The sequence below is a fragment of the Centroberyx affinis genome, unplaced genomic scaffold (genome assembly GCF_046629955.1).
Source record: "Centroberyx affinis isolate AG114_WGS23_722 - 3 ecotype Tasmania unplaced genomic scaffold, CSIRO-AGI_Caff_v1 ptg001304l_1, whole genome shotgun sequence".
Lineage (NCBI taxonomy): Eukaryota > Metazoa > Chordata > Actinopteri > Beryciformes > Berycidae > Centroberyx > Centroberyx affinis.
The window spans coordinates 74,901-214,109 of record NW_027279810.1 but is presented as its reverse complement, the minus strand read 5'-3'; the positions used below and the strand labels follow the sequence as shown (position 1 = coordinate 214,109).

Genomic DNA, 139,209 nt, shown 5'->3' with positions numbered 1-139,209 from the left:
CATACCTACAAATCTAAATTAAATGATCAAGAATTCAGCTTCAGCACAATTTCAGTTTGAATTATAAGTTTGAATTGTTTTCCACTTTGCAGTTACCAGCGTTGCAACTCAGAGATCTCAGCTCCTCACCACACCCTCCCTTGAACGTGAAATGTAGAGGTGAGGGTGAGATGTTCAGGTGGTAGACTAAATATTGTCAGTCACAGTTTGTTTGTGCTAAGAGGATGAGGAGTGCTGAGGCATAATATGGAGAAGCGATGCAGAAACGGGGGGATTTGGTGGGTCGGCTCGGAGCCTGTCTGGGGGATAGAGTGCCTTAAGGCAGAGTGAGGGAACCGACAGGGGAAGGGCACAGAGAAACACCGGCGACAGCAAATGACAGACGTGCGATGATTCTCATTTGCACTTTGTTAGAGAGAGACATTTTGTGGAAAAGAAATACTGCAATGACTGAAAAGGACATTTCCAAAGGTTACTGTCTTTTTAGCATTTCAAATATGATCACGACGCTGAATCTTAAAAAACGAGGGGGATGGTGTGCCAGACAGATGCAGCAGTTCTCTTGAACTTTTAAATGGAACATCAGCACAAGTGGTTTGCGTTCCAGTTGAATGAAGCAAATTTCAACGGACACTGAGTGGTTAACAGAATACACAATAATCTGCCATTAATGCTAACATAGGTCATTATGGAAGTACATTAGCGCAGGTCTCTGCTCCTCATAAACACAGAGAGGGACATTATGGCGGACCACAGAGAGAGACCGGGAGGCAATTATTGCCCTGGAGATGTTTCTTTTTCCAGTGTGTTCGGTATGTATTAAAACCACCACAGAAAAAGACCTTTTATTTCTCCTTATCAACTATTCCTGCTGGAATTACTGTAAGCAAAGGTCTTCTGAGGTAAAGCCGCTTCTGGCATGGTCATGCCTGAATATTTCAACATTTAACCAGATTTCAAAGAGGGAGGGAGAGAGTGAGAGAAAAAGAGAGAGAGAGAGAGAGAGAGAGAGACCGAGTTCTTGGCAGTTCTTGTGGTTACAAGTCCATTTCGGGAAACACCACCCTTTTATAGTCCATTAGAGAGCGGCGAGCTGCTAAGGGAATACGATGAGAATTGGTTGTTTGGGAGGACAAAGAGACATTGTGCAGTCTGAATGGTCATTACGACTGAATGAGAGTCCAGGGTATAGGCTCCATTCTGAGGTGACACCTAGCATTGTCTATCCATGTGACACATTCCTGATGGAGGTCATGTCACATATTTTACAACTACATATATGTTTCGCCGTGCCTATAGAACAAACACAGTTGCTAGGCTATCTGAGAGAGGACAGCAAGGAGAGCAAGGCAGCTCTCTGCACTCTGAGTCTGCAGTCACCACAAGGATTTCCTATGTGAAACACTGCTAACTAGGTCGTACTTTCATTGTAAGTTTTATTCTCTGAGGTATTTCAATTTCTAGTTGAAATTCATGCTCATAAGCTCGGTGTGTGAGCATACTGAATTTTGTATTTCACAGACTGAGTCAAGTTGAATTGCAAATCTTGGATTCAGAAAGAGACTGGCAAAATGTGTCTCATTCTGACTCTTTGTAAATTACACTTCCACCAACATGCAGATACGGAGCTGCAAATAGCATTCATTAATAGATGAGCTATTCATGTTTCAAAGCTGACGCTCATTGTAGGATGCACATAGCAACTCTATAAGTGGTGATATTAAATGCAGTAGACTTCAGGAATTCAGAATAGGAATTCATATTCTACACATATTCCTCCGCAGACTGATGAAAAAAATCACTTTCTGAGGCAAACTTGAAAAGGGTTTCAGAATTCTTTAGAAATTTTAAAATATTCTCAATTAAAGATCCATTCAGCTCTGCTTCTAGCTTGTTGCACTGCCACAACAATATCATGCAGTGAGCATGTTCAGTCATTATACTCATTATAATCATCTCAGAGACATTTGCTTGTCTCGATGTTGGTGGTGCTAGTGAAGCTCTCCAAAGCGTTTAGACTCTTGAAGAGGGCACGGTGGGTAATGCATGCGCAATGCAGTCAGGCAACAGAGAATCACAACCCAGTGACTCACCAGGCAATCTGGAGAACATGCCCTGTGGCTTAGCTGTGATAACGCTGGCACAGAGAGAGGCCAGACCTCAGCCGATCTGGTGGGGAGAACAGCCTTCACTGGCTCCGTCTTTGCAGTGTTTCATCTCTCCTTCCGAGATAGACTTCATCCCCAAAGGAGGTGTTTAAGGCACAACAGAGTGAAGGAGAGAAAAAAGAGAAACACAAGTTAAAAAAATGTTCCTGTGACTGTGGAGAGGCAAAAGCACAATCGCTTCAAGGCAACGTGAGAAAGCAAATAGCCCCAAGGGGTTAAGTGTGATTTAATCTAGTAGGAGAGTGGCGTAGGCCTGTGCACATCCACACTGGTGATGCGCTGTAGGCGTATCGATAACCTCCACCACATGTAGGGAGAAGGTGAGAATTTATGGATTTCTAGCAGCAAAGGGGAGGAATTTTTTACAATGTTGAAATAATTGGTGAAATCACTTTCATCCTAGTGTTTTGCTTTTGTGAATGTCTCACTGTATTCTCAGCAAGTCAGTGCTAGGTTATGTCTAGTCTGATGACTGGCAAACAATACTGTGATGTGGTTCTTCCCTGGATATACAGTGCTGTACTGTGGAGTATTGCTGATGTGATATTACAGTATTTCCACTGTAGATACGCAGAATGCTGCAGACTATTCTGCGTAAACACTCAACAGAGACATGATTATAGTATAAATAGTGGTGCCAGTATAATATGATCACCTTATATTCCTCACCCCAAGGTTATATCAATGTATAGCGTATGCAATGGTGCTTAAAAGACACCAACAAGAGGCAGCACACCCAGCTTATAGGCAAATAAAAGCAGGCAGAGCGTCACAGAGAACAGCTTGGGGTGGGTTTACTCTAATTTGATGGGTGGAAGATGGGGTTGACTGTAATCACGGGCTCACACAAACTGACAGTGCAGGTGCCTAATAACCATTCAGTGACACATTCGCATCCCCCTTTTAGAAGCCAAGGCCTCCCTTCTGACCCAGGATTGGTGGTGTAGCGAACGCAGGCGCTGACATTTTAATTCCTGACTGGCTAACCTGCCGCCCCCTAAATCACTGTAATTGATTTAATTAGTTTGGACACAGGCCACGAGGTCCACATATTGTTGTTTTTCTCTCTGTCTTCTCTCTCACAGTGGAAATATTGGTATCAGTGTGAGTTCGCGATCAGTAGAACTTCTGATTGTATGATTGGTAGTCAGTTCACACACTTCGAAACATCATTGAAATTGGTGTGTTTGAAATGAAGCCACCCCAGCAATCCAAACTGAAGGGAGAGTTTATAAAGCACACACACACAGGTGGATTTATCAAAGCTTAAATATCTTCAATAGCCAGACACTGCAGTTACATCAGCGAATGCTCCAGCCATAATCAGTATAACATCAGGCCATTGTTTATGATTCCCAAGCTGCTGTGGATAACAGATGTTCATGCACCCTGGGGAGATGAACATCATATCCCTTGATGTCCAATGTATCTACATCAGTGATCATGTCTAATGATGCGTAAATGACATTTTCATACCACTAAATAGCACAGGCATGTCGCTTCTGTAATGTTAGACAATGCAATTTAGGGAGAGGAAAGCTGCAGGGAAATACGCTCAATTTCATTTTCATTGAAGGCTCACATGGGAATCAGAGGTTGGACCAAAATGCATGTAACATCCTAATGATATATAGTGGTGCTCATCTCAATAGGCAAGAAAAAAAATTCTATTGCAGCAGAGCCCCCTTGTCTTTGACTCAAACTTCATAAATATTTACAAATCTCTCGTTAACACTTGACAGTGTTCAACACTGTCACTGCCCACAGTCTCCTTTGCAGCTTGATTAATTAATATTGCACAAACAACTTTTGTCAACATTGATAATATTGATCTTGGCACAGTGACAGTCCGCTGAACGATCAGAGCCATGATAATGTCTGCGCATCACATTAGTGATTGTCAAATGAAATGTTGCTTAAAATCTGTTGTGTCTATCATAGACACTAAAGGTTTTAGTGCGTCACAGGAAGGAAGCTATGTGTAAGAAGCAAGGCAACTGAAATGTAATCCCAAATTATAATAGATATATTTTCATGGTAATTATAAAAGTAGTAAAGTGGTAGCATAAAGGAAACAATAGGTAAACGTTTTTTTTTGTTTGTTTGTTTTTCAACTTTACTCTGACAATCTCCATGATTTTAAGCGCAGCAAGAACATTTTGGAACCATCCAAATTTTGTGGTGGAGTCATTAGTGGTGGATGCTGTTGAAGTAAATTAAACCAATCAACTACCCTTCCTTTTTGTGATTTTGTAAAAATACAATAGAAAGTGAAACTGTATTTACAAAAAACCTTGCTTTTTGGTAAATAATAGGACCCTTAATGTGTGATGTGAAACTAATATGTTCCTCTTGTCCCGCTGAAGGTGACAGTGTACTGGAGAGAGGTTCAGCCCAGGGATGTGAGCGGGGCAGTAAAGATGACCCTGCTGGCAGGCGACGGCTCCGACTATGACTACAGTGCCTTGAGCTGTGCCTCTGACACCTCCCTCAACCCACCGCCCCTCCACGAGCAGGAGGCCCGAAAGGGAGCCTACTACAACAGGGCGCAGCGTGCCCCGGATCTCAGCAGCCTCCATGGAGAAACTCCGCTATCCAGCGCGCGTAAACTCCACGCCATCATCAACGTGGGCGGCCTGCGCTACCAGCTGCCTTGGACCACCCTAGAGGACTTCCCCCTGTCCCGCCTGGGCCAGCTGCACCTCTGCAGCAGCTTCGACGAGATCATGCGCATCTGCGACGACTACGACGTGGCGCGCAATGAGTTCTTCTTCGACCGCAGCCCGTGCGCCTTCCGCACCATCCTGACCTTCCTGCGGGCGGGCAAGCTGCGGTCCCTCAGGGAGATGTGCGCGCTCTCCTTCAGGGAGGAGCTGCTCTACTGGGGGGTCCCCGAGGAGAGTCTGGAGTGGTGCTGTCGCCGGCGTCTGCTGCAGCGCATGGAGGAGTGCGAGGAGATGGAGCGAGTGGAGGAAGAGGAGGATCTGCTGGAGGATCTGCTGGATTCAGACAGTGGCCACAGGGTTTCCAGCCACGCGGCAGAATCCAGACTGAGCCGGTGCATGGCCAAACTCAGGGACATGGTGGAAAGGCCGCACTCGGGCCTCCCCGGGAAGATCTTCGCCTGTTTGTCAGTGTTGTTTGTCACCATCACTGCCATCAACCTGTCCATCAGCACCATGCCTGCCATGAGGGAGGAGGAGGAGGCGGTGAGTAGACCATTGACCTTTAACAGATCACAGAGTATGGTGATCAAAAAAGTCACTGCCCACATACATACAAAAACTACAAAAGCAGAGACAAGACAGCTAACCATGTCAGAGCAGAAGCTCAGGTCGGTTTGGTCCATTCCTGTCCATGAAGCTTCATGAGGCCTCATGTGAAGCACTTAGCAGAAGAAATTATAATGAATTTATCCTGATAGTCTGGATGTTTACTGAATCAGCTATTCTCAAATCGAGGGTGGATGAAAGGACACTTTAAAGTGAAATCTTCTTTCACTGAACTAGTGTTTTCAAGTCAGTAATGAAAATAGACAAGAAGAAGCCACTTTGTTGACAGTGAACATATGAAGCTAGCGGCAAAGTGAGATTAGGACTGTCTGCATTCTTCAGCAGATGTGAAGTGAGCTGAATACAGAACTCATATGTTGTTTAGAGAAGCAGTCAGAACAAAATATCCCATTCTGGCACATTTCATCTCAGTTCAACTAAGTCAAAGGGGAGACTGCTTAGGTTCCCCTTGTTTTGCTACATTAAAAAATAACCTGACAAAATATTTGAAAAATTCTCATAAAATGCTCCTTATTATGTCTGACTTCAATCACATCCATAATTAGCACCTTGGCCTCTTTAGTCAAATGAAAAGGAAATTGAATATTTGAGTGGCACACTTCATTTCTTCATAGCCATTGTGCAGAGTTAAGTGCACACAGGATTGTAAAAATCAGTGCTTTATGTAATTATGTTGTTTCTTTTGCTGAAAATGTTGATTCTGTATGGAGATGGAAAGTAACTGCAACTACTTCAGTGTCTATACTTGAGTAGAATGTTTTTAGAAACAGTACATTTTAGTGCTTTTAAAATTCTGTACTTTCACTTGTTCTTGAATATATATGTGTGTGTGTGTGGGTGTGAGTGTGGTGGAGAGGTATCCATAATCTTAATGGTTTTCATTTGAATGTAACAGCAAGAGCATTTCAGTGTCTTATTTGGTTGTGTAGTTTCCTGGAGCTTCAGTAGATTCAGAGCACATTATGTGTGTGATGAGTTGTACCTCCTCTATTGTAGTGCCACATCTCCACACTTGTAAACTTGCACTGCTAAACCAAGAGCAGCTAGTTGTGACTGGACATTTTATGTAAAAAAAAAAAAGAAAAAAAAAGAAATAAAGAAGGAAATAAAAGAAAGAAAAGGAAATACTGAAATGACAAAAATAAGAGTAATGTTACCCAAGTACAGCATTTTACCTGTTAAAGGTATCTTCTTAGACCTGACACTCTCATTTTCTATTTGCACTTCAAACATTACCTCAGTATTGTTATAGCTGTTTAATTAAAAGTGCCAATGAACTGATTCTAACAACTTCAGTGTCTCTCATCCGCTGCTGCCAGACAGCAAAGTGTTCCATTAAAACTGTGTAAGTGTTCCTCTCTCTGACAAAGAACAAGTTTATTGGGCATTTCAGGTGCTTGGATGGCCTTGTTCAAACCATTTCCTACTCTGTGGGAGTGTGTTTCATAATGATTTTTTTCCCTGATATGGACTGCATTCAAAGGCTGTGTGCCATGCACTATGTGCTTTGAAACGCTTTGAATCTTATTTCAGCCAAGCACTGAATCATAACAACCTCTGAGAAAAATGCTGTCCTCAGAAAGAAAAAACAAACTAAAAACAAATATCATTAAAAACAGCATATCAATTTAATAGGGTTTGAGCTTAGATAGTATCCTTGTGTTATTTTTCCATATCAAGTGGCAAAACCAACATTCCCAAAGCCTCACTCAGTTCGACAGCCTTTGTCCACATGAACCAAGAAAGTGCAATTTGGGTGCAAGATGATCATGATCTGTGACGGGTAAATATTTGTCCTTTTAGAAATATTTTGTAGGTTGAAGTGTTCAATGTTTATCTCTTCAATTTCACATTGAAGTGGCTCCCTCTAGTGACGACAGCCACCACTCACACATGATGATGATGACAAAGCTCACCTCTGTTTCTTTCCTCATTAGGGCACATGTTCCCAGATGTGCTACAACATCTTCATCGTGGAGACGGTGTGCGTGGCCTGGTTCTCCCTGGAGTTCACCCTGCGCTTCATTCAGGACCGCAGCAAGCTGGCCTTCCTCAGACGGCCCCTCAACCTGATAGACGTAGTGGCCATCCTGCCGTACTACATCACCCTGGTGGTGGACAGCACCTCCACGGGGGAGAAGCGGCTGGGCTCCGGCAGCAGCTACCTGGACAAAGTGGGCCTGGTGCTGCGTGTCCTGAGGGCCCTGCGCATCCTCTACGTGATGCGGCTGGCTCGCCACTCGCTGGGCCTGCAGACTCTGGGCCTGACGGCGCGCCGCTGCACGCGGGAGTTCGGCCTGCTGCTCCTCTTCCTGTGCGTGGCCATCGCGCTGTTCTCCCCCTTACTGTACTTGATCGAGAACGAGATGGCCACCACGCAGGAGTTCAGCAGCATCCCCGCCACCTACTGGTGGGCCGTCATCACCATGACGACGGTGGGCTACGGGGACATGGTGCCGAGGAGCATCCCGGGCCAGGTGGTGGCTCTGAGCAGCATCCTGAGCGGGATCCTCCTCATGGCCTTCCCGGTCACCTCCATCTTCCACACCTTCTCACGGTCCTACGTGGAGCTGAAGCAAGAGCAGCAGAGGCTGCTGCAGAGGCGGACGCACTTTCTGCTGCGCAGCCGCATGGCCGGCCTGGGCAGCAACCTCTCCCTGGAGAGTGATATGCTCTTCCCCATGGGGCCGTCTGACTCCCGAGACCTGGAGGACTGAGAGTGCTGGGGAGGACAGGACATGATTAACTGAGGGAAGGAGAGAACGAGAGGATAGGGGAGATTAGTGAGCCTGGGAAGAAGAGAGAAATAGTCAGACATTGGAGAGAAAGATAAGGGTGAAGAGGAAGGACTGCAGCTTGAGGGGTGGAGACAGAAGCCTATAGATATGAAGCAGAAAAAGAAAGGAAATTTTAAAAATGTTCTCAGAGATGGAGCCTTGCTGGGTAACAGTGAATGTGTGGATAGACAGGAAGGATGCAGGATATGGTAGCAGAAGGGAGAAGGGGATGAGAGGAGGTTTAGAAACAACTGCTTCCATCAAAGAGACAATGTCAACTCAGTTTGCCAGCATTTGATTCAACATGTATCACACCATGGTCACAGAATCTAAGATGTATGTCCAACTGTCAAAAGATCCCAATAAACCTCATTAAGGTATTCAAGCATAACAATGGTGTATATTTAGAGTCATATATTGAAATATATTGTGATTCACACATACAGTACGGTTGGTTTGACACAATAAGAAATAACTAAAGCGCACATGACCCAACAGAATATGATGTTCTTCAGCTCTGATTTCTACAGAATTTATGACGTCATGGATTGGTGATGTCATGTGGGAGTCAGCCAGTGTAATTTAATGGAAGATGCGTCTGCTTGTGTTCACCCCTTAAAAGAGGTCAATGGAGTTTATCAGAGTTAATATGACCCTAAGTCCAATGAAGCATACCAATCATTTTCTGAATGACTGCTCACACTCAGAAAACTGTTTGGTTCCTTGATATTTTCCCATCTGGCACTATGAGTGTCAACATATTATTTTTGCTGTATGTTGTCTACCTTCTTCTATAGTCCTGGAGGTTGTACCTGTATATGCAATTTTTTTTTTTTATACTTTGAAACATTTTTGAACATAGCATTTTTGTGCCTGTACTGTAAACCCTGTCTTGCCCAAATTTATTGTCATAAACTAGAAATGACTATGTGACTTTTCTTTTTAATATGCATATTTATTCCTCTCTTTAAAGTGGATCTTACGTGAATTCCGACTGCTTCACACTTGTGCATCGTATTTCCACACTCAGCACCATGCACCAATGGCTACACATATCACGTTTGTTTGTTTGTCGTTTCACATTTGACCAGTAGGGGGCAGCATTGTGTCACAAAATGGACGTGGAGCCCATAGGAGCCTGATGATCACATCATTACATTTTACCACAAAATACCAAACAGTCCGTTTTTTCCCCTACTGTCTCGGCTTCTGTTTCACCAAGCGGCCTATGCCTGCATCACAACCTAGGCCATATAATGCAAAAGATAGTTTGCAATACATATACATAGGCTGAGGATAACAGACCTGTGTAGAATGGCTGTAATCACTTTACCTCCATTTTAGTAGCAGTAATTCCCCTTCATTGTATTTAAAGCATAGATAAGAGTTGAGGTCCACACAGATCTGAATGTCTGTAAATGTCGGCAATTCCAAATGAAATGATTGAATTTGAATGAAATTAAACATTCAAAATCCATCAGTGTATATCAACTGCACTTCAGTTCAACTTGTCATTCCTGTTTCCATTTCCAATTCAAAACAGAGTCCAAATGTACTGACTCTGACTTCACTATAATTTCCCAAACTCTAAAATATTTACATCTGGCATAAACCACAGGCACCATAACGTGGAGCCAAATATGGACCTGAGCCCCCTCGTTGTAAAGGCGGGGCTTCCGGGATACGCCATTCAGCTAAATCAGAAGCCAATTATACACAAACAATCCCACCAATCAGAGCGTGACAATCCGCTGCAGGCTCCTCCCCTCGACCCCCCCCCCCCCCCCCCCCACTCCCCTCCCCTCCACCGCACACCCCAATGTTTTGGTCGTGATTTCCCTGCGCGTAATTGCTGCAGGACTCGCCGGGGCCCCACATGAAAAACGACATTAATACAGTTTATACCCAATCCGGCCATTCCACCGGTCTCCAGCCTGTCTTCCTTCAACCAACCGGTTTATTTAGATGAAGCATGTTTGCCGCTGCGCTTCGGAGCCATTCCCCGTCATGACCTTACCGGCCCGCCCCTCCAGTTGAATGGGATCCCTCATCGCCACTCTCGCGCTCGCTTGGCATCGACTGTCTCTGCTGCTGCCGCCGCCGCCGCCGCCGCTGCTGCTACCAGGCACCGATTTGGGGAATCTGTGAGCTTATCATCTCTTTATTTACCAATTCATTCATGGTTTGATGCGAAACCCATCTGTGTGATCGGCGGAAGAGCGACAACGCCACATCTTCGGTAGCCTGCGCGTCAGGGTGAGTAAACTTGTTATTTTAGTGTGAGTGACTTCAATAATGACAGACGGACAGTCGGGGGGTCTGGGCTATTAAAAATGAATGAGGGTACATTTTGATCTCGACAATGCCGCAACGTAACTCAGTTTACCCTCCTTTATAGCCAGCATAAATCCTTATGACCTAATTTTGGTCATAAAGTTGAATCAGACCTGTAAGTTATATGAGAATTGGGTCTTTTTGGGGGGGAAACACGAATTAATGCATTTTCTGAAAATATCATTGATTTTGTTCATATTGGTGGTTGTTTGCTTTATGATGGGCATAGTTTACCCACCTTTTTATTTACCTAGTAATATGTCAGTGTGTGAGGTAGAGGCTTGTCAGAGATTTTCTAAAACCCAAACCGCAGTCTTTGATGTAGGCTGCATACTGTACAGTCCCTGATCTACTATACTTGTGGGACCCAGCAGAACACGTAGCTCTTTCTTTTCTATTGTCAAGTGTACTTTTTAATGTGCACATCCCCGTTTTTAAGGGAAGTGGCTCCCTGGGTGGATTTTTATCTTCCAAGCAGAGAGAGAAACTTATGGAGGCGGTCTCAAACCAGCACCAACACCTGTAGTGACGCTCTTTATGGGCGACCTGCTGTGGTTTTATGTGTGAGTGAGTGAGAACATGGGTGGGAATGGATATTACATAGTATAAATCTTTTGAATGTGATATAGTTAACATGTTTGGAATGTATTTCTGCTTGTTCGCAGAGCGCTGCAGGATCCCACTCACTAGATATGGGCTGTCATATGCTTAGGATTAGTGCTCTCCCACTCAACATGACTCAAAGGGCCAGATATTGACTCTAATGTGGTGGTAACTAATAATAGAAAACACTAGATATACATACACTTCAAAGTCATTTACTTTGCACTGCTCTAGTCTGTCATTTATCTCTATAGCCCACCACCTTGAGCATACAATGTTTAGATGCCATCCATATTTTTCTAGATTTTTTCTGCCTTAACACTGTAACCATTCATTGCCTGGCTGCTAATCTAGGATAACTGAACAGATCCACTAACCTAGCCTCTTTAATTGATCCTGATCTAGAAAACTGAAGCTAGATCAGCATCTAGGCTAGATTTACTCTGAGGCACTTAAATATCTGCCTGTCATTGTGTGCAAGACGTCATTGTGTGACACATTTGCTATCATAACAGATATAACACTTTGTACAGCCCTTGTGCTCTCAAGTGTTTTTTTTTTGTTACACACACACACACACACACACACACACACACACACACACACACACACACACACACACACACATACCCGCTGTTCCTCTATGGCAGTGTGTTGCTGCAGCCTTGTGATCTGCCTGAAACCTAAATATTGTGTATAAACAAAGACGGCAAATTCCAGTGTCTTTTTTGTTGTTGTGACTTAGTAATCTTCTCTTCAATCTGAAATATTCTACCACAGATTTATTTCCGAGATGCATCACCAATTTTTAAATGAAAATAGAATTGCTATTACATTTGATTATCAGTAGTGCATTAGACTAATCCTCCACAGATTTTGACCTTGTTTGTATTTTCGTGTGTTTTCCTGGAGGAATTATGATGCTTGGCAGCAGGCGAGCACAAGGATATTATATTCCATGGATTCAGTATCCTAAAATTCAGTATTGGGCCAATGACATGCAAACTGATGCTGGAGATGAAGCTCCGTTGCATGTAAACATCCCAGGGCATGCATGGTGAGTTTATTGATTGTCCCCCCACTTCAATTCACACTTCTAAATAATACAGCCACTGCTTATGATGGGATGCAGAGTTTCTTTAAATGTAAATATCTATAAAAATAAATGGCTTTACACCAATTCTGCACAGGGATCTGCAGCCAAGCAGCGAGTGAGAAGTGTTTCTCAAAGTGGTACGAGACGCTCCATTGTACGTCCTAACTGCCAGATTTCAGGCTTCACAGAGGGGACCTAATGCTGCTTGGAATCCTGTGAATGCCCTCCGGTGAAAGCCGTCGAAGTTTATGTCAGTTCCAATGAGATCGCCAGAAAGTGGCTCTTGAGGCAGAAATTCCTGTTAATTGGCAACGTGGCTGTGGACTGGCCCCTTTGTTCGCCCTTATACTGGAGCGGTCTGTCTGTCAGGGTGATACACTGGGCCTGGCATCAATGAACTGCTTGTTTCCACAGCTATCCGGCCCTGGAGGATCAGCCCCTTTCAAGACAAGTTGTTTCCACTTGCAAAATCGTCTTTGTGCACGTAATCAAAAAGATGGAAGGGGGCTATTTAGAGGTGGTCTATAGACTTGACTATTTCTCAAGCATCGCAGCCAAGCATTTGTAATAGCGGTATGTGTATTTTTGCCCCTGTATTGTTTGGAATTTGACTGCACAGAAGCAAGCTAAGCGGCTGAATGAAAAGCGAGTAGAGAGGCTGTACTGTAGCTCACGGTTTTTGCTGAGATCATCTACTGATCTACTGAGTGTCCCACTTTCCTTCAGGTCAGATGAGGATCAATTGGCATCGAGTTCTGAGGACATATTGTAATTGCTTATAATATTATGAAGAGGAGCTGGCTTATTGGCCAGAGGAACAGAAATAAAGGGATGGCTCACAAATGGCAGGATGGAAGGAAGACAGTAAATGAGTCGTGGGGGGGGGGCTCCAGAGAAGAGTTTTATTGAAACAACACAGTATTCCCTCTTGGCTTTGGGAGTGCTTCCCAAACAAAACACTTGTCTGATGCCAGCGTCAACCCCTCTTCAATTTGGCAATGAGATATACGGTTTACGAGAGAGAGAGAGAGAGAGAGAGGAGCATTGTATAGATTGGGGGGGAGCATGAGATTTTCGACAGACTCCCACTGATGGAACCCATTGAATTTTTCATGTGGCAGACACTAAACTTCTGTCGCTCTGGCCCAGTTTTGGTGCTAATTAGTGCCCAGCTATGTTCAAGGGCATTTGGTTGAGCAAGGGAATGCCAGTGCCACCTGTTCTCTGCCTCTCTCTCTCTCTCTCTCTCTATCTCTCTGTCTCTCTCTCTCTCACTCTCTGTCTCTCTTTCTCTACATCTTTCTCTCTGTTAAGGCTTTGTGAGTGGCCCACTTTTGTGTCAGTCAGCAGTGAGGATGCCTGAGTGGAATATCTATCTACCTATACACATTCTTCTTAATCGTCAGTGTAGGCTTCGCTGCTAGCCTGACCAATAATCTAAAGTTTGACTTTCACTTCCATGTTAATTCAACCTTGTAACCTTCACTATACTGTACTACTACCTGAATTGGTGACCGCAGTGGAGAAGTGCAAGCACAGTACACAATCATAAAGCCACAACGCCGTCCATTTTAAAGTCTCCAGCAGTTGAATGATAATAAGGACGCAGGACTGCAGCACTCTGACTTATCAATCTCCCTCCAGTTCTCTGTCAGAGGGGCCTGTGGTTGTCAGCTATTTGAATGGAGTAACTGACAGTGGTTTGATAGAGACAAACAGAGGAGGGCTTGTGTCCTCCCAGGATCCCCGGCCACTTCCTGTCCCTCTGCCCTGGGAACAGGCCAGGGTGACACAGGCCATGCATCTCCACTCAATCCCCCCACTGTTGCCATTGTGGAAAAGGCGATCGCTCTCACACCCTCGTTCTCGGCGCTCCGCACAAGTCCGCCCCGCACGTTTCTGGTGACAGGAAAGGCGTCTCTGGCATTCAGAAAGATGCCTCTATGTGTGTCTTTGTGTAGGCGCAGCTGTGCCAGGCTGATCAGGGTGATGAGACGCTGGGAAGAGTACATGCTGCTCTCTCCCTCCTTTCAGCTACTGCCGAGACCGGCTTGGGCTTTTACTCCGCTCAAAACGTGAGGTTCTCCCTCTTGGGAAAATCACTACAGTATGTTGACATGGGAGTTTTATGTAGATCCTGTATTAGCAGAAGCGATTGACCCTGGCAGGCTGGACCTCTTGCCCCGGCAGAGCTTATAATCCGAGCAAAACCAGATAACAGGAACATTTTTGTCTGGAATTTCCTAAATGAAATTCGCCTTACTTTTGGATCATAGGGATGTGGGTAAACAATGTCATTTCTGATCCTTTCACAAGGGGCACATGAGGTTTTGAAAACACAATCAGAATGTACAGTGAATTTGAAATAATTTGTCTGAAGAAATAATATGAATTACTTAATGCTCTTTAAAATATTGAGGGTTTTTTTTCCAGATATGTTCTCTTTGCTTCCAAACCTCTGAGGCCTGCGTGAAGGTGCGCGAACTCTGTTTTGAGATGTCAAGTTTCTTCTCTACAGTCTCAAAGCTCTGAGGAATTTGATGTGAAACAGCTAGAAAACTGTTTCGTACTCCTCAGCGCTGCACATGTGACTGCAATCCTTTGATTCTCAGTGGTCCTGCCCTTTCCGTGCACCTTACTAGCTGGTGAAGTTGTGCCAGAAGACTAACTCAACAGTTAGAAAACGACAGGTGAACATGAGCAGAAAGGGGAGGGCAGGAATTAAATCAGTCATGCTCTGAGCGGGACATAATTTCTTCTCTAAACGCTAGCTCATGTCCCTCAGTACAGGATGTGTTCTCCTGGGCTCTGGCCTCTGTAGTCGCCCCTGTCTGTTGTGATGTTTGTCTGGATGTGATGCGGAGTGGCGGCGGCTCCCAAGGGCTCTTCTTCCTCTTCCTCAGCAGTGAACCCACCCCGCCGCATCTTATGGAAGCACCACCCAGAGGGGCCTCCCTGCTGATTGCCTAGCAGGCAGCTTCCCCGCTGCACTCGCTGCTTCACCGCCCCAGCAAGGGCCATTTGAATATTGAAATCAGGGCCTGGTGAACAAAGGGGTGGTTTAACAGAGATGGAGGAAATCACTCCAGTGTCGGGGGGCCTCGCCCTCCAATCTGTTATGGAAATGCCATGGCAGGGTGCTGTTATGTTTGATGATGATGCGTGACACGGGCACATTTTGAAATTTAATGGACGACCCTGCCGCTTGTTTTTTCTTTTGTTGCTCCTATTTGTCTGTCTCCAAGGAAGTGCTCCATCATCTGTCACAAGCTGTTAGAATTGAATTGATTGCCTTCTGGATACGAATGGAAACTGTAGTTCACTGACTGCGGGTAATTCCCCAAAAACAGGACCTTTGTGGCTTTTGCGTATTTTCGCTTTGAATTCAGCGAAAGCAGCCATAGCAGTGTTGAAACAGCATTGAAACATCATGGTTTACACGCTACTGCCTCTGCACAGACGAGCTGTTTTTAGATGTTGTGCTGTTCCCCTGCCTTATCATGTTTGGTGTGATTTCATGAGAAATTCATTTTTCACCCTTCAATATTTGTGAGTTAAGACAGCCTCTAGTATGTTTTCTACACTCCTAAACAGTAGTGGAGGCTTTTGCTATTTTGAGGCAAACAAGCATCACAAATGCTAGTATCCACTGGTGATCAATCACAGCAAATGGCACTTTGAGCGCACATTTGTGTACATTCTGTGTTGACAATAAACGCAATCTGGTTTAGTGCTTTTTCTTGGCAGAGCGAACAGCCACAGCGTGTAAAACATGCTCGCTGCCTTGAATCCACACATTTTTTGTTTCTGACTTGGTGTGAAATGTGTCTGTTTGACACAGCGATCTCTTCCCCCCTGACAGTAAGACATGCTGGGAATGTTCTGGGGTGGCATCTGTGGCTCGGGGCGACCTGTGCGCCTGAACATCCCGGGTCGGACGGTGTCTCTACCTGCTCCCTGTGCATTCCTGCTGTGGGCTGTGTGAGACGGAGAGGAGTTGGAACTTGCCTTGTCCTCTGCTCTGCATTCCTCAACCATGACTGGGCTCAGTCACTCTGCTGCAACAAACCTGGGAATGCCACAGCACACGCACACACCACACACACACCACACACACACATACACATACAAATAGCTATACACACCTGGCTCACTGTCACACCTCGGTGAAACAGGCTCACTCATATTTGAGCATGTTTGGAGGGTTATGTTTTGTGTTGCTATGCCGTGAGCTGGTATTTTATACTTTATTTGCTGAACCACCCTTCTATGTATTATATACTATATATATATATATATATACTGTATACATATATAGACATTCCCTCAGATTTCAGAGCTGCAGGGATTTCTCTTAGCGGCTACTGCCTGGCTGTGTAGATCAGAAGTTAAACGGCGAAAGCCCTAGGTTACTGAAGCATGAGGCACTCTGGAGTCTCTGTGGACTTGAGCAGATCAAATGCTATCTCTTTGAAATGTGATGAGGAGGGGTGAATTTCAGTATCCACCATCACAGTGTTTGAGTTCACTGTGTGCGACTGTAGCTGGATGGTAAAGGCACGACAACATAGGCCCATATTATAGGGTAATAGTAGTCGTCTCTGAAGTGCTTATCTAACGCAGCTTCTCTGGTATCTTTAAGTCATGTAGCGTTAGCGGTCAAAGAGTGTGCCTGGCTTTTTTCTGGTGTCAAATATTCCTCTCAGTAGGCTTAAGTGAATACAGGAATGTTTCCCCTCCCTTTGGGGTTGCCTACCACTTCAATAATATTTGGGTAGCAGAAAAAGAGGATGTTTTTCCTCCTCACGTGACATATGGCTGACACATCCCCGGCTGCCGGAGGAACCGAAATCCTTTATTTTGATCATTTCTCTCTGGAAATCTCCTGAAAAGGATTGGAGGGAGAATGGGAAAGAGCAAGGGGGGGGGGGGGGTAGACTGCGAGTGTGAGGGAGTGAGAACTGGAGAAAAGAAAAGCTAAACCCCTTGAGGATTATCTTTTTCTTCTCCTTCTCTCTCGCCTCTCTCTTCCTCCATCCCGCTCTCTCTTCTGCACTTCTTGTTTGAAACACATGACCACAGATCATCAGTCTCAGTTCACATAATGACCATATTTAGACGAGAGCATGGAGCAGCGGTAAAGAAGGAGAGAGAAAAGGATATGAGGCCAATGTCGGCGTGTGAGAATGGCTGTAGTGCGACAGCGGTTCCAGCACTGCAGATCTGAACAATACAGTAGTAAAGCAGTCTATTCTTGTCTATTCTTAGTCTTTTAATACACCGCAGAGGAACAATGTAGGGCTTCTCTCACTATCAACACAATACAGCGAGCACCCGGAGGTCCCTTCACGGTGCTGCGGAGGCCACAGATGCTTCAGATCTCCTCGTTTTTCAGGAGGAGAGATGTGATTGGATGCGTGTCCTTGGGCCATAAAGCAAGGCATGTTTTTCCACTAAGTTTCACTCGCTCTTCAAGATTGGTCAATAATGTGGCATTTCACATTTGTTTTTGTGCTTTCACCTCCTCATAAAAGATTCCCGTTTCAACTGCACTGTGCTTTTATTGTGTAATGTTAGCTATTGCATAATCAATTGGTATTTCTTCGCTGTTTTGCAACAAACCTGATGAGCTAACTGGAGGAAATTACAGTAATGCCCTCTGTCTGTCTCCCCTAAGCCGTGCTCGTCACACCCAGTCTAGGAAGGTTAGTTGAAGGTCTCGGTAAGCCAGATGACTCTTTTTTCTACAAGTAAGTAGGCATTACACTTTCCGTGCATTTTTCTATTATTTATTGAGACAGGACAAGGGGGAAGCTCGGAGGGATACAGGAGGCCAGGAGGGCTACATGTGGCTCCAGAGGCGAGGGATTCAACCAGTACACCATCTATGATGTTATTGTTGTATGGGAAATGATTCACACACAGCGGCACAATGAGGCTCTTACTATGTATGACTCGGTTTAGATAGGCTTAGCTTGGCTGGATTGGACTGCGCTCTCTCTCTCTCTCTCCGTCTCTCTCTCTCTCCCTCTCTATTTTTTTTTTTTCAGTGTGGCAGGGGAATTTTTCTATGATATGTTTTGATGTGTCCCGCAATGACGTGGCTTCTGCTCCATTTTTAATCACAGTGCTGCCTGTGGAACTGGGAAGTGTTGGGCTCAAGTGTTGCTGTGTGGGCTTTGAGATAATGTAAGGGATGGAGTGGGTGGAGTCGGTTGCCGTTTAGCTAAAGGAGAAGAGGGAAGATGGAAAGAGGGAGTCGCCTACTGTAGATGAATGAAAAAGGGAGGGGGGGGCATCTAGGTAAAAGGGTTCACAACAAAGTAGAGATGATTCCAGCGTCTCTACTCTTCCCAGTCTCTTAACAGACATGCTTCAGTAGGTCTCTCCCTTCCCTGCTTCCCTTAGGAAAAAACAGCAGATCACCTCATCTAAAATGGCCCAGATATTTTCTTGCTGAACCTCAATCCCAAAATAATTTCATGTGTGTCATACTCAGATTAGGAACAGGGGATAACAGAAAATCCATGAACCTGCGGTCGGTGCCAGCGGTGTTTGTTGTTTGGAAGTCGTAAAAAAAAATTGAACACGAGGGTTTAAGATGGACCGGCCAGCAGCTCAGCTCTGCGCTCTAATTGAGGCCAGAGATGTCACTGGATTTTGCGGTCAGTTGTGCTGTTTTGGCAAACAAAAGGTAATCTGAACATAGGTTGCTTTTAAGCAGAAATACCAGTTGTGAGAAACACACACACACTCTCTCTCACACACACAGACACAGACACACACACAAGCCCACAGTGAAAGGGATAAGGGCTCACAGCCTCTGATCCTATTATAAAAGCCAAAGCACTGCAGGCTCCTAAGAGGCTGGGAAAATGGGTAAACACTATGTTTTTTATGGGAATCTCCTGTGGTATAACCAAAAACATCAAGATGGAAAGAATTTCCCCAGGTGATCTCACTCTGTCTCTCTCTTTCTTTCTTTCTTTCTTTCTCTCTCTCTCTCTCTCTCTTTCTTTCTTTCTCTCTCTCTCTCTCTCTCTCTCTCTCTCTCTTTCTTTCTCTCTCTCTCTCTCTCTCTCTCTCTCTCTCTCTCTCTCTCTCTCTCTCTCTCTCTCTCTCTCTCTCTCTCTCTCTCTCTCTCTCTCTCTCTCTCCCCCAAATGCTTTCAGGAAGTGACAGACATCCCACATAATTTAGAGAGACGGAGCTTCCTCTAATCTTGCCTTTCTCTTCATCAGATAAGCATGCAGTGTTCCCTCTGAGTATTTTGGCCAGAAAGTCGGTGTGCAGCTAGCCTACATCTGTGCAGTTTGTTGCTTTGTGGAATGCTTGGAATCGCCTCCATAGCAACGGCCAGGCCGTGTCTGCGCGGGGCGGTAAATATTGACTTCAACACCTCCCATCCCTGTGTCTGTCCGCGATAGGAGCACAGGGGGGATCGGTACACACAAGCTTTATCCCGGACTCAGCAACGTCCTACCACCGAGGGCGTATGTTTATCTTCGGACCGCCGAAACACGGAGGAGCTTTCTGGTTCACAGTTTGATGCACACACACCGCACTGGGTAGGCCTAGCTGCAGTACAAAAGAGGTGAAATGCCAACAGCTTGAGTTTACGACATATGCTCTCTGCACTGATACTTCATCTCAACTCTTTGTAATGATTGACTCAATGTGTAACTGAATGGGAAGTGTGGATGGGTGGATGTCATAGGTGGTTGCTGAAAAAAGTGCGTGGGTAGGGGTGTGTAAACATATCCCAGCAGCCATTTCCTCTGTTCTTGTTTGTGGAAGGAGAAGAGAAACAAGACCACGTTCAACTGCAACTGACCTTTGTTAAGTACCAGGAACGGGACCACCTGACTCGGTGCAGGATAAGCACTACTGATGTTACTTCATCAAACCCTGTGTGCGAGTAACCAGCGACCTGTTCTGGGTGCTGTCGGTGGAGATTTTGCTACTTTGTGTGTGTTTCCCCACAGCAGATGGATTTGTCGAGACAAGATGAGAGATGTGCTTGAAGGAATGGTAACGGCAGCAGTGGCGGTTTGACCGGTATATCCAGTCCTGTCGTTTCAGTAACCGTGTTGTTTGCAGGGCCCCAGATGGAATGTCATCACGGCGTTTGGCGAACACGATTAGGGAATAGATGTTGATAATCTGGGCAGAACAAGCAGCGCTGGATTATGCGACGATTGGTGGCTGCTGACGCATGCAGGAGCCAAAGCCTCCCCACTTTTCTCTGTAGTAATTACATAGAGAGCATTAAGATGAAGTACATACATCCACCAGGCTGACATTAGGATCACATGTACAAAGTCACACACACACACACACACACACACACAAACTATACAGGCACAGACACATGTGTATGCACTCACTGTACACACACACTCACTCTCTCTCATGCACACACACTTTATGTCTTGCTTCCTTTCCCCTGAGCTAGATCACTTGCTGTTTGCACATTCATTCCTTTTCGAGAGCAACACTATAAAAACCAGGAAGATTGGAATTTGTCAACATGTTATCAGGTATCCTTAAAGCAGGATCACTCCTGTCACAGTGAATTTACCCTGCCTTGTACTGCATGCATCCTGTGTTCACTATGCCTTTGGTTTAGAGAGCTATACAGCTCTCTAAACAGACAGACAGACAGGGCCATGGGAAACAGGTCATGCAATGTGATGTAATCGGTCAAGCCAAGGATACCTGGTCTGTTGTTTAACCTTCCAGGATTACAGTGGTAATGTACACTGTGTTTAAGTTGTGTGCAGCAAATGTGCGATGGAGTTTGTTTGTTCTGTCCTGATTTAAACTTTGTGAGTACAGCTTGTCCATCCATCCACCCAGCCTCCTCAACTCAAGCATACTCAAGTGACAAACACACACACACACCAGTTTAAACATTTGATGTCTGCTCATGCAAATGCAATAAAAACAGGATGCTATCTCCCAGCAGTCTGGCACCTGTTGTTCTCCCACTGATGTCAGCTGGAAGGAAAGAGGCCTTGCAGAGGCAGAGGAGGCCCATGGGGACTAAACGTCAATTTGTCTCTGTTACTCTGTGCTCTGTGCAGCACAGTGACCACATTCAGGATCATTTCATCTTACTCTGAGATTTATTAACCCGGAGAGACCGAGCCATTTCTTTCTTTTACATTCATGGCCATACGTTACTTAGTTGGTATTTCAGCTTAGTGTGTAAAGCAGGTCAGTTGGCATCAGAGAAAAAATGCAGAAGGCTCGCTATACTAATCCCCTCTTCCTTGCCCTCAGTGATCCATCATCAAGCTGTAGGTGAATAGGACTGTAACACTTGTTATTCCTGTATAATTACAAAATTACAATGTGTTAATACTGTAGGTGAACAGGAAAAGCTGTAGATGAACAGGACTGTAACACTTGTTATTCCTGTATAATTACAAAATTACAGTGTGTTAATACAGCAGTGTAATTGTTGTAATGATAGTGTTATAGCAAAAGCTTAATTTGTGACCTTTAACCTATTGCCAGAGGCATGAAAGTGCCTTTTCTTCTAGTGAAGGTAGGTTGTCAGAACATGCCCAATCCTCATTTTAGACCAAAGACCAACAGCAACAAGCACCCTGAGGTGGAGGTATGGGGTCTACTGTAGCTGTCATCTCAACATACAAGTCCAAACTTGCCTCTTCACATAGCAGAGTTTCACTATCTCTGTCTCAGTCTCTCTTCTCTGGGTTTGCTTCAGTTTGCTCTCATTAAACCTGCATGCACAACATCTGAATCAGGCTTGCTCAATTTTGATGTTCGTGATTGCTTGATCTTCCCCAAAAGATGAAAAGATCTTTTTTTTTTTTTTAAATAGACAGAGCGCGCTAAGGGTATTCAGTACAAAGTCTGTGTTATTGAATTGATGGGGGGTGTCCTGATCCTGCCCTGACAAAGACCTGATCAAGGAAGCCTGTTAATAGATGAATGGCACCGCATCCTTTCCATTGTTTCAATATGTGGATACTATTCAGAGATTATCCTTGTTTTCCTCTCACACGAAATGAAAAAGAAAGCAAAACAGAGAAATGCAGAGTTCAGTGGAAAAAAAACAACCCCAGCAGCAATATTAAAAGACTATTCCCATTCAACCAAAGCCCATGAGACTTGGATTAGGAATTCATTGCCAGATCTTGTGCATAATTAAGCAAATCCCCCCCCCCCCCAAACTCCCTGCCTTGCCCGGGGGATTTTCATGCAGCTCTGCCTCACAGAGAGTAGGTGCTCCTTGGTTACTGTACCTCAGGCCTATTAGGCCCAAAATCAGGCTCTCGCTATCACTGGCTAGAGCGAGCCAGACCTCACCGGGTGATCACACACCAGAATGCTTGCGTGCGCACACAGACACAACCCCTCCTGCCCTCCTGCACAACATGACAGTGTTTCGCCTTCGTGACTCCCTTCATTTCCATATTTCCTAGTGGCTGTTAGAGGAAAGAGGAGCTAAAACACGCTAGGGTCTGGCAGTCCACAAGCCACAGGCCACCTCTCTGTCTTGTGCAAGCCGCCTGCTGTGAGCTGACAAAAGACGCCTTTGTTTGAAACCGAGTGTGAAGAAAGGCCCCAGACTCCTTAATGCTCTGTTTCATGTTTACTCGGTTCAGTCATGGTTTCTTTCTTGGACTTTTCAGCGCATATTCTCTGTGTATTAAGTCACTCTTTGCCCAAGGAACCAAATTCTATTCAGCCAAAAAAATTGTAAGACGTTCAAATGGGTGTCTCATCTTTCCTCCATTTGGCATTGAAATTGTATCATTGATTTACTATGTCTGATGCTATATTATAGGCACAGCTGCTGTTGAGCACTACAAGCATATTGTGTCAGCATAATTCACAGTTATTGAGGCGAGGTTTGTCTGCATAATGTGTTACATAAACACCATCTGAGGCATCTCATTAAGGTGACATCACTTTAAGTGAAAGTGTCAATTGCGTGGATTTTTACATGATGGGGGCATTGAGATGGGAGAGGAAGTGTCTCCCCTGCGCTCTGCCTGAAAAGGCTTATTAACCATGCAACCAGTCTGCTGGGGGGAGAACACAAAAGACACAAAGAGCGGCTCCCTGTGCCACCAGTCATCTTTGTGTCTGCTCTTGTATGTGGCTGTAAGAGTATGTGTGTGTGTTAACCTGTGCACACTGTTACTGTTACACACACTTACTGTGACGCGACCCCTTTCTGCAGACATGCCCCCGGGGGAGACATCGACCGTCCGTCCCCATTGACCCGTCCTCGCTCCCCCTCTCTCTCCCCTCTTGTCTCCCCCACCAATCTCCCATTCATGATGCTTGGCAAAAATGAACTCCCATGTTATTTTCCCTCCCCTTCCTTTCTCTCCCCTCACTCTCCACTCTCTATAAATGTAGATATTTTTCTGTCCCTTTTTGTTATTATTTTCTGAATTGCCTCGCTGCTCCTCTGAGATGAGCAGGCACACTTGGCCGCTGCACGCATCCAAATCCATAGGAATCTCCTAAGCTGTCTGAAAACACACCAGTAAGCCCCCCGTCTCCCCTGTGGCCTCCGCCTCCACTCTCCAGGCAGGCTGCATCCTATATGACCGACAAGAACCAGCGACAGCTCTCGCTAATTTCCCTCGCATGGCGAGAGATCCGTGCGTCTCTTTGTGCCATACATTTTCCACCATATGTCACCGCATCGCTCTAACATGCCTGGCTGCCAGCCTGCTAGTGTAGCATGCCGTTTGTCTAGGATTAGACACACCGCTTGTGAATAAGACTGAACTCATGCAGTGACTGACTCTGAAGTTAGATCTAAAGGATTCTAAATAGAAACAGGCTTGAGTAGCCTTACGCTGTCCGCGTGCACTCCCAGACAGTGACCATTTCACTTATTTACTTATCAAATCTGGGGCTTTTCCAGTGTTCTCCACCCCAACTTAGCGTTTTCAGTAAATTAGTATTTCCTAGCGAACCCCCTGTGGTTCTGTCTGTCCATGATGCAGTGGCTTGAGTCCCTAAATTATCCCTGGCTTAGTGTAATGATTTCCCTGCACTAAGCTGTGATTACAGAGGCCTGAGATACTTCACGTGCCTGAGTGGGCAGGGAGGCTGGAGAAATGAAGAGAGATAGAGAACAGCCGCAACAATCCAAAACTCTCCTCATGACTTTGAGTGTGTTTTCACCAAGTCTTAGTGTCTTAATTGGGCCTGTTATTGAACACTCCTTGATGTACAATTCTGGATAGTCTCTCAGTCATTGCTAATTCCTCTTCATTCTGTCCAGCACTCCTTCACTGATACTCCTTTACGTGTTTTGGTTGTTACTATATACTTTGAGTCAGCATCATGTAAAAATACAAACTATATTAGTTATATACTGGCATGTGTTACGATCGATGTGGAGCATATAGATGGATCCATGGTTGCAGATGATGAGTATTATGAGTGCAGTGCCAACGCTTACCCAGCACCTTTTAGTTCCCACTTTACTGAATGACGTAATGAATGAATGAATGGGTATGAATAGGGGTTGGGTTGGTGATAGATAGCTTTTTTTTATATATATATATATATATCTTTTTGAGTCTTATTAATCCAGACTCACTCAAAAGATCAGTGTGAGTAAAGTCAAAACAAGGACTCTGACACAACAAAGCAAAGGCACTGGAGGTTATTTCTTCTTAGTGCAGCAGCTTGTTTCTGTGTCAGTATGTATGTGCATCTGTGTATGAGCTTGCACATGTGCATGTAGGCATGTGTGACATGTGCGCCTGTGTGTGCACACTGCTGGTGGTAGTGGGGGGGGCGGGGAGTGTATCTCGTATCTGTGTTGAAACTGAGGAGCGGCAGCTGCTGGACCATCCGTAGGGAAGTATTGGTTTATGTGGTCTACATGACACTGTGTCTCAGTGGGTTTAGAGCTGCGGTCTCCAATCTGTCTCTGGTTTCTGCATCTGGCCTTGTGGCAGTCAGAGGAATTTCGCCAAAGAATGTGCTGCCATTCTGAGAGAATGACATAAGGAGGCAAGTCCGTTTGACGAAAGATTCAGAAATGTTCTGCACTTAGATCTTTTTGTCAGTGCTTTGAAACGCAACTTCAACTGTGTTCATTTTTTTGTCCGAGGTTTCACAGGTTTTTTTTTTTCCTCTGTGTCTGTGCCGCAGGCCTCGGCCATGGGGGGATCCAAGAGTAAGCCCAAGGATGTAGGCCAGCGAACCCGCAGCCTTGATGGCAACCTCAGCTCTGGGGGAGGGGCTGGCGGACACCACCTCTATTCCACCCAACAGTCCTTAACACCCAACCGGAGCCCTACTGTGGATGGAGGTCTCCGTGCCAGTCAGCCCATGGCCAATAATGCGGAGCTGGCCCTGTTCGGGGGTGTGGACAATAACAGTGTCACCTCTCCTAATAGAAGCACACTAGCAGGTAGGAAGCTCAGCTCAATGCCTTAGTCTTTGATTTTTAGATTTACTGGTTTAATGTGTGGCTTGTTTTAACTCTACTGTATGTCGTTTATGCAGTTTTTTGTTAATAGCCAATCTCTCTCTCCCAACAGGGGGCGTTACAACCTTCGTGGCATTATATGACTATGAGTCTCGAACGGCGTCAGATCTGTCCTTTAGGAAGGGCGAACGCCTCCAGATCGTCAACAACACGTAAGGAAAATGCAGCAAGCCAATCACACCCTCCCTTTATCAATCTCTCTCTCCTCCTCACTCTTTATTATCACTCATACACACACATACACTCAGGAATAGTCCCAGAATTCACTTTTGCTTACACACGATGATAAGGGATAACCATACACTCACACATACACATGCACGTACACACTGTGCTCTACATATCTGTCTGGGTTATTGCTCTGTTATCTGACTGTTCTGCAACCCAAAATGCATGTCACTTGTCGTCCTGTAACCATAGGAACGGGCTCCCCTCAGCGGTGCTTGTTTTTGTGTGAACTGACAAGTTTCTGCTCAATTTTTCCCTTTCTCTGCTGCCCATTCACAAAAGCGCACAGCTTCTCCGAGGCTGGTTCTACCTCACCGGTCGGTCCACCTCAGGAAGGGACATGGCTATTTTTGTTGCTACTTGCGACCTAATTCCTGAAAAGTAGACAAAGTGCGAGGGGGTGGAACAAATCTCAGTTACACAATGCAAACCTAACCTGTTTAAGGGGCATCTCGCTTGTTTTCAAAATAGGGGCTTGCTGTAGGAATCAATAGAGGTGCAGTGAACCATATACTGTAGTGCTGAACCCCCAGTGCTGCATGCCTGCTAACAAACTGCTGACCTAGAAGGCATGAGCTGAGGACAATAGTGGATTATCGCTGCATCTGGCCCTCAAGCCACAGACTTGGATCATTATTGGGTCAAATGCACCCAGATTCTATGAACCGACTCTAAGATTAGTTGAACCCCTGTTAATGGGGCATCGCAATCAAATTAGGAGTCCCTCAGCTTTGTTTTAGCTCTCTTAGATTGCCGCACCATGCCTAATATCATAACGCACAATGATATGATAGGCTTTTGTTATGATAATGTCAGGCCCTCTGCATCCCTTTGTTTTTATTTTAACAACCCCCTCCCCTCCTTTGCCTCATTATTTCCCCTTCCTTCTCTCTCAGTTATGTAATGATTTAAATATTTTAGTGTTGGCTTCATAGCTTTAACATACACACTACTACATTGGTTTCTGAGAAAATAATTTAGATTGTTGCCTCTCCTGAGTGAGTTGTGGGAGTTTACGAGTGCTTAGTGGTTTTATGATTGTGTTGTGGACTGTGTACTCTACTAGCCTGCTACTGCTCAAAACGTGCTCTCTCTGCATCTTTAACCCCCTCCTTTTTCACCATTTCCTTTTGATCTCTCCTTTCCTCTGCCTGTTTCTCCATTACACACCGTCATATTTGTTTGTAGGAGGAAGGTGAACTGCAGGTTTGTGAAGCTTCTTTGGAATCTTACGTGATTGCACTGTGGTTGTGTGTGTTTACCTAGATGTATTTGTACCACCTGAAGCGTATGCTTGTGCACTGTAACACCACTCCACTAGAAAGGCACAAACCACGTAACTCTGTCCATGTCCCATGCTCCCTCAGTACTCAAGGGAAGTTGGTCCAAAGCCTTGCAGCACTATAATCATCTCAAGTCAACTGTAGGTAACGAACACATTGTAAGACAAACCTAAATTTTCTGTCAAATTCTACAAGTGAATTCTACAGTGCTGCAAAGCTACAGCAACTCACCCCTGATAAACTGTAGCACACAGGTACCATCCTTCCCTGCTGTCATACCCACATGAATGCATGTTTGTCTATCATTAGATAACTTCCAAATATTGTTTTTGAACATCCAAACCTGAGGTCCCACTAGCTAAACATGTAGATTCCCCATAAAATCCTTGGGCCTGCGTTTATCAAGCTTCTCCAGGAGCCGAGTGCTCAGTTACTGTAGGCACTATATGCCCTTAATCATTTCAGTGAGCCAGTTACAGCCAGAAAGGCAAAAATGGATGTTACATCAGCTTGAGTTTATTTCTACTCTGAGACACTTGATAAACACCGGCCCTAAGATCCTTAAAGACTGTTTTATTAGTCTTTTGGATGTGTGATGAGCATCTGTGAAGCTGTGTGTTCTTGTTTCATCTGTGCAGAGAAGGGGACTGGTGGCTGGCGCGCTCCCTGACCACCGGAGAGAGCGGTTATATCCCCAGCAATTATGTGGCTCCATCCGACTCCATCCAGGCAGAAGAGTAAATCCCTCCTTTATGTTTTTTTCTTGCTCTGTCTCTTTTATCTATTCCTTTCATCAAGCACATGGAACAATTTGCACTCAAATGTATGATTCTTTAGCAAATTAATTTCAGCTTTTATCTCAGTGTGACTTTGAAGCGAGCACCTGTACCTCAGTGATTGTAATCCCTTTATCCTTTATACTCCACTACTGATCTTTACATGTGAACACATGCTAACCTTTTATAACAACTCCATTTCTCACCTTTGTTTCCTGCTCCACCAGTCATCTCAGACTGACTATGGAGTCCAGGTAAGCGGTTGTTATACTATAGGCATCGGTATGCAATGCATCTGGAATGGGGCATGCAAAGACAGATTTTTTTCTTTCACTTTACTTTCAGAAACCACAAGCAGCAACTCACTCTGGCTTCCTCATTCCTCCTCTTTCACCCACATACACCTTGTCCCCCTTACCAACCTGCTCCCTGTGTCCCGTGTGTCCTCTCTCGGCCTCTCTAGGTGGTACTTTGGCAAGATCACACGCCGCGACTCGGAGAGGCTGCTGCTCAGTTTGGAGAACAGGAGAGGGACTTTCCTGGTGAGAGAGAGTGAGACGACCAAAGGTACGTGTGTTGCCCCCATATAAACAAGCCGGAAAACTCATCACTCACTCTGCCTCTGTTTGACACTATGTTAAAGGGGCAGTAAGTAACCTATGACTTTTAGCAAGTAATTGACACAAATAATAAAGTTGCACTTTCACAATAGAGACAAGCAAGCTAGCTAATTTGATCAACATAAGATAGCTAATTTGATGAGTAAGATAGCTACTTTGACAAGTAAGCTAGCTAATTTGATCCAACAGAAACGTCAAGTGAAGAGGGAATATCACAAAGTACCGTAATAACAGCACTGCTTTGACATTTGCTTTGAGAATGAAATGTCCTGGCGGCACCGTCCTCCACTGTTGAGCAGTTGAAAATCCAAGTGGGTAGGGGCGGGACTGGGAGTTTTGAAATTCCAATGGGTGGAGAGTTTTTGTTCCCAAACAGAGTACAGGGCCGGAAAGTGAGTTTTGAAAGCATCTCAGCACCTGGTGAAGTAATCGTTAAGTCCTTGGTATTGATCAACAACCCAATCAAACCACCACAGATATGTTATAGCCATTTTGTCTTAGCCTTATACCTATTGCCCCTTTAATATGAACCAGAATGATCACAAAAATGCTAAAGTCATCCGTAGTATCCGAGTTGTTGAAAATCAACAACCCAAATACAACTCTAACAACAGTGCTGATACTGTGCATTATGTATGTTTGACATATTTTACAAAAAAATCCATTAGAGAGAAGAAAAGTTATTTTCATAAGTAAGACATGATACGCTGCTGTTCACTGTGCGCCCCGCTGCACTGTGGCAGAGTGGGTACAGCACAGAGATGAATCAGGGCAGATGGGAAATGGTTGGATTTGACGCCTATGGGACTCAGTCTGGAGATGGTTCTGATAGGCAGCTGCTCCGCTGCTGCTGCTGCTGCTGCTGCTGCTGCTGCTGCTGCTGCTGCTCCACAGTCCCTACAGGCTCCCCCGGCTCTGTGTGTGTGTGTCTGTCTGTCATTTGTATATGCATGTACAGCACAGGATCCCTGCTAGTTCATATTACGGCGAATGCATGTGAGTGTACATGGCTGATCTCTGCATAGAGCGAGAAAAGAGATCACAGAGGGGAGGGATGGAGGGGAGGGGAAGGAAGGGGAAGGAGGGGAGTGAGGTGGATGAGGGGTTGCTGAGAGGGGAGGGAGTAGATGGTTGAGCAGGAGCACTGGGGAGGCCTTGGGTGGGTGGGTGAGCCAGACAGAAGTAGGTCAGTGTGGAGCCAGGGCTGAGGACTGTACAACCATGGGCCATATCGCCCCGTTCAAACACTGAGAGGAGGAGGCGGCGGCGGCGGCATCGCCCTGGGGCGCTCTGAGCCTGTCAGTCAGACTGGTTCACTTGACTGATGCTGCCCTCTGGTGGCATAAAGACCGCATTGTCCATCAGTCTCTTCCAATCTGAAATTTTCATCCAATTGATTTTTTTCCCATGCGAACAATTAAATCGTTACATTTAAATTCCAGTCTTTTTTTTTGTAAATTTAGGTGAAACGCAATGACAATGGGGAAAATTAATCGTTTTCTTCCAGACTGTTACAATGAAATATGATTGTAGTAAATTTCCCTAGTTTATCATATCTGCTGTCATCCTTGCCAGGTGCCTACTGTCTGTCTGTATTGGACTACGACAACACCAAAGGGCTGAACGTCAAACACTACAAGATCAGGAAGCTGGACAGCGGAGGCTTCTACATCACATCACGTACACAGTTCAGCAACCTGCAGCAGCTTGTCAATCATTATCGCAGTGAGTTCACACAAAACTAAACGCTTATCTCCTTCCTTTCACAGTTCCTCCCATATCTCACTCAGTCACTGGGAAGCCTATTCTCTGATAACTAACGAAGTGAAATTGCCAAGACTAGGACTTAACCATATTCCCTCTCCTCTCTCCTGTCCCTCAGAGCATGCTGATGGGCTGTGTCACTGTCTGACGGAGGTGTGTCCTGTCCTGAAGCCTCAGACCCAGGGCCTGGCCAGGGATGCCTGGGAGATTCCCAGAGAGTCCCTCCGCCTTGACCTCAAGCTGGGACAGGGCTGCTTCGGAGAGGTCTGGATGGGTAAGTCATGTCGTGATTGATTCCCTTCAGAAAACCGTATCTCTGATTTGTTGTTGTTCAAAAAGAAAGGATAGAGAGTGGAGTTGTTTTTTGAATTAGCCTTGAAATTAAAGGTTGTTTTTTTTTTGTTTTTTTTTTATATAATTCTTAAGAGTGGCTTGGAACTCGTCTTGTTTCATTGATGCTGTTTTTGTTGTTATAGCTGGTAACTGACATTGTCCCCTGGCATTTAGAAAATATTTCATGGTCCTGGCCAGCATGCCAACCCAATTATTCTTAAATGTTAGAAATGCAGGAGAGTCAATGTAAAATCAACATGCATACAGCAGGTATGATTTTCTTCACACACATTGAAGGATTGTAGGCCAGCACACCCACATTGGGAAGAAACCACTCACTTATATGTCAGTTGCCTTCTATGTACTGATACAGGATATAATGGATAAATACACTTTTCGGACATAGCTGAGAAATAGATTAGATAGTTAGAGATAATAGATATAGATTCACATACAGGGAAGTTCTGTCTATAACATTGATGCTTTTCATTTTGTTTGACATGGTGACTATGAATACTGTTAAGACTCCTATGACTCTTGTTTTTACCAGGAACATGGAACGGTACGACGCGGGTGGCTATCAAGACTCTGAAGCCGGGCACCATGTCTCCTGAGGCCTTCCTCCAGGAAGCCCAGGTCATGAAGAAGCTGAGACATGAAAAGCTGGTTCAGCTCTATGCTGTGGTGTCTGAGGAACCGATCTACATCGTCACTGAGTACATGGGACAAGGTCTGCATGGACTCTACACACTTTCACATATAAACAAACTTATTAATGTACAAACTTTACAGGTCCCATATTACTCAGTTTTCATGATTTTGTTTTCATATCATGGCTCAGGATAAGAATAGAGGAATAAGAATAAAGCTTTTGTGCATAAATACATATGTATATTTGAAAACTTTGAAAGCTCAAATGTTCAAACATTACCACAGCAGCTCTAACATAGCCATACTAACACATGTGTCCCCACTAACAGGTAGCTTACTGGACTTCCTGAAAGGGGACATGGGTAAAATGCTCCGCCTCCCTCAGCTGGTGGACATGGCCTCACAGGTCAGTACAAATCATCTGCTACCACATCACATGAAAATGAAATCAGCTCAAAAAATGCTTCATCATTCCTTTTTGGCATCTAGAGTATCTACCTCTGATATAGCCGATCATGAAACTTTCCTTCTTCCTCAGATTGCTTCAGGAATGGCTTATGTGGAGAGGATGAACTACGTGCACAGAGACCTGAGAGCTGCTAACATCCTGGTGGGAGACAACCTGGTGTGCAAAGTGGCTGATTTTGGTCTGGCTCGCCTCATTGAGGACAACGAATACACTGCAAGGCAGGGTAAGACCACTGGAGGGCGCTAGTTAGCTTGTTTTTACACTGCATTTTAATGCGTCACTAGTGCTTATTGGGAGTAACCTGGGCAGTCCCCAGGTTACTCTCATCTATCCATGAATGGAAGGTGATATTTTCTCTCAGTTTGTGTTACAATGATCCTGTTTTGACTTTCTGATACTTGTGTCATCTTGCAGGAGCCAAGTTTCCCATCAAGTGGACCGCTCCTGAGGCGGCTCTCTACGGCCGCTTCACCATTAAGTCTGACGTCTGGTCCTTTGGCGTCCTGCTGACTGAACTGGCCACCAAAGGCAGAGTGCCCTATCCAGGCAAGAATAATATCTGCACTGTTTTTTTCTGCCTGGGGAATTTGCACACAGCATAACTACGTGCTTCCAACATGATGATATATCTCTGTTCCCCTTCCCAGGTATGGTGAACCGGGAGGTGCTGGACCAGGTGGAGCGTGGCTACCGGATGCCCTGCCCAGCGGAGTGCCCCGAGTCCCTGCACGAGTTGATGCTGACCTGCTGGAGGAAGGAGCCCGAGGAGAGGCCCACCTTCGAGTACCTGCAGGGCTTCCTGGAGGACTACTTCACCTCCACAGAGCCCCAGTACCAGCCGGGAGAGAACCTGTAACTGTGTGTCTGTGTGTCTGTGTGTGTGTGTGTGTTTGTATGTGTGTGTGTGCATGCTGCATGTGCAAATCTGAGCATGCATCTGCTTTAGAGTGCATGGACATGGATGTGTGCGGGTGTGTATGTACAACGGGATCCTGGATACAATCAATGACTCTCGCCTCTCTGGCATCTGGGACTGCCAACGGGATTCATCAAACCAATCAACATTCAGTACCTGCCTCTTTCTATATTTACCGTCATTATACTCTCCAACATGTCAGTTCTGAGAGACTATTTTCAAAAGATAGGACTAATATATTATTATTTTTTAGGTTGTCATACAGTTTATCTTCTCTTGCTTGTCAGTCAAATTTTTTTATCAACGGACTATACAGCCAAGCAGGTTTACCTACCTTCCTTGTGTTTGTAAGACACACATGACCCATGTATTCCCTATTGCCTGTGTTAATTCATGTGACGTGTGTGGTCTTGTAGTTAGTCAGGTTCAACACTGTGGCTGACTCTGAACCATATGAAAGACTGCATATGTGTGAAACAAGGGAGTCCAGAGGGTGATAGTTGGAGTCATGTCCTGCTGAAAGCACCATTTCAGGATGTCCACTTCTGTGACACTATCGTTGGGATCCCCATTGAAACTCATGTGGTCAGACTCTGTCTTCCAAGTAATGTCCACAGATTGGCTACTTGAGAAGCAACTCTTTGGGACCGTATTTGCCAGGATATCCCGGATATTAGATTTTTAATTAATTGTTGTTATCAGACCTGGATCAACTGGAATATTTTCAGGTGAACGATTTTACATTTTGCTTCGTAACCATCCTTGACTGTGCATCATTGTGGTTAGTCGGGATTAATTGGTTTATCGCTGTGACCAACATACAGTACAACACAAAGAATAGAGGAGAATACGTCTTTCTCTGTATCTAATGTTTTCTATTTGTGACTTTTCCTGAAAAGAAATGGCTACTGATGGCTACTAACGCTCCTCTCAGGATGGAGAAGACTAGAATTCTGCTGCAAGTTTTTTTTTTTTGTGCCAATGAAATCTCTTTTGTACAGAGCTCTCTTCTACTGTGTAAAAGTGTATTTTTACTACGCTGAACTTTTCTTACAATGAAGTTTGAGTTGGGTAAGGGGAAGCCCTGAAATTCTACTCAAAGGAAAATCCACTGTTTTCAGATCCTGCACCTGTGTACAGTACCGACCGTGGCTCAGCACCATGGTTTAAAGGCATTGATTTGTTTTCAATCATTCAGATTAAAATCAAGTGAATCTTCTTTCATGTCTCTTTTCAGTCTTGACCTTCATAAATGTGAAGGAGATTTCTGTTTTGATGCATTTGATGATCTTACACTGGAGGTATTGTTATGGTTCTGTTGTCAGTGTAGATGACAAATGGGTAATGGATAGTGATACTGTGCTAAATATGGCAATGCCTCCCTTCAGCCTGTAGAGGGCAGAGCGCAAAGCCTTCCCAAACATGTATAGGAAATGAATTGGCATTTTGAAAATTAACTGTAAATATCCTTAATGCTAATATTTTGTATATATCATCTTTATAATTTATTCCTTTTAAAATATCCTGATGGTCTATTTTGCTTTCAGCATCATTTTGCCATCCTCTGTATTGTTTATGGTACCTCCTATAGTTATAGGATAAATAACAACTGACATGAATGATATTATATACTATAGCAACACTTTCACATTACAAGTATGTTTTTTTTGTGCACGTATTCCTGAGAAACTTAGCTTGGCTTAGCTGAAAACTAGTTATGTGTCCCCCACCCAGCTTTGGAGAGAAAAACATTCCTCTCTTGCTACACACTGATCACCGACCAGCATTACTCCACACATTACACATTACAATCCAAACCAAACCACAAATGTTTACATCCTGAAAATCTTCAAATGATTTTGGTGCTGCTTCAGAGGCTGTCATTCCCTTCAACATCCAAATGTTTCTTATTCTCTGTGTGCAGCTGATCAACATGATGGACGCCACTGCCATCATCTTCTGTACTCGCATGATGCTGTACTCTGTATTATGGTACGACCAGCTTCTCTATAGCTTGGATTTCATAAACCACTATGGACTGAGATTATAATCCCCCCATTCAGAGGATGGTGTGACTGCCTAGAGAAGAAGGAGTTTGATATCTGTGTAGTGTCTACTTTGTCTCTGGACATGGGTTGTGCCATGATGAGTGGATTGACTTGTGACTTGGGTGTCTTCAGGTTGTCTGGCGTTGTCCCCTTCTTTTCCTGACCTGTTTCAGTGAATGTCTATGAGCAAGATCATGGAAAAGGTGCATCGAAAAAGGTCAAATTCTCATATTTTCTTATTTGTATGCCACTTTGCTTAAAGCCAAGGACGTATTGTTTCCTGTGGGGTTCTTTGGGGTCTCCTTTCTCAGCCTATGCAGATATTTTTTAAATCTGTGATATTCCTATATACTCTTTTCTACTGCATTCAATGGAAATTAAAGAATTTTCAGATAAATAGCTCTTTGTTTAAATCCTACTGAATACTGTTAAAATTCAAAGGACAATGTTTGAATAAAAATTGTATATTGCCAACTGTATTCTACCATCATTGTCTTTTTTTTTTTTTAAACATGATATCAATTATGTTCCCATGTTCCCCCAGGATTAAGACGTGGAGTTTGTTTCTGAGGTGTGTCAATATGCCTGTGATCAAAGGCCATGACCAGTAACGAAAAGACTCACATTTCACTTTCATTTATAAAGATATGACATTTAGCCTGGTAAAGAAGCTCAGTGAGGGGAGACCTTTAACAAATCCTCCCACACGCACCTAGTGGCATGAACATATATAACATATGAACATATATAATATAGATAATACATTTTTACCACAGCAAAACTAGAATGTATCCTATAGGAATATCATAGTGACACCATAGGAGATTAAAAACAAAATACCATTAAGTATGATAAGGTGACTTTGAACTCTATGCTACAGACACTGAATATTAAAGGAATTTCATAGTGATTTGTGGGGTGAAAATACAATTTACGACTTTGCATCAGCTATATTATGACATTTTTTGAGGATTAGACATTAGACATTAGACATTTTGACACCAAATCCCAATATGCAAAGAAAGTCATTTTAAACATTTATAAACAATAATATTTCGAGCAACTGCAAATATGCGTTGGCATAACATCGCCTACTGTCATGTAATGGCCGGTAAACCCACAACTAGTAGAATACTAATCTAGGTTATATGAAGATCGGGTAAAAGAAAATGAAAATTATAAATGTTTTTTTATTCATATTGGGGGCTATGATGATCACCGAATGGAGTTGATAGTTTACCCATTTTTTATTCACCACTAGCCTATCACTGCTGATGTGTTCAGGAGCCGCCGTTTATTCAGGTGACCATGTGGGTCGACATGAAGATGATTCGTGTTTCCTTACTGTATGACCATGGCACGCTGTGACGTGATTTGCATCGCAACCCCCCTGTCTTATTTTAGTCACTATTTCCTCCTACGGTAAACTACGGTAAACTCATCGCCAACCTGGGCGTCACGTGAGTCGCGGTGATGCTGCGCTGTTTGTGCATTTTATGCCACATTTACCAGAAACTCCCGGAAGAGGCTCCACTTGTATTCAGGCGGTTTGAACGCGGCTGGCTGGGCGCAGGTGAGGCGGCAGCTCATTCTCAGTCTGTAAACAAAGAACTAAACAAAACACGGACACGGCACGTACGGTTCAGTTTCACGGACACCCGCTCTCGGCACGACTTCAACACTGGTAATGTAACCTTAGGACGAACTTCATGATGTGTCACAGCCCGTTGTTCACTTTTAAGAAGATATTGTGTATCGAGTCTGCGTTTACACTGTACACAGGCAGCCACTTTTTGTGTTTTAAAGTTGACGAGAATGATTTCCCTCTGTTAACCAAGAATATCCACTCTGGACGATACATTAATGATGAAATGAATCGCTCATTTGTTGGTGTTATAGTGTTATAAAGCTCTAAGCTACATTTCTGTATCCAAATTCTGTATCAAATTTCATAGCATTGGAGTGTTTTTATAATGTGTCTACTAGCACTTGCTACCATTATCCTGTTATGTTGTTACTGCAGCCTGGTTTGGCACAGCTGGTCACATTCAGTGCCACTTTTTCCTGTTGGGTTCATTTATCAACTTCCTATCATTGTAAGCTTTTACATTTGAGTCTATGTTTTAATGGGGAAATACAAGCCACGAATGTCTGCTGCAGTGTGATAAGTTCAGGAAATTACACCTCTGTCTTTCCCCTCATCTCTCTCTCTCTCTTTCTCTCTCTCTCTCTCTCTCTCTCTCTCTCTCTCTCTCTCTCTCTCTCTCTCTCCATCTGTCCGTAACTTTTCCTCTCTCCGCTCTCCTCTCTGCTCTCCTGCCAGGCCCGAGGTCACCATGTGATCCAACATCCTGATACACACAACATTGCCAGACAAGGTAGGTCAATCCAATCCAGTCTGCCGCCTCTGAGGGAAATCAGGTCAATTCACCTTTTAAAGAGTTAATCCCTGGTTGCTTCCCTCCACCTCGGGACAGGACTCATCCCATCCACAGGATTCCTGCTAAGACCTGTTAAATTATGGTGGTTCTTCCTTGGAATTGCTTAACACCAGTCAGATGATGATGACTGACTCTGTGTGTGTTTGTGTGTGTGTGTGGGCGCATGCATTTGTGTCTACCTTTGTCATAGATATATCACTCACATTCAGCATGACTTTCCGTCTAAACTAAATTTAACAAAGTCACAGGAGGTAATATTAGCCACGTGAAACCGCTTTCATGCTTATTTTTACCTCTGTCTTCTTTCAAGCTCGTTGGAATAGAAAAAGGGTTGCACAGAATATAAATGCAGTATCTTGCTGAGAATTAGATGGAGATGTCAAGAACACTGATCATCAGATTTATTTTTAGTTTGACAGTTTGTCTTCGCAGGCCACTGCACACTTGCCAAACACTGGCTCCAATTTGCAGCCTGCTAGGAGACTTTCACCATGGCACAATCTTGATAAAAATTAATCATTTCAGGGCAAAGGTAAATCTAGCATGCACTCTACAAATGAGGGTATTTGCTGCTCTTACTAGTGTTATGGTAGTGGCCACAGTACTGTTAATAAATAGGGAAGACACATGTTAAACAATAGAGAGGAGGAAACTTGGATTTTAATCATTTTTGCAAGAGGTTAGCACATGTCTGCAGAACAGGATCCAGTGTATTTTGATGCTTCTTTGGAGTTGAACTGAAATATAAGACTTATGTTGGGTCAAAGCTTTCTTGAAACTGCTCTGTCAGATCAATGTGTGACATTGAGTAGGTAAACCTGCCTCCAGGAACTTTTATCAAACAGAAACCTTCAGGGCAGTTTCACTTTTATTATAGGTGTGAATGCTGTAGGGATGCGTTAGTCATCGTTATTGGAGGATTGGGATGCGTTATTGGAGGATTGGGACAATATGAACTGCAGAGTGAAAGGCAGCAATGTGATAGACAGAAAGAGAGTGGAGCTTTTTAGCTTCTTGTCATATTTGTAGCGAGCTTGAAAAAAAGTATGTCTTCAGGATGTTCTTTTGCAGTGAATAGCGAAAGAGAATGAATGGTAAATGATGGATCGGACAAAAAAAAACTTTTACTCTGAACAGCAGCCTGACTGTAGCCTTTTCCTTCAGGCCTCACACACACACACTCTCTCTCTCTCACACACACACACACACACACACATACACACACATCTTCAATGCTGCAGTCGTTTGTGATTCCTCTAATTATGGGGTCTGTGTCTCAGGTGCTCAGGGCAGAGGATGCAGAATTAGCAGCAGCAGGGAGTTGGTGTGTGTGCGTGTGTGTGTGAGAAAATGTTGTCATCAGGAAGTGATGCATGAACATTAGTTACAAGAAATGTCGCCAACCACAGCAAAACTGTTTGACACATGCTGTGTGCATAGTGCTGCAGCATGCATGGCAAAGTTAGTCCCATCATTTGGTGTTACTGCTAGAAAAGTGTCAAAATTTGCAGAATGCAATGGTGTACTTGCTGTGGAAGTTGTGCATTTATAGTTGAGATGTAGCTTGAATGAAACACAGTGTTGTTGGGTATAACATTGGCAGTACAAATGTATAGCACTGTTTTTTTGACAATGAACAACAATATTTTTTTGCCAGTACATCCACATTAGCATGTTGCCTAAGATGCCACTATCTCAGTTTGCAACCTTTGTTTCTTGAAAATGGCCACACCCATAGCAAATGTTGACAGATGGATTGCTAGTTGTTGAGCACTGTATACTGAATATGGCTAATAAAGATAGATTTATCGCAGTATTCTAATAAAATGTGGCCAGCTGCTTTTTTTTCTTTTTAGATCTATCTTTTAACAGTACCATTACCGTAGTAGATGATGTTTTTGTTCATCCAATGAAGAGGTGATACAAAACAGCCTCCATTATAACTGGTGAGGTTCATACCCGTCCAAACCTGTTCATGCAAACAGTTTCATTCTATGTGTTTTAGCCATATGTTAACTTTGATGTTTCCATTACACACTGTACTCTCCTGTTTACTGCCTGCTGAAACTAATGACAGGCACAAGTCCTGAGGCACAGTATGACGTCAGCTCTGTGGGAGCTTTTCAGTGTGAAGCGGCCATAAAGAGAACAGAGCCACAGAAACCACATTACAGGAGGGAGTTAGTGGTGACTCAGCCGACCAGGTCACAAGGAAGTCTTAGACGTTTAAAGATTCGTGCTGTAAATAGGAGGGGGGAAGGGGGGCATGAGGGGGAATTTCCCTCCGTCCCAATAGGTTGTCAGACTTTTGGACCGCCCCTATATAAATGCAAACTACAAGGACATTTCCCCCCGGTCCAGTGATTTCTAGTTTCTAAAACATTGTCATATCCTCATACCCTCTTTCACAGCTAACTACCAAACCTTGTGACCAAAGGAACAGGCCCAACTCATCATCCTCCACTATGGCGAGCCAGGACTCTGCCAGCCCTTCCCATGCTGTGTTTGACCTCTTTGTCCAAGCCCCGACCTGTAAGGATGTGCAGCGCCACTTTGCTGAGCTCTGCAGGCAGCTGGAACTCGACCCCAAGGACTTCAGGAGCTTCTACACCAAGCTGAAGGAGAGACTCAACTACTGGAAGGCCAAAGCCCTGTGGGTGAAGCTGGACAAGAGGGCATCCCACCCAGATTACCAGCAAGGAAAAGTCTGTGCCAAAAACAAGGTATTGGCAACCAATGATCCAAAAAATGATTGAATACTTTTGCAATGACATTCCATAACTAGTACTTAAAATGTGTTGTTTTCTTTGTTATATGGAGATAAATGGCCTTTGACTTTTGATCCCTGTCATTTTGATGTTCCATGATGGTCTAAATGTGGTTTCAGAGGCTTTTCCCACCCTGACAAGATTAAAATTCCAAAGCTATAAACCCATATCGGTCAAACCATAATTACCATACTATATAATAATTAATTTTCAACATGTTACATGCTGGCTGTTAACTAAATTCCTCTCCCTCTCCCTCAGTGCCTTGTGTTGGGTGCTGGGCCATGTGGGCTGAGGACGGCCATTGAACTGTCCCTGCTGGGGGCTCAGGTGGTGGTGGTGGAGAAGAGAGAGAGCTTCTCTAGGAACAACGTCCTCCACCTGTGGCCCTACACCATCTATGACCTCCGCGGGCTCGGCGCCAAGAAGTTCTACGGCAAATTCTGCACCGGGGCTCTGGATCACATCAGTGCGTGATTAGTGACATTAGTGCTTTATGGAGCCAGTTTTGAAGCGCTCCCATTCACTTTCTGTTTGCGTGACCTATCTGGTATCTTGGTTGTGTCACTTATCCAGTGAAATATACATGTGTTTTTCCAGGCATCCGTCAGCTGCAGTTGATCCTATTGAAAGTGTCACTTCTCCTTGGGGTGGAGGTGCACACCGGAGTGTCGTTCCAGTCCTTGATCGAACCCTCGGGAGACAAAGGTGCTTCCCTTTCCCAACCAGCCGTCACTATTCCCACTAGCTTTGCTCAGTATTTCAATTTAAAACATCAATTGGTTTATCTTTAGTGTGAACCGACAGTGTTTACGAGCCAGCAATATGCAAAGCAGTAAAATTATTATGAGGTTGGACAAGGCCCAGGCTTTATAAAAGTTTGATCTGTTTCTTGTCAGGTTGGATGGCCAAGCTGCACCCTGAGTCTCATCCTGCTGCTGCCTTCCAGTTTGATGTCTTTATCTCTGCTGGAGGAGGCAGGTTTGTCCCTGATGGTGAGATACACACACACACACACACACACACACACACACAAATAATTTCTGTCCACATCAACGCAATACATGGGGATACATAAAGATGCAATTGCAAATTTTGCAAGATCTGGGAGTTCCACACATTCACACAACACAAATTTCCTTCCACATCCATATTCACAGATGTGTTACCTTTCATCACCGCGAGTTCCTCTTTTCTTCTTTCCCACACGCTCAGGCTTCAAGCATAAGGAACTGAGGGGCAAGCTGGCCATCGGCATCACAGCCAACTTCGTCAACAGACACACGGCTGCGGAGGCCCAGGTAGCAGAGATCAGCGGCGTGGCCCGCATCTACAACCAGAAGTTCTTCCAGGACCTGCTTACTGAGACTGGTAGGACTCCACATGATACCTACAGTCCTGTGCAACTGGATCAGATGGGAGATAAGGTCTTGATTTGCAGTGAAACAGCTGCATAGTCTATTTCAGTATAGTCTGTTAAAAATTGAAGGGGGAGAAGAGGAAGTCGGTTGCATCAGACCAACTCATTTTACACCAGCGCTCGCACTAAGTGAGAACATAAATTATGAAGTAAAGTCACTGAACCATAACGTTTTTTAATAAGAGCATGGATGTTCTTGTTTTGCTTTTATTGTACCTCTGTTGAGCCTCGCTGAACGCAACCTTCAGGGCATGAAATGAACGTTCACACTTTCAGGCCCGGTACAATGACAAGTGTGAAAAGAGCTGCAAAGCTGTTAATCTTTGTTCCAATCCTTTGTCAATTTCCTGTGACAACATTAACTGTGGTGAAATCCACTCTCCCTCTCTGTTCTACTTTGCAACTACTTCCTCTTACTTTCAAACAAGATATGTATTAATTTTTCATTTCGAACAAACATTATAGTTTACAGGTGGCATCTTTATAATTGTTTTCCCTGATTGCATCAATTTGAACCCTCTTTTTTCTTCCCTATGTAAGTCCCCATCTAGTCTCTCCTCTGTTCCATTATGTCCCCCACCTTCCAGGAAAACCAATAGAAAAGCACAAGCAGACAAGCTAACAAGAAGAAAAAAACACATTCAAAGAAGATGCATCAAGTACAAAAAGATTTCCTTTTTACTTACTGACTCCCTCCCTGAGTGTCCCACACTCCCACGCTGATCTCTTATCCTATATGCCCACCATGCTCTCTCTCCATTTTCCATTCCAGGTATTGATTTGGAGAATATTGTCTACTATAAAGACGACACCCACTACTTTGTCATGACTGCCAAGAAGAAGAGCCTGCTGAAGAAGGGGGTCATTAAACAGGTGAGGATAACACATCCATTATGAAGAAAAAGTGTGATTTTCATTGGCAGCAGCTACATCCCTGGCCAGCAAATAAAGAACAGACTGGATGGATGAGAGAACCGCTCCAGTGTTCAGAGAGAAATTGTCACATCATGTAGAGCCTCTCAATCATTCCTCTCCTCTGCACCCTGGCCCCTAAGCTAATGGGGTATACTAAGTACAAGTCGTGTCACCAAGCATCAGAGAAGGTGCCATGAGTCATCAGATAAGTGTCACGACAAGCCCTCGACTCCCTCTGTCTTTACAGGACTGTAGCGATGCAGAGGAGCTGCTCGCTCCGGCTAACGTGGACCACGATGCTTTGCGCCACTATGCCTACGACGCCGCCCACTTCTCCACAGGCCATCAGCTGCCCAACCTTGAGTTTGCTCAGAACCACGCGGGCCAGCCGGACGTGGCCATGTTCGACTTCACCTGCATGCACCGCGCCGAGAACGCCTCGCTGGTGAAGGAGAGGAAGGGCAAGAAACTATTGCTGGGCCTCGTCGGAGACTGTCTGGTGGAGGTAGGGGGCAACACTTTGAGTATGCCTCTCAGTGATCTGGTGCAGTTTCCCCCTCGTTCACGCATTCTCTGCACAAAGAGGATCACTGTTTGTTTGGAAATCTGATAAGCTCCTGTGTAAAGTTTGCAAGAAAAGTTTGGCAGCTATCTTTTTCCACCTCAGATGTTTTATTCAGTGAAATATGTCTTAGAATAGTATCCAATCAACTGTGCAAACTTACCATAACTTGTGATGTTGCTAATGTGCTTCTATTTGTGTTCTTATGCTGTTTTGTCTACAGCCTTTCTGGCCTCTGGGGACAGGTATAGCCCGTGGGTTCCTAGCTGCTTTTGACACAGCGTGGATGGTGAGGAACTGGGGCAAGGGGGTCCCACATCTCAAGGTCCTGGCTGAACGGTGAGTCGGCTTCATACAACAATACAGTGTTATTATGGAAACCACACTACAGTTGATGGTACAGCTCCTTCCTTTTTCTTCACTATCTGCCATATTCTTCACCACTGAAACTGCTTGGTTATTCAAACAAACAGTGCACTTTACAAAAAAGTAAAAGTGTTTCCTTCAAATTCCCAGACATAGGGAAGTGAGTACAGTGAGCACCATACGTATCTGGACAGTAATAATGTTGCATATTTTTGACTCCATACTCTTAATACTTTGGGTGTACAATGACACAATTACTATGAGGCAGGGTTCCCACAGATCTGAGAAAAATAAAATAAGGTCATAAAAGTTTTTGAAAATTAATGTCCTTGAAAGTACTCTAATTATTAAAATTATTATTTTTTTAATAATACAAATATAGCTCCCCAATTTGTCCATATGCCTCTGGACTGTTCTAGAAGCAACACTTCACATCCTGAGGAAAACCCTATGATAGTGCAGTTTTGCAATGATTTCATCATGATGTCTTGACATGACAAGTTAATGAGTAAACAAGACTAGGTCAAAACCTAGTATATGGCTGGACCGTGTATGAGTGTGCCACGTGCCACGGCTGACCAATGGTGTAACTAACTCCGCTGTTGACAGGGGTTAAAGTGGGATTTGGCAGGTGGGGGAACCCTGTTTCGGAGGGGGGGGGTTCAGAAAAAAATAGTAATTTAAAACAAATTTCCTGCATTTCTACGGGGGGTAGATACATAATTGGTGGGGGGGTCAGAAAAATATAGTAATTTAAAACAAATTTCCTGCATTTCTACACCACCTACCCTCTTGGATTAAGTCAAGAAACAGCAACCCTGTATAATGTTAACCAAAAATGTAAAGATTATGTTATATTACTAGATTTCAGCATTGAGGTGCTTACATTCATGATCTTGCATAGGCATACTAACCTAAAAAACCTATTATTGGGAATCATGAGAAAGTTTCAGAGCGACAGACACAAAGCGTCCCCGTAACCATAGCAACTCACTCTCACTCCTGCCTGCGTGCGCACGGAGCAAGAGGAGAGGGAGAGACGCAGAAGAGCCGCTGACTGAGATTACTCTGAGCAGCATGCATGGGAATAAATTACAATATAATAATTATATAATAATAATATAATATATATAATAATATAAGAATTTGTGTATATTTCTCATTATTCAGATGGTCTGAATAACTCGCTGCTGCGCTGTGCTGCTCTGTCTCGTCTGTCCTGCTGTCAGTTTCCTTTTTTCACGTCGCGTCGTTATCAGTTATGAATTTGTTTTTCACTGCGTGTGAAAAATGTCAATTGCGTGAGTCTCTCGGTCAATGCGTGAGAGTTGGCAGCCCTGTGAACTCGCTTGTCATTATTATGTATGAAACTGCCAATCAGATTTATTTACTTATTAATCGAAGGTGCCAGAACGCCATTCCGGATCGTTCCGGCCCACTTTAACCCCTGGCTGTAGACTGCTAATACAGAATAATAGTCCATACATCCATACTGATCGTTCCAGCGCGTCCCGTCTCTCTCTCCACCGCTGTCGCCTCCACCGCGCCCACGGCCCGCATTGATCCTGTCGATCCAAGCGCCAGGCGCTCTGTTACCTGTCGGTGCCGAAAACGCTGGTCGCCGGACACCGGGGGCGCATCGTTGACGAGACCCCGGCCGAAATCTCGGCCGGATCATCGGGAACAAATCGGCGCCCAGCTAGCGGCACTGGCCGGAACCGTGGCCCCGGGAAACTTCGGGAAGGTCGGCAATAAGCCCTGGGCGTGATGAAACCTCCATGCTTGTTTGTGTCTCTCTCAGAACAGAGGGGCTTCAGGTGGACTGAGCTCGCGCATATGCATCGACATAAACGGTGATATGATATAATTGTATAGGTTCTACTTTAGCTTCAGCTTACATGCATGATATTGGTCAGCCTGCTTACTGTGTGGGAGAAACGGGCTCCTGATCTCAGCGGAGAAACTAGACGGCGGAGAAAACTAAATTTAAATTTCTGGCTCTGTGATACTATGATGTGCCACGTGCCACGGCCGACCAATAGTGTAACTTGATCACTCACTCAGTCAGTCAGTCAGTGACAGACATTCGTGTTTGTAGGACTGGCCCCGCTGTTGCGGTCCAGCCAAAAATTAGCCCTCTAGTGTCAATGTCATATCTTACCCCAAAACATGCCAATTTTGAGCTCGTGAATTTCACCAAACAAAACCTTAAATGTTATTGAAAACTCCTTGAATTTAATGTCTAGTGTGGGAACTCTGTTGAGGTTAAAGTGCAGACTGTCTTCTTATTTTAGGGTATTGTTAGCCATAACAGAAAAAAAGTTAATGGACTGTGGTCCTTTTTACAGGGTACCAAAACTATGTGACAGGTTGACAATCTATTAGTTAGTCATTTTAGTATGGAGGCAAAATTCGTATTGTGTAATGACCTTTAAAAGTAAGTGTACAATCCATTAACATTATCAGACTCTTACTACTATATATGTACTCTATGTTTATTGATCTAGGGCTGTGCTTGGCTCTATGTGGCAAAATGGAGTCTGTGATTGGCTAAAAAGAGTTTAAGTAAACAACAGCTAAAAGAGTATAAGTAAACAACAGTCTAATCAGCCTTGAATTATAATGTTCCTGCTACAGTGCTAAGGACAGACATGAGTAACTTCTATGGTTGCTTCTCCCTACCAATTTCCCCACTAATCTCAATTGCCTCAATAAAATGTTTCCCTTCTTAATGAATTCACAGAGAAAGTGTCTACCAGCTCTTGTCCCAGACCACCCCAGAAAACACCAGCAAAAACTACACTGTTTACAGTATTGACCCCTCGACACGGTACCAGAACGTCAACCTCTCCTCCATAAAGACCAACCAGGTCAGGACTGTTTTTTATCCTTTATTTACTCAACTGAGATTTGAATCAGAGTCACTATAGTTGCCAGAAACGTCATTGAAAGATGCAGATCACAATCTACTAGACATAGAATACAACAACAATTTTGTTAACCTCCCTTTTATGAGACTGTTTATATATTAACTAAGAAAATATATATTTCTCTCAGTACAGCGTAAAACCCAGTTCCATCATTGCTCCACAGCTATTTCCTTCAATATTTTATGTAGTATATATTTGTTGCCAGGATACTGCTAATTCTAATGAGTTGTGGGCCAGGACAGTGGGTTTGATTTCCACACAGGGAGACAGTCTATTGATTATTGGGCTTTGGAGGGGTTACACAAAAAAACCTGTATTGATTGCACTGCATTAAACCAGACATTTTTGTATTTGATTTACAATGCCTGCTGTATTCTTATGTGGTTAACTGTGTGAGTTAAGTTCTGGTTAAGGATAACTTTTCTCTATAGTCTCTGGATGTATTGATTAATCTATGTGTCTCTTCATTTAGGTGCAGCACCTCTATGATGTTGATGATTATAAGTCCAATCCCAGCAAGACACAGAAGAACAGGTGGCCTCAGATGCGGCAAGGTCTGTTCATAATAAACAGATGAAAGTTATCGGGTTATTATTACTGTGAAACCACAAAAAGGTCGCAGGACATCATCTAAGGAATGGTCTGTGTTTCCCTTCACAGATTCAGTTGGCGGTTATGATGAGTTGTTGAAGTGGTGTCAGAAGAACACAGCGGGTTGCGAGAAAGTAAATGTAAAAGATCTGACCCAGTCCTGGAGGTCCGGGTTGGCTCTCTGCGCTCTGATCCACCACTTCAGACCTCAGCTCATGTGAGTCGGTCCCTTGGCCTCTGCTTAACTTGACTTTCATCTACTGAGAACAACACCACTAATGAGGCGCTGTAGGCTGATATATGATGAGGCAGCAAAAGCAAGTTTAATAGTGTTCTTTTGACCCAATTCTTGAAAGCAATTTAGTTCAGATGTTTACATTTTACTCATTGTACTTAAAGAAAATCTATGGGCGACCAAGCAGTTAAAGTGCAAAAACTGCTGAACAATTGCATTACTGCACATCACTTCATACACTAATACTGTAACTGATCACTGTGAAAAGCCCTCCCATTCTGTGTTGTGATTCCCTGCTTTCTTTATGCCACCACAGTGACATGTCCTCCCTGGATGAGTCCAATGCTGTTCACAACAACCAACTGGCCTTCAGCATCCTGGAGAGGGAGCTGGGCATCTCACCCATCATGTCTGCCAGTGACATGGCCAACAGTGGTCAGATAGACAAGTTGTCCATGGTCCTCTACCTCACCCAGGTCCAAAATGCCTTTGCCGTGCCAAACAAAGGTAAACTTATGGGTAGTGTGTTATTGTGCATCAATCTTTTACCCGGTGTATCAAATTGTCACCCAGGCTAAAAGTGAAATGCCAAATGTCACTTTGCCACAGTTAGGGTTTTAATTTTTAAATGTAATAATAATGATGTTGTTTTTAATGACATTCATGATCTGATATATTTATGAGGATAGTCTTTTAGAGGCAGCGATATAATCTTACATAACTCGGTTGCTTAGACACTGCATGGCATTAGCATCACCTATTTTTAAAAGGGTCAGGTGCATTTGTCCTTCCACTGAAATGTGTTTGGTGTTGAGAAGCGATCAAATTGGCGCTGTCCCTTTAAGAGCCTGTTACCCAGAATTCCCTTGGTTTGAGTGGCTAGTGCTGTGCTCAAAGCCAGCCCCTATTGGTGCTGCTGCTCTCCTGCACTAAGCCAAGCAGCAGACAGAGCAAACAGTCACGGTGAGGACCAGGCTTATCACGGTCTGGTGGGACTAGCATCTCCTAAAGGGATCTACTATTCCTGCACTGAAGGAGGATTTGCTCCTGGCTGTTTTTCCTGGAGGTATTTCTGTAGTCTTGCAGATCTTCTGTGGCATGGTGAGTTTTTGCAGTGTAGATGTGAGTCCAGCATTTGGAGGTACTACATACGCTGAAGTGGGTGTGACATGCGCTCTCCTCGCCTGTGATGCTGTGCTTCTCTGCTGTGCTCGGGATCCGCTGACTGATGCGCAGGCAGGAGGGAGCTGTCAATCTCCTGTAACCTTATCTGAATGGTGAAAGAGTGGGAGTGGTAGTAAGATCTGGAGCTCAAGAGTTTGCATGGGGATTGACAAGTTAGATTCAATTGCAGCTGCTGTGAAGCTACTGTAAATGCGAAATGTTAAGGTTTCTGGTGGCAGGGTACACAACCAAAAATAATACACGGGTACAAAATCAGAATATTTAACACCTAGGCATCCTGTTTTGTGTGTGTGCAGCGCTGCAGGGAGACTCCTGTGTCATTGTGTTAGTTGACGTGTAGTGGTAATAAAAGGAAACTGAATTTTGTGTGTGTGTGTGTGTGTGTCTGTGTGTCTGTGTCTGTGTGTGTTTGTCTGCCTGCCTGTCTTTTTTTTCTGTGGGCGACAGAGCCTGCAGGCCTCCTGGCATCGCCTAAGTCCCTGTCTTTCTCCCGGACACAGTCAGCTGTCTTCTTCCTCAACAAGTTGAAGCATAACTCTCTGCAGAGACGCAAGGTGAGCCCACCGTGACTGGAGTCCACTGTTTACACAGCATAGGGAAATGCATGATAAGGATATTTTCAAACACATTGGCTTGTTGGCTGGAGTTGGGATTAGCCTCTCTTTCCCCAAGTTCATGTTTAGGCCTTCAGTCTGTGTATCACATGACACTGGAGAACATAAAATCTCTCTTTGTCTTTATAAATATTCTTTACGTAATCAACACAAGCAGGTCACATGGCAGTTTGTTTGTATTTTTTGTACAGGACAAGTTGGCAGCCGAGAGACAAGCAAAAGAAGGAGAGATGAGGATGGGAGATGAGGACACTGTGAGTTCTGTTCTGACTAATCCACTTAATTCTACTTTGGAAGTTTTAAGTACTAACTCTTCATTAGTAAATGACTTCAGGACATTTCCTGAAACCCGAAATACAAATCTGAACTATTATGGGAAATAAACATATTCTATTACCAAATGCCAGACAAAATTGCCAATTACTGCTAAACATATCCTGCCTTCCTCTCCTTTCCCCTCAGCCGGTAGCGCCCCCTGTGGCTCCGGAGCTGAGCCCCACATCTGCTCCCAAGGCCGACCCTGATCCTGATGTGAGCTTATTGATGGGGAACAGTGAGGAGTGTTACTTCTGTGGACAGAGGGTCTATGTGCTGGAGCGCATCAGCACTGAGGGCAAGTTCTTCCATCGGAGCTGCTTCACCTGCCATCAGTGCGGCATCACCCTCAGACTGGGAGGATACACCTTCGACCAGACTACAGGTGAGGACCATCTCTGCCACTCTATAGTAGGGAGATTGTCATATGTTTACAGTAACTTATGGGAGATGAACACCCATTCAAAATATAAATGTCACAATTCTCTGTCCATGTTTGTGTAACTTCTGTTAGCTTTTTATCTTTTGTTGTGTTGTTTGCTGTGATGTTTGCTACTATAGAAAGCCTAGGCAGAAGTATTCTATGCTGCATTGTTGAGGAGCATAGAGTTCTTCTACCTGTATGTCTTCAACAGCTGTTGTACCTGTGGTGTAATGTATTCTCAGAAAGCCAGGGCACGGTTTCCCTGGGATAAATAGAGCAGCACTTGATTTATTTATTAGTGTCATTAATAATTTGCGGTGAGACCCCTTTTTAAGGGTTTTGTAGTTTAGACAGAAAAAAATAAATCACTGAAGGAAAAAGACAATTCATGTGTCTCCGACTTTCAACTCGTTTATTGTTTTCTGTGTGATGTTCCCCCAGGGAGGTTCTACTGTGAGCTGCACTCTGAGGATCTGGAGCTGGAGAACGGGACTGAAATATCCTGCTGTAAGGTGGGTCACTGAGCAGATGTAAACCATTTTGGTACCTGGTGCTGATGACTCAAGGCTCCGTGTCGGTTGACAGTCGAATACTTGTGTTCATAATGCAGTGTTACACAATCTTCTGTTGCATGATATATCATCCTTCTGGTGCCTGGTCCAATGTCGTCAGCCTGTGAGGTTGACTCGCCCACGGCAATTAAGCACAACTACTGAGAATGTTAGATTCACTGTGTATGTGTTCTGTATTTCAAACAGGGATTTGTGCTCTAATTCTATGTCTTTTTACATAAGAATTGTTGAAAAGAGGTTTCTTACATGACATTTATTCTGTTTAGGATGGCGAAAGAAATCACAAAGGGACAGATGACGAGAACGAGCCTTCCAGTGATGATCATACACTGTCTCCCTCAGATGAGGAGTATGAGCACACTCTGGACTGTGGTCCCTCTAGACACACACAGCCACATCAGCCTGAGGGCAAAGAAGACCACCATAGACTTGAATCTGAAGAAGAGTCCCACGAGTCACAGCCATCGAAACCACTCACAGATCCTGCATCTAAAAGTGAGGTAGCAGCACCCGCTGAAGAAGAGACTGGGGAAGTTCCTCCCTTAGTCCCCCACCCTGTCCCAAAGCCCCGCTTCTCCCGGCAGACCACACCCAGCCCTCAGCCCTCTCCACCGACCGCCAAACCTCGCACCATCCACCTTTCTAACCCCTCACCTCCTGAGAAGCGTACATCTCCAGCCCCTACACCGGCCGGTGGGACCCCCAGGGCAGCACCAGACTCCCGTCCTAAGCAGTCGCTGCGGAAGCTTCAGCTGACCGCTGAGGAGAAAAGCCAGCTGGTCAATCTTCAGAGCTTCAGCCTAGACTCGGACTCAGAGACGCCCGGCGGATCCTCCTCCTGCTCCTCTTCCTCAGCCACAGCGGGGGGTCCGAGCCCCCCTAAACCAGCCGGCCTGGACGGGCAGGAAGAGGAGGGCTACTGGAGCGGGAGTACCGCAGGACACGTCCGGGAGAAGAGGAACCGGCGCTGCTTCAGGAGGAAAGAGGAGCCGGGCGGGCAGACCAAGGTCCGATCCAAGTTTTCACCCTGGAACCTCTCTTCCCCGAGGCTCAGCAGAGACCACCGGCTCAGCGTCCACAATAACCATCCAGGGAGAGTTGGTAAGGCCCCACCTCCTCTTTTATCTTGACCACATGTTACATGGAAACTTTGTTATGGTGTTGGGTATATTTTAACACTTTTTTACAACATCTTGTTTTGCCGTTTTACCACAGAAACAACATTCAGGCACGGTCACAGCAATTCAGAGGATGGTGTTGATGGAGACGACGATGATGACGACGACGATGAGATGTTTGGAAGAGACGACATTGATTTATTTGATGAGAAAGTAAGGAGCAGAGTGGAGCCGATGTGTTTTGTTTTTTTACATAAGTGTACTACTATGTTTTACTTGCAATACACACACAATAAAGACGCTTTGCTTCTAGTTTCAGTCGGTGCCCTCTAACCCTGTTGAGGCTGAGAAGTTGGAGCTGATGAAGATGAAGACGCTGGAGCGGAGAGCCAAGATGAGCGAATTACAGCGCTTCCGTAAAGCCCAGGTCAGCCTCCTTTTCTCAGTGCTGCAAAGCTCATCCAGGCCTTGTCTCTCAGTCGCTTCTCTAATTTCACCCAAAGCTGACTATGAATATAGGTGCTGTTCTAAGATCAGTCACCAAAGTTACCTGTAGCCCTGTCTTCTGCTCTCAGATTAGCTCTGTTTAATGCTGGATTTTTTTTTTGTCAAATGTTTTGCTCCAGTAACTTACTTCCTCATGCTTGTTTCTGTTTCACAGTCCATCCAGAGGAGACTGGAGGAGATTGAGGTGACATTCAAGGAGCTGGAGGACAACGGTGTGGCGCTGGAGCGAGCTCTTAGAGGGGAAGCTGGTAAGATCCCTGTGGTCATGATGATCACTTTAAGTTCTTGAAATTACATCATCTGAACAAACAATTTAATTGGCGTTATGACTTTGCAAAAATGCTAAATACATGTTTGTACAATATTAAAAATGAAAAACTAGCATTTTGTAAGTCAGCTTAATACAGGGGGAACAGACCCCCCTCTAGAAATCCCAGAGAAACATTACTGTGTTTCAGCTTCAGGGCTCCCAATTTCTCCTAAGATACAAACACACACACACAAATGTTGTATCACACTCAGCACACACATCTCACTTCCCACCACTGTATCTGGAGAGTTGCCATCCCCTGAACACCACCCCTGTCTCTCTCCCTCTCTTTTACTTCACACACAAACACACAAAATACACACACAGACACCCAAACACTCTGTGCTTGTCCTCCCCCAGGCAGTGGAGGTTCTCCTGACATGATAGAGCACTGGATCCAGCTGGTCCACCAGAAGAACGCTTTGGTTTCTGAGGAGTCGGACCTCATGGTGGCGTAAGTGTCCACCTTTTGTGGACTCACACACACACACAAACAGAGACACACAGTACATGGCTGTGTAGGCAGACTGGGAATACAACACAGTTTTTGTGCAGAGTGGAAATGACACAGCAGCCAGCAAGCCCAGAACAGCAGACCTCCCACTCATAACACTGTGGTTACTGTTTCTTCTCACCATGGTAGCAACTGATCCTCTTTATACTCAGACTCTTATATTTGTCATATTGCCTTGTTATGACCTGCAGCTACAACAGGATGGATTTTTTTGGATTGCTCTCTCACAGACTGAGTTAATATCTTATCAATGAGGTGCTTAAAAAGTTTCCTGGAGGTTGGTTTATGCTGCCATGATTCAGCTGTTTTTCTGAAACCTCTCAGGTCTCGACAGCTGGAGCTTGAAGACAAGCAGAGCATGCTGGAGTTGGAGCTCAGGAAATACATGGAACTGAGTGGTGTGTACACTGATTCCTTGTGTGTGTGTGTGTGTGTGTGTGTGTGTATGCACGTGTATACTTACTGTTGGGGATTCTTGCCTGGAAATCTGGAAGGTACAGAACCAAAGAGCAAGCATCTGACAACTGTGTTTTAGGAGGTTTATTGATTTTGATGCATCAAGAGAGAACAACCCAACTTGCAAATAAACGTCAGCCTTGTTTGCCTGACGAAGGCCAGCCAGCCTATTACTGTATGTACCCTCTTCTTATGAGAACATCAGTTGCTTTGGTTTTCTCTATCTCTGTCATGGGTGCCGTCCCATCCTGCATACAGTCGATGCATTCCTGCTGCAAGACTAGAGGTACAGAGGCATATAAATCAAATGGCCGTTGCCCTGCACCCATGTCTGGTTTCCTGAGATTGTTAATTCTTTATAACCCCTCCAGTTATCTAAAAGATTTAGGCCACCTCATAAACATAAGGTGAGAGAGAGTTGGCTTAGATGGTAAAACTTTCCAACACTTACATGTGTATCTGCATTTGATGCACATCTGTGTTGGATTTGTGCGTAAGTGTTGGTAATTTCATTTTCAATTGTATGTGTGTCTCACAGACTCAGACAAGTCAGCAGAGCAGCAAGCGGAGGAGGACAGGGTCCTTCAGCAGATGATCGAGGTGGTAGACATGAGGGATTCTCTGGTGTCGTTTCTGGAGGAGAAGAGGCTGAAGGAGATGAGCGAAGAGCAAGAAGCCTTCTCCATCATGGAGGCTAAACGGCACTCCAAGGCAGGAGCTCAGGTTCACTGGTCATAAGGTTTTCACACACAGACACATACATGAACCCGCATGTAGATACTGCACTCACGTCTACCGGATGTGAGACTCGCTTTCAGACGTGGAACTTAAAACTTAACTTTTGCAAAGCCAAAGATGACACAGCATCGTTGCGGAGGGCATCCCACCACATGCGGTCCCTGATAGCATTGGAGAAAGCGCTTTCAGGCTTAAGAGCCAGTGGATGAACGAGCATCAGTTGCAATCCGCCCCCTAGAGGGAGACATAAGCCTGGAGATCTGAGTCTTTGAGTTGATGCGTCCAAGAACTCTCCAGCTAAGCCCTGCCTGCCATGATGGTGGGGTTCCAGCTACAGCCCACATATGGAAACGGACCCCTGCACAACAGCTAATCATTACCCAGCCAGAGACTTGGCCTGGTTTAGTAACATATGACTCAAGTGCAAAGCCAAGGCATTAAAACAATGGCTGTGAAACCTGCAGAAGCTGGCTCTGGAGCCTCAGAGTCCTCGGTTGAAAACATAGGGATGGATGGCATTTTTGAAAACAGTTTACCTTCAGCACCTTCATGTTGATTTTACTTGTGTCACCATGAATAAGTGCAACTGTGCACAAAAACATAATGTATATATCACCATTCTATGTTTGGTATTTGTATACTAAAGTTCTAGAGATGAGTTGGTGGTAAAACAAAAATAGACACAGGTGATTCAAATATATAAGATTAGCTAAATTCAATTATTAGTATTCATGATTTATTTTTTATTATTATCGTCATCGTAGCATTTCATGCTGTTCACCATGTGCTTTTTGGATTGCATGTTTGATAGTTGATCTCAGGAGTTGACCGTTCAGTCCTCTAGGATTACTGTTAGGTTTTTCACTGATGGCCTTCAGCGGTGGGCTGCTGTTTAGGTGGGTGTGTTACAGGAACACAGGGGGTGTCGAGGTGAATGAAAAACACACTGAAGGGACGGGTTAATCTAGTATAAAAGCCATCATCTATCATCTGCAGATTTGCCTCCATGTGTTGGCAAAATAGCCAGGTTTGAGATAAAAAAGACCAGTTTGTTGTTAGTGAGAACAAGCCTTATATATTCTTTGTTCTAATGCTGCCATTTTGTCCCACCAGGACAGCACGTCACAGTATATCAAATAAAGATCATGCACTTTGATATTTTTTATTTTTTGACATGGAAATACATTAAGGTCTTCAATGCAGTAACGAATGCTTGACTTAGCATTTTCTTTTCAGATGTACTATATATATATATCTGCTTTTGTATTTCAAAGCAGTTGTGACAAATGCATCTTCAATGTGGCTTTTGTATGTCATTTGTCATACTGCCATAACCTTGGGCCATGTTATTATGTAATGGTATAATTTCCCCTGCTATTCTAATTACTAACCTCTAGGGTGCATACTTATCCCTCTAAATTGTGCAGTCAGGTTGGTCAGACTTCATAAGAGGTTTTGCATTGGAAAAACTCCAATAAGCATCACTGGCCCAATGTTTCAACATAGATCTGTATATTAATCTGTATGCATAGGAATTAATGATCAAATGATTCAAAAAGCACTGGAAATCTACCATCTTTAGTATATATTGTTCAAAATGGGTTCAAGGATTAGCATGCTACAGTATAAATTTTCATTTTGTCCCACTGGAGGTATTGGCATAGTAAATGACCTTGAAGAATCAAATACTGCTTAATATTGTAATAGCTATAGTATCATTTTGAAACAATGAAACATTCTGTGTTTCAAAAAGGTGACAGGCACATACAACACGCCATGTGACTGTTAAGCTCAATTAGACCAACCACATGGAGAGTGCGCATGACATCAGCCGCTCATTCAATCAGTTCAGTCCAGCTGGCTGTAGCTGAGCAAAAGAGATCAATGACAGCAGAGTGAGGTGTCAGAGAACAAAGACATGAAGAGTTACAGTCACATGTACACCATATGTGGGGAAAATACTTTACAATTAGATTACTTGAAGACTATTAAAATCCTTTTTAAAGGAGAGTAACTTAAATCCTTTTACACACTGGGTCTGAAAACGTTGCAGATGTTTAATGATGGCCATCAGTTAATAACTTTTCCAAATTTGCTATTGTTTTGGAAAATAACCCTTATGCAAAACAGGGTTGTCGTTGGGGGCACAACAAAGCAGCCAAATAGAAAACAAATGTGTGCTTATTGTTTTAACCTCTCACAGCAATTGCCTCATTTTGCAAATGCATGTTTGTTAACTAACTGTAAATATTTATCAGACCTTATGATCTTATGGAGGAAGCTTGTGGAGGCTGAGTGCTATTTCTGGGTATTCCAAAATGAAGTAAAAGGGTGAGTAATTTGATGATTGTAGCAGAACTGCCCACCTGCTTCTGAATATGTTGGTTGTATAATACCTAGCTTTCACAAAGGAAAAGATAAAAAAAAAAAGTTAGCCAATCTTTTTGGTCCAACGATTAATTGCTTTATATAACATCACTTTGCCTCAGATACCACACATGGGTCACTAATTTCATGCAAGCACTGACTTTCAGGTTATGTTAGCAATGAACAATTTTGGGCATCGATTAAATCAACTTATGTAATAACATTTTATTTATACCTGAATCACTAGTTTTCACTGCAATTTCATTCAGTTGATTTGAAGTCGGATTACCTTTTCTGGATAATGTTTGCAGTCCAAGGTTTGTAGATTTGATAAATGTCTGCTGTGGCTCTTCCTCTTCTCTGTCTCATGCGGGAGCGGCTCATGTTGCTCAACACTTTTCAGTCACCAACCAGGTTACATAAGGAATTAAAGTTTAGCTGATCTCTTTAAGTTAATCCCACTGGCCATTGATTTGGTCACCTCATTGCTCTTGAGAGCATGAGGCAGTGTTAATTGTTGGTTTTTTTCCTGTGAAGAGATTGGATAGCTCTGTGTTACATCACTTTAAGGCCATAATTGAAACTGGACTCTTGGATAACTCCAAAGCCAGGATTTTAAAAGTCCAAATTGTCCCTGTTGTTTCTTTTGTGAATTTTGTTTTAATATTTATTCCTTTGGGTTAAACAGAGCCTGGTGTTGTAAGGTTAGATAAGTCAGGGATGCTTTCTGTTTGTCAATCCTCAGAGCCCAGACAGTATAATATGACTAGCCATCTAGATCTAGACTATTTGACTCATTGCAGAACTGAATTTACAACTCTACAGCAGACATCTACCACCAAGCCAAAGGAAACGGCTTCATGCAGGTCTATTCTGCTGTAGCTATAAATTTCCATCAGACCAAAGTTTTGGTTCTACTCCTAAAACACTTTCTTACTCTAGGTTTCTGCTGGTTTGCAATAATGATGAGTACACTGTTAAAAGAGAGTGGTTTGAAAAGCTGTTTTTTGAAACCCAAAAACTAGTGCAATCTGGCCAACTGGCGTGTCCAGGGGAGACTGAAGGTACAACCAATTACAGGATTTGATACACCAAATGCAATTTAAAATATACAGTGATTTTAGTTCTACAAATCATAAAGTTATTTACATCTTTGGTGTTTAGAAAGCAGTCAAATCAAAGAAAAAACATCTAAACACTAAAATAATGTTTGTGTAGCAGCCCTGCCTAAAATCTCTAATCCTTGGCTCAAATCTGTTAAATAAAGTTTATCATAAATTATATTGTCTTCTCTTTGAAAAATGAAAGCAGCATGACTTCACACAAAGAGATTTATATGACTTGACTATAAAAGTGGACAGTGAGGGGCAACAGTGGTTGAGTGGACAAATATAGGCTACTCCTCAATGCTCTTACCTGTTCATCATGTACTGTCTGCAAACCAAACTAATGGGAAAAAATTAAATGTACTTCCTAACAAGTAGGTACTAGCAGTGCTATGTCTAAGATATATAACTCTGTTGACTTTAAGGCCAAGAACTCTGCTCAGTGCCCTTGTGTTTACAGCACCTAACCTGAGGTTGAGAATTTATGAGTTCCTCTTCCAGTCAGAGAGCTGGGCCGTCAATATCACAACACTGTCCTGTGGTAAAGCCAAACAGACTAGTGCCTTGTCTGGAGGTGTACATACAATATTCTGTGACTAGAGATAAAGAACAATATCAATAAGGTATATAGACACTTCAGAAGGAGTGGTGTTAAGTTAAGAATCTCTGACAGATGTGTAATAGTTTCAAAATACGTTCTTCTTCTTTTGATAATGTACTTTGCCATGTATCAGTGGTACATGTCGTCCTTCAAACCATTAACCTGCATAAATAGGTTTAGTTAATTCCACATGAGGCTTCTCAGAGATTGTGATCCATGTTCACACCCAGGTCACACAAGTGTTACTTTCCACAAGCCTAGTGTAGCATGTGGGAAGTTAGCATAGCATAGTTCATGTTAGCACCTGGCCAATGGGCACAGATGTGCCAAGCTTATGAAACATATTGCACAGTGTGAAAAACAGGACAGCAGCAAAGAAAACAAAAAATACTTGTTGTATTGTTACATGTTTTCTTAATTTTTACCATGTAGCACAAAGAGAAGTTTTAGCTTTTTTATCCAGGGAATGCCCTGCTTCACATTCACACTGCTACACACACACACAGACACACACACACAGTCTTACTTATGTCACTTTTGGGGTATTTACATAGACTTACATTCATTTCCTGGAGACTTAACCTAACCATAACCATAACCACTACTTGCCTAACCCTAACCCTTACCCTAACCTTAACCTAACCTTAACCCTAACCTTAACCACTGACCCAAAAATCAGATTTTTACCAATTGGGGACACGGCTTTTGTCCCCAATTGCACAAGCCATCCCCAATCAGCTGGTCTTAAGTCTGGTTTGTGTCCCTGAAAGTGACTTAAGTCTTACCCACACAGACACACACACACACACACACACACACACACACACACACCTGGGAGCTGCCCACTACAACCACAGTCTTCCACTGCAGCAGCTGGGGTTAAGTGGCTTCCTCAATGTCACCTTAAAGGTGGTTTCTGCCCACATTTTCCCTGCAAGTCCAATCAAACCGGTGGCCTTCCAGTCACTAGCCCACTTCTGTAACCACTAAGCTACCACTGCCTGCCAGAGTGTCCTCAGTAAATTCAGGGTAGGAGAGTCCAAATATTATATCATTCATATTGTATTTCTACAGTATTTCATTGTGGTTCAAGCAAGCAAACTGAGGTCCTGCCCAGGTTGACTTGGGTATATTATTTCATTGTTTTCTTACTGTAGCTTGTGAAGCAGATTTATTTCAGCCTTGCTTCACTGAATTTTCCATTCCCAGCCAGGTCTTTATAAGTTCAATTCAAATGGTCAAACCATTGATCTAAACCATTTGCAAGAGCTCAAAACTCAAGCAACAAGTTGGAATATGAACAAATCATAAAACATAACTGGCTGTGTTGGTATTAATTATTGGAACACAGTGGAATATAGTATTTCTTGAACTTTGTCTTAACTCCAGTGCTGTGAGAAGAAGGCTCTCCAGTCCACAGGTTTTTCCTGCAAGATCTGCAAAACAATTCTACTGTGTCAAATGCTAGACTTAGGTTAAGAAATAGAAGTAAGGTTTTAATCAGATGCTTGAGGCTGGTCAATGAAAACTGAGCACAGTGCTTATAACTCTTCTTTGTGGTGCTGCTCAATTACTGGCCTTTCTATTTGAATAATAGGTTTGACTCTCAGTGACTGTGCTGCTCTTGTTGCTGTTTCCAGTGGGTGTGATGCATTCTCTCCCAACTGAAAAGGACTTTAACTCATTCTGTTTCTGAAAATCATCTGAAATGGAAGATGACCATGACACCCGCTTGAACCAGTATCCATGACAACATCATGAACCGTCCAGCTATTGATATTCTTGCTCTGTATTCACTGCACATGCCTAATGCAGGTAGGCTGCAGCTGAAGCTCTCTATAACCACTCAAACTCAGGCTGGATCAACTCTGCAGCCTTCCAGGTGCTGCGACTCTGTAGCTTGTTTTCATTTGTCACACACATTTATGCATGCATTGTTGTTGTTATGTATTTTTAATTAGAAATATCTGTGGATAATTTACAAGCACAACACAAATAGTGACTTCTAATGACTTCCATGTCCTCTATTGTATGTTTTTATGCCATTTCTACATAAAACTGGTTTTGTATGCAGTACTAGAAAGACAGAAAAACAGTATTATCAACATGACTTGTCCTTAGTCAGGAAAGCTCCTTGGTATGACAGGTGAAATGATGAGCACCTGATGCAGATTAATCCGTAAGCCTGTTATAAATAGGAAGCCTATTGTGGCTACCTGACCTCTGAAGAGAATAACAATGCAACACATAAGGCTTTGTTGAAGGCTTCACAAAGTCTATATGGCCCAGGTGGGAAGCATGTCTGATACTTTCGAATGTAAGTTGAAGAAAACGTGTTTCCAAATTTCCTAAGGTTGCCTCTTTGAATAAGGGCGTCTTAAACTAATCGTGATTGACATGACCGCCAAAAATCACTTTAGCCTACTGACAGAGGCACTGATGCAGAATGTATGATAGACCACTTCTATCAGCCAAAAACTGAATTGTGTGTGTGTGTGAGAGAGAGAGAGAGAGAGAGAGAGGGAGAGAGAGAGAGAGAGAGAGAGAACGCGCGCGCGTGCGTGCGTGCGTCTGTGTGTGCGTCGTACTTTGAGTGAATCACTCTGTTTTGAAATAACTGCGCAATTCCGCGTAGTGCGCACTGTATTGTATAAAAAGCTGCAGCTGTGCAAAGCTGAAGGTGATGCTGCAGCCACGGCGCCAGCAGTAACTCTCGATGGGCACCTGTGAGATTGCCAGCCCCTCCCCTCGTCCTTCTCCATGGATGTAATCTCCGACTTGACAACAGTTATTTCTGAGGCGTCCGACAAAGTAGTCTGTCCAGACCACGGCGAGCTTTTGGCAGGAGAGTCGGAGCTGAGCTCTTACAGCGCAGAGTCTCAAGGTAAGTCTGAAGCAATCTGTTGGTGAATAAACATTTTCTCATCTTATTCATGGAGTGAGCCGGGGTTGAATCTGGCATGACTGAAACCAGTCTACGTCTTTAGTAACTTGTAGAACTGCTGCTTGGGGACGTTTTCCAGCTAAAAACCAGGTAGGGCCAGTGCCAGAATGTGATGCCTAATTTGTATTCTGCGCGTAATTTGGGTAGTAAGTGCTCCGCGTCAACATTCAGCATCAACAGTCATTTGTGTCTTAGCGCAACCCTGCTTGAATTTGATTTTGTTCAATTTTGAGACTATTGTGGTTTCCAGCTTGATAGTAATGGCATATCTGATCATTCGCAGTCTTGCCGCAGAGTGATTTTTCCGCGGATGCTGCAGCCAACTTGGTCCTATTGGTGGCATGAGAGTATAGAGAAAAAGAGGCTGGAGGACGTCGGCCACATCCAATGTCTGTTGCTGCCAGAACAGCCCGTCACTTTGCTTTCTCTCACGCCGTTTACCAGTGTTGTCCTTGCATTGGTCGGAGTTCTTGCGTCAGTAGGGCAAAGACGTGCGGCTTGACTTGTTATAAGCCTGCAGGTAAGGGCAGACTCACATTTAAAGGCATTTCTGTAGGATAATGATGGTAGTGGTGGAAGAAATATCCGCAGAAATGTCTTTAAAAAAACAAACAAACAAACAAAAAGAATAAGACTAGATTCAGTGCAACTGGAATTTTGGTCTCTAGACTACTGTCATTTTTGATTGTGCAAAATCTTCAGCAAAATCAGTTGGCTTGGTTGTTTGCTCTTGGACATAGGCTACAGTATATAGCCTTTACTATGCCTCTCACCCACTGTGTTGTTGTGGATGAGAGTGCGCTGTCAGATACAGCTGATGCCACCAGTGTCCAGTCCTCTTGAGTGCACCTGTGATCCTCTGCTGAGTCGCATGTTCTGGCCTGTGCCGCTAAATAACGGCACACTGACGCGCATGGAGAAAAGCTTACTGCGGGTACAGAGTGAGTAACGGCCGGGAATAAACGGTGTAAGACCCATTGAAAGCACAAAGCCTCTCTGTGTGTGCGAGGACTGGAAGGGACACAGGACAACAGACCTTATACCATTCGCTGTACTGCACCATACAGGCATCGTTTGAATTATTCAGTGCGGGTGTTAGAAAATTATTTTAGTGAGATGTTATGTTAGTGTTGCATCTGGCCGGATCGCGTCTTAAATGCGCTGTAGCCTGCAGGTTTCTTTTGCTGCAACATTTCTGTTGATGTGGACGGACCAGACCTCATAAGGACAAAGAGAGCAAAATGAAAGTGGGGATTGGCCCCAAATTGACTCGGACCTTTCAAAGTTTCACTCATCAGCTGTTCACAGATTTCTACCAGAGAGTGATTCTTCATAATTTAAATAATTTCATACATAATATATGTTCAACAGGTGCTTTTTCCGATGGTAAGTTCAAAAATTAATTTGGAATTTATAGTCAACTATGTAGGCTAAGGCTTTTTTTCCCCAGTGCATATCCTCTATCTGCACTCACTGTTCCAAGGTCAGGTCTCCAGATCAAGAGTTACTAATCCCTTATATAAGGGAAAAGAGGGCAAGAAGCCACACAGAGTGACCTGCTCAATTAAAGTGCACCTCTAATCCTTCTCAGTGCCTTTGGGCTGATTAGATAAGTCATTCTTGCCCAATTTCAAATCTGTACAGATATTATTGGTCATCAAAGCAAAAACAAATATTTGGCAGCCTTAAGCACTGAATATTGCTGCATGATCATTAGAGCTTATTTTGATATGTCCAAGATGCACATTTTGTTGTTAGTTTTGATGAGCCATGTATTTTCCAAAACACATTTTTTGAGTAATGCAGAAAAAAATGTCACCAGATTTCCCTTACTTTTCTCCGCATTTATCAGATCTGTTTGGTTTATTAGCAAATCCAGTACAGTATCAGACTGACCATTTGGCCTCACACTGTATGGGCCTGGCAATGCAAAGCTTCCTGTGTGCTAGTTACAGCAGGGATTAGTGCGCTAACCTTTTGTCTGCCAGACAAAGTCGGTCTGTCTGATCTGCGTCCTCCAGCAGACAGTCAGAGCAACGCAGCAGACTGACCAACCTTCATGCCTCGTTTCTCATGACTCTGAGAAATTCTATAATCCAAGAGGACAGTGTGTTAATGATAATGATGATGAGGGAGTCTGGACGCTAAGAGAGGATTATTGCTGCTTTTTTTGCAATTGCATGCAGAACATATATGCACTGTAAGGCAACTCTCATATCTCATGTGACACAGAGGGGCAGTGAGACTCCGGGCGGCGGTGTTAAGTGACATCCACTCTTCTCTCTCCCTGTGACAGAAATCCCTGTTGAAGCTTCTGCAGACATGGGTCGCAAAGAGGCCGACTATGTGTGGAAGAAGGACACTGAAAACATCCAGGAGGTGTTCGACTTCATGGAAGAGTTGGGATCGTAAGTACAGTCAACTCAGTCCAAGACAGTTGTCACATCTGAAATAAAGCTTCATTGTGCCATACTTCTGATTTATTGCAGAAATCCAAATGATAGGAGGTTTGTAAATATATATTTGTCGAGGCTAGGGATGCATGATATGTTTTTTTTGTGGCCGATACCGATATCTGATTTTTTTCCCCGTCCATATCGACCGATACCAATACTGCTGTGCATTATTGTAAGAATCTTAGTACAAATGCAGGTGCAAAACAACTTAAGCTTTTCAGACATGCCTAACTTTAGATAATGAAGTGGTTTTTAAACAAAAGGCTATGTTAGTTTTATTCTGTTGCTAATTTGACAGTTGTATTAAATGATACACTCCTAAAAAAAGAAAAAAAAAAAGCCAATTCCACAATCATCGGCAGTAAAAATCATTTTGGATTACCGATACCAATTTTGCTTTTTAAAACTGATATCGGCCGATACCAAAATTCTGTGGATATACTGGTGCATCCGTAATTGAGGCAGACTACATTGCTGCTGTGGCATCATGTTAGAAGTTTTACTTTCATGTTCAAGATGAAAGTAAAGGCCCCTTTAAATCCTTCGGTTCCAGACTTGGCCTGATTGTAGACCCTCAAGATCCTGTCTGAGTTGGAGGACAGATTATTGGTTTGATTGGATTGACATGAGGAGACGTACTTTACTGGAGTCTTAGTCACAAGACACTGGCTGCAGTAGGGTTAGCCTCAGCTCTCCTGATGGCGCCTGGCTGCAGATCCAGCTTAGGAGATCATTCACAAAAACGCCTACAGCTGTCCTCAGTGAAACTTTTATCTGAATTATTTTGCACTAAGAATTACCAGTTGATGTGCATTTTTGGTGCGCTAGCCAAGACAAGCCAAACAAGCACATTTTTAAGTTGATCTCACAATTTCCATGCAGTAAGTCTCCTGTATTGACCTAATTTCTGTTAGGTCAGTATTAGTGCAGGTAATCAGGAGGTCTTCAAGCACTCTCCAGCCTGTCTCAGTGAAAACAGTGAGCGGCAGAACAGGAGATCAGAGGCCAGAAATAAATAAAGGTGTGAGGAAGCCGGTGCTGCCAGAGTGACGTCGCTGTGCGGTGGGAACAGAGCGGGTCTGTGCCGAGGGCCGAAGGCTGCCAAAAGGTCTTGGCTGCACCCCATCAGCGGTGAATGGACTCTGAAGGAGGCTAGGTTCCTCCTGAGCACATACTCATTATGAAGATGAGGCAAGATCTAATAAGTGGTCCAATTAGTTTGCAGCAATTACAATTATTTCCCAGAGCACTTAGAAATAAACACCATGGGGTGATTCATGCAGCAGCGGGCAGGTGCCATGTACTTGTCATGTTGAGAGTTTGAATCCGGCCCAAATAATTTGAGTTGAAAGATTGCGAAATATTTTTTTTTTTTTTTTTTACAAAGCAGTCAGTGATTCAGCCATCTGCTCGTATTTCACAGCTGGAAAAAAAAATGCATGTTGAAGATGGTTTGTTTGAAGTATACGGCTTTGTTCCTGACTTGTTTGGCTGATGGAGGTCAGGTCAGCTGCTGTGGAGGAGATGTTGGGATAAGGCAGATACAGGCAGACTGGCTGACTGTAATAATCCTTCTCAAAAAGAAAGAATAGATGAATAGATCTTTGAGGCAATGACTACAATGACTGCAGTACGGTATACAGGCAGCTGCACGTTCAACTGAGCTGGGGGGGGGGGGTTTAGATTGCATCACTTATCTTGCCTACATTCTGAGTCAGAGTGACTTAACTAGACTGCTTTCATTTCTAATAAAGATACCAACAGAATGAAGCCACTGAGCCGTCGTGCCCGCTCCCCGGTGTACCATTTCGTTTTTTTCCCTCTTCCTATTTTCCATCACTATGATCCAAAAGGGATTGGACTGCTTGCGTAGGACACAAATACAGCCTTCCCCATAGGGCCTCATCAACCATAGCATAAACATCATCCTAATTGTTTCCTGGCAATGGCAGCTCATCAGCCCACAGTCTCTGGAGGGGTCAGTTTAACCCCTAGAATGTTTCCAAAAAGCAGAAAGATGGATGCCATCTGCTTGTAGTCAAATTTATTCTCTTTTTTCAGTCTTTATCCTTGCAAAATTATTCACTCACGCCAGCACATCAGTGATTTCTGATGGCCCTTTGTCCTTCAATCTGCAAGTGAAAAGGATGCCGCCTGCCATTCACTTTCATGGCTTGATTGATAATCTGTCTTGAGGGTCACAATAAGCATCAAGGAGATTCTCTGAAGAAAATGAGCTCCGGTAACCAAGGAGAAATCAGTTGAGCAAGGAGATGTGAAGTGCTGTGATGTTGCTGTGGGGGCAGCTTTCTCCTGCCTGCCTGTCTTAGGCAGCGTGCGTGTGTGTGTGTGTGTGTGTGTGTGTGTGTGTGTGCGTGCGGGTGTGTGTGTGTGTGTGTAACAAGCAATCACACCATCCGGAGCGACATGCACTCAAGCCCTAAACTTGTTAGCAAAAACATGGCAAGAGGGAAATAAAACAGAAAACAGAATACATTTTTAGTTCATATTGCATTTAACAATTTAAAATGACACAAGTTTAATGGTACTAGGATCCTTCAGTGAATGTTAGCAGCTTACAGTATTCATTTATAGACCTCAAAGTTATTTATTTACTTTATTTTCGATCTAGTTAGCACCCCAAACCTTGTGTGCTTGATCCACATTAGAGCAGATTACTTCAGCATATGGTGTCACTGCCCTTACAGATAGGTCAGGCTTGTGTTATCCCCTGTTTGCCCTCGGCCTTGACACCTGTCTGTGACCCGGCCTAAACGTTAGGGCCTTGGCGCTTCCTGGATCCCTGCCGCACATGCTCAGCGTCTGAGCTTTGCACCTGGAGCCCGCAGCTTGCTGCGGTTTCCATTGCGTAAGGGATAAAGGGCCTAATCCACCTGGTAGAACAACTATTCCCAGACAGCGCTGAAGATAGCATGGGAACGGAACAGAACAGCGCCGAGCAGAATAATAAGTCCCCGCTACTGTAGCTGACATGTGAACCGTTAAGCCTTTAGCGGACCTTAATTGGACCCTTTGCCTCTCAACGATTCTCATTTTCTCTGCATGTTTGATTTTGTTTTGCACCGCTCCGAGAAGTGAGATCAGGCAGCTTCCATCCCCGCTTCACTCAGTTAGCCCAGGAGAAAACATGAACATAGGAAAACTACAATCTACAACCACTACCAATCTAGATGATAATAGAATTCATTAAACTTGTGAGTGGATGACATGTTTTCTGTATAACATATCAGATTGTTGTGTCTTACACCAAGATGCAAATTAAAATTTAAATCTGCTTTATTGGCAGGAGGAAAAAAAGGAAGACAGGAAAAGAAAACAATGTCGCAAAAAGAAATACAGTAAATCAGTTATGGATCAACATACTGTAAATCATAAAGACAATCATCTATTTGAAACTATACAAAATATATCACATCACTTTTGACTTGTGAAGAAGATTGTGGTACGGATAATGAGTAAGCCCTGGCTGGCTCAGTATAATGGAAACCAGACTAATGAACCACCAAGGGGCCACCACTCTGCGCTGTTAAGGGCCCCATATCATATTAAACATGCCCCTATCCTAATGACAAGGCAGACTCATTTCCTCTTGGTGGGAGACGTGTTATCTCCTCCTGTGATGTTTTCACTGCATTGGCAATAACTCATTTTCCACGTGCTTGTGTGTTAATTAACAGGGGGGCGTTCTCCGAGGTTTACATGGTGAAGGAGCGGAAGACGGGGAAGATGTTTGCCATGAAGTGCGTGAAGAAGAAGCAGAAGAGGGACCTCAATCTGGAGAACGAGATTGCAGTGTTGAGAAAGTAATTCACCTGTGAATTTTTATGAGCCTTCAACCTTCATTTCACATTCTCTCTGTACTCGCTGTATAATCAGCCCCAAAAGGAATCCGCTGACATTTCTCTCCTTTATGTTGTATTACTGGCGGAAAATCTGAGGAAAATGTGTGAATAACTGTGGAGGTTATAGTACCAGCACTTACAAACTATGACAGCAAATGTTTTAGACATCCTTAGATTTAGTTGGGCCTGATCACGAAGGTAATGTTAATGAAAGTACCTCTTTCTTCTCTCAAACAGGATCAAACACGAGAACGTCGTGGGGATGGAGGATTTCTATGAAAGTCGGACCCATTACTATCTTGTCATGCAGCTGTAAGTTTTCCATTTTTGACATTAACATTAAATGATCAGGTTAACAAAAAACTGACAAAAATTGTAAACTTAGGAGGCTTGGCTTAGAGATAAGGTTAAGAATAATTACTTCTCCCTGCCAGTGTTTCGGGTGGTGAGCTATTTGACCGTATCCTGGACCGGGGGATGTACTCAGAGAAAGACGCCAGCAGGGTGATCCAGCAAGTTCTGCAGGCTGTCAGCTACCTGCACCAAAATGGCATCGTGCATCGTGACCTCAAGGTATGATACAGACAATATAGAGAAAACACACACACACACACACACAGAGGTTAAAGCACTGTAACACCTGCTGCGTTCAGTGTCACACCTTGATAAGTTCTTCATTCTTCTCCCTGCAGCCGGAGAACCTGCTGTACTACAGCCAGGATGAGAACGCCAAGATCATGATCAGTGACTTCGGCCTCTCCAAGATGGTGGACAACGGCATCATGTCGACAGCCTGCGGCACTCCAGGATACGTGGGTAAGAAAACATGGCTGTCTTATGAATGATGTATGGTCACCTGCTGAACGGGGGTCTGAAAATGGGTCAAAGAAATATAAGACACACAGGGGAGCAAGTCAGTAAGACAATACATGGCATGACAGCCATCATGTAATATTTATAGCTTTGTTGCACTGAGATATTACACATATCTAGAGCAATCAGCTTTGACATTAGCTGAACTGCACTAGTCAAATTGATTGAGATTACATTTATAGAGTCATGCTAACAATAAGATTTCCTAACTTTCAGCTCCTGAAGTTTTGGCACAGAAGCCGTATAGTAAGGCAGTGGACTGCTGGTCTATTGGAGTTATCACCTACATACTGTGAGTATTAATCCTGCTGTGAAAACCATGATCACACCTTAGATAGAGATATAAAGATGAAAGAGGTCTTTTGGCCAAAGGTTGGATTTCTAAAATTGCTAATCTGATCCAGGATTATCTTTAACAAGTGATTGAGTAAAGACTGGTCATGGTGTTTGGTATAACATAGTCATCTAAATATAATGGCTCAGTGACTGAGTCATAGCACCACCTAGTGAGCATCTAATGTGTACACATAAGACACATGCGCATACACTCTTTCTTTCTCTCTCTCTCTCTCTCACTCTATCTCACACACACACACACACACACACACATTCATACACACACACATTCTTGTAAATCATCTCTGCAGTGTTCCAACAATCATCAAGCTTTCTGTTGTCTCTTGCAGACTCTGTGGATATCCCCCTTTTTATGAGGAAACTGAGACACGACTCTTCTCCAAGATCATGAAGGCGCAGTATGAGTTTGACGCTCCCTTCTGGGACGACATTTCTGAATCTGGTAAGCACGCCGAGCATCAGCATCCACACAATGTGATATGCAATACTGCCAACTGATTCCTCCATACAGAGCCCCGTCTTGACCCTAATGTCTGTGTCTTGTTTTGATGTGCAGCCAAAGATTTCATACGCAACATGATGCAGAAGAATCCCAGCATGCGCTACTCCACCGATCAAGCGCTCAGACATCCATGGTGAGTGACCGTCATCAGGAGGGAAGACTGTCATACAAATATTGACTTCAATGTGTCAAATTCAACTCTCATTTTAGAACTTTTTGTGTGCTTGTCTTTGCTGACTTGAACCACATTTCATAATATGAGTAAATCATTTTCTGCGTCATATTTGTACATTCCATTTGCATTTGTTAAATAGAATCAGACCATGCTTAATTGATTTTTCTTTTAATGCCTTGAAAGTTATATAAAGAGTTCTGGAAGGCACAGTAAAACAAAATGAACTGTAACCCATAGATTCAGAATAGTGCTATGATACTACAGAGTCATAGTCACATCCATATGATATTGGTGAAATATTGGTGAAGTGCATCAGGTAGGACAGGATCCACTTGGTGCCAGTTCACACAGATGGATTCAGGATTAACCTGTATCTACAAATAAATCTGAACTGTCCCATCGTCTGTTTTCTAGGATTATCGGAAAGACGGCGCGGAGCCAGGACATCTACTATTCCGTCAGTGTTCAGATCCAGAAGAACTTTGCCAAGTCCAAGTGGAAGGTCAGTCCGCATTGGTTTCTTTGGCTCCGACATAGTAAGCTCAGTGAGGGCCTGCAGTTTATAGTAGATTAATCGGGTGCCTACCTAAATCCTTCCTGATTAAGGACCGTTAAATAGATAGTATTCCGTAATCAAAGCTGCTGATGTCTGATAAGGCCTTTACTGTTTAAACAAATCAAGATCAAGTGTACTTTTATGTTTATCATTAAAAAAGGAGTCCCAAATATGAATGTATATCTGCACAATTAGAGGCGATCAAATCTGGTTTAGCAGCGGCATAAAAACCTCCCAATCATCATGACATTAAAGGGAAAACAATTTCAATGAAGCTTTGTAGTTTCTAAAATCCCTTCCTCGACCTCCCGTCTCTCACAGCAAGCCTTCAACGCCACTGTAGCCATCAACCACATGAAGAAGCTGCAGCTGGCCCACTCCGAGCTCATCCTCCGGCAGGCCAACGTGCCGGACATCAAGGTCGTCGACCTGTCCTCCCCGACCAAGCACCGCAAGCGTCCGGATCCGGAGAGGCCGAACCCCGAGGGGGCGGAGATCAACGGGAACGTACCCCGGACGAACCACATGTCCCTGCCCACCAGCCCCATCGAGCTGAAGAGCCACTACCACCCGCTGAAGAGCCGCCAGAGCGAGAGCCGCCAGAGCGAGGCCCGCCACGCGCCCAGCATAGCCGAGCAGGGCAAGCACGCCTACCACTCCGAGCCCTCCAACCTGAACGGGTTTGTATTGTTAGTCCTCTCCTATAATGTTCATCTGACGCTCTGAATGTTGACCTTCCATCCCTTTTGTCAGTACCACAGTAGGACTGATGGATGATGTAACCTCTCTCTCTTCTGTTTTCAGGTATGGGAAAAACCGCAGTGGCAAGGCTGTGCAGACTGGAGTGTGTTCAGTCATGTGAAGGGTCCATGGAGCTGACATGGAAAAAAGCATTTTACTTGGTAAAGCTTTTATGAACAATGCATGTACACAAGTAAAGCATTTGCATGTCATTTTTACATACATAATAACTTAAATTATAGTTTTAATATATAGCGCTTCAGTGCTTTATGGTCAAGACACATAAAAGACACAAAAACAAGTTTACACAAGCAAGGGAAAGGACAACATTAAAAAAAAAGACAACGCCATGGTGGTGGGGGTGGAATACTACTAATAATAATTCACAAATCATAATAAATGATTTGTGAAGCAAATCTAGGACAGATGGAAAGTGACTCAGAACCAAGACAAACAGAAGGCACAGAATCAAAACTGAAAAAATCGTACACATTTTATCAATCAGCTCAGTCGTCAAAGGTGTCGTTTCATGTCTCTAACAGTGTGTGTGTGTGTGTGTGTGTGTGTGTGTATTTCTGCCCTCTGCAGGTCAGTCATGCTGTGCTGACTCAGCTGGTTTGTATCAGCAGCACCCCCTCACCTCCCCTACCTGGGACTGAGAATGAAAAGTCGCTGACCCCCCTGATAGACCCGAGTGGTCTTACGAGGTCCAGAGTCCGTGGGACATTTTTTTTTTTTTATTTATTTATTTTTTTTGGAAAGAGTGCCTATGAATCTTCTCCCAGAGCACAGACGACCACAGCGAAGCACACTTACACACCCACACTTCAGCACATTTCAACTCACAGACACACAGTATAGGCTTGAACAGGATATTTTCACACAGTATTGTTTCTCTCTGAAGGGGATATTATTCGCTCACTTGATGCTGGGCTCTACTTGAATGTTAATCCCATACAAGGTGAAGCAGTGATCTCTGATGTAATGGAAGTGTTGTATCATAATTCCTGGCTTTTGATCAGGGAGAGTTTATTTTTCGTCACCGCACCTACTGTACATGTCTATTAGAATTGTGGTTACATGTTAAGGAAATACACTCCAACACGTAATGCAATAAGACAAATTATTGTACTTCATCAGTTGTTGTTGTGTAACGTATTCTCCTATAGCCTACCTGCATATGTAAGCACAATAGAATTTATGGCAAAACTGCATGTTTTCTGCTTAAATTCAGTCCTACTGGTATAACTGATTCTGGTAAAATTGCCTAATGCTGTGTTGGAATTGTCTCTTTATTTTTATCATCTTCCTCATATTAATTGTAACGTGTTTTGTTTTATTTTTCTAAAGTATTTGCTACCTTTTCTAAAAAATGATCATAAATAATCGAAAAAAGAGCTATACAGACAAGAGGTTTAAGAAGTTAACCAAAAGCATATACGCACTGACAAATCATTAACCGGTGTAAATACCACATGTAATTCCATAACTTGCCAATTCAAAGCTCTCACAAGCTGCCAGCCTGTGGGAATATAATTGTAAAGAGCGTCTATATCCACCGTCATCCACTGCACAAGAGATTTTGAGATTTTAATAGTTGTTTCTTCCACTTAGGTGGTAAATTCTGTACACTCTGCTTTGTGTCTCCCAAGCTGTGTGTGGCTTTGTATTGATGTGTTCAACAGATATTGATCTAGTCTATGTATTATAGGGGGTTTTCCCTGTTTGCTCATCAATAAAGCCTGTGTACAGTGTCTAATTTTGGCAGCGCTACTTTTGTTTACCTACTTTCTACTCCTCTTTACTGTGACCCGGCTGGTGTCGCTAATTAAACTGACCTCCAAACCAATTAGCATGCTGTGAGTCTTCAGCAGATTAGATGACACTCTGGTTATCTAAGTGCTGCCGGGATTACCAAAGTATTTAGAGCAGCCGTTTCCAGTAAAAGTATATCCAGCTAATATCTCCTTGAAGTTCAAAATGAAAGCTTACTGTAAATGATATCACATGGATCTGGATCAGGGGAGGCTGATCCGTAAAGGATGATCCTCACCAATTTTACAAACTTTTTCCTCAAAAAGTAGGCTGTTTACACTCGAGTGCAATAGAATTAATAGCTATACATTTTATATTTTTGTCTTATCCTCCTAAAGCTTTTGAGTCACCCGCCTCCACTGATCTGGATATAATACAAAGAGTCATCACCCTGGCATAGAAACCATTTATTTTTTTAATAATAAATCTAAAAATAAATGGCCATCACCAGCAATCACCAGGTACTTGCCATTCCTTTTGACCTGACCACTCTTTTTTTTTTATTATGCATCATAAAAAAACCATCCCACGCTGCTCTAATGTGAGCACACTTCTACCCTTCCCTTCCCTGAGCTCCTGTTGAAAGGGCTTTCACAGCAACACACATCTCCCCCTTTCTTACCCGCCTCACCTCCCAACCACAACACGCTTGACGCAGAGACGGCCCGTACAGAGACAGACTGCCCATTCACATAACAGTGTGCAACAGAACCCAGAAATATGGGGCAAAGGTCTCCAAACAGCCTCAACCTTTTCCCAGCAGCGGCAGACACAAACGTCCCGGAATCCAAAACACAGTTACTCAAAGAGGACCGTTATTATTCCCTCCTTGATGGCATAATTGCGGCGATATTACTCACGGCACTTAGTAGAAAAGTCTACACACTGCGAACACAAACCAACCAGGGCAAAGGTTGATCCTGAGTTTGCCAACAAGGAGTGAAAATACACGACACCCATTGAGAGCTAAAGGGATATGTAGTGGAAAAAGACACCCACACTCTGAATTGATGTTCACTTTGTGGTTTAATCAGCCACATTTCATGACTGCCGAAAAGCAGTTCAGGTCAAAACGATCAATAAACCGCCATGAGAGCATCAGTCTGTGTGTGGGGAGCTTTTCTGGTTCATTTTCTCACACTCTCAGTATTTTGGAAGCATATACTTGCTGCCCGCTTAAGGGATTAGTAACTAGATAGAAGTTAGTGGAAATAATGAGAATTTAGTTCATAGTTTATACAGCAGGAGAGGCATGTGTGTGTGATGGGTCAATGTTTGTATTCATAATTGTTGCTTTTTAGGTTGTTTACCTGGTTTTGAACCCCTCTACTCACTCCAAGTCAGTGTGCACACTGATATAAAGTGAAAAATGGATTATACACAGTGGTGCCAAGTGATTTAAAGTGTCTGTGGTTAAAGCGTTCGGTCGGTCAAGACGGTGTCCTGATGTGAACTGACATGCAGACGTCTTGTGACGTTGGCCGGCTGTCATTTTCCCTGAGCTGACTCCTTGGGACACACAGCTCTCTGTGACAAAGATCAGACACATTTCACAACTCACTTGCCTGACTTCTCTCCCTCCTCTCCCGCAGTAGGGAACCAGGTCAAAGGGCAGAGTGCTTCACACACACAAACACACACACACACGTTAACCACTCTCATTGCTTCAATGTCACCTCACATCCACGGTCAGAGAGCACCCACCGGCCGGAGCAGCTCAGCAGCGCATGATCACCAGGACTTCTAATGAACGTTATCTCTCTGCGTTTGATAAAGACTATTCCATGTGTAACGATACAACCAATAAAGGGGACAGGCTTCCCACAATCACACAGCCTGTGATTGGACGCTAATCAGCCTCTCCTCATGGAGATCAATGTGTATGACAACAAGCCACGCAACACAAACCAACCACTCATGTTGTTCAATGTTCAGTAGCATGTGTAGTATATGGCTGTTGACACTGTACGCTCTATACTTTACACATAAACAAACACATAGATACCCAGAATGTGCAACGGAGAGACTCACTGAACATTGGACCAAAATCTTGGCTCTACACTGAATTTCTTTGTGCGAAGAAGTCACTTCCATTTCTGCACAGCACCGCAGGCTTTTCACATGATAAAGCTGCAGTAAACATGACTACACAAGCTAAACTGCAGCAATTAAATTGTATATGCCACTGTATCAGTTGCATAACCCCCCCAAAAACCGCCAGGAGATGTCACATGCACTGTTTTTTCCTCCAGGGAATATTTTCTTGGCTTTTCATCCTGCAACACCAATGCCCTTTTACCCACACAAACCCTAATCTCCAAACAGCACTCGCAGTATTATCAATAACAACACATCTGGGAAATGGATTTGGCCTACACCCCCCACCCCCCTAACCACACACACACACACACACACAAAACTGTGTACAAACACCCAACCTCATGAATATGCATTTGTTTGCCACTCTGTGGGTGTCGACATTGGTCCCCCTGTGTTTAAATTGCAGAATCTCTCCTTGTGTTTTTGCCTGTGAATGCCTGATTGAGCCGAACACTAAAAGGAGAAGTCAGCATTCAGGGTCTCTTGCAATGTGAGTGCCTAACTGCATGCTTTTTGTGTGTATATAGTTATATCAGTCTCCAACCTTTTTGTCAAAGATGGAAGGTCTTTTTGTAAATGTAAAAAAACTGCTTGATTACAAAGTCCTTGTGTAACACTTTCTACTTTTCCTCAACAGACCCAAGGAACAACACACTATGGAAACCATTGGAGAAATCGTCCCATTCGCTAAGGAGATGCTGGCCCAGCGGCCCAGCCGGGGCATGGTGAAGATCTACATGCTTGGCACCACTCTGGCCCTGTTCGGAGTGGTTGGTGGACTGCTGGAAACCGTCTGCCTACCGTTTGTGGAGCAGGAGGCTGTGGAGGATAGAGAGGTGGAGCTGATCGTGGAGGAGAAGAAGGAGAAGAAACAGATGTCAGAGTCACAGATTACCCTGATCAGCCCTGACGCTGTGGAAGAGCTGGAGACGATAGAGATCAGGGCCAAAGCCAAGCATCTGGTGGCTGCTGGGCAAAGAAGCAAAGCCAACCGCTTACATGCCTCTTAAAGACGCTCTCCTCTCCTCACCTCATCCAATACAATGTTGACAGCACTCCAGATTTGGAAAAGGTGGTACATTAAATCACCATGGCACAAAACTGTTGAATTGGTCTCTTTGTGCTCATTCTGTTATAATAACGTTGGTTAAATCTATTCATTTTGCCCCTGCTGACTGGCAAAAGCAGATGAAGGAGTAGATATACTGAAAACTGCAGGCGACAGCTGGTCTGGCTGCTGGGCAGCAGATGCTCTGTAATGAATTTGATGCCAAAAAATGAAATGTGTGTGATTTCATTTCATTTTGCAGTCTAATAAACCTATTTTTCAGTTAGCAGCTGATTCAGGTCATCATTGTACCTGTTATATAGCCCTATTATCTTATCACTGATGTCTGCAAGACTTCACCCCTGAAATAGATTCACTTACAATGACAAATCATAATTAGTGATTATTTGGACATTCAATTTAAGTAACATTGCACAGTGGGGATGGGCTTTGAAATGCAGATTATAATAATGTTATTTATGGTAATCTGAATAAAGTGGCCATGAAACTGTTCTGCATTTGGCCTTGGCACATTTGGACACTTTTATCTAATGTGTAAAGAGAGAATGTGAATGTGTCCCCCATGAAAAAACAACTGTTTGTTCTCCCATGTAAGTTACTGAAAATGATGGCTACGCTTCAGATAAAGTTGTCAGATGCAGTTTTATTTTAAGACACGAGGGGGCGGCAGTAAAGTCTTCTTCGACTGTCAGATAATTTCAACATCCGCCTGGCAAGGGGAAATGACGTCACAGATTAGCACCGTGTTTACTAGTAGCGGTAGCGGCCAAATGGTTATCAGATAAGTAGAGGGATTTGACTATAAAACAGTTTAATACAGAGAGTAGAGACCAAAGACTTACGAATGGCGGATCCTGCGGTGGCATCAGGAGGTTCGCTCAATGCAGGAGGGGTAAGAGAGTGTTTTTACACTCATTATCAAAAGAAAACATCCAAGTTAACGTTATATGACAACGGCGGCTCAGAGACTAGTCAGTGGAAAGAGAGCCGTCCGTGTTGAAATATCCTTTCAACAGCAAAGAAACGTAAAGCTAGCTAGCACCAAGCATTTTATTTTAAACAAGTAACTTACTGCTGTTTCCTGTATGAACCTGTTTCACTTCATTACAGGCTACACATTTCCGTATCACTTCCATATGTAAATGCTAACGGACGCTCGCGCGTCAGAACTCATGTGACGCCTACATCTGAATATTACAATGTAACAGTGTACATCTGCACGTTTTGGGCATATTTCTGAACACAGGTTACCGCCCTTTGTAAATCTTATGATGTGAATAACTTACAATGCATATTTGCACGTCTGGCCACATTTCTGTGTATCTGTTCTTTTATCCATACACCTGATGATGTGAATAGCTATAGATGCACATTTCCATATCCGCTTCAAACCTGTAAATATATTGTTAAGATGCTCAATCTTTATTCCTTGAATCTTGCGTTGAATAACTTGTGTCATCTTCAGTACTCTATGGGCTGGTTGCTCGCACATGGAGTAAGCCTGGTACTAGACTAAGATTTAATTTTCAGTGGAGATCTCCATTGGTGTAAAGTTTTTATTCTACGGCTAGGCTTTATCTGTGTCCGAGCAACGAGCCCTATTTGTCTTATTCTTGCTTATATCCTATTCTCTGCTGCTGTGATAAGTCAATTTCCTCATGTCAATCATTCAAGTTTCATCTAAGTTTCCTGATAACTTCCCTGGTAAATCTCCCCCCACTGTATCTGCCATTTTCTGTGTGTTTTTGCAGCGTTCAGGCAGCGGTAAAGCTGCTTCCAGCCCGGCGGAGAACTACCACCTGGCCCGGCGTCGCACCCTGCAGGTTGTGGTGAGCGCCCTGCTGACAGAGTGTGGCTTCGAGAGCGCAGAGAAGGCAGCTGTGGAGTCGCTCACTGAGATGATGCAGAGCTGTATGTGGGAATCATCTGTGTTTTCATCCTAAAGTGAAGCCCCCGCGTTAGGGATGTGCCCAAATTCATTTTCTCTCAGTTGACTATTCTGTGTAAAAAATATTCTAATATTTTGTCCATGACAAAATATACAAAGACTAAAGCAGATTATGGACAAAAATAATCACATTGCTCTGGAGCTTGAGCACTACATAGTTAGTTCCATTCTGTAATAATTTTTTTTTTTTTTAATGTAAACTGCCAAATCACAAAAATCGATATTGGTCCCTGCAAAGGAATATTCAAATCAGTTTTATGACCCATGCCTACCTCACATTAGTAAATTGCGTAGACCTGGTGTACTCTGCAGAGATTCATCCAAAACACCCTGTGTATTCTGTCCCTTTCTTAGATTTAAACGAAATAGGCCGCTGTGCTAAAGCTTACTGTGAACACACAGCCAGAAGCGTCCCCACCCTCTCAGATGTAGTCGTCACACTCGTTGAAATGGGTGAGTCCAGGAAGACGCAAACATAACTATCATACAGTGTTACATCATTGTTCAACTCAAGACCGATGGCATCATTTAATCTGTGTGTGTCACTGCAGGTTTCAATGTTGACACTCTCCCTGTGTATGCCAAAAGATCGCAGAGGATGGTTATAACTGCTCGTAAGTCGGCACTCTACTCTCGAATGTTATTGAAACTTATGAACTGTGAGATTGACTGAATACATGTATTTAAGAGTAGTCTGAATTTCTTCTGATAGCTGTGCAAAAATCAACTGCCAAACTTTGTTGTGAACTGGTTTTCTTGTTCGATAGAACCTGGATGTCACTCAAATTTTTTTTTGTGAATTTCAGCTCCAGTGACGAACCCCCCTGTGGCTCCCAAAGCACTAACGGCTGGACAGAAACGCACACATCCCGCTCACATCCCCAGCCACTTCCCAGAGTTCCCCGACCCTCACACCTACATCAAAACCCCTGTGAGTCAGCAGCATTGTTCTGTTAAAAACCAGGGGCCGTATTCACAAAGCTTCTTAGTACTAAGAGTTGGTCCTAGCAGTGAAATCTAAGAAAATTCTTACTTTTGACGTTTTCTGAGAATTTCCCCTTAAACAAAGATTAAATCCTAGTAAAGATAAAAGCTATTCAAGAAGCATCTTAGCCCTTAAGAGAGCTCCTAAGGTGAAAAACTGTTAAGAGTACAGAGGAGGACTTTTCAGAGGCTTAGGAGTTTCTTAAGCAGAGGAGAAAAATGGCCGAAAGACGCAGAGGCAGGATAAATTAGTTGGTTAAATTATATGGGCCAAAATGAAAGTGATCATGTTAAGATATTTGGCAACAGGCAAAATGCAGCAGTGCAGAAGTGATGATTTGGGTCTATGCAATTCTTCATCGGCAGAATAATCACACAAACAACTATAGCTAAAAAAAGCCCAAAAAAAATCTCATCCCTGATTTACATGCTCCAAGTTATAAGTAAATAAAGAATAATTCACCAAGTGTTGATTCAACCTGAACAACATAGAAAAAACACTTTTCACCGCTGCGTTGAGATTTCAACCTTGCAGAGCCTTTATTTCATACAGCAAAGACACTTTACAAAGTCACCCACTGAACTGCTCTGTCCTTCCTCCACTCAGACGTTCAGAGAGCCGGTGTCCGACTACCAGGTGGTGAGAGAGAAGGCGGCGTCCCAGAGGAGAGACGTGGAGCGGGCGCTCACACGCTTCATGGCCAAGACCGGAGAAACACAGAGCCTCTTCAAAGATGACATCACCGCCTTCCCATGTGAGTGATTCTGACCCACCTCACCCGTTTTTCAAAGATTCTTTTATATCTATGCCAGCACTACCGACCCATGTTGTATTTACATGAGTTATAACGCCTGTGATTGCGTTGCCAGTGATCGCAGCGCGGCCATGCGTCATCCCGTACCTAAGCGCCCTCCTGCCCTCTGAACTGGAGCTGCAGACTCTGGAGGAGACGGACTCCTCGGAGCAGGACGACCAGACGGACAGCGAGAACACGGCAGGAAACATCATCACTGTGAGTCTTCACGGCAGCAGCGTGTTTCAGTGTGCGGTACAGTAGAGCCACGGGATCTCTCTCAGCGTTTCCATGAATGGAGAATCTCCCGAGACTGTTAGCAAGTGTGCCGTTTTGTTAAATAAGGGAGCAGAGAGGAAAACCAGGATCCCTTTATCATCTATCGCTTTCATTGTTGAGACATAATTTTGCTTCATCCATTTGTCTCGCCTGTTGCCGCTCATAATGGGGCTCTTGTAAAATCTTAATGGGATTTTCTACCCAATTACATACCAGGCCGTGCTCTTTGAGGCCTGTGTGACATGGAGTGCATCTTACATAAAACTGAGGGGTTTGGCTTGTTACTGAAGCGTTTTGCTCATTTATGTCTTTTACAAGAAAAAAAGAAAACCCTCTGATCCAATTTGCCTCTTCAAATGAATGTGCATACCGTTTGCTACTACGCTCAGTTATTTATCACTAATGATGCAGGAAAACAAAAAAAAGCAAATCACTGTGGATTGAGGAGGTGACTGAATTTTGATTGACAGCTACATAAAGATGAAAAGATGCTACAGGAGGACCAAGGAGCAAGTCCAGGCCAGATGCAAAATTCTGTAAAATAAGAATAGAAAAACAACAACCATCAAGTTTGATTTGTGGGTATGGTAGTATAGTATCCTCAGTATGTATTTCCAGTCATGCATCTTGTTGTTTCTCTTCCCTCTACTCAGGACGATCCCGGAGCCGACAAGGAGAACTCCATGCTTCCCCCCAGCGGCGTCGTTCCCTCCGTCAAGGCCAGTGAGGAGAACATGATCGACAACCCGTATCTCCGGCCGGTCAAGAAACCCAAAGTGAGGAGGAAGAAGTGAGCGGAGTCCCGCTGCGACTGGAGCAAACAGACTCATATCTGCCCCGGCGGTCGGTGAATTCAGCAGTCCAGTCAGTTCCCTCCTCAGAGAGAGGCGGCCCGATTATTGAAGTGTGCGACCCGAGACCAGCGGCTGCTTTACCGGAGTGCTGCGGCCAGTACTGTCACCGACTTTGGTTACATCGACTTACTTCTATTGAAGATTACAAACTTTGTTTTTCATTATGTTCAGCAAGCACTCACTTCATTTTCACTTTCAAATTTGTGTTATTTTGTAAGCAATATTGTCATAGTGTAATTTACAAAGGACACAGGAATCCAGTCATTTTGTGAATAATAAACAGGAAATAACTTTTTTTAACCCTGAGTATTAATTAGTCCAACACATTAGGAGCCTAACATTGGGGAGGAACATACTGAGACACACGAAACCATTTTGTATCGGTTTTGTGACACATTTTTCTCTGTCAGATTATATAATTAGTAGTACAAACTCAGGTATGCCATTCTGCTCCTCTGCTTCAGGAACTCCTTTTCACAGTTTAGCTGAAGAGAAAAAAAAAACACAAGAGCATTAGATGTTGCTTCATATAACAACATACTATGTGAATTTACCCAACCCAACTGGATTCCTTTGAGCATTTTGTTTTCATATTGCAATAAAAACATTGTAACTATTTTTTCGGCAGCATCAGCTGTGTGTAATTTCTGTTCCGTTTCTGAAACTATAAAATAGCATTTTACTTCCTGGGGAATAGAAGCACTGTTACCACTCTCAAAACAAAACATATTTTCAATATTCAAATAGCCAGCTTGAATCATCTCATTGGTGGCTTTATGCTCTACATGCAAGGGTCAGATGAGCATTTTTGAATACCATCATGCTCAACAGTCAGCTTGAAACCCCATTTTTGTACTGTGTGAAATGAGTTGGCAAAAATCCTGCACTCAACATTTTATGCACTGCTGTGGCATTTGAGTTAATTCAACTTTCATCCTCCCAAAGAAAGACTAGAAAATATTCTCATGTGTTTTCAATGAATCCAGTGTTCCTGGTTTTAGCCTGAAAATGTATATAAGAGGTTGTCTGAACAAGCCACTAATACTGCATTTCCTTGCTTCACCCACCTTCACCCTCAGTGACCTCTTCTCCAGCTGGGGCAGGCTGGACCAGTCTGGGGCCCCAAAGCACATGGGCCAGCTCACTTTCCTGCTCCTCTCTGCATCAGGAGCGTAGGTCCCAGGGCTGCATGACACAATCACAAAACCAGCTGTCAGCCCGTGTCAACACTTTTGAAATGGAGCTGTCTCTGTCCCACTGTCCTGTCCTGCTCCCTCACCCCGGGCCGTCCACAGCTGTACTGGACTGGCTTTGGAACCTCAGTGTGGTGGAGCTGAACGGTGTTTTGTCAGGAGGGGAGACCCTGGACCAACTTTGATCCTGCTGGTACTTCTGCGGTGAAGGGGTCTTCGTCTGGTGGCAGCGGTGTGGAGACAGTGTTGATTAGTTAAACCTGACAGCTTCATCTTGTGAAAGGCTTTATACAGTGTCACACTCCTTGAATGTGCTGTGAGTACAGAGGCTGATCAATTGGCTAGTTTTGTGGCCTATTTTTCTCCCATTTACCTTGTTACAGGGCAGAAAGCGTGCAGCCGTCCTCGCAGAAAGAACATATCCTTTCTTACTCTCCGGTTTCTTCTGTAGGTCATACACTATGGTCCCAAACTGTGGAGCACATCAAAATCAAAGGCATATCCAGTGATGTGGGAAAAGGTGGGTAAACTAATCATCATTAGGCAAACAACCATCAATATGAACGAAAAAACAATTCTACTTTCAGAAATGCATTGATTTTTTTTGTCTTTAATCTTGTGTAGACAGTTTGATGCTGCTTGCCTGCTTATTACGTGTTCTATGAATTTAGGTCATGGAGATTTATGTCAGCCTGAACAGGTGGGTAAACATGATTGTGCATATAAAAGCATGTTCCGCGCTCCACTGCCTCCCTGCCGATAGGTGCCATAAAGACAAACCTCATGGTTGTCATAGCAGCCGGGGCCGCGATGCGGCGCCTCCTGCCGTGACATTTCATTTCCCAGACGGTTTGGCGCATAATGGATGGGAAAGAGTTTCCTCTCCTGACAGCTGCCAAAAACTGCTCTCTGCTGCGGAGCTGCTGACATTTAGGAAACAAACTGTGAGCGAATAGCTAATGCAAACAGATCGAAACATTCACGGTGGCGTAGGCTACTGTTACCTGTTTCCCGACCTGCCATGACTTCCTCTTTGTTTTGACTACTGTAACGATAGTAACCAGGTTGGTGCATAAATTATGCAAATTTAATTTCTTGGTTTGTACCTTTTTTTGTGCTAAGGATTCTGTAAACATTATTTTTTACTCGTGTCTTTGCAATAAATAAAACAAATACAATTAAAAGAATTTATAGATCTCTTTATTTGCAATAAAAGACAATCTTCAAAAAGTTTGACAATGGCAGAAGTGAAAAAATTGTCATTGAACACCATTTGTTGCTGAAATTGAAGCCAGGGATAAAGTTCAAGGACAGGCAAAGCAGAGAAAGTCATTTCTTATAAATAAATTACACATCGAGAAAAAATTGCATAGCAGTGGTGGCACTGTCCTGTGTGATCTGACTGTGAAATGGATCGAGATTCATGTAAGAAAATAAAACCAAGAAAACAGTAAACGGCATATTTGTGGAAGGCAATTCCAAAAGGCAACATTTCAGAAAATTGGCACAAGTATGTCTCAAAAGACAATCAACACCTTATATACAGGCAATTCTTTCATTATCAGTAGTCTTTAAATTACAGTTGGGGAAAAAAAAGAAACAGCTGAGGTCTAAAACAGTATAACCTGTCCCACAACATGCAGCAGTCACATCTGCTCATGTCATGTTGGCACAAAAGGCATTCTCTAGTAGGAGTGCAATTTATTTTAAGAAAATATCCCTTGTGACTGGCAAACAGTGGCACAAAGACGTCATCTTTAGCACATGCATTCAAAAACGAATCAATGCAAATTGAATAAAGTTTTTTTCTATTTTGGCACTCGCAGATGAGGAGAGATGAAATGGAATGTGCTTTGCAAGAGAAACACTATCACAAAGATGGCAGTGGGAGGAAAGAAAATAAGAGATAAAATATATGTGCTGACTTTGAGGGAGAAACAGATGACCCCACAAATATTTTCAAAGAGGAAGGCCCAGAAGTCCATGACTTGGCTGGGACTCACCAGGGTCCATGATCTACTGAGAGGCACTTAAGTGTGTATGTGTGTGTGTGTGTTAAGCGTGCATGTTTTACTCCGACTGAGGCACAGAGATGGAGGGACCTTTGGGGTCGTCAAATCGGTCCATGGTGTTGAGCTGCATGATCATGTGCAGACCGTAGATGAGAATCAGCAGCATGAGCAGTGAGGTCAGCAGCCCCATCCAGATTCCTGCAGTGAAGAATCCTGCACAGTCGCTGGCGTAGGAGAAATTTGTTCCGTTTGCCAAACCGAAGCCCTGAATCTGCATCACAAAAACGGGAAACATTTAATGAACAACAATAAATAAGCCAAAGAGACAAATATATACCGTAGCATGCCATATCTGTACCTGGAAGTCTATGAAGTTGAGCCTCCACTGAGATGTGTTTTGGTTGGTGTTGTTTGGCACTAGCAGGGCGTCCCGGAAGCTGCTGACAGACTGGCAGTGGAAGGAGTACTCTGCAGGGGCGTAGATGCTACGGCTCCCGCTGAAAAACATACTCAGACCGTTGAACTGCAGCTGTACCGAGTCCAGGGTGGACCAGTTCCGTGCCGACACCGGGTAGAACTGCTGTCGCATGGCAAAACTGCAGATCAAGAGAAGAACGTTGTTGAGTAGCATACCAACAGCATGTCAACAAATACAAATGTTATTTATGACCAATAAACGTGTTAAATAAGAATCGTGAGGTTTCCAACACTGGACAATTGTAAACTATATTTTCAGCTATATGCATATTACTGCTGAGCTTTAATAGCACAAATACGAAAACGGCCAACTGTTAATCTTGTAATCCGTCCTGTCTTGTCTCTTTTTGTTACATGATATGTTTATTCTGTCTTGCTTTTACTGTTTGATTGTACCTTGTAATTGTGACCTTTAAATTGCCCCATGTGGGACGAATAAAGCTGTATTGAATTGAACCTATTTCAAGAGAGCATTTTATGGGTGAATTCTAGAGAGGAATACAGACTCGAACTCTGCAACATGAAGACAGAGATTTAGCCTTTCATAGAACATGCAAAAGATGACATCAGTAATTTTCCATCTTGCTTACCTTAAAATGATGCCTGATGGATAATTGAGGACAAGCCTAAAACAAAAAAAAACCAAACATACATTTAAAATCCCCTTGCTTTAGACCAAGCACACCAACACCGGTTGTATATTTTTAGGAAGGAAAAGCGTTCTCACAGTGAGTCAGAGTTGTCACAGCGGGACCCCGACAGGCTCGGGGTTTGTGCAGCAAGGTCGATCCACTGTCCAGCCTCTGTGAAGCTCACACTGAGATTCTGAGCCCAAAGCATTATGCAAGGAGCATCAGACACATTAAACATTATAGGAGGCTTGACGTCATTTACAACGGCTTGGAGCAAGGACCGACCCACAGGCTCGTTAGACATGGAAGTCTCTGGAATCACCTGCAAAGATTAAGGAAGAGGAGCATGAGCAAAGTAAATGTAAAATGTTTTCTGTCCTCATATGACATCCAATAAACCTGAGTGTGTGTTTGGGTTTGTATTTTATTGGGTATTGTATGAGTATATATATAAGAAAAGAAAGAAATACAGCATTATTGTAGTTCTTTAAAACTAGAGGATGCTAGTTAGAGTATCTTACTCTTGATGGCTGGAGTCCTGTGTAGATCGCAGTGTATGGGACACTTTGGGCTTTCATGATACTCAGAACTTTCCCGATAATCTCATCTGTTGAAAAACAAAATACACTTCAGTTACCTACTGTACTTGTCAAAATCAGTGGCCAGTTACAATTATACATTGATCAAAATGTTGATAATCCTTACAGTTTCATCCCTTAACATTAAATTTACTAGTTAAAACTTACCATTGTTGCGTAGGACATCCTTACATGGCTTGTGCAAGCTGTAAAACAATAAAAAAAAACACTGAAATAAAATGTAAGTCATTTTCAACATCTCAATTTAAAAAAAGGGGGGGGAAATGATATATCCATAAACTGATATGCTGCACAAAACGTAGAGCCTCACCTTGTGTGATAAGGCAGGTTGATGAGCAGCAAATTGCTGCCAGATGCGTTGAGGTTTAGATGTGACAGGGTGTCCGGGTCTACAAGGAGAGGCGAGACACCGAGCTTCTCCTGCAGCAGAGCCGGTATGGCACTGGATCCAGGCCACGCTAAGGCAGGGAGCACCAGAGAGGAGGAAGAAGAATGCAGCGCAGCCTGGAAAGGAGGGAGTGGATGGAGAGACGGATACCAAATAAGCAAAGAATCTGAATTTGTTATCCGTCTGATAGAATTCATTTTTTAGGACCAATGTAAGTTAACATCTCGTAGTAAAACAAACCATACCTCAAGGTTTTGAAAGGCACTATCTTGCTTGTTTCCAAACACTCCACCAAACACTGTGAAGTCATCTTTGCTTAACTGAATGAAAAAAAGCACAATAAAATACAGTCAGTACCTGGCAACACATATATATCTTGATACCATGAAGATTGCTGTGCAACTATAAAACATCAGTCAACCACATAGCTCGCTACAAACACCCTCCATATCTAAATGTCCAGCATACCTAACAGGCCTGAACTGAGAGGGGGGAACTGTGAAGGGGAAGTGATGGCAAAGCTCATTGTCACACCAGAGTGAGAATACCAGAGCGTCACGGGTGACTGCTGTACAACTGCACCAAGAGTATCAAGCTTTCCACTTGACTCATTACTACTCCATTTAACTCAGACATCCAAGGAGTAATTTCATACCAAGACACACACTGAATTGTACGATGTGAACATTTGAATGGTGAATTTGCCTTGACTGAACAAGACAAAAAAGATCAAGAGTTGTCCTGCAACCTTTGCTCTCTTAGATTCGACATGTTTAAGTAAAATAAGCATCTGTGAAGCAGAGCTGGCGTGTAGTCATGATGTTTCGGGCCTGACCTTGTCCTGCAGGAACAGCAGCACAGTGTGTGGGCCAGAGCCGAAGGCAGAGCTGAGGTAGGCAGTCAACTTGTCACTGGACATGATGTGACCAGCTGCTGGTGAGGCCAGTGGTGGTAAGCTAAACATGCAAAGAAGAAAAAAAACAAAAAACAAATTTAATTCCTCAAGAGCTAGTCAAGTAAATCAGCAGACATCTTGGTTTTAGACAGCAATAATTGTAGGTCGGCTGGCTAACGTTATCTAGATACAAGTAGAAACCCAGTAGTAGGAAGTGTTAGCATTAGCTTGATAGACAGCTGGCCAGCGTCGAGCTCCAAAACGGAGTCTATCTTGACATATAAATGAACAAAATGCAATAATTACCCGTCACTTGACCACATTAAAAGTGGCACTTGAGCAGTGGAGCTCCCTGTGGCGAAAAATGTGAATAAAAAGGCAATAAAGGCCGTTGATCGCAGTCGACTTGAGCACCCTGATCCTGCCATTTTCGTGTTTTCCGCAAAGCTCTAGTCACGTGACACAAACCAGCTGACGGTCATGTGCGTCGGCAGGAACAGACTTCCTGCTTCTTTCATTCAGCCCGCCCTGCCCACAAGAGCAGCTTTCCATGACTAGGGGAGAGAGGCTGCAGCTTGCTAACTTTCTTCTTGTCACATCCAAAAAGTCTCCCGGTCTAACCTAGAGCTAACCTGCTGTCCAAACTGATGCACCGCCCACCTAGCAGCAGATGCCTCTCCTGTCAGCTTGCTGCTGTACTAATGCTAGTAAATATTGGTAGCCACACTACTTCAGTACAATACCGAGCAGGACATTTTATGCTATCGCAATAAATCACATGACTTCCTATCACTCATAGTTAACGTGACATGATTAAATATGTGATGACTGTGGTTCTGAAAACAGGCGAACCCTGCACCTTGTCAGTGAATGACAGCCATACCTGGCAGCTGTCCATGGTGCTGATACAGTATTTGGTTAATTTTTGGCCCTCGCCTTTGCCCTCATTACTTAGCTCATCATGACAAATCATAGAAAGAAACTTCTGGTCGAAACATGTTGGTCATGGTTAAAAAGTATCTTGTGTGACTTTTGAATTAAAAAATTTAAAAAACGAGATAAGTAAGTTCTATTCCTGAAATTCTATTAAAAAGGCCTGCGTTCAGTGAAAGCAACTCCCATCCAGCATCTACCACAGCTGTGGTGGCGGAGGGATACTCCTGCATCCGCGAAACGCTGCACCTATCTCAATTGGAAAGGATAGAGACGAAATAGGGAACACACTGGCTTAAACAAAGGGTCTTTATAATGGAAGAAATGTTAAACTCCAGGCAAAACTATGGAACGAAACTGAATATGTGCATAATCACTCGATAAACCCGAGTTACAGTGGGGTTTCCTATCGCAAACAATGTTTCAGTTTGTGTCTATTGTGTGGCAGGGCGCTGTATGGGAAGAGTGAGAGGATGCGCACTATTTGCCGACGCGCAAGAATATTGTTCCAGAGTGTTCCACGTTTAGGGCCATCTTTGGTCGTCCTCGCCGGTGACAGTGTGGACTATATATTCCACTGGTCATTTATTCCTAATGATTAATAAATAAGATTTAACTTAAAACGAGACATTTAATACAGTTGGGCAAAGAAAGGGAGCCAATTCGGTTTTACTGACTCACTGGCATTCTTTCCTTCAATACCCTTCAATTTCACAAGGCAAAAAGAGGGCGAGACAGGAGAGGCGGTGATACAACATGGATGAGGAATATGATGTGATCGTTTTGGGCACCGGACTCACAGTAAGTATTCAAGCTTCATTTGCACTGCACGAAAACAGTGCAGACATATAGCGTTAACTTTCAAATGATTGGTTTGGGCAGACCGGGCCCGCTACCTTCCATCCTAGCCCAAAAGTGAAAGGTTCCTGCATCCCTGTGTGTTTGTGACATTAGGAAAATGGGATAAAAGGCTCTTTAGAAATGTCAGTGAAATAGCTCATTCGACCCGTTTGTAAATCGTAAATAAAACGGCGGCCCACGCGTTAAATTTCGATGGCAGCAGCCGGCGCGCTGTTCTTTTATACCCAGGAGCATCTTAGGCGTAACCCTACAGTGTGTGATGGTCCTCTTTGCATAGACAGGCCTCCATCCTGAGGTTTGCGCAGGCCTGAGAACGGCTTTATTAAATGACTGATCCTTTCACTGCTTGGAGTGTATAGTCGCAAATACGCTGCTTATCACACCCCGTCCGGCAGAAATATGCTTTATACATGTAATCTGATATTAATCGAAGACGTAATACTCGCATTTAACGATAGACATTTGACATTTGACATTGCACATTTAGGCTATTTTATTTAGATTGTGTAACATATCCTTTTGTCAATGCATGTCGTGTTTTGTATGATTGTGCTCATGAAATGTCAGATAACCTTTTAAGATGGGAATAATAACTTACTATTATTATTATTATTATTATTATCATCATCATCAGCGTCATCATCATTATTATTACTATTATTATTTTTTACAGTAGATGCATGGGTGAAACGATCCGGTCGCGCATGCGCACACCGTTTCCTCTGTCCCCTCTTGCATCCTCTTCTCAAAGATTCTGTCTCCCTGTCTGTCTTTTATTCAAACTAGCTATCTAGCTATCTTTCTCTCTCCTCCTTCCATTATATGTGTATATGATGAACTGAATAAAAGCCATTTTCATTTTCTTTCAATTTATTTCCAAATTGATGATTATCAATTATTTCTGTGTAGGAATGCATTCTGTCTGGGATCATGTCTGTGAATGGGAAAAAGGTGCTGCACATGGACAGGAACCCCTACTATGGTGGAGAGAGCTCTTCCATCACCCCCCTGGAGGAGGTAAAAGGCCGCGCTGACAATATTGTGGGATCTATATAAACAATCAATATATTTTATGTCCCTCATTACATCACACTTTATATCCCGTTCTACTGTGCGTCAGCTGCTGTTTTGCTATTTTCCTTTCACTGATTCTGTGAGCTAGTGTTGTGCTTCGCAGGATGTTGTTGACGTTTCTCTTTCCTGTGCTGCCGTCTTCCACAGCTGTACAAGCGCTTCAACCTCCCAGATAGCCCGCCTGAGTCCATGGGCAGAGGAAGAGACTGGAATGTTGACCTCATCCCCAAGTTTCTCATGGCCAATGGTCAGTTTCACGCGAGAGAGTTTGTATACAAAAGAGTGGCTCGAAAAACACAGTGATAAAGCTCTCTGGCATCACTCGCTATAAACGGAGACCATTAGTGCATCATTAGTCTGAGTAATCTAAATCCCAGGAACATAGAATTAACTAGCAGGACTACTTTGGTTCATTCTCCATCTTGATATTACTGAGGTGAAATATGTGAATGTGGGTGTTGATGACATGTTAAGATGTTGGAGCATGAACTCAAATATGTGGGTTTTGCTTTATGATCTCAGGTCAGCTTGTGAAGATGCTGTTATACACAGAGGTGACACGGTACCTGGACTTCAAAGTAGTGGAGGGTAGCTTTGTCTACAAAGGAGGAAAGATCTACAAGGTGCCGTCAACTGAGACTGAGGCACTAGCTTCAAGTAAGTGAACTGTATATGTGTCATCACAATTTGTAACCGTAGATATAGAGAAAGAATAGTATTTAAAGCACATTTGTGTAGTCATAAGTATATCGCATGTATTTCTGCTGATTGCTGAGCCTTTGTGTGAATCCGCAGATCTGATGGGAATGTTCGAGAAGCGAAGGTTCCGGAAGTTCTTAGTCTTTGTGGCCAACTTCGATGAGAATGACCCCAAGACCTTCGAGGGCGTGGACCCCAAAAACACAACGATGAGGGATGTTTACAAGAAGTTTGACCTAGGCCAGGATGTCATTGACTTTACTGGCCACGCCCTGGCCCTCTACAGGACAGACGAGTAAGAACAGCAAAGAGCGCTCCTAAGTTATGCTTTACTGAACATCAAGTGCTTTGATATCTTAATTTAGGGAATGGTAGTTGCTTTTTCTTAACATCACAGCTGTACTCATAATTTTATCATGTAATTACGAAGGATTACACATTGTAATTAAGTAAGGCCACTATATAGTTACTGACCACCTGATATCAAATAGGTTAAAATGACTCCGTTTCCCCTTCAGTAGGAAAAATCTGTAGGATTTTTTCAAAGCTTTAGATAGACTAAGATCTCCTCGGCTGTTACTAAGCACCTAATTAGAAGCAGGATTTTATGACCCTATTTATTATTCCCACTGATCATCCCGCTATTGCTGTTCTCTCCCCTCCTTCAGCTACCTTGATGTCCCCTGTTTGGAGACGATCAATCGTATCAAGCTGTACAGTGAATCCCTGGCTCGGTATGGGAAGAGCCCCTACCTCTATCCCCTGTACGGTCTGGGTGAGCTGCCGCAGGGATTTGCCAGGTATCTTCATGTCTTGTGTGTCTTCATTAGCGCTTGATAGATTACAGCCGGTCTATATCTGTAAAAGCAGAGTATTGCCACTGGATTATTTTACAGTTCTTTCTCCCTCACTTGTCATCTAGGTTGAGCGCAATCTATGGCGGAACTTACATGCTGAACAAACCAGTGGATGAGATAGTGATGGAAGACGGCCATGTGGTTGGAGTGAAATCTGAGGGCGAGGTATGAATCTGTGAATCTGTTTATTAAAATGATTTAGAGGAAGATTTCCATAGTATCAGGGTTACGCACCCAGAAGGGATGAGAAAGTGACATTTCGAGTGGATCTACATTGCTGTCCCGTCCCCGCTGCAGGTGGCTCGCTGCAAGCAGCTCATCTGCGACCCCAGCTACATCCAGGACCGCGTGCGCAAGGCAGGTCAGGTGATCCGTGTGATCTGCATCCTCAGCCACCCCATCAAAAACACCAATGACGCCAACTCCTGCCAGATCATCATCCCTCAGAATCAGGTTAACCGCAAGTCAGGTGAGGACCAAGGTCATTTCTTGGCAGATCAGCCGAATGGTAAAATCCAAGTCAAGGATAAGCTTTTAGTTCTAAAAAAGATTGAATCAAGAATGATGTTTTTTTTCTGTTGATTATGTTGATTTAACCATGAGAGTTTCCACTAAAATCAAGCAGGAGCACTCTTGTCATATCCTTCTAGAGAAACCGGCCCATATCAGAATAATCCATATTAGCTATTCGCATAATTGCTAAAAACGAAGGGATTCCCACTTGAATAGCGTCAGACTAGGCAGCATTGTGCTTTCTGAATTGACTTCTCCCTCATCCTAACCCTTCTGCCAATCCTCCAGACATCTATGTGTGCATGATCTCCTATGCTCACAACGTGGCGGCCCAGGGGAAGTACATTGCCATCGTCAGCACCACAGTGGAAACCAGCGAGCCCGAGGCCGAGATCGAGCCGGCCCTGGAGCTGCTGGAGCCCATCGACCAAAAGTCAGTCCCGTGTCTATTTACCTCTGCCGTCATTCAGCTTTTGATGTCTTCCACACGCTAGACTGTTCAATCTGCAGGCCATAACACATAAAGTGCATTAAGAGCTGTCGTTGATAAGATGATGTAAAATAGTAAAAGCAGCTGCTGTGATTAAGAACAATCAGTGTCAGTCGGTGATTGTGGTAAATCTTTTTTTTTTTTTGCAGGTTTGTGGCTATTAGTGACCTTTATGAGCCCACAGACGATGGTACTGAGAGCCAGGTGAGTGACAGCAACAGCATTTGCAACCTTTAAAATCTACTCCCAACGCCATGTTTGTTTTTTTTACATGGAGACATACAAGGGCTGCAGCGATGAAGCAAACCTAAATTCATATGGAATTTTTCTCTTGCCCAGATCTTCGCCTCGCGGGCCTACGACGCCACCACCCACTTCGAGACCACTTGCAACGACATCAAGGACATCTACAAACGTATGACTGGGAGCGACTTTGACTTTGAGAACATGAAACGCAAACAGAATGATGTGTTTGGGGAGGATGAGCAGTGAGCGGTAGTTGGGGGGGCTTTCAGAGAGAGGGCGGGGCCCCCGGGAGAGGAGGAGAGGCGACGAGGTTTTAGAGACGGGGCAGAGCCTGCGGGAGAGGGCCGGGGTGGGAGAACACAGGAGTGTGAGCAAGGTCGAGGGTGTGTGTTTCGGCTCTGCCTGCCTTAAGCCGTCTGCCTCCTTTTCCTCACGTCCCTCTCTCTCCTGACACGCGTTCCAACACATAAACGCTCACAAACACACACACACACACACACACAAACACACATTGTTCAAATACTCACATTCCCTATCTCTGTCACTGAAAAGCAGGGTTGATATGGTCTTTTCATTCCATTGTAGAATCTATAATCATGTCTTAACTATTATCATTATTAGAGGTGAACTTATTACTTGTTGTTGGCAATTTCAAAAGCATTTCATTCTTTCTGTAATGTCTTTCTCCTCATATCAGAGGCTGGGTGGGTGGAGCGAGGTCGATGGCATTGAGGGGGATAAATTGCGAGCTCTGACGTGAGAGAACTGTAATGGCTTAGTGTAGATTCATCCTCTCGAAGGGTCACCTCCAGTTGACATGCATGCATCTTTTACACACCGTTGTATTGTATATAGAACATAATGACACTGCGGTATGAAGGCTGGACCATTCCACGCATCATTCCTGTCAACCCTGCTTTCACTTTTCTCTTACTTGGTCTTTTACCTGTGTTACTTCAATAGACTCCGCTCCTTTTGGCAAAATCTGTTGGTCGGGCAAAAATGTGATGAGAAGTTACATATAAATGGGCTGTTCTGTCAACTGATAGTGCTCACTTTGCAATGCTGTTGTGTTCCCTGTGCTAGCAGGCAAGCTAACCGGTGGCTATTAACTGTCATCCCCCCCCAAAAAAAACTGTTCCGTTGTTTATCTCTGTTGTGTGATGTCAGTTTTGAATTTGAATAGTTTACTTTCTAACATTTTAAATTATTGAAGAGTTTTATTTCTATATATTTGGTGCACGTTTTCACTTGCTGAAGTTATGAAGTTTACAGAGCTGAGGTTGAAACTGTGGTCTGACACTGAAGTAGGCTTGAACATTAAAAAGGGAATGTCAAGAGCAAAAGAGGCATGGAGAGGATCTGTCTAGCGGCTTGCTATGTCAAGTGAGGTTTCCAAGTATTCTGGAAGATTTGGAACGAGTGATATGAAAACAAAAGGATTATCACAAATGATACTTGTTGAGATGTGAGGCAGTGTGCCAAGGAGCTAAGAATGTATGTAGGGAATGTTTTGGATTTGATATTAGGAAAGTTTCACTTTTGGGTGAAGAGGGTGAAGACTGAAATTTCAGCTCATAGTGAAAGCACCAGATCGTGTCTTGGTTGTTTCAACCCTTGTGTATGTCATCCAGATGGTCATTCCCTTAGGAACTAAACCATGTGAAAAATATAGTAGTTAAATCGAGGGAAAAGCTGGACACTCCCACAACTTAAAACACTTTGTAGCATAGCAAAAGACCTGAGGCCACAGTTACAAGTGCCGCCCCACAAGAATGAACCAATATACTTTTATTTGGTTTTAGCCTTAATTTGGGGTCTTATCCATATGTTTGGGCTCTCTCGAAAATGGATTATTTTGTGTTAACGAACTGTTAGCTGCAGATCAGTCTTGTGCCGAGAAGGGTGTTCCTGCCTATTATTGGCAAAACTTGCTGACATCTATAAAGTACTACACCAGTAGGGCCATTATCACGTTGGTAGTGTATGTTGCCGTGTAGAGTCGACTGAATACTAAAGAAGGGATAGTCTGTTCCACCAAATCAGGCGTGTCGTTGCATACCTGAATAAAGGCAATCCCTGTGTCTCTGCACTGCACATGTAGAGCCAGATTGATCTGTGGCTTGGCTTGTTGCACGTCAAAGATGGACAGACGAGATGCTCCAACCTTTTCCTTTAAAACACTAAACAACGTCGAAGCAGTTCCATTTCGCTTTACCCACCATTACCAATCCCTTAACAACTCTAAACAAAGTTATTGCGTGTTTGGGGTGTTTACGTGTCTTATTGTTATGCTCTATTTATTTGAATTTCACTGACGTATTGGTGGAAGGTTTACGTCAAATGCTGAATATGCTATGCTATTAGTTTATGTTAAGATGATAACTGATAAAAATGGATTTTAAAAGTGATGCACACCTACATTATTTGTCTTTGTTTGTTGTTATTTGCTGTGTCATGTGTTATGTTTACCTTATTTAGTGATCATTCCAGTGTTGCATCATGGTTTAATATGATTATTAGCATTCTTAACAAACAGGTTTTGATGGAAGGAAAACAGCAGCAGCCTCTGTCATGGAGTTGAATTCAGAATCTTTACCCGTTTAAAAAGTCAACTTATACAGCTATCTGTTCACAACAGTTTCACACTGTGCGTCGTTCAACATTGTATGTGGTCTTCATCCTGGAATCATGTTATCTGAAAAAAACTGGAATACTGTTTACTCTTTGAGCATAGATATATTTGAAGCCCCTCCCTCCCCCGCCTTTCCTCACCATCAGATACTGTCTTCTCTTTTTTATTTATTGAAAACAAAAGCCTAATGTGTGGTTGTACTGTTTTAATTTCCATCCAGTTTGGCCTTTGAAAACTACTATTGACAATATCCCTTGAAATTGACAAAAGAAATAGTTCAGACTGAGTAGTAGAAAACTTACAGTCCTTGTTTGATCACTAGTATGTGAACAATGCCTAATGTCTTGTGTAACAAATAAAATGAATTAAACTATGAATGAAATGATAGAAAAATAAAAAGCACATGGCAAACCTGGAAAGACCCATCAAATTCCTGATTTCTATTGTGTTTTTTGAAGTTGTGTAATCACATGCAGGTGGGTAACCATGTCTTGGGATTATCTATACATACATACATTCATACTTTATATACACTTCAAAATAAAACTTACATAATGATACAATTGTTAATAATTACACACGATTCAGAAATAGAAGAATCAACCTTTGCCTAATAATCATTCCATGCTGAAATATAAGAATAATCTGATAAATATTTTTTTGTGAACAGCATGGGTGTGTCAGACATTTTAGAGCGAGCTAGAAAAGAACTGCTGCAGCATAAATGAACATTTCTTTGTGGTTGCCATGCGAACAGGAAAACGATTAGTTGGTCTCTAGATACAGAGCACAGCGCTTGAATCCAATTCAAATTCAGTGATGGAGAAGGCACAATGGCATCATTCAATCCCTCACTGTAGCTACCTTCACTTCTGTATTTGCTGTGTGTGTTCATCATTCCTTTATTTGCAGCTGGCTCTTTCACCGTAGTCTCCACCCTAACACCCGCCCCCACTCTCTCTTTTGTAACCACACCTGTGTTTCACTGCTCTCAGAGAAGTTGAGAGTGACTCAGTCAGAGGCTCTACATGACATTTTAGCACTGTGAAGTCCCAGTTCTTGTTCATCCTTTCGTCCAATAATCATGCCATGATGATTATTGAGACCTGAACTGTCCAGCAGAGAGGCAGCAAGGTGGAGTTGACTTAGCTAGAGTCATTTACACGCGATCCACCACGTAGCTCTGGTACGGATGCCCCAGTAGTCTCTCTACCTCTGCCTTGGGCACCACCCAACACTTGCCCAGGTGGCGTTTCCGCACCGTGTCTTTCAGGGTCTTGTCTTGCAAGGTGACGGGCATGTGCTTTGACCCCCACCTGAACATCCCCCGGGCCAGGACTCCGTCCTTACTGGCTCGGTGAACACCTCCATCTAGATGATCCTTCACCACAGTCACGCTCATGTCTACGTGCTGAAACTGGCCTGTAAGCAAGTAAAGAACAGTGAGGGGGAGTTAGAGTTTTGGTAAGAGCTGACGGTGACAACTTGAGAGCTGATGTACTTATATATAAAATAGATGTACCTAGCAGGCCTTGGGTTGAGGGAGAGAGCCCCTGTCCATCTGAGATGTAGAAGCCCAGGTGAGCCATCTGCAGGTAGCTGGGGTGCTTGTAGTGGTGGAACAGAACCAGGAAACGCACATCCTTGGCCAGCTCGATCCGACAGCTCCGATGGTTGTCCACAGCGACCCTCACACCCTGCCTCGTCACAGATCCCTGCTGATTGACGGGCAGGGTGTCCCGCCCCTCCCCTTCCACCACTACAGCGTCCAATGAAAGGGTGATCATAATGCCGCCGGACCCGCCCATGGCAGAGGAGATGGTGAGCTGGTCAAAGTAGGTACGGGAGCGGTCTTCTACGCCATGCTTGGAGGGAGCCCCCATTAGGTGGCCGTCCACCACAATCCCTTAAAGAGACATGTGCACATTTAATAATGCACCCAAAAAGGCAATATTTACTATACCGATGTGTGAAAGTGGATCTTAAAACATTTATAGCTCTCCTTGCTCTCTCTCATTATATGGATATTGATTTCTTCCTGTAACTGTAAAGTCAGAAGCAGCAGAGGATTATTGGGGTTGTGCTCACCTCTCTCTGGGTCCTCTAACAGCCTGAGAACATCGTTGGCCCTGCCGTCAACGGTGAAACACAGGTTCTGACGGAGCTTTGGCAGCTGGACCACAAAGTGAGGATCTCCATCAACTACAAGAGATAACATTGAGCATCAAAAGAACCTGAGTGTGTAAAATCTTCAGATGACCATGAATGCGTAATACAAAAACAAACAAAAAACGCATTAGGCCCTTACCTGATGAGGAGAAGACCCTGACAGAGCTCAGGCTGGTTGGAGGTTCTAAAAGGACAAGACATTCAACTAAAGGACAGTCCTCCTCACTCCCAAGCACTGAAACCAATGACAGGACTAGACAAGTATTGAAAGCAGTAGTTGTATCATCTCTACATAATTAGTAATATGTTATTGATGAGGTATAGCCGTGTGCACCACCCACTAAATACTTACCGAATCTGTCAGTGTCCGGTGTATCATCTCCCCCTGAAAATAAGTTCAATAGAAACGTATTGAAAATTTCCATTTTCAAGGCTGAAAAGCATTTACGTACAAATTTGTCTCCGGTGAGCACTTAAAACTTACAGGCGTCATAGTTGAGATCGTAGTCATAGTCATAGGTTGCATCATAGTCTAGGAAATGAGAAAGAAACAATCAGAAAACGAAGCACGGAACACATTCTGCTGCTAAGGAAGAGCGCTCTCAAGGGCAAACACAGGATGTGAAGCATAAATAGAGACACTCACCTTTTACAAGGTCAATATCTGTCAAACACAGAAGGGAGAGAAAATAAGATTACTAGTCAACACTAATTTCCAATGCCGTCATCCAGTTCAACATCATGAAATACCATCATTTGTTACACAGATATTCCATCTCATAAAATTTCAATTCCATTTATGTCAGATAAAATGTAATTAAAATGTCAGAAACAAAGTGATCACTTCATACAGATAAAGAATACAGTTTTACCTTTTCTCTGAATCTGAATGGAGGTAGAGACATCTAGTGGAGAGATAAAGAACATGCTGTTAGGGATAATCACACCAATTCTGCATCATGCTGTAGATGAGCTCCTTAGCAGGCAGAGTAAAAATGAGTCTGCACTTTTATTCAGCTTGTAACTTATTAGGGTGCAGTGAGGGTGAAATTGTAAACCAGACTCACGGAACGATAGACAAAATAGAGTGGATGACCTACCCAGAAGCCCTGCTGCCTCCCACAGTTTTGGCCCATCTGTTACACCAGGCATGGGAGCAAAGGTAGCTGACACCAGGGTGGCTATCCTGATGTCTGCGTCTGCGTCCAAGTTTGTGTCATTGTCTTCCAAAGCCGGAGCTGGGGCCGGGGTGGGAGAGGTGAGCGGGGACAACAGCCCAGGCAGAGCGGTGGTGGTTTCAGGATGACGGACATCTGTGGCAGACGTGGTGCTGTTCTCTGTCTCTGAGGAGGGAAGGGTCACTCGGACCGGAGGGAGAACCGTCCTCACTACGCTGGGCTGCAGGGTAAGGGGTTTCCCAGGCAGGAGCGCAGGGTCGGTTCTGACTGAACTGAGTGGAGGTGCGGTAGTGGATGTTGTCGGTATGGCGGAGGTTTTTGGCAGGGGGGTAGAGGTTTTCCCAGGTGCAGGCGGTGGGGCAGTTTTCAGGGAGTTAAGCAGAGAGGTGGATATCTTTCCAGAGGGAGGAACGGAGGCCGTTTTGGAAGTGTTGGGAGAAGGAGTGGGCATTTTACCAGAGAGTGGTGCCGGGGCAGTTTTCACGGAACTAGGACTAGAAGTAGTGATGGTTTTCTTGATGGATGGTGTAGCCATGGCTTTTGCTGTTGTAGTTGGTGTTGAGCCCTTTTTGGGTTGTGGGGTGCTTGTGGGATGGCCAGGAGGTGGCTGAGGGGGTGGAGGCTTAGCCGATGGAGGGTCTGGTTTTGTTTTGTTAGGCCTGGAAGGTGAGCTGGGCTTCCTTGGAGCAACAGCGGCTGCTATTTTGGTAGCAGCAGTAGTAGCCATTGTGGTGGATGTTTTGGTAGTAGTACTGGTTGAGGTGGTGGGTTTTGCAGTGGTAATAGTGGGTACAGTAGTTGGAGTTTGAGCTGCCTCATCCGCATCTGGCTTAACTACCACCAAAGAAGTGACAGGTGTGACAAAGTTATATTTGAGGGAGAGGTTGGTGGCCTTGTCTGCCAGTAACCTCTGAGTCGCAGGGTCAGTACTGTTCAGTTTGGCCAGTAGCAGCTCTTTGATGGTGAAATACGCCCAGAGACGACGCACAAAGCTGGAGATCCCCTCCATCCCTCCTGAACAGCTTAGTGAATCTGCAGTCCCATTCCCCTTTGCTTTGGAAATCAACACATCATGTTCCACTTTCACCCGCTGCTTTGAATCAATGGCGCTCAGTGCTATTTTTAAATTCTTGATCCCTGGTTTAACCCTCCCAGTCACCACCAACTCAGAGCCTTGGAAGTAGTTGGGGAAAAGGGAGCGGGTGACGTCAAAAGCCTGGTCATCCAGGTAGGACAGCTGGATATCCGATAGCAAGGGGCTGGCTACTTCATCATAGAAGCCCTTCAGCTGTAAGGCTGCATCTGCATCCTCATACACCATTCTAGCTACACCTCGGTTATCCAGAGCCAGGCGTTTCAGAAGAGGGAAGTCTGCGTCATCTCCAAAGGCAAGGCCAAACAGAGAGGCAGAGCCTAAAGCCTTCTTGGCATTACTGAGGATGGTGTCGCCAGCCGTTACTCCAATGGTTGCCTCCCCGTCGGTAAGGAAAATTACCAGAGGGACACGACGGGAGGAGGGCTGGTTAGAGGAGCCAGAGGGAGAGGGGTTGACAAGCTGGGCAGCTGAGAGCAGAGCTGCGTTGATATTGGTCCCTGAAGCAAGAGTGGAACAACGAGGGACAGTGTGGGTTGAAGGAGGAGAAAGAAAGAAGGAATAAATAATTTTGATTAAAAAAAAGGATAAAAATTATTTACTTGACTGTATATGAATAGTCTCTGAGATGCCATGGATCAGACAAAGTCACATCCCAACTCACATCCTTCAGCAATAATCCTCTTCACAAAGTCTTTGGCGTCTCGAACGTTCTGCCGAGTTGCCCGGACTGTTCGTCCCTTCTTCCAAGTGTGAACCTTGTCTGAGAAGGTGATGATATTGAAGTGGTCTCCCTCTCTAAGGTCCCCCAGGATGGTGCTCATGGCCTGCTTGGTCTAGTACACACACAACATATTGTTGTCCTTAGCAGAATTATTGACATAAACCCAAATCTTATCAAATATTATCTTTAGCAAAGCATGTCATACTTTAGATATGTTTCTATTCTTACCCCTCTTGCCCCCTTGATGTAGCTGTGGCCAAAGAGAGTCCCTAAGTGACTTTTTGTACAGGGTGCCCCACTTTTTCCCACTTTACCTGTTTTATCTTGGTGCCTATCATGGAGCCACTGACATCAATGACAAAAATGACATCCTTGGGAACCACAGGAAGCCCTCTGGGTGCAAAGTAATGCACAAAGTATCCATCATACACCTGGGAGAGGGAGAGAAAACGAGACAAAGAGAGAAGGTATAAGACAACCTTGCTATCACCAAGAACACATTTTTGTGTTGAGTTGCTGCATGTACACTCGTATTTGACATGCTATGAGTCAGGAATGAACAGGTGCTGCTGACCTGGACATCACCCATGAGGTCTCTGAGGTCCACATCGTACTGGATGATGAAGTCTGCGTTGAGACCCTTGGAGGAGACGCTGTTCTGCTGCTGTAGAGTCGGGTTGTAGCGAACTCGGGCGTAGCCAGCGTTCCGCTCTACATGAGTAGAGGCAGGGGCATCAGCTTCACCTGCAGGGAAGCATGGCAAGAGGGTAAACTTGTCAGTCATTCCCATGTAGTAGCAATCAACAATGAGTTAAAGTAATAATCTACAACATTTTCATATGGAAATGTCAGTTTTGCTACTCTGTATTGGCGATTAACATAATACAATAGTGATTCTACATGTACCCAGGTCAAGAAAGCTTTTATATTTCCTGTTCTAAACACCTGGTGCCTGATAGGTCTTTGTCAGGAAAAATCCTCTGCTGCACAGGAAGTGATGTGTTTTACATTTCTAGTTTGTTTGGAATAAATAGAAGAAGAACTGGTAGTTAGCATGAGCAGTGATAGCCACCATGTCTGAACAGACAAAGAAAAGAGCACCACCTACAGAAACTCAAACTTTATCAACAGAAAATCCAAGGAAAAAGACAGGACTAAACACACTGTTTGATTGACAGGTGAAATGCAGAAATACCACAGCAGTGAACACTCAAAGATGTCACCAAAATAAATTTAAAAAAAAACAAGGACCTTGCAGAGTATCACTTATATAAGATAAGGTTGGATTCAAATACACATAATAACAACTGAGACAAACCTACTCCACTAAGTCTTGATGATTAATCACTCTGTCAGTTTTTACCTTGGACAGTGTTGGAGAGCAGTCGGCTAGTCTTGAGCGGAAGGACCTTGATGAAACTGATGCCCGTCCTCTCTGCTATAGTGACATCTAACGTGAGGTTGTGGACAGGCTGTCCCGGCCTAAGACCCAAACTGAGCTCATAGCGGCCGAGTCGACGAGGTAACAGCTCTTCATAGGACAGGGAGAAGGACATCCGCGCCCCCGATGGCACACTCACTGCCACGCGGAACTTCTCAATCTCCCTTTCTCTGGAACACAGCAGAGCAGAGGGGAAGAAAAGCACACAATGTTGGATTGGATGTCGGTCTAGTCTTTCATACTGTAGGAGTGGTAGAAAAACTTGCAGCATACTGTAGCTTTGCAAATTACCCAAATAAAGTCTAAAATTACATTCTAAATTCTGTATAAAATACTTCCTCAGACTGACTTGGTAGCGACAAGGCCGGCTGTTTTCCCTTGCTTCTTAGCAGCGTCGTAAATTTTCCTGGCAGCAGCTCTTTCCTTCACCTGGGCCACGTACACCTTGCCATTGGAGGTGCTGATGGGATAGAGGAAAGAGGAAGAAGAAATGACTCTCTGTGTGACTCACAGTAGTCAGATTATGTTACAGTCCGAAACATGCCTGGTCTGCATGGAGTTGTTAAGCATGATTTACTTTATTTGGCTCCTTGCATTCACGGTTAATATTTACACCGCAAGTAGTCGTCACAAAGCTGGGCTATATGCTGTAGAGCACTTCACAAACACGCATCATGTTTGTTTGCAGATGGAGTTCATAGCATGTGAAGGGGAGGTGGGGTCATAAGAGGGGTGAGTGGAAAGGGGTAATTTCCCTCTGAAAACATGATTAATGAAGAGAGATCTAGCAACACTATGACGTTCTAAGGTAATACCCCTATGTGCTACACCCAGCTAAATCCCAACCAAAACCGAGGCTCAAGGTGTAATCCAATTCACACAGCACAGTTCCTAGATTTTTGGTTACTGCCAGTGTCACGTGACAAGGTGCTAAATTAAGGTCAAGTCCTTTGAACGAATATATCCAAATAGAAAAACATCAAGGGCCAACCAAAATAAACCCGCAGGCTTGAAGCAGGTCTTGTTTGAGACACAGAGCAGAATGGCATGAGAGAGCCCAGTGGAAAATGGAGGTGCTTGTATTTATGTGTGGCTGGCTGAGAGGGAAAGGGAACGGCTGTACATGAGTGACCGACACACAGAACACAGGCTTCTTAGTCTCAGACACAGAAATGCCACAGAACGAATGAAACACATTTGCCACAGCTTTTCTTTTTTTTTTCCCCCCGGTAGTTGGTGATGTGCAGGCGGCCATATGTGTGTGGAGGTGTGTGTGTGTGTGTGTCTGTGAAAGATAGAGAGAGAGTGATAGAGAGAGAAAGATGTGAGAAATTGCGTGCAAGTGTTACTGAGAGGTTGTAAAAAAGCTGTATATTCTCCAGACTCACACTTAGAAAAATTCAAATCTGCACATATGGATGAGAGTGTTTGTGGAAATGCATGCGTGTGTGTGTGTGTAGTATATCTAAACTGGCAAGGTGCCTCAGTAAACTGTGCAGGGGAGAAAGGGGGGACTGGGCAAACTCCTGTCATTTTCTCTATTAACTTTCTGACTTCTATTTACAAAGCCTGGTATTCATCTGGCCTAAGGTTCCCCCCCTCCTGACCTGCTTCCGCTCCCAAATCCAGCTCTAGGCTTGCTGTTGGGCCTGCAATGTTGACTTATTTGTTTTGTTTATATTTAGCAATTTTTAAAGGAGAGTGGTTTCCAGCCCTCTTAGTAATCAAATTATGTGCCTCCTCTGGACCGGAATTTTAGTTCCTGACATAATTCCTCTGAAGTTTTATTTCTGGATTTTGCCCATCACCAAGCGCATTACTTTTATTTAATAAAATTTCCACTAAGGAGATATTATTCTGCTGAGTGCCAATGTTCCATTTCATTGCCAAAAAGACTTTTAACTTTTGACTCGGGGGGTGTGAATGCTTTAACTGGGAGCGCCATTAATACAATTACAAGTCCACACTACCTGTGAACAAATGCCATACAAGAGACAGTGGGTGACAGGGGGAGCTTTGGGGTGCATTTCCCAGCTCGCATAGTGAAGTTAGTGGTTGAAAGTGAAGGAAATAGAAAAACAGACAGACAGACAGAAAAACGTAGACATATATTTGATACACAGCATAAGTGACAGACAGAGACGGAGGAACACTTAATGATCCTGGACGGACTCACATGGTGAAGTTGGAGATGAAAGCGGAGGAGGGCAGGTCCACTTCAAAGGCAGCCTCCTTGGTGATGGGGAGCTGGTTCCACACCGAGCTCTGGACCGTGGCGAGGGCGTAGCGGGACACCACCGAACACCTCACATGGTAGTCTGTCACCTTCAGCTGGTGACACAGCAAATTAATGTAGAAACACATGACTTTAAGAAGATGGTTAATTCATTTAGATCCACCTGCATATCAAAAGAGAGGTTAAAGGAGAAATACCTAAGTTAAGGATTCACATGAGATTCTTATGGCCTATAGGAGAGTTTTGCCAACATCTGTGAACATGAAGAAACAAGAAATATTAGACTGATGTGTGACTTCATCAAGATGTTGTGCTCTGCTGAATGCATGGGAGGCCGGCTTTTGGCTTTTGACTGACTTTTTACCCTAGAATGAAACTCATTTTAACTCATTTTACAGTACAAATGTTGTGCATCCATAAAGTGCTGCACTCATAATCCTGGCTACATGCCACTGTCATCTTTTCCTGTTGTTTTACAACAATTCTCACTGGAAGTGTACACACATCACAGCTTATGGCCCAGGATAAGCGCTTCTCTCTCAATTCTGGCCATAGGAGAAAGCCATGAATCCTTACTTAAACACGCTGTTCTATCCTGGGGCATAGGAAAAACACATCATAAACCCCACTCATAATTTTTTTTTTTTTCATTGGCATACCACGGTTTTGCCCGGCATCGCTCTGACTTTGGCTTGACAAGTTAACGAAACAACACAAAGCAGTTCTCTGCGTGGTATCTGTCCCCTCCTCTTGTTTACTTGGGTAATGCCGGCGCCTGCTGAGACCAATCTGGTCAGCTCTGGCCACATTACTGCAGGACCAGGAGACGAGAGGCGCAGCAGCCCTCTGCCTCGCCGCTATTTAGGAAAGTTGTGGGTTCTTTGTACAGCAAGAATGATGTGTTCATGAAATTACAGCACAGGCAAGACTGGAGCAAACCAGAGACTCGAGGCAAGGCATTCTGTAGTGTTAGTGATGATACCAGGATGGAGGTTATTTTCCTGTAAAGTTGTTGTTCAGTTCACAATGTACAAGAGGCTAGGACCAAGACCAAGGTACATAGCTGTTCAGCTCTGTATGTATTATGGCATGACTGGCAAATACAGTAGCATGACATTGAATTTATCATGTCCACATTTCTGCAATCACATGCCTTTTCCAGATATCAAAAAAGCTTCACAGGACATGGTAAGTTCATTTAACAGAAGTAAAACAATGAAGGATCTCTGCTGTTACCCTAAGGCTTGTGGTATGAGGGGCTACAAGCAATACATGAATGTTACTGATTTGGCATAAGATTTAAAACATTTTATCGGAGGAAACCCCACAAACTTACCACTGGCTTTGCTGGTTTGCTCTGACGTTTTATTCTCTGGAAGGGAAACAAGGCAGCAAGTCAATCAAGTGCTGGGTAGTTTGTAAAATGTGTGTTGAGTGCTTTTGTGAAGTCTATGGCACATAGTGATAAAAAAACAAAGATGAACAAGTTGAGAATGTGACATCAAAAGTGACTTTATCCAGTGCTACACAACGCCATAGTTACCCAGTACTATATTTTGTTAAAAATGCCTCCTTTTTGAAGTAATCTCCACAATCTGTGTGTGAGGGTTGGGTCAAGATTTTGCGTCAAAATAGTCTGAATCAAAGCCATTCATGAATGGAAGGGAAGTGGAACTGGAAATAAATGCTTTCACTGTACACAGGGGCAGTGAGGGTGCACCATTTGGTTTCAAATGTTAATTTTGCACACAAATCATAGCTGTGTCAATACATTACCACATATCCTGGACATTGCTGGGAATTTAACATAAATAAATAACTTTAAGGGTGGAAACCCTATAACTATTCTATGGTATATAGGGTAACATAAAAAGCATATCATTTAAGTAAAAAATTGAACTATATGATACAGATTTACCTGTGGAGCCACTGTTTTAGCTGTATTAGTATTATATATGCAGAGAAACCCACTTTGGGAAACATGGCTTTTTAAATGTTTCAGTAGGCTAAACCATATTCCATAGGCTATGTAATACCAAATATTTAATTCTATCTGTGATTGAGTTATTGTTTTTTTTATTATTATTATATAACTATGCATTTATGCATCAGTAAACAAAGGGGTGTTTTCCAGAAAAACGTGTACAACTTATAGTCTTTCAGAGACTTTTCACACAAAACTGCAAAAGATCAGCCTCACCTGTAGAAGAACAGTCTTTGCTCCAAGGTGTGCTTCATATTCCCCCGATAATCCCTCTTGCACATACAACGTGAAGATAAATAAAATGCATTGAATCTTGAAAGTCATCCTGTCCATAATAATACAGCTTTTAGGCTCCAAAATGAGGTGAACTGCCAAGTCCCAGCGCTCTCACGGTGTCAGTGGGAGTGAAGCAGCTCCTGTGCAGGACGCGGTGCAAAACCTCACATTTTACACAAGTTATTTTTTGCAAGGGGCAGTCTCTCCCCTCCCTCAGCTTAATGTAAACGGCTGGGAAGCACTGAAATAAAAAAAAATAAAAAAACACACACACAATACAAGGATAAGTGTTCTGGCAGGTGGTGATCGGATGGCCAAAAATTGTGAAGTTCAGTCAGAAAGTTCCCGCTGTCCCGCTGGGTTCAAGCTAGCTGCCCCCTTGCTTGTGTTCATGGATACTGGACATTTCGCGGACTGCTGCCATCGGGCAGCATGAGAAATGACGAATTATTAACCCATGAATGTCGACTATATGAAACTATATATAGGCTATATATATATATATATAATAAAATAAAAAATAAAAAAAACCTCCATCTCTCCATGTGTTTCTAAGTGTGTTTAATGCGTCCTTCTGTCTGACAGCCTATATTCTGCATCTTGAATTACTTCCAAATTCTTCATTTTCCTCCAGTAGGCTATTCTTTAACAAAGACTCATTGTTGGGGTGATGAGCATTGGTCTGCTGGTGGAGCATTTTTGTCAAATGTATTTTTATTTCCATAATTCTATATAAAAGCTTCTCCACGGGTGTGTTGGCTAACATCACAATAGAGCTGCCAAGCCAAAACAAAAAGGTCTGTTAGCCTATTTGTAATGTGAAGTTTATTTTCTGAATGTACTCAACAACATGTTATAGCTGGTTCTATCAGTCAGGACCTCCTCATATCTACATTACACAGCTTATACAGTCACAGCGAAGTGGCAAAATATATGACAAAATGTATTTGTATCCATTTATTGTTTGTTTGTGTTCTGTCCATGGTGCTGATTCCTACCTCTAGAGGATAATTAGATGATCAACAACACATTATGCTGCTAATACAATTACATATGCATGTAATATACACCTTGACACATCCTTTTATGTTTCCCTTTTTCTCTCAAACTGAATGCACAGCACATTCATTTTTTTTCTAAATATATGACACCTTGAAAAACAAACCGTGGTCAGATGATAACAGACAAAGGAACATTTCATAGACATGTCAGAAACACAACCTCCTGCATCAGGTTTAGGTTGTGTGCTTTTACACCAGGGGGAGTCCATGTTCTTTAGTAGTGATGTTTTCACATACTATATGTATAGGCAGGTTTGGTTAGTCCAGTTTCTCCCTTGTCTTCTCCTGCCTTAAACCCATCCTGCCCTTCCGTTTTCACACAATAAAGTATAAACTGGAGTGCATTTCTAATATCACTTGAAGTTGAAGTTAACTAGTACCTAGCGTTGCATCCAACTTCACATAATTAGAGTTCATGTCTCCCAAACAGCCTCTATATGTGATCAGGAACAGTCTGCAGGGCATCCTCTGGGTCTCTGTCCACATCAACATTCTGCAACAACAGCAACACAAATACTCAGATCCCATTTAAATACTGAGAGGGGGGTAATTTTATTTTATTTTATTGTTTTTTAATGTCCTATTATTTTTTTTTATTATTTTTTTTTTTTTACAAATGAAGGGTTTAATTCCACAATTTCCACTTGGAAACAAGTGATACCCTCCCACATGATTGACAGTACAAAATTGACAGATTTTATTAAGACTAGTAATGCAAGTTATTGGCTGACAAAATGATGCCACTTTTACAGACTTACACTATTTTACAAATATTGAATTATACCTTCAGCAAATACATGTAGAACTTTTTGAAATAGAACTCAGTTGGTCACTACTACATATTCATTGCACATTACATACAATGACATTGTATACAAATGACAAAACATTATTGCTGGATAAGCTAAGTATTTATTATGTGGAAACTTACCACAGGCCTTTCTCTGTGTGTGTTGACTGCTTCAATATTGAGGAAACATGGCTCAACTTTACACCCTGCAAAATGGCAAGAGAGCAAAAGCCTCAGGGAAAGGTTTTCAGACAGAGTTTGGATGTTTCACACACTTTGTAAGCATCAACCACCTACCATAGGCTACTGGTGTGAGTTTGAGCACAGTGTGAAGGGGGCATCTTAGATAAGGCAGCTTGTCTTCAGAGGGGAAAAGGAGATGGTTGAAGAAAAAAACCTTTAAGTCAAGGTGTCAGTACAAGTGGGAAATAAGCCAATCCATGCAGAGGTTGAACTGTTTTCTGTACCTGCAGGTTTGTCTAGAAAGTAGGCCAGCAGGCAGCGCATCACAGCTTGGTGACAGACAACCAGAACGTTCTCCTGCCTCTCCAGCTCCATGATGACCGGCTCCAGACGGTGGACAAGGTCCTCATAGGACTGGGTTAGAGAAAGAATTAAATATTCAACTCAATTCACTCTGTCCTACCTCCTCAGTCGTAAAAATCATTCCAAAAAAATGCACATTCCATGACAGAAACATACAACTTAGCACATGTATAAAGCTATCAGCTCTTTTGGCCAATCACCGGATCCACCATGTTTTGTTCATTTCTTAAGGATTTACAGCACCTAGTCACAATAGGAAGCAGTGAATATGCAGTGAGTAAGTTCAGCGGAGCTCCTACCTCACCCTTGGGGTAACGATAACGATACTTGTCCTGGTCTCTCAGTGCAAACTCTTCTGGGAAATTCTCCTGAATCTCCTCGTAGGTTAGTTCCTCACACACACCCTTAGTGAGGAAAAGTAACACGAAGAACATTAACAGCACCGTGAGTGGATGGGTTTCTTTGATCTAGAGGATGTTTATTTTCAACCCAAATTTCAATTAGTGCTTCCAAAGTACTGCACATATGCACTCATGTCAAGAACCAGAAACCCATTTTGTATTTTTATTGAGCAGCAAATGCGCTTTACAGCTGCACAGTCAATCCAAATCCTTTATGAATGTGAATGCTCTACGTTCTCTACACTATGCTGCACACCTCAAAGTACACAACCTCTACTGTATTCAGCTGTGAACACACAGACTGTTCCAACCTACCGACATGTGAAAACATCATCTGAAAATCTAAAATGAGAGTTAAATGGTTCGTCTGAAGGACTCCATTATGTTTTAAACGGAGAAATGCATATAAACTTACAGCGTCTATCTCATTGAGGGCCTTCCACTGTTCATACGGGACTCCCAGGGCCTCTGCAGTCTGGATGGTCCTCTTCATGTGGCTGGTCCACACCTTCAGGTCACTGATTTTCTGACTCTTGATGAAGGTCGCCAGTGCATTGGCATACTGGAGAAAATGGGTATCATTTGTATTATGAATTAAAACAAATGACTCAATTTTGTATTTTGTCTCTGTATACCAGATTTGCACTGATAATTATGGTATGGCTTTTTGAATTTAAGTTGATTTCACAGATTGCTTCAAGGAACCTTAATCTGTATGTAATGAACTCTTTCTCTATTGTGTGCTTCACTCACCTTCTGACCCCGAGGGGAGAGGCCTGAATCTCCACCGATGCGGCCTAAGAGGTTGAGTTCGCTCTCTCCGTGGCGGCTCAGGTAGATGGAGCGCGGTGTGACGTGGATGTTCATCAGGTAGTAGACTATCCTGCTCTGGATGTGGTCCTGCACCCGGTTCACCAGGTACCTACTGCCCACGTTGAAGATCTTGATGTAGGACAGCTTCCTGTTCCAAGTTTGACGTTGGGGAAAACAAATTTTGAAAACAAATTTGAAATGGAAAAATAGTTCTCTAAGTTTCAAATGAAGAAAAGCATCATGGGTCAGTACCTGTCTTTCTCATCATCTATTGGCACGTAGGTTGCCTTGTAACACTCAATGCGCTGGATGAAGTCTTGCATGGCTTCATCTGTGTCGCGATCCATGTAATCTGGACTCCCAAATTTCACTTGCTAGAAAGGAAAGTCAGCCTCAGTATGTAATTCGGAATACTCCATCACAACCTCTCTAAATATCAGAAATAAATACTGATAATCCTGCTACTATCACCCCACTCCTGGCTTTGGATGTGGAGCTGGATTTTATTTCATTGCATTTTTCTCTCTGAAATTGATGGACTGGGCTCTTAATAGGGGGTTGACAGGATGTGACATAAATAGGGATGTGGACACTGGAAGGAACATACATTTTAAAAGATGTAAATGATTTACAGTTGTAGTGTATGTAACCACATGAGTAACTCGGAAAATTTGAAGGTTGCTCTCACCTTGATATTCTCTGCAATGATGTCGGGGTCGTCACAGATCGATTCCACAAAGAACACCTATGTATAAGATGATATCAAACAAAATTTGAACAAAAAAGATAAACTATTCTATTCTATTCTATTCTATTCTATTCTATTCTATTCTATTCTATTCTATTTTATTCTATTCTATTTTCCTCATATAACCGGGTAGTGTTCCTGTTCCTGTTAATGTCCTGAAGCATCACTGTGGATTAGTCAGTAACATAGACCTGTACTTACCTTGTAACCTCTCTCCTTGGCAAAACTGATTATGACGGCCCTCCTCTCCCTGGTGGTGTTGGTAGCATCAAATACCTTGATAGGACAGAAGATAAGTGTTAGCATTAATGCATTCTTATGACATGGGGAGATACAGGACATTCACATTTTTTATAATGTGTTTTTTTTAACAATCAGGTGTATGAACTGATATACTACTGTTGGCATGGTATTATAGCCTACTTTTTTATAGCAGGTTATTCCATAGTCATTCTATATGATAAATCTAAATATATGTTATTCACTTGGACTTTCACTAGTACTACTAATGGTGGTATCCATGCAATAAATTGAACTTGTACAACCATACAAATACCTTCCAATATGGCTAAGATGATAGATTTTAATTCAAGACCCATGTGGAGCACCTTACTCAAAAACTGATGATGAAATGATAAAATATGCTTGAACAAAATATGCTTCTCCTTTGAAAATAGAAAAGCCCTTGTACAATCCAGAGTATGTATTTGTATTTACATGCTGCACCTTCTACTTTGAAGACATAGAATGCAGTTTACCACAGTGTCTTGTGTCTTATTACAGGAGATCAATTTAAGGCTCTACCTCACATCTCTACTGTCTTTTAAAAAAAAAAACAATTATTATGGTCCCAGATCACAAGACTGGTTAGTTACATAGGAGAGAGAGGGATGACATGCAACAAAGGTCCTAAGCCAGGTTCACACCCACAGTGTCACAGTTACATGGTGTGCACTTTAGCCAACTGAGCCAGCAAGACGCCCTTCTAACGTCTCTCTCTTGAAAAATAGATCTTGATCTCAATGAGACTACCTGACTAAATAAAAGATAAGTAAACTAGATAAACAAAATAAATAAATGTTTAATGTATTTTATTGGGATTAGATGGACAGTTTCAGTTGTCCTCTTACTCACGGCTACTTGTCCCTTTTCCCTTGTGAAGTAGGCAGCTACATCTTTAAGGGCAGCGGCTGCACAGGCCCTGAGAGAGAGAGAGAAGGTACAGTCACATAATGAAAGGAGCAAACACTACAAAACATGAGAGAATAAAGGCCAAGTCTGCTCATTTCACGTACTTGCGGATCCTCATGGCCTCTTCATTATCAGGTCTAAAGAACTCAAAGTTTTTATAGATCTGGACGGCCTCCCTGCGGTACTGACCCACGTTAAACACTGGGGGGATTGGGAAACAGAGGGGGTAAGTAAAAGCTCCTTATTAAGGCAAGGAAAAATCTCCTAAAATTCACCAAAGTTCAACTGTAACATTAAAATAGATTCAATGCCTTGTCACTTTTATACATTCATGTATAGAATAAGAGGGATTCACTTTGAAAACTGACTTTTTGTAGGAACCCCGATCCAGTTCAGGTAGCGAGTGAGCTTCTTGGAGATGTAGGTCTTCCCTCTGGCCGGCAGTCCCACCATCACAAGCATTGTAGGGGAATTGCAGAACTGAGGCACTGAGGCTAAGATGAAAACAAACACACAAAAACATAAAGCAATCGATTGTCACAGTATGTGAATGTTGGCGATGTTGGAAATTAAGCTTTTTCTACTGTTCCACTTATGACAGGTCACTCTGCATAAGAGCATCAGCCAAATGTCCAAATGTAAAAAGTAATGGAGATCTACACACTTATACACACACAACAATGTAATGTGAAATGCATTGTAATCTTTCTCTAAACTCTGGGAGGTAACTACTGTGCCATGTGTGCGTCTCTGTGTGGGTGTATGTTACTCTGTGCGTGTGTTTGTGTGTGTGTGTGTGTGTGTGTGTGTATATATGTGTCTCTGAGCATGTGTGTGCACCTGGCTGCCAAGGTAATCCTCATTAAGAGAGAGAATGAGCTCCAAGGTGCGGCTCAAATGTCTGTAAACCAGCGTAGTATCACATGACTTATCTGCCAGTCTTTGGCAGCACTTCAGGTGACACAGAAAACAATCCAGCCGACCAGCAAACAACAACAAATATACACATAAAGGAATTCAAATGATGAATGAATGGTCCTTTTGCAAATATAATGCAAATAACAGTCAAAAACACATCACTGAGGAATTGAGGAATAATTTAAACTGACCAGATGCTGCCCTCCTCAGGTAGCCAACACTTTGGAGACAACCAGAGCAGCACAGTGTACCGAGCCATATGGCTGACAACCACAACAACATGACACTTCCTCCTAATCTGCAGAAAGATAACCTTTGCCCGAGCGTGTTAAAATGTCTTTTCCATGCAGATGGTCACAAATCTGCTCATCACAAAACAGCTGTATAGAGCAATAATGTTTCCTCTATAACTGTGACAGCATTATTCTTATGGGACGGATCTAAGGCTCTGTCTGAGATTCACAACTCACGATTATTTAATGAAGCTTCAGTGAAGAAAAAACAAACTAAAATCTTCATCTGACGGGAGAGATGACCAAATCTAAACATCTTTGTGTTTTTGTTAGCCTGTCATGATGTTAGCCATGTTAACTTTTGCATGCATGTCTGTCTCTGCTGTCAACAGGCATTAAGGGGGCCAGTTAGCTGTACCCCACAAGTGCCCGGATGGCCCATGTGTCTCTATACAGGCAGAGGGAGAGAAGCAGCCTCCAGGCCCTCTCAGTATGAATGGAGTATGCCGCATCAGCAAAACTGCTCAAAGGACCGTGTCAGTCGCAGAGCAGAGAGCCAGCTCTGACCTGCCTGGCCCTAATCGCATGGCCGACTTCTCTGTCTCCCTCACACAGCTGCCTGCCTACCTCCTTCCCCGAGCAGGACCGAGCTCAGTCACACACCAACAGGAGGTGGGGGGATCCATGGTCAAGATCCAGCACAGCCCAGTGTGAGACAGATGAGTGACATGACTGCTGTATCACAAGGAGAGGTAATCCAAAGTAGTAGAAACAAGAATTGAGTTGAAACAGAAGCAGACAGTAGGAGGAGAGACAGGTAACGCATCTTGAACCTGTTCTATCCAAGCTGGGTCGGCTTTTCACGTCACTTACATCCCCTCCGGCGGTTCATGTTGTAGCCCATCCATGGCACCCAGATCTTGAGCAGTGCGGTCTGCGTGAGTGTTTTCTGCTCTGTGGACGTGTCGATGGTGAGAGCCATGAGGCCAGGATGGCAGACGCTGTCCCACTCCCTTTGCACAGAGGATTGAGTGTGAACAAGGGAGGCACACAGCCGTATCTGTGTGTGTGTGTGTGTGTCTGTGTGTGTGTGTGTGCTTCATTGAACTCTACGTAGGTCAGCTGACTGTTGCTAAGGAGAAGGACTTGGTAGGCAGGAGGGGAGGGAGGGAGAGGGGGGGTGGGGGGGGGACCTCTGGCCATGCTGCTTGTCTGCCTCTCCGTCTGTTTCACGATTAGAAAGGCCTGAGGGTAGCTGCCCCGGAGTTAGCCCAAATCTGTCCGGTGATGTCAGACAGCAGGGAAGCATCCAAATCCACCGTGCTGTACATCTGTTCTGGTGGCAGACCTGGGAACTCAAGTGTAAGTCAGTGGCAAGAACGACAGATTCCTCTGGGACAGCTAAAAAAAAGTGGGAACCTTTAATGAATTCAGATGAGCACAGTTAGTACTGCAGTTAGTTTATCACATGTACAGTAGGGCTTCCTCGCTTTTGCCACAAGGGGGCAGTTACACTCCTTAAGGTTAATGTAGGCTATAGGTTTCTATATTCTGTACAGTAAGTCTATGACAGCAGCTATGGTTCTGTAATTTGGTATCGTAATTTGCTGTGTTTATAGAATTTATGTTTCAATAAGCACAGTCATTGTAGAGAAACTGGGTGACACTGGGTGATGTTAATTCAAGTCTTAGAGTGTATGCCAGTGTTTATAGAAGTCCACTCGGATCAGAGTTAATTTAACACTTTCTATAATTTTGAACAGCTGCCCCAAAGCCTTTGAGTGGGCACACAACTCTGCATTCAACACGTTTCAACTCCAACTAATCAACACATATTAACACAGGAAATTTGCTGTGTTGTGCTGTGAATGTAGCCAATGAATGTAGCTGGGAATGTAACCAGTCCCAAAGAGTATAGCTGTGAATGATGCGTGTGAGACATGAAAATTTAGAAAGAGTTTTCAATAAATGTCTTATTTTCAAATAAACTTTCGAAATGTTGGCCACTTTCTAATAGACCAATGGCTCTGACAGTCTCATGTCTCCCTGTCACCCTGAAGGAAAGGGTCACCGATGACATAATGCCACTGGACAGTCTGTATCAAAGTGTCAGATCTCAGAACTCATACCAAATATCATTTATTCCATTAACTATGTACAGGGCACATCATTTACCGTATTTCTGGCCCATGTTCAAAGTCTAAGTGGCAAATCCCATCTTGGCCAGTGTTTATGCTAGCCACTAATGGCCAGTGTTTCTGTTTTGGGCTAAGCCCAATTATTGAGAGAGGGTACATACTATCCTGTTGGGGGTTTGCTCTGGCAGGAATTGAGCCTGCCCTCCCAAACAAGGGCTAAGGGGATATAGAGTTTGGGCTTTCCCTCTCCCTCTATCTCCCTCACGCACACACGCACACACACATACACACACACACTAAAAAGGAGAAGAATTTTGCAAGGAATATGAAGTAAAGCACATGAGTAAATTCCACTTAACACAAGCAACTGGTTTATTCTTGAGCAAGACTTCCTCAGAGGTGAGGTGTGTCTCAGGCTGCAGTGATCAGGTTCCAGATTGCTGAAGTGTAAATATATGCCATGTGTCTTCATATGAGGTGAGTTGGAGGACCTGGGCAGGGCACCTGGCTCACTCACTGTCCCATAAAGTCACTCACCATTGTTACCGCTTACAAACTTCAATAACTTGTGTCGTGCAAAGCATTTCTTAACTTCAGACATGGGCACGCTTGGCTAAAACCCACAACGAGGGAGATAGAGAACTAACTTTGTCCATTACACAACAGACAACCCAGTGCGGTCTGTTATCCTAAGTCATTTCCTGTATATACCATACCAGCTACTTTTGCAATAGTGCCACTCAAAATGTGGCACTGTGAAACGACTTCACTGCTGCCTAAAGCACAGCATTACGTTGGAAACAACACATAGACTGTTGTTTTCTGTGTAGCACTCAATCCTTTGACAACTTGTCTGTGTAGCTCTCCCTTGACAACATGAGCCTAGGCCTATGTCCTGTAACGTATCACATACTAGATGTACGGTAGAAAAATATTACAGTAAAGTTTCCTTATAACTTAGTTACACTCAGTACACTTAGTGATCTCACCTGCACTGTCACACCTGCGGCGCCTCACATGTTCCAGCTGGGGCAGCTCCATTCTCTCCAGTATTCCAATGAACCGACCAGTAGACCATCTGAAGACCGTCCAACCGACTCCGAGGACTACGTGTCCAGTAGCTACAGAACTGATGCTGTTATTAAAGTAACTAAACCCCTCTGCCAAAGTATTCTCAACCCACCCCCCCTCCCCGCCCGACCCCTCTCTTTTCACGACACATGGACATATGATAGCAGCAGACTGGGCTTGTCCTTTAGTGTTTGCCAGGGCCAGAGTTCACAACTTACACACATGGCGAGGGAGAAGCAGCACTAACGGGGCGGATCATAACAAGAGCAAAGGTCGCTAAGAAGGTGAGGTGGGGTGGGGGGTGGAGGTGGGGTGGCAACTTTATCCTGCCACACCACTTATCACTCATCGTGCACACGTGTGTGAAGTGTAATGAACAGCAGTGAAGCGTCAGCAGCCCGGCCCTGTTGTTGGCTGCGTGGTGTGTGTTTAGACTCCACAGAACATTCAGTAGACTTTACATAAGAAGTGGGGAGGGTTTAACATTTGGGATCAAAACCCAAGGGTCTTGCAGATATTTTGATGACAGGAAATGATGCTGTGTTCCATGGACACTCTACTGTATTTTCAGCACACACACCAAGATACAGGCCTACAGAACAGTCCCTATCATGTTTAAAGATACTACATTGACGATGGGAGAAGTAGACTTAGGTATGCAATGTTGTTAATGATTAAATTCAAATGATTGCCAGATCATGTATTAGGCAACCAGAGGTGGTGAGAGTACAGTAAGGTCTTCAGGACAGGCACGACATTTCTGCTGCCTGCAGCTGTGGTCCGGAGGGGCGACTAACATACTGTTGAAGATGAAGAATTGTTTGAGCATCGATAGTGAAGCAAACAACCTCAGACAACGAGACACCTTCAGAGACACCTTGAAAATAAGCATACTGTACTGTTATGTCCTGTCCTGTGTTAATCAAAAGACTTTGGAGCCCATTGAAACTGCAGATAATTAAGTGCTGTCTGGGAGAAACATCCTATCACCTTCTGATTCTATCATCCTTTGTCGTTGTAAACTGTTCCGTGACTGCAGAGTACTCCCCATTGTTACTACAACTTAGTTTACATACCAGTTGGCTACAACAATTTTGGTTCACTGCATAAATTACTTCCCTGTTCCATTGTTCTGTACTATCTCAGACCCAGACCCTAGTATATTATTAAACACTCCTCTCCAGCAAACTCCTAAAATGATTCTGAGTGATTTCCTCAACAATACCAAAGAGACATTCTTGATGTGGGGCCTGCACCAGAACGTCCAGTTAAATCCATAAATGTGTCAATTTGCTGTGCGCTGGTTATGGAGAGAGCAGTGGCTACCTTATAGTTTGGTTTGGCTGCGTCAGATCAATTACCTAACTACCACCTCAATATTCCACTGTCTAACACTCTGACACCCCAAAACCCAGACATTCATTTTTAGCTCTTGAGGAAGTTCTGCGGCCCAGTATTTCATTAGAGGAACAGGGCATAGAACCAAAACAACCATAACAGGAAATTTGAAAGAAAAAAAAATCATCATAATAATGCGCACTTAGAGCATTTATCCAGTAGGTTCTAATCATCTCCCCCACATTAAACCCATTGGATGTATTATGTTGCAATATGGTGCCTCCTCCTTGAACAGCACTGATACTGTGCACTGATTCCTCGACTCTACACAACTGTTGCCCACCATTTACAACACTGAATTTCTTGGAACAGTGATTTCTGGAACAGTGATTTTGAACAAAAGTATTATTTCCCCTTTTATAGAAAGAAACAGGTTTTCCCACTGTATTTGGCTCATTTTAAAGAGAAAACAGCTCTCCTAGAGAGCAGGAATGCATGCATGGACCTTTGCCTACATTTTGATTGGATAACCAGGTGGAGTGGTCCAGTTGAATCAGGGGCAGCCTGAGTTATACATTCACTCTCATGTCGGCCAGGGGTTCATCAGGAGTCTTGCATAATACATTCAGACACTGGATTTTCTTGGTTTGAGAAAGACAATCTACTCTCAATCTCTGAGGCTCTGAAGACCTGAGGTGAGAATCTATTTCACTATCAAACTAATACTTCAGAGCGTGCAGCATTTCTTCATTATTGTAAAAACACGCATTTCTGATGTTCATCTGCCATAGGAAAGAAGTGATGCTATGATTAACTTTTTTTTTAATTCAATTATAATAATTAATAAATGTAAATGATTTTAACTTCAGATGTGGTGTGATTTCAACCTGAATCTAGGCTACAGCTAAACAAGTTGTTATAGGCTCTGGTTTAGCTGTATCCTGTGGAAAACATGTTGGCACGCTCTGCGGCTGCGCCCTACATTTCAGATGAATATCTGCTGACAGGGAAAATCATTTGATGTCAAAGGGTAGCTGCCTCAGATCTGATGAAACATAGATTTTAATCTGCACATTGCAATGTTTCAGTCACAACTGCTTTAATTTGAGTCTAAATTAGTGTTTTCCACTTAATTACATACAAGAAAAAATGTAGAAGTCTAGCTGTGATGGATATTTTAAGCAGAAATCTATCATGACTCATTCTAAATTATTAGATTATTAGCATAATGAGAGTCAGAGTCAGACTCGTTTTTATTCAACAAATGTAAGGATTTTGATTTTGTTAATTAGTGCTGAATATTACTAAACAGTTACAGAAAAACATACAAGATGCCTACTGCTTAGACTAAACATTAACACATAAGTCAAAGAATTGCTCCAGATGTGTGTTGCAAACATCTAAAGAGGAGGTAGTGGGTTGTAGGGTCACAATGAGGACCAACTTCATAGAAAACCAGACTGCAAACTACAGCTATGTTGATGGATAGGAAAACATGCATAGTGTAAATGGGCACTAAAATCATGATCAACAAATGCGTGTGCGCAGTGAAGTTTGTTCTTCTCAAAAAAATAAAAGTGTCTACTTTTCTGCTATGAAGTCCGGGGGACGGAGGCCATGTCGTCTGCAATATTAAAATGTACCTCTCGAAAAATATAAGGTGAGATTGTGAATTATTTTGCCTCCGCACTGAAAAACCGCCGCACTTTTATTTTGAAAAGCCTCTTGCTTCGCGGAGGAGACCCCAAACCTGCGACTGACAGTTTTCAAACTTCACCGCCACAGATCCCACAGAAGTCACAGTAGCCTACTGTACAGACACAATAGTTGACAATCTTTGCATCCGTCTCCTACATGCCTGAGTGAGTCTCTAATCTTACCCTGATATTATTACACCACCATATTTTCACTTATTTCTCGATTCTTAAAATAGTACGGCAGTTGTCTGGTTGCTAAACTTCCAATCTTACTAATTTAGCTAGGGCCTGATTATATAATACCTCCGTGGCTTGAAACCTGCTTGAAACTACCATAACAAAGACGGCAAATACTGTTTTGGAGATAGGCCAGAGTCGTTTGTGTGTATTTCAAGTTACTGTTGTTTCCACAGTTGTAACGTGGCGTGGGGTCGAAAAAAACCCAAACAGACTCTTAAAGGGCCAGCGCACCACAACATGAAATGACTAGGAACCATAATATCAGTGCTATTAGTTGAAAGGAACACACAACTACATAAAACACTGTCATTCCTTGAAGGAAAACTGTACTTTATTATTATTCCTCTACCATGAGAAATAAATTACTTGCAGTTGCAATAAGGTGTAGGCCTACTACTTGAGAGACTTACAATGCTTTGATGTTCAACTCTAGCAGGTAGACCTTTTCTGTGACCCAATGTTAAATAATAAATGTGGAATTGCAAAATATGTGTGATTTGGCTATTAATGTGTCAGGGTATGTATTACTTACAGGGGTCAAACTACAATGTTATTACACAGAGGACATTCACTGTTCATTCAAACCAACGTAATTAGATCTTATGGCCTACATTTTAATATTATTGCAGGCCACCAACAACTTCTATTTGGCCACTTAGTCATAAAATCCTGACTACGCCACTGGTCAAAAGTATGAGAATATTCTCAGAATTCTGAGAATTCATTACTAGTCAGAATTCTGAGATTCTGACTTTATTCTCAAAATTCTGACTTTTTTTCAGAATCCTGACTTTAAACTCAGACTTTATTGTCAGAACTCAAATAAGGTTTTTCACATGTGGCCCTAATTCTCTTCTGTACTTACCATATTGTATGTCTTGCAGAGTTATTTGTTAGAAGTAGTGTCAGTGTGTTTTCTGTGTCTTACACAGTGATGGGGTTGTATCCAGCCCTGGCATCCACGCTACTGTTCTTAGCAGCTCTGTCCTCCAGTTGTGATGGTGGAAAAGTGCTGGTCGTCCCGGTGGATGGGAGCCATTGGCTAACCATGAAACTTCTGGTGGAGGCGCTTCATTCTCGGGGCCATCAAATCACCGTGCTACGTTCCTCCACCAGCTGGTACGTTTCAGAGCAGTCGCCCCACTACACCTCCATCACCATCCCGCTGGAGCAGCCCCAGAACATAGAGAGCCAGACATTCATGACCTCTTTCTTGAAGAAGTCAATAGAGATCCGACGGAGTGAAGGCTCACCATGGGCGTTCCTGGCCTTCTATAGGAATCTTTTCAGCATGTTAGAGCAGAACCATAAGGTCATGGCAGATATGATCGCCACCATTTTTGAGAATAAGACATTGACAAATGAGCTGAAGGAGACTGAGTATGATCTTGTTCTGACTGACCCTGTGTTTCCAGCGGGAGTGTTGTTGGCGCACTATCTCCAGCTTCCCTTGGTTCTCAATGTGCGCTGGCTTTTCAATGGAGAGGGACACTTTGCCATCGCTCCCTCACCTGTGTCCTACATCCCTCAACTATTCTCTCATAACTCTGACAGTATGGACTTCTTTCAAAGAATCAATAACATCTTCTGTCATGGCATACTTGTTTACATGTATCACTTTGTCTCAAATCCTCCCTACCAGGCGGTCTGTGATCGTTATTTTGACCACGACGTCAACGTCATGTCTCTCATCCAGGGAGCTGACCTCTGGCTAATGCGGATTGACTTCATATTCGAGTTCCCTCGCCCCACCATGCCCAATGTGGTGTACACAGGAGGGTTCCACTGCAGTCCCTCCAAGCCTCTCCCATCAGAATTAGAGGAGTTTGTGCAGAGTTCTGGTGAACATGGGGTGGTCGTCATGTCTCTGGGGACCCTGCTCGGTGACCTCGGCCCCGAGATATCAGAGGTCATCGCCTCCGCGTTTGCCCGCCTCCCTCAGAAAGTGGTGTGGAGACACCTGGGACAAAGACCCCCCACTCTGGGTAACAACACCCTGCTGGTTAAATGGCTGCCTCAAAATGACCTACTGGGTCACCCTAAAACCAGGGTTTTTGTCACTCACGGGGGTACTAACGGCATTTACGAGGCCATCTACCATGGAGTCCCGGTTCTGGGCATCCCTCTCATCTTTGACCAGTTTGACAACATGGTGCGTTTGAAGGCCCGGGGAGTGGGAGAGATCGTTGAAGTGACTACCTTGGAGGTTGAGTCGCTGACCCGTATGCTGAGGAATATTCTGGACCCACAGAAGCGCTACAGAGAGAATATGCACAGACTGTCACGGCTTCATCACGACACACCACTAAAGCCCATGGACAGTGCCACCTTCTGGTTGGAGTATGTTATGAGGCACAAGGGTGCAGCACATCTGCACACTGAGTCATATAAGTTGCCATGGTATGCCTATCACTGTCTAGATGTGATAGTAGTCCTTGTAGCATGTGCTTTGCTTGTGGTGATGTTAGTTTGGGTTTCCTGTAGATGCCTAATTAGAGGTTTAACAGGGAGGAGAAAGTCCAAGTATGACTGAATAGATAACTTGATGTAAAATGAAACTTGAGACTGTCGATAAGAGTGGCATAATACAAAGCAGTGGTAAACAAACTCTTTGGGCTGCAACTAATGATGATCATTTTGGTAATCAATTAATCTGTTGACTATTTTTTGGATTAATGAATGAGTGTCATAAAAGAAAAATGAATCAAACAGCTCAATATTCAAAGCTTTATTGATCTCTCAAGTCGGTAGTCGGAGTAGGTGGAGGATGATCTCTGTCAAGACTTCTGCTAACCGAGGAGAAAATCAGCTATACACCCACTAGGAAGACAGGAAGAAAAAAATTGTATGCTTTATTCAAATTAAGAAAGTATCAAAATTGTATGCTGTGGTAGAATAATATTGTATTACATGTTGGTAATATAGAAATTCATTAATGACATTTATTCAGTAATTTCATGCCTGCAATTAGCTTTTTTCCTTAATGCAAAACTATAAAAGACTCTTCACATAACTATTAATTTAGAGGCAAAGTAAATAGCAGATTATGGATATATGGCTAAGTTTTACTGAAAAGCTTTGTGTGGAGATGAGAGCTGTCAGTTATCGTTATCCTCTCAGGTTAGTAGTTACCTAACCATAACTAACCAGAGCTATCAGCATACTGTATATACAGGTCTGTAGTCAAGTTACTCCATCACTAATAGCCAGTGTAGTGGTGATAGGTATTAATGGTGTCTGATATCAATATAATTTAGAGTTAGCTTCAATGAGAATTAAGAACGGGGCACCAGATAACAGACAGCATCAACAGGTCTCATCTGAAGGAGTGACTTCTCGGCATGTTTGAATTTAAACCCACACACTGAACACAGGAGGTGACTTTATGCAAGATAGTATGTTTATTACTAAACTAAGCACACTCAATAATCAGGTATATACAAGTGAATATAGTACAGTATATACAAGAGGTATACCTATGAATTGATGAATCAATGGCAATAGGAATAGATGATCATGTAAATATGCAATACTGATAATTAAACCAACATTTCAGCAGACACAATCATGGAAGATGAGCAGTGGAAGACATGAGTCGGCAAGACAGGAATAAAGGGCGACAGTATAACTATCTGGAAAACTGACTCAAATGAATCTTTGAATAACTGAATGGTTAGGCTACTATAACTATAGGGAGCCGTAATAAAGTGTGTGATATGTGTGTGAAGTGTGAATGTAATGGAATAGCTATGTGTGATGTATGATATGATGCCCAGCGGACAATGATCAGTACATACGACACCAGCGAAGGTCCGGAGGGAGATGAAGCACGCTGAGGCCGGGAGGCTGTGAGGAGTCTCGGCTCGACAAGGTGCTGGAGGATGAAGATCCGACGTCTGTTCAGTTGATCTCAGCAGGCCGCAACAGGGTGAAGCACTCAGGCTGGAGCACGCAGGCTGCTGGACAGGGCTGTGGGTCTCTCAAGGCTAACGCCGACCCACTCTGGAGGTTCTGATGATTCTTCAGAGTTAAACTCAGCAGGATAGCTGATAGTGAGGTTGTAGCAGGCAGGACACACAGACACACGTGCTGGTGTGTGTGTGTATTTGTCAGGCAGATAGGCAGGCAGCAAGGCAATCTTCACTGTTTCGGATGAAACAGGCTTCTACTTGGCTTGATGATGATGATGCAGTTGAGTCCGTCTTTGGAGACAAACTTTGGAACAAAGTTGTTGTCAGACTCCGTTAGCACACGTGTCGCGACCACGTAAAGTGCATGAAATCCGCGTTGGAAATGTGTGTGTTTGGTTTTGTTGTGATCAGTTGAGGGGTGTGTGCGTGGGCTGGCATGTCTAGTTTTACGGCTCATTACATATGCATGAAACCCTAATTTTGGTTCCCAGATCTATCCAATATAATTGACCGTCGTAACATTAACATTATTAAACTCAGCACAAATTCCTGAACACTTTAATATCAAACATGGCTATCGAAGCACTATGTAAAGATAACGAAATTGAATAACGTAAATAACTATTATATAAAACATCACAGTTACACATAAAATTAGTCATATACATTAGAGTCCACCACAATGTGATACCCAAGGTTTCATGAGTCTGTATCAAAGATTTCTCTTGATTTTGGCAACATTCCAATGGGTGTCATCTCAGACTCTCTGTCTCTTTGGGGATTACCAAAGACAGGGCTGGGTGTTGGTGTTTTATGGTTATTTACCAGGTCTGGTCCTTGATATCAGCTCTTAGGGTGAAAATGGAGTGATTTACCAAGAGGTCAGTGGCCTCCTTTACGATCCAACCACTTTCCATCCACTTTCCTGATCCGTTATCAGGGAAGAGGCTCACACACAGGATGCAAGGCCCTTCCAGATGTGTGATGACAATGACGGTGTGGGTGCAGTTACTACACCAGGTAGCATAAATAACGTTACTCACCAACTACTATCAGTTTAAGAAGTGGCTCCAGTATACTTTAGATTTAAATATTGTTAGTGCTGTTGTGGAAGTCCATTCTATTCTACAGAGCTTTTACTCAGCTGTATTGTTGGCTTTAGAGCTGAATTATTCTCAGACTTTGTTTTGTCACTGTCCTTAAGCAAGACACTGAATTTCTGTCAGCTCCAGGACTGCTGCTCTGTAGCTGAGCCTGACCTCTGAGAAAAGAGAATTTCTAATTTAGTGAATAAAAGAGTACTACTAAATCTTGAAGAAGATTTAAAACATAGTTTTTGTACACATAATTCCCACAGCTCTTAAAACTTCTATTTTGATGCTTTGTGTGACACCAACAGAACAATTAAGCCTTCATTTTGGTACCTTTATGATTGTTGTAAACTATTTCTATGCTGCACTCGCTGTGTGACTATACAGCAATCTGACACAAAAATCCAAATGGTAGGATGGGTGAAAGTTTATTGTTTTTGTAAACACAAAGGCTTGTTTCTTACTTCAACTGTGTACTACAGAGAAACATAAGAGACAATTATAACAGAACTAGTCAAAAATGTTAAACTTCACTAGCAAGTTCTGCAGTGGGTGTAGAGCTGGAGTTAGACAGAGGCTGACGGTTGACCATCTGACGAGCTTGCTGGAACAGTTGTCTGAACTGAGCGGGAAGGCCTTCATTTCCATGCAGGTAAACCAGGGGGTTGAGGGCGCTGTTCAGACACACAAGGCCACGACTTGCTTGATAAGCAATGTAGACTTCATTAAACCATTTGTGGCACTCCCGCTTTTTTAACAAAATTCTTGCCCTGAGGTTGAGGTTCTTGAATACGTGATAGGGGAAGTAACAAACAGAGAAGAGTATGATCAAAATAAACAACAATTTTAAGCTTCTCTGCTTTTGTACCTTGTCAATTCTGTTTCTGGTACACAGAACTACAGCCACGTGTCCATAGCAGCCCAGTGTGATGAGGAATGGGATGCAAAACCCAGTGACGGTCCATCCAAGGCTGTAGTTCAGGTAATCCTCAACGTAGACCTTAGAGGTGGTATCATAACATTTCCCAGGCTTGTTTTCAAATGTCTTGGTGAAGAACATGTCTGGTAGGCTTTGGATGCTCACCAAGATCCAAACCATTATCGTGATAACCACAGAGTGGGTGACAGTTATTCTTCCCATCACTCTCACTGGGTGGACAATGGCCAGGTACCTGTACACACTGATACAAGTGAGGAACCCAATGCTGCCATATAAATTCAGGTTGAAGCAGAATCTTGTTATCTTGCAGAATACATCTCCAAAGATCCATTTATTTTTAAAAAAAATAGTACACAACCAGAAACGGTAGCGTGAGCAGATACAAAATATCTGTGATTCCAAGGTTGAGAACAAAAATGTTGATGATCTTAATTTTCTTCCAGTTCTGGAGCAAGGACTTCAATCCCCAACCATTAGCTATCAGGCCGATGATGAATACTAAGATGTAAACAGCAGGCAGGAATTTGTATGTAAAGCCAACGCTAACTGGTTCACAAGAGGTGTTCCTCATTCTGTCTTCTGAAAAGCAGTGAATAATCACAGTGGACACTCTGGTGCTTTGAGTGGCGCAAGGAGAGGGTTTTTTTTCTTTAAAGAATGCTTCCTGTTCCACATTCTTAGACTCTTGTTCACATGGGAGTGAACAGAAAATGTACATGTGACCTGCTAAGGTGTGATAAATTAACTGTTTAAAGGGGAATGCCATACTGGGTAGCCATTTGAATAATTATTGTGCAGACAGTCACAACTTCCCCATAACAGATCGCTAAAACCCATGGCCTGCACCACCCTCTGGATGGAGTATGTCCTGAGGCACAAGGGAACAGATTTGATTAACCTTGAAACTGTAGGTGATATGCTAGACTCTGTATGCATGGATAAAGTCACTAGATGAGAATACTGTAAGTGTAAAATAATTAAGGGTCTGTAATTTTTCTAGAATCTTTGCAGAATATTTTTAGTGTTTAAATCTGAGCCAATAGTACGGAAGACGATTAGGGCCACATTAAAAATGTGAGTCCTGAGATTAATCTCAGAATTCTGAGAATAAAATCAGAATCTCAGAATTTTGAGTTTAAAGTCAGAATTCTGAGATTAAAGTCAGAATTCAGAGATTAATCTCAGAACTCAAATTTAATTTATAAAAATCAATTTTTTCACGTGGCCCTAATCCTCTTCCGCATCCACACAATGGTGTGTAGTTGATGCAGACCAAAAATAGTTAATTTTATAGGTAATTGTCACAGTTTGTGAAGCTCATATAACTTTACATCCTGTTTATTTATATAATCTTAATTAATTAATTATATATCATTTTAATCTATAATCAACTCTTATAATCAGGCATATACTTCTCACTTCCTGTTGAACTGATGCAGCACATGCACCGTGCCCACTGCACCGTATACTGTTCTCCTCACAACACTTCCTGAAAGGTCACAGTGACAAGAATTGTGGCTTAAGTGCATTTCATGTCTTTAATTTGAACGTTTTTACACATGTGATAACAACAATTTGCCAGTACAGTGAATGTATTAAATCCAGTACATGTATTAATGTATTATTGTTGCAAAAAGTGGTGCTTCTCAGTTAGAAATATATATTACAAAGATGCAGAGAGAAAAAGATGGCCAATTTAAGAGAATGACTGCCAAAATGTTAGATTTCATTCGCAAGTTGCAGTGACTTTACACCATTGGAACTTGACTGTGACTGATGGGAACTTGACTGTGACTGATGGGAACTTGACTGTGAGTGGTGGGAACTTAAACTGACCAGATGCTGCCCCTCCTCAGGTAGCCAACACTCCTAATCTGCAGAAAGATAACCTTTGCCCGAGCGTGTTAAAATGTCTTTTCCATGCAGATGGTCACAAATCTGCTCATAACAAAACAGCTGTATAGAGCAATAATGTTTCCTCTATAACTGTGACAGCATTATTCTTATGGGACGGATCTAAGGCTCTGTCTGAGATTCACAACTCACGATTATTTAATGAAGCTTCAGTGAAGAAAAAACAAACTAAAATCTTCATCTGACGGGAGAGATGACCAAATCTAAACATCTTTGTGTTTTTGTTAGCCTGTCATGATGTTAGCCATGTTAACTTTTGCATGCATGTCTGTCTCTGCTGTCAACAGGCATTAAGGGGGCCAGTTAGCTGTACCCCACAAGTGCCCGGATGGCCCATGTGTCTCTATACAGGCAGAGGGAGAGAAGCAGCCTCCAGGCCCTCTCAGTATGAATGGAGTATGCCGCATCAGCAAAACTGCTCAAAGGACCGTGTCAGTCGCAGAGCAGAGAGCCAGCTCTGACCTGCCTGGCCCTAATCGCATGGCCGACTTCTCTGTCTCCCTCACACAGCCGCCTGCCTACCTCCTTCCCCGAGCAGGACCGAGCTAAGTCACACACCAACAGGAGGTGGGGGGATCCATGGTCAAGATCCAGCACAGCCCAGTGTGAGACAGATGAGTGACATGACTGCTGTATCACAAGGAGAGGTAATCCAAAGTAGTAGAAACAAGAATTGAGTTGAAACAGAAGCAGACAGTAGGAGGAGAGACAGGTAACGCATCTTGAACCTGTTCTATCCAAGCTGGGTCGGCTTTTCACGTCACTTACATCCCCTCCGGCGGTTCATGTTGTAGCCCATCCATGGCACCCAGATCTTGAGCAGTGCGGTCTGCGTGAGTGTTTTCTGCTCTGTGGACGTGTCGATGGTGAGAGCCATGAGGCCAGGATGGCAGACGCTGTCCCACTCCCTTTGCACAGAGGATTGAGTGTGAACAAGGGAGGCACACAGCCGTATCTGTGTGTGTGTGTCTGTGTGTGTGTGTGTCTGTGTGTGTGTGCCTCATTGAACTCTACGTAGGTCAGCTGACTGTTGCTAAGGAGAAGGACTTGGTAGGCAGGAGGGGAGGGAGGGAGAGGGGGGGGGGGGGGGACCTCTGGCCATGCTGCTTGTCTGCCTCTCCGTCTGTTTCACGATTAGAAAGGCCTGAGGGTAGCTGCCCCGGAGTTAGCCCAAATCTGTCCGATGATGTCAGACAGCAGGGAAGCATCCAAATCCACCGTGCTGTACATCTGTTCTGGTGGCAGACCTGGGAACTCAAGTGTAAGTCAGTGGCAAGAACAACAGATTCCTCTGGGACAGCTAAAAAAAAGTGGGAACTTTTAATGAATTCAGATGAGCACAGTTAGTACTGCAGTTAGTTTATCACATGTACAGTAGGGCTTCCTCGCTTTTGCCACAAGGGGGCAGTTACACTCCTTAAGGTTAATGTAGGCTATAGTTTTCTATATTCTGTACAGTAAGTCTATGACAGCAGCTATGGTTCTGTAATTTGGTATCGTAATTTGCTGTGTTTATAGAATTTATGTTTCAATAAGCACAGTCATTGTAGAGAAACTGGGTGACACTGGGTGATGTTAATTTAAGTCTTAGAGTGTATGCCAGTGTTTATAGAAGTCCACTCGGATCAGAGTTAATTTAACACTTTCTATAATTTTGAACAGCTGCCCCAAAGCCTTTGAGTGGGCACACAACTCTGCATTCAACACGTTTCAACTCCAACTAATCAACACATATTAACACAGGAAATTTGCTGTGTTGTGCTGTGAATGTAGCCAATGAATGTAGCTGGGAATGTAACCAGTCCCAAAGCGTATAGCTGTGAATGATGCGTGTGAGACATGAAAATTTAGAAAGAGTTTTCAATAAATGTCTTATTTTCAAATAAACTTTCGAAATGTTGGCCACTTTCTAATAGACCAATGGCTCTGACAGTCTCATGTCTCCCTGTCACCCTGAAGGAAAGGGTCACCGATGACATAATGCCACTGGACAGTCTGTATCAAAGTGTCAGATCTCAGAACTCATACCAAATATCATTTATTCCATTAACTATGTACAGGGCACATCATTTACCGTATTTCTGGCCCATGTTCAAAGTCTAAGTGGCAAATCCCATCTTGGCCAGTGTTTATGCTAGCCACTAATGGCCAGTGTTTCTGTTTTGGGCTAAGCCCAATTATTGAGAGAGGGTACATACTATCTTGTTGGGGGTTTGCTCTGGCAGGAATTGAGCCTGCCCTCCCAAACAAGGGCTAAGGGGATATAGAGTTTGGGCTTTCCCTCTCCCTCTATCTCCCTCACGCACACACGCACACACACATACACACACACACTAAAAAGGAGAAGAATTTTGCAAGGAATATGAAGTAAAGCACATGAGTAAATTCCACTTAACACAAGCAACTGGTTTATTCTTGAGCAAGACTTCCTCAGAGGTGAGGTGTGTCTCAGGCTGCAGTGATCAGGTTCCAGATTGCTGAAGTGTAAATATATGCCATGTGTCTTCATATGAGGTGAGTTGGAGGACCTGGGCAGGGCACCTGGCTCACTCACTGTCCCATAAAGTCACTCACCATTGTTACCGCTTACAAACTTCAATAACTTGTGTCGTGCAAAGCATTTCTTAACTTCAGACATGGGCACGCTTGGCTAAAACCCACAACGAGGGAGATAGAGAACTAACTTTGTCCATTACACAACAGACAACCCAGTGCGGTCTGTTATCCTAAGTCATTTCCTGTATATACCATACCAGCTACTTTTGCAATAGTGCCACTCAAAATGTGGCACTGTGAAACGACTTCACTGCTGCCTAAAGCACAGCATTACGTTGGAAACAACACATAGACTGTTGTTTTCTGTGTAGCACTCAATCCTTTGACAACTTGTCTGTGTAGCTCTCCCTTGACAACATGAGCCTAGGCCTATGTCCTGTAACGTATCACATACTAGATGTACGGTAGAAAAATATTACAGTAAAGTTTCCTTATAACTTAGTTACACTCAGTACACTTAGTGATCTCACCTGCACTGTCACACCTGCGGCGCCTCACATGTTCCAGCTGGGGCAGCTCCATTCTCTCCAGTATTCCAATGAACCGACCAGTAGACCATCTGAAGACCGTCCAACCGACTCCGAGGACTACGTGTCCAGTAGCTACAGAACTGATGCTGTTATTAAAGTAACTAAACCCCTCTGCCAAAGTATTCTCAACCCACCCCCCCTCCCCGCCCGACCCCTCTCTTTTCACGACACATGGACATATGATAGCAGCAGACTGGGCTTGTCCTTTAGTGTTTGCCAGGGCCAGAGTTCACAACTTACACACATGGCGAGGGAGAAGCAGCACTAACGGGGCGGATCATAACAAGAGCAAAGGTCGCTAAGAAGGTGAGGTGGGGTGGGGGGTGGAGGTGGGGTGGCAACTTTATCCTGCCACACCACTTATCACTCATCGTGCACACGTGTGTGAAGTGTAATGAACAGCAGTGAAGCGTCAGCAGCCCGGCCCTGTTGTTGGCTGCGTGGTGTGTGTTTAGACTCCACAGAACATTCAGTAGACTTTACATAAGAAGTGGGGAGGGTTTAACATTTGGGATCAAAACCCAAGGGTCTTGCAGATATTTTGATGACAGGAAATGATGCTGTGTTCCATGGACACTCTACTGTATTTTCAGCACACACACCAAGATACAGGCCTACAGAACAGTCCCTATCATGTTTAAAGATACTACATTGACGATGGGAGAAGTAGACTTAGGTATGCAATGTTGTTAATGATTAAATTCAAATGATTGCCAGATCATGTATTAGGCAACCAGAGGTGGTGAGAGTACAGTAAGGTTCTTCAGGACAGGCACGACATTTCTGCTGCCTGCAGCTGTGGTCCGGAGGGGCGACTAACATACTGTTGAAGATGAAGAATTGTTTGAGCATCGATAGTGAAGCAAACAACCTCAGACAACGAGACACCTTCAGAGACACCTTGAAAATAAGCATACTGTACTGTTATGTCCTGTCCTGTGTTAATCAAAAGACTTTGGAGCCCATTGAAACTGCAGATAATTAAGTGCTGTCTGGGAGAAACATCCTATCACCTTCTGATTCTATCATCCTTTGTCGTTGTAAACTGTTCCGTGACTGCAGAGTACTCCCCATTGTTACTACAACTTAGTTTACATACCAGTTGGCTACAACAATTTTGGTTCACTGCATAAATTACTTCCCTGTTCCATTGTTCTGTACTATCTCAGACCCAGACCCTAGTATATTATTAAACACTCCTCTCCAGCAAACTCCTAAAATGATTCTGAGTGATTTCCTCAACAATACCAAAGAGACATTCTTGATGTGGGGCCTGCACCAGAACGTCCAGTTAAATCCATAAATGTGTCAATTTGCTGTGCGCTGGTTATGGAGAGAGCAGTGGCTACCTTATAGTTTGGTTTGGCTGCGTCAGATCAATTACCTAACTACCACCTCAATATTCCACTGTCTAACACTCTGACACCCCAAAACCCAGACATTCATTTTTAGCTCTTGAGGAAGTTCTGCGGCCCAGTATTTCATTAGAGGAACAGGGCATAGAACCAAAACAACCATAACAGGAAATTTGAAAGAAAAAAAAATCATCATAATAATGCGCACTTAGAGCATTTATCCAGTAGGTTCTAATCATCTCCCCCACATTAAACCCATTGGATGTATTATGTTGCAATATGGTGCCTCCTCCTTGAACAGCACTGATACTGTGCACTGATTCCTCGACTCTACACAACTGTTGCCCACCATTTACAACACTGAATTTCTTGGAACAGTGATTTCTGGAACAGTGATTTTGAACAAAAGTATTATTTCCCCTTTTATAGAAAGAAACAGGTTTTCCCACTGTATTTGGCTCATTTTAAAGAGAAAACAGCTCTCCTAGAGAGCAGGAATGCATGCATGGACCTTTGCCTACATTTTGATTGGATAACCAGGTGGAGTGGTCCAGTTGAATCAGGGGCAGCCTGAGTTATACATTCACTCTCATGTCGGCCAGGGGTTCATCAGGAGTCTTGCATAATACATTCAGACACTGGATTTTCTTGGTTTGAGAAAGACAATCTACTCTCAATCTCTGAGGCTCTGAAGACCTGAGGTGAGAATCTATTTCACTATCAAACTAATACTTCAGAGCGTGCAGCATTTCTTCATTATTGTAAAAACACGCATTTCTGATGTTCATCTGCCATAGGAAAGAAGTGATGCTATGATTAACTTTTTTTTTAAATTCAATTATAATAATTAATAAATGTAAATGATTTTAACTTAATCATTTTAGTTTTACTTTGAAAGCTATCTTTAATCATGCTTCTCTTCAGATGTGGTGTGATTTCAACCTGAATCTAGGCTACAGCTAAACAAGTTGTTATAGGCTCTGGTTTAGCTGTATCCTGTGGAAAACATGTTGGCACGCTCTGCGGCTGCGCCCTACATTTCAGATGAATATCTGCTGACAGGGGAAATCATTTGATGTCAAAGGGTAGCTTCCTCAGATCTGATGAAACATAGATTTTAATCTGCACATTGCAATGTTTCAGTCACAACTGCTTTAATTTGAGTCTAAATTAGTGTTTTCCACTTAATTACATACAAGAAAAAATGTAGAAGTCTAGCTGTGATGGATATTTTAAGCAGAAATCTATCATGACTCATTCTAAATTATTAGATTATTAGCATAATGAGAGTCAGAGTCAGACTCGTTTTTATTCAACAATACAAGATGCCTACTGCTTAGACTAAACATTAACACATAAGTCAAAGAATTGCTCCAGATGTGTGTTGCAAACATCTAAAGAGGAGGTAGTGGGTTGTAGGGTCACAATAAGGACCAACTTCATAGAAAACCAGACTGCAAACTACAGCTATGTTGATGGATAGGAAAACATGCATAGTGTAAATGGGCACTAAAATCATGATCAACAAATGCGTGTGCACAGTGGAAGTTTGTTCTTCTCAAAAATTTTGCATCTACTTTGGCGAAGGCGGCCTATATGACCAGCCAGCTTTTCATTATGACTCCCAAAACTTCTGCTATGAAGTCCGGGGGACAGGGGACCCCAAACTGTTAGTTATGTTACCATAACTCCAGATTCTATGAGTATAGGCGTAGCCCTCTAAGAGCTGTCGCTTTTGGGTTTATCCCTCTCGCGCATGCACAGTCTGAAGATTTCCTTTCCCGCCACTTACGCTACAGTGGCTACACTCAGGTCCTCAACTATAGAATATACAGTGTCGGGACCTGAGCTCTGCTCCCAAAAGCCAGTAATTTCTTTGGCCAATGTTGGTGGAGCAGGGGGCCTAAGTCTTAGAGGGATACGCCTATACTCATAGAATCTTGAGTTATGGTAACATAACTAACTGTTTGGGGTCTCCTCCGCGAAGCGAGAGGCTTTTCAAAATAAAGGTGCAGCGGTTAAGTTTTCAGTGCGGAGGTAAAATAATTCACAATCTCACCTTTTATTTTTCGAGGGGTACATTTTAAACGCCTTTCAATATTGCAGACGACATGGCATCCGTCTCCCGGACTTCATTTGCCAAAGTAGATGCAAATTTTTTGAGAAGAACAAACTTCCACTGCACACACGCATTTGTTGAACTAACGTTCTATTTTGTATAGGCTTCGCCCTCTAAGAGCTGTCGCTATTGGGTTAAGGGCAAAGCTTATGTAGTCAATGCCCACTGAGACACCAAGGACCTCAAGCAGATAACATACACCAGTTCACAACCCTATAATGCGAAGCATAATAAGGCAGGAAAACACCGGCTGTGCCATGGTTGACCTCATGTCAACCTTGCGTGGAAAAAAGTGATAGAACACTTGCTCCACGCAACACTGCCATTATAGAATGTGAGACCTTGATTACGTATCGTAATGATCCCTCATGCAGCCCACTAATCTGTGATGATTGGATTGGGGGTGCACCGTTTGGCATGTGCGTAAAAACGCCAGATCTGACAACGCGTCATCTGCGGTCTAGCACATTTAAGACTGAATGAGTCAGGGAGGACTCAGAAACATCGCGCAGATAGAAACGGATGAAAGGGCACGGAGAAGCCCAAGATGCTGCTGCACAGATGTCTGCCACCGCCATCCCTCTGAGAAGGGCCGTAGATGATGACAAGGCTCTCGTGGAGTGCACCCAGACGCCCTGTGGTGGCTCGGCTCCCGCCGCACTGTAGGCTTGTGTGATGGTATCACACAGCCAGTGCGACAGATGCTGTTTTGACAGAGCCGAGCCTTGTGAATGCCCTCTGTAATGAACAAACAGCTGCTGTGTCTGTCGGATGTTTGCTGTGCGCAAAACATACTGAGACAAAGCGCGCACTGGGCAGAGTCTGTGAGACGCTTCCTCTGCCTCATCTCTGTGAGGCGGGGGGAAGAACCCCTCGAGGGAAATAATTCTCGACCGAAAGGAGTTTGTTAGGACTTCAGGTGTGAATGAGGGATTTGGCTGTAAAGTCGCTGCGCTCCCGTCCTCTCTAATAGAAAGGCAGGACGTCGAGAACGACAGTGCGCATAAGTCACTCACTCTCTTAGCCGACGTCAGGGCTAGGAGGAGCACTGTTTTCAGGGATAGCATCTTGAGAGAGATTTGGGCTATCGGCTCAAAAGGGGGACCCCCCCAGAGCGCATAACACCAGAGGTAAATCCCACTGTGGAGCTAGAGAGCGCACGACAGGTTTCTGTCGCCTGACTCCCTTTAAAGTGCTTCACCAAGGGATGCACGAAAACTGATCTCTCTCCATAGCCCTCGTGGCAGGATGAAATGGCTGCAGCATACGCTTTGATTGTAGATGGAGCCAAATTGTTATCTACCAGCATCTGAAGGTAGGTTAACACGAGAGGCAGAGGACAGCCTCTCAGCAGACCATCTACCCGCATAACACGCTGTAGTAGAAGGGGCTCTCGCACCTTGGATAGTGCGCACCACCGCAGGGGGCAGACCTAACCTTTCCAAGCGCTCCCGTTCAGCGGCCAGGCCCACAGTTGTTGGCCTATCACCGTCCAGCTGTGACAGTGCGTCTCTGTGCCATGGGAGCTGCCACGGTTTCCCCGCCAGCAGCTGCACCATGATCGGGAACCAAGATGCGCTTGCGCATTCTGGTGCCACCAGAATAAAGCTAGTTTCGCCTCCTGAATGTGCACTAAGAGGCGAGTAATCAGGGGAACTGGGGGAAACGCATAAAGGAGAGCCCTGGGCCACGGCCGGTGAGAGAAGGCATCCACTCCCAGTGGAGGATTGTCTTGTGCATTCATGGAGAACCACAGTGCGCATTACGCATTCTCTTGTGAGGCGAACAGATCCACCTTCGCCTTCCCGAACGTGTCCCACAACATCTGAACTAGTGTGGGACTCAGTTTCCACTCGTTGTGGGATGGGCCGCCGCGAGACATCAAGTCCGCAGCGCGGTTCTGTACCCCCGGGATGTACACCGCTGTCATGTTGTCTGTCCTCACTACGACATGCCTGTTCGTCAGCATCAGAACAAAGTGCTTTAGCACTTTGAGCACCGTGGACAGTTCCAGACAGTTTATGTGGAGGGAAGTAGGATTCTTCCATTTTCCCCCCACAGCGTGAGACTCACACATCCCTCCCCAGCCGGAAAGAGACGCGTCTGTGTACACTGATATGTGTGACGTCGCTCTCCTGAGGGGAATCCCTGTTGACAGGACACGAGGGGTTTTCCAGTATGCCAGGTCTGACTGCAGTGAGGGAGGGATGGACAGCATGTGTCTTCTGTGCCGTATTGGGTCGAGACGCAGGCGGCTGAACCATCTCTGAATTTTCCTCATGTGGAGGAGTCCCAAGGGGACCACCACGTGACTTGCAGACATCATGCCTAGCAGACGCATCACAGAGAGCGCCGTCACTACTCTGTGAGGTGCGATGTGAGACAGCAGAGAGCTTAGCGCATCTAGCCTGGCTGGGGACAGCTTTGCTCTCATAGTGGCGGAGTTCAAGTCCACACCCAGGTAAATTAACGACTGGGTGGGGAGTAGAGAGCTCTTTTGCCAGTTCATGGTGAAACCCAGTGTTTGCAGATGCTGTATCGTTGAAGTGACTACCTTGGAGGTTGAGTCGCTGACCCGTATGCTGAGGAATATTCTGGACCCACAGAAGCGCTACAGAGAGAATATGCACAGACTGTCACGGCTTCATCACGACACACCACTAAAGCCCATGGACAGTGCCACCTTCTGGTTGGAGTATGTTATGAGGCACAAGGGTGCAGCACATCTGCACACTGAGTCATATAAGTTGCCATGGTATGCCTATCACTGTCTAGATGTGATAGTAGTCCTTGTAGCATGTGCTTTGCTTGTGGTGATGTTAGTTTGGGTTTCCTGTAGATGCCTAATTAGAGGTTTAACAGGGAGGAGAAAGTCCAAGTATGACTGAATAGATAACTTGATGTAAAATGAAACTTGAGACTGTCGATAAGAGTGGCATAATACAAAGCAGTGGTAAACAAACTCTTTGGGCTGCAACTAATGATGATCATTTTGGTAATCAATTAATCTGTTGACTATTTTTTGGATTAATGAATGAGTGTCATAAAAGAAAAATGAATCAAACAGCTCAATATTCAAAGCTTTATTGATCTCTCAAGTCGGTAGTCGGAGTAGGTGGAGGATGATCTCTGTCAAGACTTCTGCTAACCGAGGAGAAAATCAGCTATACACCCACTAGGAAGACAGGAAGAAAAAAATTGTATGCTTTATTCAAATTAAGAAAGTATCAAAATTGTATGCTGTGGTAGAATAATATTGTATTACATGTTGGTAATATAGAAATTCATTAATGACATTTATTCAGTAATTTCATGCCTGCAATTAGCTTTTTTCCTTAATGCAAAACTATAAAAGACTCTTCACATAACTATTAATTTAGAGGCAAAGTAAATAGCAGATTATGGATATATGGCTAAGTTTTACTGAAAAGCTTTGTGTGGAGATGAGAGCTGTCAGTTATCGTTATCCTCTCAGGTTAGTAGTTACCTAACCATAACTAACCAGAGCTATCAGCATACTGTATATACAGGTCTGTAGTCAAGTTACTCCATCACTAATAGCCAGTGTAGTGGTGATAGGTATTAATGGTGTCTGATATCAATATAATTTAGAGTTAGCTTCAATGAGAATTAAGAACGGGGCACCAGATAACAGACAGCATCAACAGGTCTCATCTGAAGGAGTGACTTCTCGGCATGTTTGAATTTAAACCCACACACTGAACACAGGAGGTGACTTTATGCAAGATAGTATGTTTATTACTAAACTAAGCACACTCAATAATCAGGTATATACAAGTGAATATAGTACAGTATATACAAGAGGTATACCTATGAATTGATGAATCAATGGCAATAGGAATAGATGATCATGTAAATATGCAATACTGATAATTAAACCAACATTTCAGCAGACACAATCATGGAAGATGAGCAGTGGAAGACATGAGTCGGCAAGACAGGAATAAAGGGCGACAGTATAACTATCTGGAAAACTGACTCAAATGAATCTTTGAATAACTGAATGGTTAGGCTACTATAACTATAGGGAGCCGTAATAAAGTGTGTGATATGTGTGTGAAGTGTGAATGTAATGGAATAGCTATGTGTGATGTATGATATGATGCCCAGCGGACAATGATCAGTACATACGACACCAGCGAAGGTCCGGAGGGAGATGAAGCACGCTGAGGCCGGGAGGCTGTGAGGAGTCTCGGCTCGACAAGGTGCTGGAGGATGAAGATCCGACGTCTGTTCAGTTGATCTCAGCAGGCCGCAACAGGGTGAAGCACTCAGGCTGGAGCACGCAGGCTGCTGGACAGGGCTGTGGGTCTCTCAAGGCTAACGCCGACCCACTCTGGAGGTTCTGATGATTCTTCAGAGTTAAACTCAGCAGGATAGCTGATAGTGAGGTTGTAGCAGGCAGGACACACAGACACACGTGCTGGTGTGTGTGTGTATTTGTCAGGCAGATAGGCAGGCAGCAAGGCAATCTTCACTGTTTCGGATGAAACAGGCTTCTACTTGGCTTGATGATGATGATGCAGTTGAGTCCGTCTTTGGAGACAAACTTTGGAACAAAGTTGTTGTCAGACTCCGTTAGCACACGTGTCGCGACCACGTAAAGTGCATGAAATCCGCGTTGGAAATGTGTGTGTTTGGTTTTGTTGTGATCAGTTGAGGGGTGTGTGCGTGGGCTGGCATGTCTAGTTTTACGGCTCATTACATATGCATGAAACCCTAATTTTGGTTCCCAGATCTATCCAATATAATTGACCGTCGTAACATTAACATTATTAAACTCAGCACAAATTCCTGAACACTTTAATATCAAACATGGCTATCGAAGCACTATGTAAAGATAACGAAATTGAATAACGTAAATAACTATTATATAAAACATCACAGTTACACATAAAATTAGTCATATACATTAGAGTCCACCACAATGTGATACCCAAGGTTTCATGAGTCTGTATCAAAGATTTCTCTTGATTTTGGCAACATTCCAATGGGTGTCATCTCAGACTCTCTGTCTCTTTGGGGATTACCAAAGACAGGGCTGGGTGTTGGTGTTTTATGGTTATTTACCAGGTCTGGTCCTTGATATCAGCTCTTAGGGTGAAAATGGAGTGATTTACCAAGAGGTCAGTGGCCTCCTTTACGATCCAACCACTTTCCATCCACTTTCCTGATCCGTTATCAGGGAAGAGGCTCACACACAGGATGCAAGGCCCTTCCAGATGTGTGATGACAATGACGGTGTGGGTGCAGTTACTACACCAGGTAGCATAAATAACGTTACTCACCAACTACTATCAGTTTAAGAAGTGGCTCCAGTATACTTTAGATTTAAATATTGTTAGTGCTGTTGTGGAAGTCCATTCTATTCTACAGAGCTTTTACTCAGCTGTATTGTTGGCTTTAGAGCTGAATTATTCTCAGACTTTGTTTTGTCACTGTCCTTAAGCAAGACACTGAATTTCTGTCAGCTCCAGGACTGCTGCTCTGTAGCTGAGCCTGACCTCTGAGAAAAGAGAATTTCTAATTTAGTGAATAAAAGAGTACTACTAAATCTTGAAGAAGATTTAAAACATAGTTTTTGTACACATAATTCCCACAGCTCTTAAAACTTCTATTTTGATGCTTTGTGTGACACCAACAGAACAATTAAGCCTTCATTTTGGTACCTTTATGATTGTTGTAAACTATTTCTATGCTGCACTCGCTGTGTGACTATACAGCAATCTGACACAAAAATCCAAATGGTAGGAT

The 139,209-nt window shown here is 43.5% G+C and overlaps 12 protein-coding genes and 2 pseudogenes across 18 annotated transcripts in view; 8 read left to right on the top strand and 6 right to left on the bottom strand.

The window, feature by feature from the left end:
- The first annotated feature begins 4,588 nt into the window (after nt 1-4,588).
- kcng1 (potassium voltage-gated channel, subfamily G, member 1) lies at nt 4,589-10,481 on the top strand. Of its 3 annotated transcripts, none has more exons than XM_071525545.1 (3): nt 4,589-5,377; nt 7,399-8,066; nt 10,322-10,481. In XM_071525545.1, the coding sequence occupies exons 1-3, from the start codon at nt 4,589-4,591 to the stop codon at nt 10,479-10,481; spliced, it is 1,617 nt and encodes a 538-aa protein (XP_071381646.1). The 3 variants fall into 3 exon arrangements, with proteins under 3 accessions (XP_071381646.1, XP_071381645.1, XP_071381647.1); XM_071525544.1 differs by having other exon boundaries at nt 10,319-10,481; XM_071525546.1 differs by lacking the exon at nt 10,322-10,481 and having other exon boundaries at nt 7,399-8,178.
- A 14,963-nt stretch (nt 10,482-25,444) lies between these two features.
- On the top strand, nt 25,445-34,034 carry src (v-src avian sarcoma (Schmidt-Ruppin A-2) viral oncogene homolog). 2 transcript variants are annotated; one of them, XM_071525543.1, is made up of 11 exons: nt 25,445-25,664; nt 25,828-25,927; nt 27,925-28,023; nt 28,526-28,629; nt 30,258-30,407; nt 30,565-30,720; nt 31,330-31,509; nt 31,760-31,836; nt 31,969-32,122; nt 32,314-32,445; nt 32,547-34,034. In XM_071525543.1, the coding sequence occupies exons 1-11, from the start codon at nt 25,445-25,447 to the stop codon at nt 32,753-32,755; spliced, it is 1,581 nt and encodes a 526-aa protein (XP_071381644.1). In that variant the 3' UTR covers nt 32,756-34,034. The 2 variants fall into 2 exon arrangements, with proteins under 2 accessions (XP_071381644.1, XP_071381643.1); XM_071525542.1 differs by having other exon boundaries at nt 25,445-25,697.
- A 2,372-nt stretch (nt 34,035-36,406) lies between these two features.
- Nucleotides 36,407-55,169, top strand: mical1 (microtubule associated monooxygenase, calponin and LIM domain containing 1). Of its 2 annotated transcripts, none has more exons than XM_071525541.1 (25): nt 36,407-36,547; nt 37,187-37,241; nt 39,742-40,027; nt 40,334-40,541; nt 40,673-40,780; nt 40,972-41,067; nt 41,288-41,443; nt 42,265-42,365; nt 42,655-42,912; nt 43,193-43,308; nt 46,079-46,205; nt 46,738-46,819; nt 46,926-47,073; nt 47,408-47,598; nt 48,724-48,830; nt 49,082-49,144; nt 49,353-49,590; nt 50,071-50,141; nt 50,468-51,302; nt 51,417-51,532; nt 51,633-51,746; nt 51,981-52,074; nt 52,497-52,590; nt 52,975-53,048; nt 53,645-55,169. In XM_071525541.1, exons 3-25 carry the CDS (start codon nt 39,770-39,772, stop codon nt 53,842-53,844), a joined length of 3,855 nt encoding a protein of 1,284 aa, XP_071381642.1. In that variant the 5' UTR covers nt 36,407-36,547; nt 37,187-37,241; nt 39,742-39,769; the 3' UTR covers nt 53,845-55,169. The 2 variants fall into 2 exon arrangements, with proteins under 2 accessions (XP_071381642.1, XP_071381641.1); XM_071525540.1 differs by having other exon boundaries at nt 39,716-40,027.
- A 7,824-nt stretch (nt 55,170-62,993) lies between these two features.
- On the top strand, nt 62,994-72,094 carry camk1gb (calcium/calmodulin-dependent protein kinase IGb). Its single transcript, XM_071525552.1, has 13 exons — nt 62,994-63,062; nt 63,159-63,270; nt 67,017-67,142; nt 67,419-67,493; nt 67,616-67,754; nt 67,874-67,997; nt 68,271-68,346; nt 68,741-68,853; nt 68,968-69,046; nt 69,503-69,590; nt 69,966-70,324; nt 70,449-70,546; nt 70,974-72,094. Exons 2-12 carry the CDS (start codon nt 63,185-63,187, stop codon nt 70,504-70,506), a joined length of 1,323 nt encoding a protein of 440 aa, XP_071381653.1. The 5' UTR covers nt 62,994-63,062; nt 63,159-63,184; the 3' UTR covers nt 70,507-70,546; nt 70,974-72,094.
- Nucleotides 72,095-74,737: 2,643 nt separating this feature from the next.
- Nucleotides 74,738-75,409, top strand: g0s2 (G0/G1 switch 2). The gene is made up of 2 exons (XM_071525569.1): nt 74,738-74,790; nt 74,938-75,409. Exon 2 carries the CDS (start codon nt 74,957-74,959, stop codon nt 75,308-75,310), a length of 354 nt encoding a protein of 117 aa, XP_071381670.1. The 5' UTR covers nt 74,738-74,790; nt 74,938-74,956; the 3' UTR covers nt 75,311-75,409.
- Nucleotides 75,410-76,117: 708 nt separating this feature from the next.
- taf8 (TAF8 RNA polymerase II, TATA box binding protein (TBP)-associated factor) lies at nt 76,118-80,844 on the top strand. Its single transcript, XM_071525554.1, has 8 exons — nt 76,118-76,261; nt 77,121-77,280; nt 77,672-77,770; nt 77,869-77,931; nt 78,124-78,248; nt 78,909-79,056; nt 79,172-79,314; nt 80,028-80,844. Exons 1-8 carry the CDS (start codon nt 76,214-76,216, stop codon nt 80,166-80,168), a joined length of 927 nt encoding a protein of 308 aa, XP_071381655.1. The 5' UTR covers nt 76,118-76,213; the 3' UTR covers nt 80,169-80,844.
- LOC139649214 (ciliary microtubule-associated protein 3) lies at nt 80,648-82,555 on the bottom strand. Its single transcript, XM_071525555.1, has 5 exons — nt 82,202-82,555; nt 81,795-81,893; nt 81,508-81,641; nt 81,296-81,413; nt 80,648-80,713 (listed from the first exon to the last, which is right to left on the bottom strand). The coding sequence occupies exons 1-5, from the start codon at nt 82,349-82,351 to the stop codon at nt 80,648-80,650; spliced, it is 567 nt and encodes a 188-aa protein (XP_071381656.1). The 5' UTR covers nt 82,352-82,555.
- Nucleotides 82,556-83,488: 933 nt separating this feature from the next.
- Nucleotides 83,489-86,915, bottom strand: LOC139649212 (V-type proton ATPase subunit S1-like). Its single transcript, XM_071525553.1, has 10 exons — nt 86,731-86,915; nt 86,365-86,485; nt 85,775-85,849; nt 85,452-85,645; nt 85,289-85,326; nt 85,064-85,149; nt 84,638-84,864; nt 84,501-84,536; nt 83,792-84,029; nt 83,489-83,704 (listed from the first exon to the last, which is right to left on the bottom strand). Exons 1-10 carry the CDS (start codon nt 86,850-86,852, stop codon nt 83,492-83,494), a joined length of 1,350 nt encoding a protein of 449 aa, XP_071381654.1. The 5' UTR covers nt 86,853-86,915; the 3' UTR covers nt 83,489-83,491.
- A 1,013-nt stretch (nt 86,916-87,928) lies between these two features.
- gdi1 (GDP dissociation inhibitor 1) lies at nt 87,929-92,343 on the top strand. 2 transcript variants are annotated; one of them, XM_071525550.1, is made up of 11 exons: nt 87,929-88,158; nt 89,128-89,235; nt 89,440-89,539; nt 89,815-89,949; nt 90,088-90,286; nt 90,660-90,791; nt 90,914-91,013; nt 91,146-91,317; nt 91,650-91,794; nt 92,001-92,055; nt 92,191-92,343. In XM_071525550.1, exons 1-11 carry the CDS (start codon nt 88,114-88,116, stop codon nt 92,341-92,343), a joined length of 1,344 nt encoding a protein of 447 aa, XP_071381651.1. In that variant the 5' UTR covers nt 87,929-88,113. The 2 variants fall into 2 exon arrangements, with proteins under 2 accessions (XP_071381651.1, XP_071381652.1); XM_071525551.1 differs by lacking the exon at nt 89,815-89,949.
- Nucleotides 92,344-95,891: 3,548 nt separating this feature from the next.
- itih6 (inter-alpha-trypsin inhibitor heavy chain family member 6) lies at nt 95,892-105,890 on the bottom strand. Its single transcript, XM_071525548.1, has 17 exons — nt 105,774-105,890; nt 104,910-104,945; nt 103,514-103,668; nt 101,687-101,797; nt 101,260-101,507; nt 100,471-100,640; nt 100,211-100,327; nt 99,837-100,008; nt 98,002-99,672; nt 97,774-97,806; nt 97,548-97,565; nt 97,386-97,433; nt 97,254-97,286; nt 97,041-97,085; nt 96,821-96,934; nt 96,255-96,638; nt 95,892-96,154 (listed from the first exon to the last, which is right to left on the bottom strand). Exons 1-17 carry the CDS (start codon nt 105,888-105,890, stop codon nt 95,892-95,894), a joined length of 3,735 nt encoding a protein of 1,244 aa, XP_071381649.1.
- Nucleotides 105,891-106,833: 943 nt separating this feature from the next.
- LOC139649224 (6-phosphofructo-2-kinase/fructose-2,6-bisphosphatase-like) lies at nt 106,834-115,742 on the bottom strand. 2 transcript variants are annotated; one of them, XM_071525564.1, is made up of 14 exons: nt 115,662-115,742; nt 111,752-111,877; nt 111,488-111,584; nt 111,327-111,393; nt 110,394-110,468; nt 110,133-110,189; nt 109,697-109,818; nt 109,385-109,592; nt 109,047-109,193; nt 108,530-108,634; nt 108,152-108,281; nt 107,982-108,044; nt 107,826-107,890; nt 106,834-107,387 (listed from the first exon to the last, which is right to left on the bottom strand). In XM_071525564.1, the coding sequence occupies exons 1-14, from the start codon at nt 115,711-115,713 to the stop codon at nt 107,328-107,330; spliced, it is 1,374 nt and encodes a 457-aa protein (XP_071381665.1). In that variant the 5' UTR covers nt 115,714-115,742; the 3' UTR covers nt 106,834-107,327. The 2 variants fall into 2 exon arrangements, with proteins under 2 accessions (XP_071381665.1, XP_071381666.1); XM_071525565.1 differs by lacking the exon at nt 115,662-115,742 and adding an exon at nt 113,408-113,453.
- Nucleotides 115,743-119,952: 4,210 nt separating this feature from the next.
- Nucleotides 119,953-121,698, top strand: LOC139649223 (UDP-glucuronosyltransferase 2A1 pseudogene; annotated as a pseudogene).
- A 55-nt stretch (nt 121,699-121,753) lies between these two features.
- On the bottom strand, nt 121,754-125,539 carry LOC139649219 (P2Y purinoceptor 1-like; annotated as a pseudogene).
- Nucleotides 125,540-136,524: 10,985 nt separating this feature from the next.
- LOC139649218 (P2Y purinoceptor 1-like) overlaps nt 136,525-139,209 on the bottom strand; it is a 3,781-nt gene continuing 1,096 nt past the window's right edge. The window contains exon 2 of the mRNA XM_071525558.1: nt 136,525-136,609. Coding sequence (XP_071381659.1) covers nt 136,599-136,609 — 11 coding nt within the window. The 3' untranslated portion in view covers nt 136,525-136,598. The remainder of the gene's footprint in view (nt 136,610-139,209) is intronic.

What these genes read in the sequence shown, in the direction of transcription:
- itih6 (XM_071525548.1), bottom strand. Translation starts at nt 105,890, where the DNA reads ATGGACAGGATGACTTTCAAGATTCAATGCATTTTATTTATCTTCACG. An exon ending in CGATCTCAACTATGACGCCT is followed by an intron (nt 97,287 to 97,385) that starts GTAAGTTTTAAG and finishes ACTTATTTTCAG; the next exon opens with GGGGAGATGATACACCGGAC. An exon ending in CAGGGTCTTCTCCTCATCAG is followed by an intron (nt 96,935 to 97,040) that starts GTAAGGGCCTAA and finishes TATCTCTTGTAG; the next exon opens with TTGATGGAGATCCTCACTTT.
- g0s2 (XM_071525569.1), top strand. Translation starts at nt 74,957, where the DNA reads ATGGAAACCATTGGAGAAATCGTCCCATTCGCTAAGGAGATGCTGGCC.
- LOC139649224 (XM_071525564.1), bottom strand. Translation starts at nt 115,713, where the DNA reads ATGGAGCTGCCCCAGCTGGAACATGTGAGGCGCCGCAGGTGTGACAGT. An exon ending in GGGAAAAGGGACAAGTAGCC is followed by an intron (nt 110,469 to 111,326) that starts GTGAGTAAGAGG and finishes TGTCCTATCAAG; the next exon opens with GTATTTGATGCTACCAACAC. An exon ending in ATCGTTACCCCAAGGGTGAG is followed by an intron (nt 108,282 to 108,529) that starts GTAGGAGCTCCG and finishes TCTCTAACCCAG; the next exon opens with TCCTATGAGGACCTTGTCCA.
- mical1 (XM_071525541.1), top strand. Translation starts at nt 39,770, where the DNA reads ATGGCGAGCCAGGACTCTGCCAGCCCTTCCCATGCTGTGTTTGACCTC. An exon ending in TCGGAGACTGTCTGGTGGAG is followed by an intron (nt 42,913 to 43,192) that starts GTAGGGGGCAAC and finishes TTTTGTCTACAG; the next exon opens with CCTTTCTGGCCTCTGGGGAC. An exon ending in TAACCATCCAGGGAGAGTTG is followed by an intron (nt 51,303 to 51,416) that starts GTAAGGCCCCAC and finishes GTTTTACCACAG; the next exon opens with AAACAACATTCAGGCACGGT.
- LOC139649212 (XM_071525553.1), bottom strand. Translation starts at nt 86,852, where the DNA reads ATGGCAGGATCAGGGTGCTCAAGTCGACTGCGATCAACGGCCTTTATT. An exon ending in AACCTGCCTTATCACACAAG is followed by an intron (nt 85,327 to 85,451) that starts GTGAGGCTCTAC and finishes ATTGTTTTACAG; the next exon opens with CTTGCACAAGCCATGTAAGG. An exon ending in GGATGTCCTACGCAACAATG is followed by an intron (nt 85,150 to 85,288) that starts GTAAGTTTTAAC and finishes GTTTTTCAACAG; the next exon opens with ATGAGATTATCGGGAAAGTT.
- gdi1 (XM_071525550.1), top strand. Translation starts at nt 88,114, where the DNA reads ATGGATGAGGAATATGATGTGATCGTTTTGGGCACCGGACTCACA. An exon ending in GACTGAGGCACTAGCTTCAA is followed by an intron (nt 89,950 to 90,087) that starts GTAAGTGAACTG and finishes GTGAATCCGCAG; the next exon opens with ATCTGATGGGAATGTTCGAG. An exon ending in GCCCTCTACAGGACAGACGA is followed by an intron (nt 90,287 to 90,659) that starts GTAAGAACAGCA and finishes CCCCTCCTTCAG; the next exon opens with CTACCTTGATGTCCCCTGTT.
- src (XM_071525542.1), top strand. Translation starts at nt 25,445, where the DNA reads ATGGGGGGATCCAAGAGTAAGCCCAAGGATGTAGGCCAGCGAACCCGC. An exon ending in TAATAGAAGCACACTAGCAG is followed by an intron (nt 25,698 to 25,827) that starts GTAGGAAGCTCA and finishes CTCTCCCAACAG; the next exon opens with GGGGCGTTACAACCTTCGTG. An exon ending in CGAATACACTGCAAGGCAGG is followed by an intron (nt 32,123 to 32,313) that starts GTAAGACCACTG and finishes GTCATCTTGCAG; the next exon opens with GAGCCAAGTTTCCCATCAAG.
- kcng1 (XM_071525544.1), top strand. Translation starts at nt 4,589, where the DNA reads ATGACCCTGCTGGCAGGCGACGGCTCCGACTATGACTACAGTGCCTTG. An exon ending in TGAGGGAGGAGGAGGAGGCG is followed by an intron (nt 5,378 to 7,398) that starts GTGAGTAGACCA and finishes TTTCCTCATTAG; the next exon opens with GGCACATGTTCCCAGATGTG. An exon ending in CAGAGGCTGCTGCAGAGGCG is followed by an intron (nt 8,067 to 10,318) that starts GACGCACTTTCT and finishes CTTGGCATCGAC; the next exon opens with TGTCTCTGCTGCTGCCGCCG.
- taf8 (XM_071525554.1), top strand. Translation starts at nt 76,214, where the DNA reads ATGGCGGATCCTGCGGTGGCATCAGGAGGTTCGCTCAATGCAGGAGGG. An exon ending in GAGGATGGTTATAACTGCTC is followed by an intron (nt 77,932 to 78,123) that starts GTAAGTCGGCAC and finishes TGTGAATTTCAG; the next exon opens with CTCCAGTGACGAACCCCCCT. An exon ending in TGACATCACCGCCTTCCCAT is followed by an intron (nt 79,057 to 79,171) that starts GTGAGTGATTCT and finishes TTGCGTTGCCAG; the next exon opens with TGATCGCAGCGCGGCCATGC.
- LOC139649214 (XM_071525555.1), bottom strand. Translation starts at nt 82,351, where the DNA reads ATGTCAGCAGCTCCGCAGCAGAGAGCAGTTTTTGGCAGCTGTCAGGAG. An exon ending in GCTTTCTGCCCTGTAACAAG is followed by an intron (nt 81,642 to 81,794) that starts GTAAATGGGAGA and finishes CGCTGCCACCAG; the next exon opens with ACGAAGACCCCTTCACCGCA. An exon ending in AGAGGTCACTGAGGGTGAAG is followed by an intron (nt 80,714 to 81,295) that starts GTGGGTGAAGCA and finishes TTTTCTCTTCAG; the next exon opens with CTAAACTGTGAAAAGGAGTT.
- camk1gb (XM_071525552.1), top strand. Translation starts at nt 63,185, where the DNA reads ATGGGTCGCAAAGAGGCCGACTATGTGTGGAAGAAGGACACTGAAAAC. An exon ending in TCGTGCATCGTGACCTCAAG is followed by an intron (nt 67,755 to 67,873) that starts GTATGATACAGA and finishes TTCTCCCTGCAG; the next exon opens with CCGGAGAACCTGCTGTACTA. An exon ending in CAAGCGCTCAGACATCCATG is followed by an intron (nt 69,047 to 69,502) that starts GTGAGTGACCGT and finishes TCTGTTTTCTAG; the next exon opens with GATTATCGGAAAGACGGCGC.